This window comes from Cavia porcellus, unplaced genomic scaffold (assembly GCF_034190915.1).
Source record: "Cavia porcellus strain 051 isolate PalLab524CR breed Dunkin Hartley unplaced genomic scaffold, mCavPor4.1 scaffold_12, whole genome shotgun sequence".
NCBI classification, from domain to species: Eukaryota; Metazoa; Chordata; class Mammalia; order Rodentia; family Caviidae; genus Cavia; species Cavia porcellus.
The window spans coordinates 52,555,893-52,700,071 of record NW_026947495.1 but is presented as its reverse complement, the minus strand read 5'-3'; the positions used below and the strand labels follow the sequence as shown (position 1 = coordinate 52,700,071).

General features: G+C 34.2%; 1 long non-coding RNA gene and 1 pseudogene across 1 annotated transcript; one reads left to right on the top strand and one right to left on the bottom strand.

Moving 5' to 3' along the window:
* Window positions 1-8,658: 8,658 nt before the first annotated feature.
* Window positions 8,659-24,824, bottom strand: LOC134478207 (uncharacterized). Its single transcript, XR_010050692.1, has 3 exons — window positions 24,762-24,824; window positions 24,261-24,296; window positions 8,659-9,105 (listed from the first exon to the last, which is right to left on the bottom strand). It is a non-coding gene; the product is annotated as an uncharacterized LOC134478207 (long non-coding RNA).
* Window positions 24,825-67,534: 42,710 nt separating this feature from the next.
* LOC100719177 (large ribosomal subunit protein eL8-like) lies at window positions 67,535-123,995 on the top strand (annotated as a pseudogene).
* The last annotated feature ends 20,184 nt before the right edge of the window (window positions 123,996-144,179 follow it).

Below are 144,179 nucleotides of genomic sequence, written 5' to 3'. Positions count from 1 at the left end.
CAAATGATTCCATTAGTTAAGCAACTAAAATGTCAACTTAAGTATGGTCTTTATTGACTAATTTGCTGAGTTGAGGTTTTTGTTTTCGTTAAGATAATAATATTTGGCTACGCTCTGTGAGCAAAATTTATGAGGTCTTAAATATTAATCTTTCGATTTACTGAAACAAGGTAATTTCCAGCTTTAAAATATGTTAGTATTTTCCCTGTTGGGGCTTCAATGCACAAATTTTAGGCGCAAACTTCTGAAACACTGTCATCCAAAAAATAATGCTTACTTTGTTTCCTGTGATGAAAGCAATTCTTTCTTACTAATGATTGCAAATATCAGATTATGTGTAACAGTTTCCAATGGAAAATATTATTCAGTGATCAGTAAAAGAAAGAGGATTACATCAGCATTCAGGGGGGAAAATGTTCTATTCCTTCTTATGCCCAGTCTATGTTCAATCAGCCTGCAGCTAATAGAAGCCCTCCAGTGCTGGGAAGTAAACACACACAGTTGGGCAAATAGTCCAAAATCAAATCTGGTATATAAGGTGGACAATACATAGTTAGTTCCATTACTGAAACCTCCCTTGGGACCTGGAGCAGCTTCTGAGCCCTTCTCATTACACACCAGCACCATCTGTAGCCAGTCTGAACCTGATTTGGGAATGTATAAAGTACACGAAAAAAAAATAGACTCAGAATTGGGAGTCAGAGAATCCTATTTCAAGTTTAAATTTTGCTTGTGAAAGATCATTTGGTTTTAGCCTCAGCAAACAGTGGGCCTCATCACTCACAATGAAGAACTCATGTAGCAAGGATTACTTCAGATCAGGGACATTGAAGGTAATTGCTACTTTCCACAGGGATGTATGCAGCTGGAGTAGAGCTCGAGAGAGTTACAGCATGGTCCCATTAGCCACAGAGCTTCTATTCACTTCAAATGGCAAGCACCCTTTTTCTGTGGCATGAGATTCAGTGTTGTTATCAGTGCCATTGTCATTTTTTGTCTAATATTTAACTTTAATTTTAAATGACTAAAAAGTCAATGTCATTAGCATCCTTGAAATACATAGATATTGTGTGTGTTGCATATCTGTGTATGTGAATTACAAGCGAGGCTCTGTTTCGAAAATGGTGCAAAATAAGCTATGAATTATTAATAGGAAACTATGATGTTTGCATCTACCTGGGGCTAAAAATGAGAATATAATTAGCAATCTTGAAGTACTATGGGTACCACCTAAATATTTTCCTCCAATATATACTATCTTCCCAGCATCAGAAGTCACTTTATCAATTGTTCCCTTTATTCTCCTTCTACCTCCATTCCTCATCTTCATCCAGAATAAAAATATCTTTGGAAATTTGATTCCCTCCGTGTTCGTACTCCAAATGGCTGTACATATTTTTGAACACCATGAAATGTCCAAATGCGTGCATACAGGCATGAATGCATATATGTAACTGAGGGAAACATCATTCCATAGAAAGTATCTACAGATTCACAGGCAGGGTAAATCACATTAACTTAAGGAAATCAAAGAAGATTTGGAATAATGTTTGTTTCTTTCTCAAGCAAGTTTCCCTCCTTGTAATCTTAGCTTTCAAGGCAGTAATAACCAGATCCCAACCTAGCAAAACCTACTGTTCTCAAATTGTATGCCTTTCTTCCCCACAACACAGATGAGAACCACTCATTATCAGTAAATTCCTCTTCTGGCACTCCGTTGCCCTTAAAATGTTTCCAGTCTTGCAAAAACTAGATACTTGCCATGACCACATATGGCTGCAAGCATATTGATTATCTTGTATTAAAATGTAACCTGTTCTTAAGAATTTATCTATTAGTTTCTGATTCCATATAATACCCACCCAGCTCTGATAACTGTTACCATAATACCTAAAGCAAAGTACCTGAGAATCTTCTCACAAAAAGAAAATAGCCAGCATTTTCTGAATATTTGTATTGCCAAATAGTAGCCAAATATACAATAGACAAATTACATTTAATTCTTTTAACTAAAACACAAAATATGAAGAACTTGAGGCTCAGAACGTTTAAAAGGTATGCCCAAGGTAACAAGGAAGTAGCTTGATGTGGTAGTGCATGCCTGTAATTATAGCACTCTGAGAGGCTGAGCTAGAAGGACTATAAATCTGAGCCCAGCCTGGGCAACTATGTGATTTAGTGATACCTTGTCTAAAACTAAGTAAAACTAAAAAGGTCTGGATATACAATTCTATGCAAAGACTCCAAAACTCTCTGTCTCTGTCTCTGTCTCTGTCTCTATCTCTGTCTCTGTCTCTCTCTCTCTGTCTCTCTCTCTCTCTCTCTCTCTCTCTCTCTATATATATATATATATATATATATATATATATATATATCCCACCACCAGGAAGTAAGCAACCATGAAAATGTTGGGACTCAATACCTTTGTCTATAGCAGAAATCACTATAAATACACCAACACCAATAACATTTTCTTTCCCCTTGCAGTAAGAAGTCTCCTTATAGCTGGGTTCCACTTGATGGAAAGGGAACAAAAGTGATGCATACAGCCTAATTGCCCAGTTCATTGAAATATCTCATTTGAAATCCTTATGGCTTTCTTCCTCCCATCTACCAGATGAATGGCTATCAATGCCTCACTGCAAAAATGGCAGTCTTCAGCAACCTGAATTTCAAATACCTCCTTTCAGTGGAACACCTCCATCCACTCACAGTACCAATAGATCAGGAACTAATTCAATCTGTTTTTAAAATATGTGCAGGGTAGTCTTTTTGTAAACATTAAAACAGTCTTACATTGCTAAGGCTAAGACAGTTTTCAACTCCAGAGTATGTTCTCCAATGTGTTTCCACTGACATTGAGGACATATAATCACAAGTATTGTGCCACAGTTTTGGAATGAATTTAGTCAAATATTTAATTAATTATTTCAGAAAATTATTTACTTAGGAAATTGTAAATCTTAAAAGCCTGTTATTGTTAACAATTTCCTATGATTCAAAATGGTTTACAAATGAAACAGAAAGGACCATCTAAACATAAGGTTCAATTCTTTCAGAACTGCCTTTTATGAAATAAAAGTTTAAAGAGATGGAAGTAGGAATTCTTATTTGATCATTATTCTTATTTGATCATGAGTTGAGTCATTACTATATATCTCATATAGGTATACAATTATACACTAATATAGGTATATACTCATATAAGTACACAATTATGTACTAATTAATTTTTTAAAAGAAACAAGTGTAACTATGTAAGTGTTATGTAAGTAACATAGAAATCAAAAATTAAAATTTCTCTATAAATGGTAAGTATTGTTGTAACTATAATTTATCCTATTCCAATATGTGTCCTGGCTAAACTGTGTTTGTACAGAAAAAGTAAGATTCAGGTGAACCACAGAGAAGAATAACATGCCAAATAATTTCATGCCAAAACTTGACTAAAGATCAAATGGCTTAAGGAAATTTTCTAAAAATTGTAAAGCAACTGCTTTTTAAAAGTTTCCTAAAAATTATTCATGATTTTGTAACTCTTCTTTTAATGAACACATTTTTAATTGAGTCAATCTTGTTATGTCAGAAAATCATGCACGTGTCTTAAAAAGTAGTTTTACTAAAACTCGTTGCATTTTGGAAGCCATAAGCTCTGAAAATTTCTTAACTCATTCTTTCATTTGCATTGATTTTCAACAATCATGACAAACAACTTACAGCTTTATTTCACAATTTACTCTGGCACTTTCCCTTATCGGTCTCTGTCTATCTATCTATCTATCTATCTATCTATCTATCTATCTATCTATCTATGTATCTATGTATCTATCTATCTATCTAATTGTTTTTGAGACAGTCTCACTATGTAGTTCAAGCTGTCCTTGGACTCACTATGTATCCCAGGCTGATCTCAAACTCATGGTGATCCCTTCTCCCTCTACCTCCTGAGCACAGGGATCACAAGCATGCACCACAAAGCTTGAACCTAATATATTAAAATGTCTGAATTTAGGGAATAGTGCTGGGGAGAGAAGGTAGCATAATATGTAGTCAAGATAAAAAGTTTTGAATTTAGGAGCTGGGGTTATGTTCAATGGTAGAGCATTTCCCATGAGGTCCTGAGTTCAATTCCCAAAACCAGCAAATAAAAGTAAAAAGTTTAGGAATCAGACAGTTTTACCTTTAAGTCCTGTCTTCCACATTTTTGGGCCATGTGACTTTGAAAGAAATAGTTAAAATATCTTGCTTTTATTTTGCTCATCTGTAAAACAGGCACAATAATTATATATCCCTCAAAGTTACATATGATAAATACAAGGCAGGAATAAAAAAATCAAGTGACACCTAATTGCTCAATTAATACTAGGCTTTAAAATACTATAATAATCCAAAATTTTTTCTCAAATATTGTATTTAAAATAGCAATTATACATGACATATGACAGTAAGTATTTTAGGTGGAAATTACTGAATTATATGCTGTGTCTAAGTAAAAAGATATATTGGGCATAGAAAGTGTACTTTACAAATATTTCCAAAAGATTTGGAGTTTTTACTTCAGATTCCTGGAAGCAGAGATTTAATGGCTAATATTTAAATGACAAGAAAGAAATTTTTCATTTGAGGTCAAAAGCTTTCTCCTTTCGTTAATGTAATGAAGTCAAAGGATTACAGAATTCCATTCCTCTAGCTTAATCTGATCCCAAATCACAATGAAATAGAATATTTATCAGTTCTGTCTTCTCCAGAAATGAGAAAATAAATTAGGAAACAATGAGTCTCTATACTTTCTTTGGAATGTTTTCCTTCTTTTTTTTCAAAGAGCTACAGAAAAGAAAAATCAGTTCTCTGGCTTCTGCCTGTTTCTGTAAGTCATCATGGTGAGAGGTACTGCAGTAACGATTTACAGAACAAGCTCATCTTAGCTCAGAGCTGGGCCGTTCCAGGCTATGACTGAGTGGCAGCAGCTTCGGGGCCTGCGAAGACAGAAATTTCATGGCAGTATGGAGTAGCTGGGCAAAACCACTAACCTCACAAGCAGGAAGCGAAAGATGGCAAAGAAAAAGCCAGGGTCCACCATCTGTATCAGCGACAAGCCCCCTGCGGCCTAAAGACCTCCCATTAGGCCACCCTTTCTGCAGCACCACCTGAAGCTGAAGTCTTTGCATACAAGGTCCGTGGGACGTTCAACACCCAGATTTCAAAGTTGTCTGATTACCTACTTGTTTTGTTTTCGGGTGTACTATCTGCTTAATTTGTTCCTCTTTCAGCTCCAATTCAGGATGCTTCTTGTATCCTGCCCACTTACTAGCAAAAGCTATAGAGAAAGCTGGATATCAACTGATTTCATCCACCGGCTCTGACATTTTCTGATAAAAAAAACAAACAAACAACAACAAAAAAACCCTCCTTCTCTACATTATTGGCTATAAAGAAGCAAGTCTGCAATTGGAGTGCTGCTCAGTGGTAGAGCATTTGCCTAGCATGCATAGGGTCATGGGGAGGGGGGACAGAGGCAGAGAGAGATGGAGAGAAGGAGAGAAGGAAAGAAGAGAAGTCTGTATGATTCAGCAGTACATCCCTTTAGGTAATTCTGACGCTCACTGTATCTTCTACCCATCCAATTGTTTCCCCACTGCCAATTATAATTTTTGCCCTTTCCCCACTGCAGTTAGGATGGAGTTTCAACTTGCTTGGTTCTGGGATCTGCCCCAGCATTGCTGGAGCACATTTCTAGGTATGAATCCATCCATGGGTCGTCGATGGGGTGTATGTCTCGGTTTCTTGCCCCTTCCTTTCTGCCACTCTCAAATGCTCTGCTTCCCCACTGCTGTGAATGAAGCAACTGTGCACTCACCTTCTTCAGCCCTGATGGCTCAACCTTGGAGTTATCTGGTCCTGGATTGAGACCTCTTCTCTTTTAAATTGAGGGTATTGGATACTGTATCTCAGAATTATGAAAGGTGACTAATACATTAGTAAACTCATTCTCTTCCCTCTCAAAATGGCTCTGGCTTCTGTACATCTATTTCTGTTAATCATCATCTTTTCATTAGCTCAGAATAGTCTCTTTAGTCATGTTTGACTTTCTCCTCCTTTTCAAGTTCTAAAATCTGTCCACTAACTCTGGATGATCATCTGTATTCAGCATCCAAATCTGAATGCCCATTACTTCTGTGGTTGAGCCTAAACTCAGCTCTCTCCTAGGCTACTGTGGACCTCCATATCTGACTTCTTGTCGCCACCCCATTCCACCCACTCAACCCCCAACTATTCAATATTCTCTTTTTATAAAGCAAGGAAATGCCACCGATATCCTACTTCAAACTCTAGGATAATTTATTAAAAACTCAATGCATCTTTTATTCTCATTATATTTTCCTTTCTTACAAACTAAATCTTCCAGGCTACTAAAGAGATTTGGACGTCCTTGATTAGGAGAAGTTGTAAGCAAAGAGCAGAAAGCAAAAATTACCTGCAGAAACCTGTTTTTGCTAGCTTGTGTTGCTGGCTTGAGCATGTTGAAAGGATTATTCTCCAGGGCATGTGGAACTCTCTTTGAGAAATCAAGGTGTTAAGCCCAGTACTGGATACTAGAGAATTTTTCTCCAGCAAAATCTTCATTTCTTATGGGAAAAGAGAAAGAGAGAGAGAAAGAGAGAGAGAGAGAGAGAGAGAGACAGAGACAGAGAGAGAGACAGAGACAGAGAGACAGACAGACAGAGAGAGAGAGAGAGAGAGAGAGAGAGAGAGAGAGAGAGATCCATGCCTAAATTATGCTGTCAGTGGATTCAACGGTGGGTTTAATGTCCGAGGAAGCAGGTATCTACTATTTTAGGGTTTTTTTCTTTTCTTTTCTTTCTTTCTTTCTTTCTTTCTTTCTTTCTTTCTTTCTTTCTTTCTTTCTTTCTTTTTTTCTTCCTTCCTTTCTTTCTTTCTTTCTTTCTTTTTTTTTTGGTTCTGAGGATCCAACTCACAACCTCATGCTTGCCAGGCAGGCACTTATGCCACTGAGCTAAATCCCCAGCCAATAGCTGCTGTTTTAGAACAAACTCTATTGTAGGTAGGGTTCTTCAGAAACAGTGATGAAATAGATTTTGGTGTGCAGAATAGTTATTGGGGATCAACACCCACTAAAAAGATGATGGAGGGAGCAGGAACAGATAACCAAAGAAACTTAATTGCAGTTCAGACTAGAAAAACATGAAGACATGAAACTCTGGGGTGACCTCTTCCCATCAGAGAGGTCTTGTAACACAGGCTGCCATGGGCAAGGTGCACCACTAGGAGCTGAGCAATAAATCCTCTTGTGAAGAGTAACCAGGTACCCATCTCAGTGTCCCCCACAGTATCTATGGGAACACAACAAACAGGCCCAAGGGAAAGCCATATCACTGGAACCTATGCATATGAAAGCAACCTTGCCCTTACTCTCTGACTTGATTAACTGTCAAGCATAATTAAATGTAAAGGTGTGTTGCTAGTATGAGTAATTCCTCTCCTGTCTTACTGCATTTGAGTATCACAGAGCAAAGCAAAAAACCAAAAAAAAAAACCAATAAAAAATCAAACCTAAACAAGATTCCCAGAAACTAAAGCATCATCTCAAAGTAACTGGTATTTGGGCAAAGAAGTTATGGGGGATGTTATATGCACATGTAAGGTGTGCATGAAAAAACAGTTATAGCATAGACAGTTACATAAATATGAAGGTGAGCCCAGAAACACACTCTGGAAATAAAAATGCTTTGAAAATATTGGTCAGATTTCATGATATAGACATTAGAGAGTTTAAAGTCCATAAACTATTTGGTATTGTGTGTCAGTCATCGATCATACAAAATAATTAATTCAAAGGAGAATGAAATGATGTCCTGGTCATATACAACTGACATTTGTATAGAGTTTTCACTTCTATCTTTCTGTTTGAACAGTTAGGATAGAGTTCGTAATATTCTCATTTTATATCAGGTGCCTAGTCAAAGACAAAAATAATTAATGCAGTGTCCTCCCTTCTGTGTCACACTAACTCACTACTAGTGTAAAAGTGAAAATGTGTTTAAGTAGTTACATATGAAATAGCGTTCATTCATTCATCTGTTTTTTCAGTCCACAGGGATTCTATGAAGATAAAATAGACCAGATTCCTGCCCTGAGAATGATTACAATCTAAGCATATGATCCTCTGCAAAATGGAAAGATGGACCTTCTAGGATTTGTTGATAAGCTAAGTCTAGTCAGATGGATGGAATAAGAAGGCTCCACTGAGATGATCTAATCGGGAGACTCCAAACTGACATAAGTATTTCATTTTCCCTTTTGACATATGTGATAACTAATCTTTATGCATACAAAAGTTGGAATTAAAGGTAAGGAAATCCTTATCCTGGAGAAGTCTCTCTACAATCCTGAAAGGTTTGTTCTTTACACAGTGAGCACCTAAATGATTTCCAGGTGAAGACTCAGGAGTTCAGAAAAGGCATCCTTACTGTACAGCAATGTGAAAATTGGTTTCATTAGTTAACCCTGGCAGTGCCAAAGAACACAGCCACAATAAAGAATAAAGGGGAGAAATGTTATTCGTCCTAACAATGTGTAAGCAGGAAGGGAGGCTGGGTGAGAGTTCAGGAGTTATTTAAGAGGTGGACTCAACTACATTTCATGGTAAATTTCAAGTAAGAAAGCTTAGTGAATGAACAGTGAGATACATTTTTCTCAGAGGTAAGAGAAAAACACACAAAGCTGGATTTATTGGTGGGAGAGTGGGAAATTAAGCAAGGCTGTGTTGGATTTATCTGCCAATGAGAAGACTAGATCACCTGCTATAAGGAAGAGAAATAGCTTACTGTGATAGAGGTCAGACATAGCCAAGGTGTTAAAGGAGAGGAGCATGTAGAAAGTCCGTGACTGGTATCATATGCTCAGCTGAGCGTCTTGGACACACACCTGCAGCAGCAGCATTATGCAGGTCCATGTATCTTCTTCCAACAGCTGTCAGCATTGTGATACCTGAGCTAAAACAGGGATGCCTGCATGGATCCAGCTGTAAGGTGTTGAAGGGCACTTTGGCAATATGGGACGAAATGATTTTCCAAGAGTTTTGAGCTGCAAAGAACAAAAAACATAGAGGATTGGAACTGAGACTAGAGGTCTTGATGTTAAGACTGGATGCACTGCAGATACAGAAGAGAAGACCTGATGTCAGATGTGACACAGAATTTTGCTATTTATACTGTTTGAATTTATACTGTATTTTTGTATTGGGTGCAATAGTTCTATGCAGCATTTGATTATGTATAATATGATTTTAGAAGTAAAGGACTTTAGAGGCTGTTTATTCTCATTCTTTCATTTTACAAATGATGAAAGTGCACACTAGAAATCAGGTAGCTGGTTGAATATGAAACAGTGACTTTGCCCAGTAGCCTGCCTACTGCAAATATCACCGGAATATTAGCACAGATTTGTTAAACATTTGTTAAATGCAGGACACAATGACAAGTTCTGATTGATATATTATACTGTTTTTCAAGGAATGGACAATCTAGTATCGTATGCAGAATTTATATTATACAGTGAATTAAGTGATTATTAAAGTGACATTTTGATAAACCAGGATCTCAAATTACCTCTAAAGTAAGCAAGGGTTGAACAGTTGCCTTTATTTCTCGCAGAATAATAATTTTCATTATTAAATATATAGAGAAAGAATGTCATAATTTTCGTGTTCAAGGTCTTTGAATTACAGTTTCTATGAATAATACTCCCTGAAATCAAAATAAATAAACTAAGAATTACTTCACATTTTACTTTCTTGTCTCCAGAATTACACGGAGTTCACTGTTTGCTTAGCTCTTTCTGCTATACCAATTTCTGGTCTGACTGGAAATGAAATTGTGTACAAAATCCTTCATTTTCCTCTTAACAATTTTTTTTTATGTTCTTCACCTCTGATAAAATGACCTCTACTCATTGCATCATTTTATAAGAGGCAATCAAGAGTTTTAAAGAGAAAAAGTATTTAATTAAGTAAATTAATTTAAAAAGATATTTGAACATGGAAATCTGCATAGTATAAATATTTTATATGGGAAGTAGCGATAAAAAGTAATATTTAGTTGTATTATTCATCTGTAGGCAGGAAAACCTGAAGTTAATTTAGAAACTCTTGTTCTAGTCCTAGAATGTCTCAAATAACATACGTGAAATGATTTTGTTGTACCACATCTCACAAGATATTCATATTAACTGTTTCTAAATTATACTAGTGATTATATTTCTCACATATTTTTTGAGTGTTCACCACAAAGATATAATACACAAACAAATTTATGCAACATTCATATAGCCACTACAATCAATATAATACATATTTTAAAATGTGATTGAGACATTTACCAATGTTCCTTTATTGCACATATAACTGTTTAAATAGGTCAGGGGAGCTCGTCCTATACTGACTGCTCCATGAGAATGAATTCAGGATTTTAGGATCAGTAACATCCTTTGACTTTGCTCTCAGAGAACTGTTTAGCACAATCACAATGCGATAGTAACTCGTGTGCTTTAGTTCAGATTCTCAGGAGTCTTGACTCTTACAAAATTAAGTCTCTTCTTGAAGGATTATACACTGAGATTACTGTTACTTTTTGATTTTTTTAATTACAAACTTCTTTGCATGGGGCATGGAATGGTTACAAATAAAGATTCTACAACAAATTCCAAAGCTCTGATCCTTGTTAAGGTGCCTTCATTACATGGTTAATCAACAGTGAGAGATCCATGAAAAATATACGGCCTCAGAAATGACTTTTTAAGTGAATTAGAATATTTATACCTTGGATCACCTATAATATCCTTAACATTGGTATCAATGGTCTTTGCTATCACTTCAGGAATGAACTCATGCAACTGGTCAAATAGCTTGTAGCAGACTGTCTTCTAACACCTATTACCAGTTAGAGAAGTAATTATTTAATCTACACATGGACAGTAACGTAGAAGAGGGGTTTCAAGGTATGCTTGTAAAATACACTAGACATTCTGGATAAAAATCCTTGGGAGTGAGTCCTAGAAATATGTGTTTCTGCAAACCTTCTACATAATTCTACTGCAAACTGAAATTATGTAACTGACTTAGAATTCACCTCACCAGCAAAGAGACCTCTTTCATGATCTAAAGCATTTATTAATGAAAAGAATAAATGAAAAAATGATTCATGGTCCATCAAAGAGTCTTCAATAAATCTTAGACGCCTACCCAGCAGTAACCAGAAACACCACACCTGCCTGGTATTAGATACTGCGCAAGCAGGGTATTATTTTATTTATACTTGACCCCATTACACTGAATTTACTCTTAATCACTGACTGGCATATAAATTTTACTCCTCAATTTCAGAATGAGTGCATGCAGCAGTGGGTCTCAGCTCTTTGTTACCCGAAAAGGCCTGCAGTGCTGGTAAGAGGACATAATACAACAATACAACTTCTACCCTGCCCACCACAGGAGCCCACGAAGTGCTGCTGTAGGACACTGAGCATCCAGCTCTGTGGACATAAAAACAGTCATGGGAAACATCACCTCTTCAGATCATTTAATTACCTCAAACTACAAAACGGAACTTAATATGATTGTTGAAAATCCTTCACAGTGGAAAACTATGTCGTAAGAAAGGCAGTTTATTTTTAGTTTCTGTGACATTTAAAAGGGGTAAAATTTTCTACATAAGAGCTTGAATGTGCTTCTGCTGTCTGTTGGGCAAAAAATGTATGAGTCAGACTTTTAGTGGATTTCCTATCTGCCCAGATCATTCTAGAGACTTTGCTGCTTTTGTGACCATTTTGTCAAACTGAAATCATAAAGACAAATTGAATTTATCAAACCTGCCAGCAATACATCAAGTAATTGCAGCAAATGATAAACTAAGGAGGAAGATACTCTTACTGCTTTTATACATCTCTTAGTTTTAATTACATCATTAAAATAATTTCTTGACCTTTCAAAGACCAAGAAGTAGTGAGCACAACACAGTATTTATTTCCATTTGGCTTAATTTTTGTGATTCTTGTTCAGCTTTGGCTTCATTTGGAAAAGCTGTAAAGTAAAAATTGCATGTGTGTTATGTACCTGACAAGTGAGTCATAGATACAAAACAGAATGTGTCTCTAAAAGTGACATAAAAAGATATGAGAAAAACCATTGGAATTTTTATATTGTCAAAACCTTGTTAGGCATGTTTTGGTTTAGGATTTGCAGTCTGTGGAGTACTTTATACTTCTCAAATTTCCTCTGTTCACTTGTGACTCTCAAATCTAATAGAAACCTCCTTTTCCCCTTCAAGTAATACTTGTCTGCTTCTAGGGCTATCAGGGGAATACTGTTTAAAAGAATTGTTCAAACCAGCCAGAGCAATGCACAAATACATACTGACTAGGAACATACTGAAAAGCAGCCATCAAAATAAGCAAAATAATCCAAAAGCTCATTGTAAAAAAAAAAAAAAAAAAAAAAAAAAATACAGAGAACAAAGTAAATGGAGTGCCTTAAGGGCTTGGTTTCAATTTCTGCAATAATCCACCATTTCAGATAGAGTTAATTCCCTAGACTGTGTACATATGGATCATTTAATTCCACAGATAATCTCTAATATTTGTTTTAGGATAAAATGTCAAACTTTTCCCACTAAACCTTTTCACCTTCCCTTTGGACAAGTGGCCAAATAGGGGATTTGTGGTTGCCTCTCATTTGCCTGACCCTGCATGCCAAAGGCAGTGCAAACAATGTGTGAAATAGAGCTCCTCGGAGTCTCTCCTGCTGCAGCTCAGCCGGGTTCCACCAGGTTTGTAGGGGAGAAAAGTAGTGGAGGGAGCAGCAAATAGAAAAGTCAAAGTTTTTGTTTTGTTTAAAGTATTTGAGTTAAAGAGTAGAATAATAGTTTGATGTGATAAATAAGATGAAATCCTCTGGAAAATGGATTCCTGGCTATTCTTTTCGGAAAGACAACAGTGACAGCAAAACTTTTAGAAACCAAGTGCCCAAACTGTAACCCCAAACCATTTATTTCTCACAAAGTGCCAACACTGTAATTAAACCTGAATGCTCAGCTGCTGGGCTGACTTAGCTCGTGTGCCTACTGCAGCAGATACATCCTAGTTCTCCACCAATGGTTTAGGAATTGAAGACAAAAGCATGTGTTTCTACCGCAGCTGTACCAGATAGCCAGGTACCCTGCAGCAATTATAAAAGTCTACGGCTGGGTGTGGTGGCACATGCCTATAGTTTCAGCACTTGGGAGGCCGAGGCAGGAAGATTACTGCATGTTTGAGGCCAGCCTGGGCTACAAAATAAGTTCAAAGCCAGCCTACACTGCTTTGAAACCTTGTTACAAAAAGAAAAAAAAAAAAATCTATGAAGCTTCATTTTTGTCATCAATAAGATGCAAATATTAATACCTTTTTCAACATAATGTCTTAAGAATTGAATAAGGTCATGAAAAACACTTTGAAACCATAACTATGACATAGGCGTTATTTGTAAAGGGATAAGTTATAGTAAGTGGAGAATTCTTTTTTGCTTTTTTTGTTTGTTTGTTTGGTTGGTTGGTTTTTTTTGGTACCGAGGATCAAACTCATGACTGACTGTGTGCTTGCAATCAGGCGCTTATGACTCTGAGCTAAATTCCCAGCCCATAAGTAGAGAATTCTAATAGTGGTTGTAGTGTTTTAGAATATCTGAAATTCAAAACATCTTTGTTAGCAGAATTTGGTGCACTTCTAATTTTTTAATTCCCCATTATCATTCAACACAGTAACTGGTCACTATACTGCTGCTAACAACCCATAATCTTTTCCCACAACAAACTGAAATCTAGAGCAGTAACTAGGAATCTTCAGCTCTGAGTGGCAGGAAGGAACTTATCAATATTCAAGACCCTGATTTTTTTTTATAAATCACATCTGCTATGAATTGTAATCTCTAGGTATGTATAGAGATTGGAGGCAATGGAATTCTAGTTTATATTTTTTATCAAAAACATTTATACTCATGAAATAATCTGGAGAATATATAATTTCTGGACAATCAACAAAGTTGTATTAGCATACAGGAAATTTTTTTCTTTATAAGAAATTATATGTTTTCTTTTATACTTTGCTATGTGTATACAAATAAAGGACTTTTAAAGCTGCAGTCAGCATCACTAGAATGAATTACCTCCCAATTGATAGACAAAAATTCCCCATTAGCACAGTATAAAATTATCACATACTTGCTCTCTTATGGTGAGCAACACATCACTGCTAGTTGCAAGAAAAATGAATTTCAACTGCAACTGCACAAGGAGCAAAGTAAAAATGTTTTGGCTGTCTTTAATTTGTTTCATTTTCTGACAGATTATCTTTATTCTCTCCTGTTACCATAGTTTTTCTGTTTAGGGCTAGGACCGCTGGCAGCACAAGCTCAGGGCCTCTATACCAGTAGCTGTGCAAAGAAAATATTCTCTGTCCACACTCCAGTGATGTTCTTCACCCTGGAAAGCCGCTGGAAGGGCTGACTTAGGGCACTCTGTGGGCCAATCCTGGGTCAAGTGTGTGGGAGGCCGGAAGGATGGGCTGTATCTAAAACCCAGGAAGAATGTATCAGAAGGGAATTCTGGAAAGACAAAATTAATAGCTTTGATGTTTACTATAAGGACAAATTATTTTCAGATTTCTTAAAATTCAAAACCAGATGAACTTTTCTAATAATTGGAATATTTTTAGCTCAACAATATGAGGAAAATGCTTTGAATTATTATAGAAACGTTTATAATATCCTTAAAGGCAATTGAACAACCTCAGACATTACCTTCGATGAAGGAAACATGTAAAATGTCATTGCTGAGTTTGAACAAGTTCTCAAAATAACAATTAAATCAATGTGTTGCTGAAAGTTTGTGGTGCTTTGACATTATAGAAGATAATGCTTTCATTATTTTGTCTGAGAAAATTAACTCACTACAGACTTTCAGCATCGTATTGCTCAAACACAACATTTCATATCAGCAGAACTGAGAAGACATTGTGACCCCAGGGATTTACTTCAAAGTAAATCACTGTTCTTCAATTTAAACCATCAAAATAGTGAGGAAAAGGATGCTTGTCAAATGAGGGTTTAGACAAGAGCTGAGTTCAACCTGCCTTCTCTGTTTTGACAGTCTTAATTACTGGTCTTTGCTACAGGTTAGACAAACTGAATGTGCCTCAATTCTGCAGGACTTTTCAGAGCCTTTGATAAACTTATTTAACAGAACAATCTTAAAAATTGCTCCTACTCCAATAATCTTATTATTCTCTTCTCTAACAGTAATACTGTCTGGAAACAACTTTCTTTGTTTTTAGGACCTGGAGTTTGCCAGTTCTTTTATAATGGTACTTTGATTTTTCACTAAAAATCATTAAAATACTAAGAACAATTAAATATCATTAGGAAAATTGTTTCGTTTAATCTTTTAAATAGGAAATCTGTGGAGTGGCGTTTAACTTGACGATATTGCTTTACCTAGAATGTGGATTTGCTTACACACACATTTTGAAAACTTCTCATGTGATACATTATTTTTCAAATTTTGATTAGTAACCTTAGAGTGACACAGAAGGCTATTTAAAAATTAGAACATAAGCTAATGTGTACGGTGGCACATGACTGTAATCTCAGCACTTGCAAGGCTGAGTCAAGAGGATCACCATGAGTTTGAGGCCAGTTTGTGCTGCATACTTCAATTCAAGGCCACCCTGGACTACATAGTGAGACTCTGCCGTGAACAACACAAATCGTCATCAACCGTGGAATGGGCAGAAAGGATGTTGTCTTTTTCTACAATGAGCTATTACTGAGCCATAAAGAAGGATAAATTGAGGCTTTTATAGGTAAATGGATACAATTTAAGAGCACACTTGTAAGTGAAATAAATCTAACTTGCATGTGTAAATATTGTATTATCTCCCTAGTGTAAAAAAAAAAAAACAACTGGAGGAATAAATAAGATCCAAAAGATATTGTGAAAATGAAAGGGAAAGAAGGTGTTCAAAAGGAAAAAGCAACTGAGATAGAGGAAAAGAGAAAACGAAGAAGGAAAAAGATTATATATGCAAAGTAGATAACTATGCTACTAGTCTCTGTTAGTTTATCAAAAAGAACAGTTTGTGCTTTTTGGTCAGTTTGACTATTTGGTCATTTTTTATGCCTAAATCTTATAACTTGGATATTTTGAAGACAACAATATGTAATGTTATGCAATATGCAATGTGGTGTTAATGTCCTATTATTTTGTTTTGGAATACTGTATCATAGTTTTTATTCTTTTGTTGTGTTGTGTTGTTTGTTTTGGGTACCAGGAATCAAACTCAAGTCTTCATGCTTGCCAGGCAGGTGCTTATGATACTGAGCTAAATCCCTGGCACTATTGCTTCACTTTTAAAATAAAAAAAAAAATAAATAAATAAATAAATAAAATAAAAGGAATGGAAAAAAGAAAAAGAAAAAAAAAGGACTTAAATAAATAATTCTGAAATTTAACCTACTAAGTAACATTTTCATAATGCTTCTTACCATAACATTGCTCTATCAGACACCAAATCTGCCAAATAAAAGAAAGAAAGAAAGAAAGAAAGAAAGAAAGAAAGAAAGAAAGAAAGAAACAAAGAAACAAAGCTAAAAACAACCATATTGCTAAAGGCTCCTTCTTAGCCACCTGCACTTAGATTTTCAGCCATTCCCTACAACCTATGCCCAAGATATAGCTGACAATAACTACGATCAAGGAAATAAGAAGGAGATCAGAAAACTCAGCATTGTTTTAGGTAAGTCATTTAAATGTTTGATTGTGATTTTCTTCATTCTAAACTGAACAAAGGAAGAGAGAGAGGGGAAAAAGGAAGGGTGGAGGGAAGGGAAAAAGGTATTCATTTTCTTACATGATGAGGTTATGTTACTGTGACAGTAAGACAACATATAGAATGATTAACTAGACCTGTGACACAAATAATATTTTTAATTATTGTGGTATAACTTCCAGCCTCTGCAGTCTTCAGTCTTCCTATAACTTGGTGAAGAAATTTTGTGTAAATTGGATTACTTCCAACTATTGAGAAGGACTGTTGGATTTCCTCTGCGTCCCTCCAGATTTCTTGTCTATTTTTTTCTGTCCATGCTGCTTTTTGTCCTAGAGACTGACCTTTATTGACTACATCAACCCTCTCCCTTGTCTTCTGGCTTCTAGCTGGGTTTGCCACTGACAAGGTGACAGAGAGAAGAAGAAAAGGCAAGTTCAAGGTATTAGTGTCCCGTGCCTTCCTGTCACAGCCTGGCTGTCTTAGATCAGAGGCACCACCCTACAGGAGTGGTCCATCATTTGCTCACTCTGCTCTATCCTTGGTTCCATTATTTGCTCACTCTTTATGCCCTGTTAGCCAGCAGATCATGAGAGTCAATATAAACCCCATCCTCAGTCAGAGACCAGGAGCATCTACCTTGATCCTATAGCTTTCAAAGCCCTCTTCTCTGATGAGGCATCTCCCCACCATGAAGTAAGACTTCAGATCTAAACTGATGTACCCACCCCCAACCAGCTCTATTCCTTCCTTTAGATCATACTCGGAGTAGGCAGGACCTCAGAATTCTCTGTCCCTCCTGGTCTGCTATGCTATTCAGGGTTCCTTCCTGAGTCTTCTTTCCAAGAGTCAAATCTGTGTTCTGTATGACTGCATCCTTGGGCTAAAACAATGTCCACGTGGTTGCTCTGTGGAGTATGAATGGAATTTAGACTTGGAAGCTAAAAATTCACCTGGAAATGAGCATCTTAGGTGCTATGCTCTTCTCAAGTCACACGTTGTGGGCCACATGCATTAGCAACAAATTCTTCTGATTTATAGCTGTGCAGTACGAACTAGTGATAGCACTGGAACAATTAAAACTGGGCATTTTTCAACTATGCTACCCTGAATTCTAAGGTTTCACTGAAAGCATTCTAAGGGCTAGAGTCAAGGCCTAAGGAAGAGATGCCCATTGGACAGTTTCCAACTGACACTAAGAAGTTGGGCTTTGCTCTGTCATATATATATATATGATATATATCAGATGTCCTACCCATTTCTTCTACTGATCCTTAGTCATACATAGACTCAGTTAAATTGTCCTTTTTGTCTCAATTATACCTTCCTTGTGAAACTGACCAAGTTCATTCGAACACATGAAACGTTCTCAACTCATCATCTGGTGCTCTTAAGCACAAGGAACACAAACCTGCTTCTAGAGTTTTCTTGTTTGTTTTTCCTTACTTGAGCTTAGATATGGCCTCTTATCCATTGATTCTAGCACTAGAAAGGGCATGGGTGTAACTTGCAAAGATATTCTCCAGTCCACTGACATTGTGATAGATTTCAGTCTAAAGGGACAAGACAAAATAAGCAGCAGGATTCAAATAAATGCTGATTTCATAGACGAGAGTAGGTGGATTATTGGTTAGATTACCATGAACCAAGTGTTTTAACAACAGAAAGATCTGTGTTAATAAAAACCAACATCAATTGGATATTTGTCATATATCAAAACAATCTCAGGCCAAGGATTTAGTTTAGTGTTATAAGTATCTGTGTGGCTGGCATGAGGTTGTGAGTTCAATCCCTGGTGTAAAACAAAAAACAAAAAAAACAAACCAATCTCACTCAAAACACTTAACCTGAGAGGTAAAAGCTAATATTAACCCTAATTTCAAATAACTTAAATCTGCTGTGCTTATTTTAAAATCTCTCTCTCTGATTTGATTAATTTAATCTGGAATTGAATTCATGTACTGATTATCAGTTATTTTGCCTGCAGTTTTTACTAATTGATTTTATAATTCGTTTGGAATTTTAGTGTTTGGACTCAATTTGAACGACTTTTGTGTATTTAATTTTTCATATTATTCTCCCCTAATATATGTTTCCTTCTCTTGTTCCTCACTGTATTTGTGTGTTTAGAATTTTGTCTATGAGTATTTCAACCGAAAGAAAAAGAAACAGATTTATTGAGACATAATCCACAAATTATAAAATTCACTCACTTGATGTCTACTATATAATCCAGTGGTTTTTCAGATGTTCAGAGTTGTGCAGCTATCATCACAATCAAGCTTAGCATATTTTCATCATCTAAGAAAAGCCCATAATGTTACAGGCAGCTGAATTAGTTAGAAATATTATAGTCAGTCAGACAGGGCTGGGCCCTCTGAGGAGCCAGTGCAGAAGGCCAGATATCTTACTCTGCTGTAAATCAGATCTCAAGACAAAAGGCAAAACAAATGCAACCACACCCTAATATAAACATCAGGGACTGATAGTCTATAATGGGTACAGGTCACCTTTAGGAAGCCAGAAGTCATTAACCCAACTCCTTACCAGCAAAGCCTCAATTGTTTGTTTGTGACTGCTAGCTATATGACTTGCCTCCCCATTAGATCCCAATTTAATCAATTATACCTGAGCAATTACATTCATAATTGTATTGGCTGACCATAATTTTGTCTCACCTCTTGCCCGCCTGCTTGGTGAGTTCCCATTTTTCCCCACCATGGACCCACCTCACCTCTTGGTTTGGCTCTGTAAAAATCCCTGGAAAAGGCAGGATCCTCAGCAACCCACTTGGGACCCTGTCTGTCTCTCTCTCAGACAGAAGCTTTCATTTCTCTCAATAAATAAAGCCCACTCTTAACGTCCATTGTTCCTAAAATTCATTCTTCAATTTTAAAGAAGATGCATTCATGTCAGACATCAGTAGTTTGGGAGTTTCATTCTCCTATATCAATAACTGCTAGTAGTTATCTTCTACAATTCCCTTCCCCTCTCACTTCCCCTTGTCCCTGGCCCCAGGCAATCACTTATCTAGGGTCTGTTTCTAAGATTTTGCCTGTTACAGGTGTTGAAGTGTGATTATTCTGTTCTGGCTTTTTTCCATTAGTTTGTTAGGTTCTCCTTCTAGGCACTGCAAATTTATCCAGCTCTTTGCATCTATTTTTATTTGGTTCCTCTATCTGAAGCAAGTGTTACTGTGGGAGTGGGTGCTAGCTTTCTACAGTGCTTTTGGAAGTACCGAGTTTCCAATTACAAGAGCTGGTTCCAGATACACTTTCCTGGCAGTTGTCAGTGATCTGCAGTGTTCCTAAATCTACTATTTGGTGAAAGCAGAAGCCCAGACTACGTGACAATTGAACATATATATTTTCATTTTAACTTTAGTTTACAATGGCAACACTTACAATAATTTTTATTTTTAAATAGTAAACTTGACTCTAATACTCTCTTTATTTTTACCCTAGGAAATTTTAACTTCAAGTTTTTTGCTTGTTTCAAGGATCAGTATACTGTCAGTTCTGGCCAACACTATCTGAAGACAAGGTATTTCTACTATAATTTTTAAAAGTAATGGAAATACTTAAGATAATTTTGGGAATTTAGCAAAATCAAAAATCACTATGAATTGCAACAGAAAATCATTTCACCCTAAATAAACTTGTTCTGAATAAGATAAAGCAATAGCCCCAGCACCATAAATGTAAATAATGAATCTGAAATCATTATTGTATTTATACACATATCTCAACTGAGTCTTAGTATTATGATCCTAAATCTCAACGTTTTCTCTATCAGGTTCACACAAATATACAAGCATCATTACATTTAAAGAAACAGTTAATATAGTCTGTATTCACATAGAGTTATAAATGTTTTTAAATGTCTCTTTAAATATGTAATGTCTACTTCAATTTTAGCTTCAGCATAACCTTATAAGGCAATGCATATATATTACATAAAAATAATATAATTTATACTGTACATTTTATAGACATACAAGACTATAGTGACTTTATACACTGTAGATATATTCAACTTTGTTTTAGGTCAAAAAGATACTCCCACATATTACAAAGAACACTAATCAGACCATTTAAATGGACTTAAGAGCTACATTTAATAATTGTTTGAAAAAAATATAATTAATCTACCTTTTTCTTCATTTACTAAAGTTCACAAGTTAATAACTTGGTGATTTAATTAGTTTACTATACTTACAATTATGGTATTTAAAAAATATAGTAATTCACAAATAATTGATAAAATACTCGATAGTAATTTTATAAATAAAAATATTGAATCTCAAAGATTTTTTCAGGATATTTCCCAAGGCCATAAAATAAGCAAGGCACAACAACCCCAATTTTAGAACTCAGACTTTCCATCTGACTTATAACACAGCATAAATGTTTAAAATTAAAATAACTTTAGTTGTCTTTTCTCTTTGAATCAATTATTGTAAGTGACGACTCATATTTGAATATTTGGATTACTTTTTTAAGATAAAATACAGACATACAACAAATTATTTGGTGTAACTTTGTAAAATAATAATACCAATGAATAATATTATAGAAGAAATTGTTGAATAGAATTTTTATTTATTATTGAAACATGCCTTGGTTTAGTAACTTCCAGGAAGTGAGCACATAAATAATTGCTTATTAGAGACTTTGTACATGGAATATTGCAACCTCAAAGCAATAGCAATTTGAAAATGAAAACATTGTGATTTACTTTTCACTACAATTTGTAATTGACCCAATGGATTATATTATTTCCTGCCAGTAATTTTGATTGAAGCAAAGAAGTGAACATGAAATACATATTTATAACTCGATGAGAATACAGTACAATTACTATGAATGATTGATGAACTCTTTAACTTTCTGATAGTCATTGATAAGCTGTATTACATTTTATTCTAGGGCATCTGTCAAGGGAGATATACAATTCTACTTAACCAGGTCAGTGAGAAAGATTTGATGAATTCTCAATAAGTTATATTTATCCTCGAGTGAGGAAGAAAACATTCTTAGACTTTTGCACTTTTAAGAAAGAAATGGAGAAGCTGATTAGGGTTTCATGGCAAAAGAAACTGATGCAAAAATCCTCCCCAGGTAGTGAGGCCTCTCCAGTGTAGACTTTCTGAAGATGTGACCTACAGCAGAAAGGATAACCAAGGTGTCCATGAAGGCAAAAGCAGCATATAAAGCTATTACAAAGTCAAAATTCTAAAGAATTATGTTCATATTGTTTGTAAAAACTAACCCATGAGTTAATTCTACTCATGACAAAATTTTGAAGGCAGAAATCCTATCTCCCTTTTAGAATCGGTCTAGTTTAGAGAGAACACTTTTACCTGAAGAGGCAAAAACATGACAAGACCAATAATTTTTTTACAATTGCTAAAAATTCTGATATTTTTCACAGGCTAATGCTATTTTCTGGAAAGTGTAAGGCCATTTACATTAGCGTGCACAAATTTTTAAAATAGGGTATGCTCCCTCTGTGTCAAAAGAGGTAAAAATCAAGATTCCTTTCAAAATGACCTTAGAAACAAACATGTGAGCCAAGGAATTGGAGAAAATTTGGCCCAAGGCCCCTTTAAATTTTTTCCTCAGCTAAACAGACATCTAGTCATTTAGAAAAGAACCCACCCCCTTGTTAGACTAGCTGAGGGACAATCCCCTGTTGTCATTTTTATTGTCTGCCCTGGAGAAGGAGGCAGCTTGGGATGCCTAATGGAATCTTGATTCTATTTCACAGCTACAGAGCACAGCCAGAAGCCCGTGGTGCTTTTGTGAGCCAGAATCCACAGAGGCTAATTTTGGCTGAATAGAGGCTAAAGAGAATTCATTTTTCCTTGTTACATTTATTTCACTAAAATTGTTCAAACTCACAAGATATTGCTGGAAGGACACCAGTAAGCGCTTCTTAATTGGGGCCACATTGAGTAGCAAACCTAACTTTGCAGGTACCAGCCACAGAGGTGATGAGAATTTCAGGGGCCCTGAATACATGGAAATTAACCTTAACGCACAAGGCATAAAGGTAGAGTCTACCTAGATGTGGAATAAGAAGCTCAAGGCTTCTGTTTCACATTCTTTCTGGAAACTGTAACCAAGGCTCTCTCTTTCCGTTGCCATGTATGAAAGGTTTCCTGTCCTGACATCACCAGTGGATTCTGCTGAGCATGCTCAGGGAGATAATTGCTATTTCCCCCAAACACTGAGGGTCTCTAGAGATAACTAGCAGCAATAGGGTATTAAGGAAGCCCAGCGGATAGGAGAGATACAGGAAGAATCATTTTGCCTTTCCTTCCCATTTCAAATTTTAATGAGTAAAAGAATTTTATGTTTACAGCTTAAAATGTGGAACATTCTGGCTTTACATATTGTCTTAGTGTTAATAGCACAGGGTCCTATTCTGAATTTTAAGTTTGCACACATTCAGCTTACTACTTGTAGTTCTAACTTTTCATTAATTTTTAACTCGATAATTAATATGGCTAGCTACTGAATTGCCAAAGTCTTACAGAAAAAAATCTCCTTAGAATGTACTCAGTTTTAGTATTGCTCTTTCTACTTTCTGTGGGTTCTTTATTTGTTGTTTAAAGGAATCATCATCCTCAAAACGTTCCTGATAAAAAATAAAATGATCCCCATTTTGCAGATGGAAAGATTGAAGCTGACAAACCAAGAGTGTTTGGTGGAAAAATTTCTGCCTTCCATTTCAAAATTCACTGTTAAAAAAAAATCAGTAACATAAATTGTATTTTTTATCCAAAATAAATTTAAAATACAAGTTCAATATGGAAATTGGTATTTTACAAAAGAAATTTAGGGAGCAAGTGAATTTTCTCTGTAACAGGTACTCTGCATTGTTTGTTGTCCGAAGGGTTTTGAGGTAGTTAACCTAACCTCACCTGCATTAAATATTGACCCTGAGGGGCAATTTGAGGCCTTGCTAATGGGGCAATTTGGGACCTTAATGATGCAGACAGAAAGGTCCACAATCCTACTTGATGAAGTGAAGAGCCTCATTAGCATGATTTTCAAGGGTGGTACTCAAAGAATTAGCTTGCCAACCAAAGCCATGGCTACACTGGCCAAATAAAGAGCTTTTCATTTAGCTAGAGTGCTGTATTTGGACCACTATCTCTATGTTCCTGTGCAGGTGATTTTCTGTTCTTTTAGGGCATTAAGTTGTTTAACACAAACTAAATGGGCAACACTGTGGCATTTTGCAAATCATTGACTGTACAACAAAAAATGTACTTTTTAAAGTCATAGAGGGGGAAGGAGAAGGAAAGAAAAAAAAGATAGGAAAGAAAGAAGGAAAGAAAGAAGAAAGAAGAAAAAAAAAGAAAGTTGATGTAAACTTACTGTAAACCACCAATTATCCCTGCTTGATCATGTTTCCTGTGGTAAAACAAGGGCATATTTTTTAATCCTCTAGAAATGTAAATGGGTGCCACTTTTTAATATTCAACAAATTAAAAATTAGGGAATAAAATAGGCCAAATCATCTTTAAATGTAAATAAACTGAGCAACAGAAGCAATGAAGAATGTACTTTCAGTGACATGCATAGTACTTTTACAAGTACACCATGTATTTAAAGATATAATACCTTAAGTTACAAAGCATAGTTCTAACACATACCCCCCCACACACACCCATCCCTCTGTTAACTTAAATAGAAAAGACAGTTTATATTTATAAATATTTAGCTCTTCATCATTAGAAATTCACATATACCTTATTAACAGTTAGACATCTTTCCTTGTTTTTAGAAAATGTAAGGACATTTAGAAATATACTACACAATAAGTAGAAAATGTCATAGAGATATTTAATTGTAACAGAAAACACAAGGTGTTCTTACCCACTAGCCTGGATAGACTGAAGTACCCCCAGCTTTGCCGTAGGCTCTTACTGCCTCTAGCTACTGCTTTAGTGACTGATCCAAGGGAAAAATAAAGAATGGAAATTCACAATGTGACATTTTTAACTAATCAACTGCAGGATAATTTTGTGTATGCTTTCCAAGAAAGAGTAATTTCTTCCTACATATATGCACTCTGTGGTTAGCTGTGATATTTAGAACGAACATGTTTTTAAAATGGAACAAAGTAATTATTATCAAAACTAATTTGTTCCTCAAACAGCCCAAATTAAATTCAATAAGCGCAGCAGAAATTACAGTGATTTAAGTTCTGGCGTTTCACCCTACTAAATTTTTAATTGTGGCAAATATGTTCTGCTTCTGGGACATAGAAAAAAAAAGTGGGGCAGAGACTCCCGGCATTCCTCCATATAAAAATGTTTTTGTAATCACTCTATTTAAATGGTAACATTTTATTTTTTTAAGCACTTAGTTTCTTGATCAGGATCCATATTCATGGAGTCTCGCTGTAATCCACTTTACCACTTAATGTTGCAATTCAAATGTTCAGTCAGAAGCAAAGCCCTCCAGAATAAAGCATGAATATTACCGTGTGGGGCTGTAAAGAGAAGACTATTAGAATATATCACCAACACACTAGGGGACCATTTAGTCCACTGCTCTAAATACATCATTTAATTACAATGGAGACATTACTTCATGTTTCTACTGATGTAAGTATTATTAGAATTCATGATATTCGCAGGCTACTGTGGGCCATTACATTGGCCATAAGCTATTCCATAAGATTTACTACTAAAGGCCCGCAAGGGTATTTGAGCATTCATGGATTCTGTGGCAGTAGGCTTTTATCTAAGACACATAAGTGAGGGACAACCGAGTTATTATCTCTAAGAAACATAGCTTAATATTTTGGATTCTAAAGGTTAAGGTACCATAAATCCTGAATTACTCTGAGATATCACATAAAGAGACATTTTTATTTTATTTTACTCTATTCTGCCTCTTAAAATATTTTACGATGGCAGTTTTTAGAGTTGTACCATGTTGTTTACATTCAGTCTCTGGATGTATCAAAACACTGACACAGCATTTCTCTTAACCTGTAGTAGTGAAAGCAAAAATGTGTTTTTGGTGTGTGTACAGATTGTGTGTGTGTGTGTGTGTGTGTGTGTGTGTGTGTGTGTGTGTGTGTTGTGTCTGTGGGACAAGAAGAAAGTGAGCAGCAGGCTTAACCAAGTGTCTCGTTTATTTACTTATATTTTTAAGCACACCCAAATTCCAGTTTGGTGAAGCTAGCTCAGTGTTTTGACTGACCTTTTTCATGACTGGTGTCATTGTGTTGGTCTGAGCCCAGTTCATCTGCATCTAGATGCAAAGCTTTAATTTCGCTTGAAAAAGGAGATTTGAAGGGACTGCCCTGAGAAGCAGATAATCAGCGACAAGAGGCAGTTTCAGAAGCCTGCCTGCTTTATAGACAATGAGAATGAGGACTGGGAAATTCAGTAAAGGCAGATGAAGTGGCTTGGTAAATTTTTCATGAAATTGGCGGGGGACAAAAACTTGTCTCTATTATGAAATGAAAGCTTCTAGATATCTACCCAACAAATGAAAGATTAGAGCTTGGGCAAGCAGTATTTTGGAACAGCAGGTAAACACAAAATTCAGCCAAACAATCCAATTTCTCTGTGTCATGACAATGCAAGCTTTACATTTCTTTCCAATCTTTTTTCTTGGTCATGTTAGGCAACTGTTAAGCTTTTCAGTCTTAACATAGGAGGCATTTAACTCTTGAATTTTCTGAGAAAGCAATTAAGCAGATTTCATCAGTATTTATCTGTCTCCTGGAGAAATATCTCTCAAATAGCAACTAGTAGCAAGTCACTAGATTACAGTAAGGGTAATAGAAATAACTGTTCACTAAGAGACAGGAAGAGCTATTGCCTTGAACATGGAAACGCAATTCAACAATGGGACAGATAATTCAGATGTTTAATGCTTGAATTTGTAATTTGGATGCAAAATTTCTGTGGCAGATTTTTATATTTTTTTCTTCCCTTTCCTTTACCCAATACCAGTCAAATACTAGAACTTAATATCCTGGAGCCTTAAAACTTCTAATAGTAGGATTTCTACTTCTGCTATTTGAATTATCATGAGAAGGGCTAATTATTATTCCTAAAGTCAATTACAGTGTATTGTTCTGATAGCCTTGTACAAAAGCTCTAAAAGATTATCATGAAAAAGAGGAAGTAAATAAAATACGCAGAACTTCCTTCATTAAAATCTAAAATATTTAACTACATGTTTCTTATAGAAATTATGATGGGTAGGGAGATGCTGCCTTCTCTTCTAATTTCAAAGAAGATGCTTCTTCACCTTTCAGAACTGAGCAGTTGCTAAGCTTGATTTCAGGCTGCATCAGAATTCCAATGGGCAGACCCAGCTCTGGAGTTTGCCTCTGAGTCAGAGGCACTGTTGGCCAAAAAGCTGGAGATAAAAGTCAAGATTCTGTGATTCCAATGGGAGGAAATTTCACCCAGAGGGACCTAGGAAATGTCAAACAAGAGCAGCCTTAAAAGGCATGTGAGTTGACTCAGTTCCCCAAAAATGGGCTGTTTGGATGAACTAATGATTGGAAAGGGTTAGGATTCTATCAATTTATTCAATACATTGAGAAACCATTATGTACAAAAATCTGTTCCAAGTTCTGAGGATACAAGAAATAAACAAAGCAGAAGTCCCTATCCTTTCAGATCTATTATTGTGAAACCCAAAATGTACTACAAGTGCCAGAAGGCATACTCTACTCCTTTTGGAACTGTGGTTCTCTCTCAGCTCATGCTTCTTGCTTGGTTCTGCTGCCAAGCAAACCAACTCTGGTTATAATGCTATTTCACACCATCAATCACTGCTCACACTATTAATCACTGCTCAAAATAATTCAGATCTGAGGCCTGAATCTCTATGTCATCCCTGAAGGCAGGGTTGGGAATCAAGACCCAGATAATTGTTACTTTCCTTACCTGTTTGGAGACAGATGGTCCCTTATGTTTGCTGGACTAAAACAATGCTCTTTGCTTTCTTTTGTGCAATGAATCCAATGCTGTATTTTAAAATTACATACTTGTGTTTGATTTTTGGTTGATAATTATATGATTTTTGTTTATATTTAAATTTAAAATTTGTAAAGTGTACAAACAAAAATCTTTTTGATTATTTTTAACATAGACAATGAAATCTATCTGAGCAATCTGACATGCACTGTTATCCTTTAAAAATGTAAGAACAGTATCTTTTATAACAGCTGGAAAATTGTATAACTTTCTTTTTTACTCCTTAAAGTTAAGCCCCATTCCTATTCCCTCTACGGGAATTTTGCCTAATGTACTATATTTTTATTTTTGGAATACTTTTGCTGATTACTCTCTTGTCCTTCTTTGGAACTAAAATATGTATATAAATCAAAATGTAAATTGAGATGTTTCTATAACCATGATTTGCTGTTTAAAAAGTTAAAAATTTAATATTCATTGCAATTATTATTAATGTGTAGTTGATCAAACAATATTGCATTCATTACAAATGTTGATAAATACTTTTCAAAGTAAAATTGCAACTTTATTGGACAGAATTAACTTGATAAGATGGTTGGACTTTATTTTCAAGTATTTTAAACATTCATGAATGAATATTACTTATTCCTGGATAACAGGATTGAGCAACAAATTTATTCCTATAGTTTTTAGGTATAAGCAAAACCAAGACAAATAATTAAGATAATGGTAATGTAAGGAATTTCATTATGGCAATATATTTCATTTCTTAAATCATACAGGAAAAGTCACATGGAATCTATTATAAAACAAACTATTTTAATTATAACTTAATTAGTTTCTGCTTTAATTCTTTTAAAAATACATCTTTTTAATAACTATTAATAACCTATTATTAAAAAGAATAGATTATTCTATCATTGAAATAATCCACTTCCCAATTTCTAATTAATAACCCAAAATGTATCAAATGGTGATCATCACAATTTTCCTACACTTAGGACTTAAATTTATATGTTAGAAAACTGTTAGAAATATGAAAATTATGGTTTACTTCAACATACCATTAAAAATAATTGTTTTGATTAAAAACAATTTCACCTTATAGTTTTTCCAAATTTTGGACCTGTTAGCCTGGCTTGTTTTATTTATGGAAATTATTTGCTATATAAACTAATACAAAGCAGGCTTTTATTGTTAAATTTTAATCATGTCTAATTTGACTTCAGTTTTTATTTTAAAGAAATGTGTTAATTTTTGTCCTCATGAAACAATGTCTCTTAAATTTTAATTGTAAGGTAAAAGATAAACCTCATACATATTGCATGTGGGATGAAATAAGGCACATCAATCTTTTTTTTGTCTTCTAGGTACTCTTCATGATCTTCCTATACTTCATCAATAATCAATGGATAGAAAAGACAAGAATCCTACCTAAAAGAAATTAACTAAATTTAGAAGCTTCCAACAAAGTAAAAATTGTATCTGTTTGTTTCTGTCATTCGAGAAAGACAAAAGAGAGAGAAAACAGGAAAAAAAAAAAAAAAAAAAAAAAGGAAAGAGGCATTTATTGCCAGCATAGGAGGGCAGCCCCAAAGAGGTTAAGTACCCTGTGGAAGAATCCAGGAAAAAAAAAGGTCTTTATTTGGAATTGAGAATGGGAGGAGTTAAAGGGGTCGGCCAACCGATGTATTGACAGCAGAGGTTTAATGGGAGGTTTAACTTTTGGATTTAGAATAATGCAGGAGGCGCTAAAGGGAGTCTCTGTCCAGCGTCCTGTTAACTCACACAAGGGAAAAACCCATCAGGGTAGTATGTCACTCTCAAGAAAAATTAAATCAGATATCAATTTTTAAAAGATATGTAGATAAGAGGAGTTTTCTCCAAGTGCAGTATTTTGCAAAATATCTTTTTGGAAACTGGATGTCTCTATACCCAGAAAGTTATTTCATATTAAGATTCAAGACAAGTGAAAGTTATGAGTTTTTTCTTATACTAGAACACAAAAGAATTTTAATGGTAAAAATGTAGACTAAAAAACAGCATAATAGTTGGATCACAGGTATATTCCTGAGTGAAGAAATGAGAGAGAGAGAGAGAGAGAGAGAGAGAGAGAGAGAGAGAGAGAGAGAGAGAAATTCTTTAAACCAATTGTGTGGCCTTCCTGAAGTGATTCCCCAGAAGTATACTTGCCCTCATGTGAAAACCCATGCATGGTCCCCTGCAAAATATTTAAATTTTGTAATATCTGAAGTTTAAACAATTATAGGAGGCTATGGAAAGAAAGAATACAGAAATTTTGTGCCACCTTAAATATAAAGACTTGGAAGTGGATCATGCATTTGAAAGACCCCTGAAACTGAAATTTCCTTAGCTCTATGAATTCTACCTGTGGAAATGGGATGCATTTTGGCTTGCTGGCTTTTGGTACAAAAAGCATCCTATTCTAATATCCAGTGGGTGCTATGTTTCTAGTGTCGTGTATTATATTTTTAAGTTTCCCTCTTCTCTTACATGACATTTCATTGAAAGTTACTTTCTACTTATGAGGATTCTCCATAACTGCATATAGGACACACTAAAATGTTGATGATAAAATAATTGACTTGAACCTTATACCACTTTTCTAGAAGAGTACAAATCTTGAGAAAATCCCACAGTATATATTTTTCAAGATTTTCTTGGCTTTTAGAAAGCCAAAATATATCAGCACACTTTGCATCCTACCTGCAGATATGTTCTGGGTATGCATAATTTCTTCAGGAAATCTCAAGGTAAGGTCTGGTAGATAGATAAAACATAGCCTAGAACAAGACTTATAGCACAGAAGGAGGATAAAACTTTTAATTTGGATAGAGATCAGAGATTTCTTGGGGACTTCAGAGGAAATTTCTGAAGCTTTGTACTCTCTTGGTTAGTAGTTTCCATAGGTTCTAAAAATTGTACTTTCAGAGAGATATAGTCAGTAGGTACCTTAAAGTTGATCTTCTTTCCTGAGAAAATTTCTCAATGATTCCATGTTCAAATTTACACACTGAGCAAGCTACTTTAGTGGTTCTGTGAGGCATTCTTCGTGTATCATTGGTGTGTATTATAAAACACAATTTTATTTTTCTAGAAGGCATTGTACTCTGCATTTTGTCATCCATTTACCCCATCCATATATATTTACTTTCAAATTGTCTTTATTACTTTCAACCTCCTTAAAGGCATAAATAGTATCAGTGTATTTCTCTATGCATGTACAGTGTTTGCATGTAGACAGAACCTTAGCTGACTCCAAGACAAAACTTATTTGCAAGTAAAAATTCCCAAACTGAATGGGTGCTACTTCTTCATTACGTGTTTACACATATATGTTCCTGTATAGGCTACTAAAGATACCAAGATGAATATTAGCAGTCTCTGACAGCATTCTCTCTTTCCAGTTTATACCAGAATCCTTTCTGCATTTGCTAACACAAAACACTTAAGAGCAGCAGGGTGCCTCACTGTAAGAGTTCTAATGAGTTATGTGTTTTCACGTAGGTATTGAATTAACAGGCATCCCTACTTCATCATTTTGGTGGCCCCAAAAGAATTACTACATCTTTCACCTTGTGGTTCAAATGAGTTCAAAAGAGGAAGACAGCCTTATATGATGGAAAGACCCTCACAATCTCAATTAGATTAATAGACACTCATCTTAATCCGATTCTCAATATCTAACAAGAACTAAGCCTTACTGTATAAGTAATAAAATACTGAACAGGGCCGATGCAGTAGCTAGAACACATTTTGCTCACTACTAAATCTGAGTAAAGAAAGTAACAGCTGCTAATATTTATAGAATACTTAATTCATATCAAATTCTTTAAATGAATTATTTCATTCTTATAGCACATTTATAATGTAGATAGTATTATTAGTCTAACTTCTCAAAATAGTAAATTTAACATTTAGAAAAAATAAATTTGATTTACTAATCTTTACATAGGCAAATAGTAAAGGAGGCAGTGTTTACTCCTGAATAAACCACATATTCTCTTCCCCTCTAACTACAGAGAGAAGTGTGAGAAACTCTTTTAGCACTGTTTATCTATGACTGATTTCTATGACAGATGACGAAGATACAGAAGGTAAAAAAAAAAAAATCTGGCTATTTCTATTGGTTATTATCTCCCTGTTATAAAATATATCAATATAAAATTTTAACAATTGATTTATTTGTTTATTTATACTGAAAAACTCAGGCCCTCACACTACCTCTTTAATATATTTTTAAAAATTGTGACAGTGCGACACCTCTTGGAAAGTGTTGCTACCCCAGAAAACTAATGGGAAAAAAAGTACTGGAAGGATTTCTCAATTTTTTCTCTGGAGTTAGAATAGTTTGTAAGATGAGATTCATTTAGGCATAAATGGTGTCTCCCTTAGTCCTTGCCTATGTAACATTATTAGATAATTTTTTTTTAAAATTTTCTAAAATTTTCTGAGTTAGCCAGGCTGGGCTTGAACTTGTGATCCTCCTACTCTAGTCTTTCAGAGTGCTAGGGTATTAGGCATGTGTCAGCATACCTGGCAGACACATTTTTGATAGTGGTGGCACATGAGTTCTGGGAGAATCATCCAAGACACAGCATAATTATTTCAGCAGAAATAAACACAAGTAGTTGTAAACGTGTAACATGTATATATCAATGATGTGAAGATTGCATTACTCACATAAACGAAGTGTAAGTTCAGTTGCCTGAAATTACTACAGGCTAGTTTGGTTTTTTCTAATGATGAAAAATGTGTGATTTTTGTGCTACAGTACAACAAGCAGAATTATAAATTAGTTAAATTTCAACATTACTTCACATGTCTTTGAAAATTTGACAATACATGTGGTATTTACAAATATTTCACTATTCTTATGGCATATATTAGTTTCATATAGACTTGTAGCAAATTATCATCAGATTAATGGTTTCCAAATGAGGTGGTTCAAAAGGGTTAGAGCCAAGGTGGCAATAAGCTTAATTCTATCTAGAAGCTACATGGTAAAAGAAATTCTAGCCTTTTCTGGCTTCTAGAGGTTGAATATTTCAGTTCATTATTATAGCACTTTGACATCTGTTTCATCATTTTATCACCTCTGACTCTGATTCTACTGCCTCCCTTTTATAGAATTCTTGTGATTACATTAAGCCCAATTGAGTAACATAAAATAATCTCATCTCAAAATTCTTAGTCACATTTGCAAATAACATGCCTAATACCATATAATGTAAAATATTCATCTGTTCCTAATATTAGGCATTTATCTGTTTGGAGAAGGAAAGCATTATTGAGCCTATCATGTGATAACACGAAAAGGATGAGTTTTTTCATGGAAAGGAATTGGACTTTGTAGAACTTAGACAGCTCCAGAATTTAATCCCAGTTCCTCACTCATAGGTTGTGTCATCTGTAAAGTTATTTTGCTTGTTTTTGTTTTTTTGTGAAGACCTTCATGGAAGGGTTACATGGAGTGTTTAAGGTAATTCCCAGGAAACCAGCATGGAGGAGCATGCCTACAATCCCGGGTGCTCTGGAGAACGAGTCAGGAGGATTGGGAGTTCCACGACAATCTAGGTTTAACAAGGTCCTGTCACAGCATACAGTTGAAAAAGTAGTGGAAATGTAGCTCCGTTGATTTAATCCCTGGTAGAAGAAAAAATAAAGTTCTAATAAACTCTTCTTTTTCATTATCAGAATTGTATCTCATGGCAAACACTAAACTAATTAAGAATCTGAATAAGAGAACGAATTTATTTGAAATATACTGTTCTTAAAAAGAAGACAATATAAATGCTGCTTATGCAAACCATAATATGTCTTGCCTTCAAATTTTATTCTAAGTATAAGTATGATGAAAAATAACTCAATACACATGTAATTAGCATTATTTCATAACATGAAACAATTTTTTTAGACCACAGAACATTACATGACATGCACAAAGTACTCAGTATATATCACTACATTAAGTGGGTTTTATTATTAATAGCTGGTATTATAATGTTATGGGCAAGTAGAAAATAATACACCTTGAGATACAAAGCTTTACATAACCTCAAAATACAGCACTGAACCTTGAGTTCTGCAAAAGATGGGACCAAGAAAACAAAACAATTTACTTACTGCTCAGATCCAAGTCATGGATCCCCCTCTACACCATCATACCCAGTCTTGGATTTTGATGCTGTTTGAGTCTCTTCCTATCTAATCATTCCCACTCACTCCCGGCCTTGACCTAACATTTCATGTGATTGCAGGCTCCTGTTTCTGATCCTTTCTCTTATTTTGGAGGTCTCAACCCTATCCTCTCTGCTTGGCACCTAATTCTCTAGTATTGTGATCTTATTTTGCATCTCTTGGGTGATAACTGTATCAGCCAGAAGTGCTTGTGGTCGCCCTGCTGTGGGGAGGCTGCTTCTTGGCGCCTTTGTTGGCTTTTGCTCATCACTGGTGCACACATGGTAGTTCAAACCTGCTAGCTCTGGGCAGTTTATGAGGAGATTTCCCAGGGAAAGCTATTGATTTTATTAGTGAAGCAGATTTTCCACACAGCAACTGGTGGTACAGGAAAGAAGTGTCTTCCTCATAACGTGGTAATGTCATCAAATATCCTGGTCTCAGTAAAGAACAGGAAGAAGGAATCTTTAATCTGTCACATTTTAGAGCAGAAGCAGGAGCAAACTACTCTCCTGTTCAGAGATTTCTGTCTTGTTTGCTTTTTGTCAGTTAAAGTCCCCCATAATAGGATCCTAGAGCCAGAATGATTGGCATCCAGCTCTTTAATACAAGAATAGCTTGGTTATTTTAACTGGGACAGAATATTTCCAAAGCGTGGAGACTAAATTTAGTTTCACTAGAACACTTGTGAAAAATAAGCACTCTAGATAAACAGATAAAATTTTTTGAAGAAATGGATTGCCAAACCTGCTGAGTTTAGGAAAGAAGTGATTTGTCAGAATCCAAGCACTAATGTGATAATATCTGCAAATATTATAACACTTTTCATTGATTTCCTATAGCATACAAAGATCTAGGCACATATAGGAAATGGAAATAAACTTTCCAGCTCATTGGTGTCTCACTGTGGACAACTAAGCACTTAAAAAATGTAGCTGAGAATGATCATTTACCAGTTTGTGTTATGTAACTTTCAAAGGGTAGCCCTTGAAATAGTTCAATTTGCTTTTATTCTCAGTTTAAAAAGGATTGTGAGTTTGAGAAAGCCCTAAATTAGATAGTAAGACCCAGTCTAAATAATTAATAAGAATCACTGAAAATACTGCATCCTTTGTGTTGTTTAGACATATAATACCCTTGTATGTTTTCCATCTAGAAATCACAAAATTGGCCTTCAAAGTAGACCAAGTCACCTCTTGTTATGTTACTTCCCTGTCTCACTCACGACTGCTCAATTCTCCTAATGAAAAGGCTTCCAGACACCTTGGCAGGTCTCAGACATCCTACTGTCCAGTCTTTATTTTCTTTCTCCTTAACTAATATCACATACTGAATGTCTGTTGCTCATTTTTTGAATCCTATTTTCACTTTAATCATAAGGTTTGTTCCTATAGTGTATAGTTTTTAGCTATTAACAATAAATACAGTCATAGCTCATGTTTTGTAACATTTTAAAGTCTAAAAATGTATTTACACAAGGTTTTCTTATTCTGTTTTCCTACAACTTTTCAGCAACTGATAAGCTGGATATTATTATCCCATATAAGAGATGAGAAAATTGAGGTTCACAGAGTAAAACTAAGGCAGGCCATTCGCAAGCAGAATGGAGGACACTCTTAAGAAATAAATGCAAGCTTTATGCTTAATTTTCTATTCTTTCACCATGTCTTCTAATTCCTAACCTAATACTTAATTTTTTTCTGTTGTTAGTCAAACAATAATGCCATAATCATTGTTAAAATTTTTTTCCAAAAAGATGAAAACAACTTTTTCTTATATGATTCAATGCAGAAGTGAGTCTTTTAAAGGGCTGGCAAGAACTCTAGTAATATCTGGTAAATCAAACTTTTAGAACCAGAAGTCAATGTACTGACCATATTAGAAAGCCTATCCCTGCTTTCTTTAACACACGTAGGTAAATATGGGGTAAAATATAAAATGCATTTCATGTTTTCAACCAAAGGGCCAAATTTGAGGTGTGGTAATTTTTGGAAATCTCCTTTCACGTCTCTAAGGTCTCAGAGAACTGATAGTGTTTAGTGACCTTCAGTTGCAGTGTATCATCCTTGGAGGATTGAAATTGATTTTCTTCATGTTACTGTGTAAGAATCCAGAGCCTGTGCCCCTTGACCCTCTTGTTGCCTAGAAGTGTGCCATGGTGCTAACAGTGAAGAATATAAGCACCAGGCTCTGAGGGAATCATAAATGGTAGCAGCAGGGCTCTGGTCCTGAGTGCATTGTTTTGAAGTTATTCTTCCAGATTGTGTTTTCATTTCATTTCAGTTCATTCTTCTCTGCGTGCTGCCTCATGTGCCAGATCAATTCTAAATGCACTTTTTTTTTAGCTTCCAAAAATGAGAATTGCTTGCCTTTTATTATTATAAAAGCTTCATGATGGAAATTTGCAAGCAAATTTGAAATATATATGATTGTACACTGTATTCACTATGTTATGTAAAGTGATAGAACCCATCAAAATTGAAGGTTTCCTAATTGATGGCCAGCCAAGCTTTTAGAGCACCTTTGCACAGGAACCAGTGGCTGTCTTGTGAGACTGAGAAAGATTAAGCTACAGGGCCCTCACTTTGCACAGAACCTTCCCAACACCTGAAGATAGGGCTGAGCAATGTGCTTATGTGATAATATGTTTCTGTAAAACTTGCAAAACTAATCCATCTAACCACAACCGTTCAGTGCTGTTTCTGTCTACTCTGCATATGTCTAATATCTAAGCATTGCAGAAGGTGTACATTTTTAAGGGATTTAGCACAAGGTTCATACAGTTAATTCAGATTGGCTACAACACATGCATGTGAGTCTCGCACATATCTATGTAGGGTTGAAGCCCTTGATGGCCACCCCACTGCAGGAATAGCAACCAGGTGTGCTCTTCGCCTCCACCATGCAAACCTGCTTAACTCTGTGATAGGAACCACTGCAGCAGAAGGTCATCATGGCAGGAAAGTATCTTTGTGGAAAAAGTATTATAATTATATTTGTGAATTTTTCAGCAAAAAATCTCATCAGTGTGTTATGGTCTGTGTCTAAATATCCCCCTAAAGCCTCATTTGATCATAGGTAAGTTTTTCAGAGGTGGCTGGATCTAAAGTGTTTGGTGCTGGAATTAAATGTGTAATGCTAGGATCAAGAGTGCATGATTACTAAGTTAGTTCACAGATTGGTTTGGCACTATTCTGGATTTGAGTGCTGCTTCCCTAAATGTGGGTAGCCTGGGTAGAAAATAAGGGACAAAAATAGAGGTGCTGTGGTCCCTTGATGTTTGCTTCCTCACTGCTTTGTAGCTTTGTTGCTTTTCTGCCTTTTGCCTGACATGAATTGTTTCTCCTCTCTGATCTCCTTCTGGCAGGCACTCTGCATTGCAGCCAGCCAACTATGAACAAAAACCTCTACAAACTGTGAGCGAAGTAAATATACATTTTAACCTTTAAGTTTAGGTGTTGTGCATTTTGTCTTGGTTACAAGAAGAGTAGCTAAGACATAGTGCTAATAGGGTACAAAATACAACAATAAATGAAAGTACTTCAAAAATTTATGCATGAAAGAAAATTGATACTTTCCCAGACTTCAGTGACAATCTTAATACTTCTAGAACATGAAAGTATTTATTCAAAAACTGAACAAAAAGATGAGTATGCTAGATAACTAATAATTTTAAAGAATATCTTCATCTGCAATTAGTGATATTTTTGCATTTGTAAATTGTCTTGATTTTATTTTTCATTCTAAATAAATATTAATTTTAAAACAAGACAATCCATTATTAACATTTTGGGAATGAAGGAAAGTGAATTACTTACATGCACACATAACACATGTCTAAGTAAGTTTTAAACATGCCAATGACTATAAATAATACATAGTCTTCAATCATGATCAAAGCTATCTAAACTACAGCCTTGTAATAATAAATTTGAGGTAAATGTAAATGAAAGTTATTTTTACTTCACAAAATAATTTTTAGATGATTGGCCATATCTCGAACTGAAACTAATTATTATATATGTGTATATTTCACTAATAGAATAGTGATTATTGAATGACAATAATGTAAAAGTAAGTACAATTCAGAATTTTAGGTGTTCACATATTTTTATATTTCTAGCCAGAGCAGTTTATAGTAATGACCTGGACTTCCAGTGAAGTTATATTTTATTATATTTTAGTAATATACTATATTACTAAATTTAAATTTTTTTTCTAATTTTCACTGACTTTAGGTTGAAGAAACTTTTTTAAAAACAGTTGCAACTAGAATGCTTAGTAAACTTCTTAAAGTGGTACTTAGATTAAGAAGTGAAATTTGAGTTTTGAATATCTTCAAACATTTAAGGAGTCATAAGTTTGTGTTGTGATTATTGGAAGAACTATTAGAAAATGTTTTGTTTTATAAATAGCTGAAACTTGTAATTTTATTATCTAAGGAACTACCTAGACCTATAAAATGTGTTAAAAATAGTAAATATATAAAATTATAAAATATTTATTATATTAGAAGACACTTTGTTATTAATCCTTCTCAAATTACCCATTCTTACTTTGAACACAATTATCTCATCACTCTTTCCACTTTCTGAAAATCTTTTTGAATATTTTTAGTTTCACAGTTGTGGCTGTCTCAGTATCCCACATTGATTCAAAACATTTACCTTTCCCAGTCATTTTGACTTTGTGGAACAGCAATAACTCGCAGGTGCTGGATCTGGTTAAAGAAGTAAATTATAAGGATTTCTTGTTTGCTTGTTTTTAGTCTGTCTGTCCATTGGAATGCATGAAGCAGCAGCATTCACCATATATTTTTATTGCATCTTATAAGGACACACAAGTCCCATGGACTAAGGGCTTGGCCCTTGGCTTAGTGGTATTGAAAAGAGACAAAACCTTTAAGAAGTGGGCCCTAGGAGAAAGTCTTATGTCACTGGGGACATGCCCTTAAGAGCAGTTATGGTACGCTGATCTCTTTCTTCCTGGCTAACATGAGGTAGCTTTGCTCCATCATGCACTTTCATTGCAGTAGTCTGTGTCATTAGAGGCCCCAAACAACAAGGCCATGAGACCATGGCCTGAAACTTCCAAAACTGTGAGCCAAGATAGATCTTTCCTAATTTTAATTGATTATCTCAGATTTTTTTTTATAGCAATAGAAAGCTGACTAATACAAAAGGTTAATGTTGCTATGGTATCTAACTTCAATTTATAATTTTGTTTCTTAAAGTAGGCCCTGAAAACATAACTGTCAACCTATACAACACCTAGACACATCCCTGGAGAGAACTTGTGGGTCAGCATGGCAGATTGTACACATAGGTTTGCTAAAACTATTTCCAAAACCCCCTAAAATGTCTAACTAGTGAATTTAAATGTCATAAACCCCCAACAGAAAATAACTCAAATGATTCAACAATACCAGAATCTAGAAAACTAAAAAGATGTGTGAGCGGTAACTGAACTAAGAGATGAGGGAAGACACAATCTAAAGGTGGAAATCAAACTTTCTCTTTCACATTGAACATCCATTCTCTTGAGTAATTCTACTGGCTCTGTCTTCCAAATACACCCAGAATGTTATCATGGTCCACCATTTGTATTGCTTTTCCTGCTGTATTCAATTATGTCTCCCTTAAAAAAATATATGAAGCCATACTTTTTGTATCAGTGAATGCAATTTTATTGATAAATAGGATCTTTGCAATATTATCAAGTTAAGATGTCATGCTGGGTTAGGGTGGACTCTATTAAGAGAAATTTGGAGACAGAGATAAACATTGAAAGAAAGATAACATAGAAAGTTGGAGGCAAACATTGAAGTATTCATGCTATGAGCCTAAAAACACCAAGAACTGCCACCAAGAACCAAAAGTTCATTCCAGGTATGTTGATGCACACCTTCAATATCAACACTGTGGGAGAAAGAGACACTGTGGGAGTTTCATAACTTGAATAACTTAGCAACTAAGCTAGATCCTGCCTCCCAATTAAAAGGACTGGAATATAGCTCAATGCAAAGACCCTAGGCTCAGTCACCAGCAAGCAAAAATAAAAAAATAAAAACAATACAAACCCAGAAGTTACTAGTAGCAATGATGGTTCCCAATAGAAACTTGATAGGGTGCATGACCCTGCTGGCTTCATGCCTTCAGATTTCTAGCCCACGTTTCGTGCAAGAATCAATTTTTGTCATTTGAAGCCATTCAGCTCACTTTGAAGTAATTTGTTATAGCAGACACTGGGACTTGAATACACCCAACTTTATTTTTTGTCTACCCTAATGAAATAATTCCTAACTGATTATTCTACTTCTATCTTGGTCTCTCCATCCATCTATTATCAAACTATAACCAATTCCTGAAATTGTTTCCATGTGTAACATCCTACATTCACCCTGCATTTCCTTCAGAGAAGTCTTAAGAGCAGTTAGCACGTAAGTAGCACAATAGCACGTAAGACTCTCCACAAAACAACGTAACTCTGCCACACAGCCCTGCCCCTCTCCTTTCCTCACCACTCCTGACATTGCTCTTCCTAACTGCATTCCAGCCACATGGGCCTCCATGCTGACCACCAAGCATGTGACTTAAATTCCTGCCGCTAAACAGTAGCACAGGAAGTTTCATTAGCCTGCTGTAACTCTGCCCAGCTATTTCCTTGGACAACTGCTTCCTTCCCATCAGAGTTCTATTCAAAGTTCACAGCCTTAATACAGCTGCCAGGACCATCTTTTTAAAAATTGTCTTTTAGCCTTCATCTCCTGGGATTCCAATTCATTTACACTAGTTTAATATTTTTTCTTTATGGCACAGATCACTCCCTGGAATACTAAATAATTTATTTTATTGTTATCTATTCTTTATGATCTGTTTATTATATTCTGCAAGTCCCTTGAAGAGAGTGGCTTTTGTCTATCTGTTTGTTTATTTATTCTCATATTCAAAGCCCCTAATCTCTGAGGCTACATGATAATGAATGTACTTCTTGCATTGACTAGAGAAGCCCAGAAGCCTGCTAATGTCTATCAGAGATTCCCAGAAATACTGAAGAACTGCTGGGTAGCAAAACTGGAAATAGGAATCTGTTAGTTGACTTTACATTGCTATGACAAAATCCAGAAAAAGCCAATATAAAGGAGAAAAGATTTATTTTAGGTCATGGTTTCCAGGTTTTAAATCCGTGGTGGAGGGTCCCATTCTTTCTGGCTTGTCACTAAACAGTATCAGTGTGGGAGAAGGGTATACCAGACAGAAACTACTCACCTGGTGGTAGCTGGGAAACAGAGAGCAAGAGAGCATATTTTTTTCCAACTGGGTCACTACCCTAGTAGATGCTAGCTCCTCACTTTTCTGTCTCACATGACAATCATCTCTGAAAGCAATCTCACAGATACACCAAAAAGTGTGTGTTAATAATTTCCTAGGCATTTTGCAATTCAAGTTGATAATCAAGATTAACCATCACAGAAGTATTTGGGTTAAATTGGAAAAACAATTTAAACTATTATATACATAGCTATTGGATCCTTGGATTTCCTTTAGATCCTACAAAAAAAAAAAAAAGACAATAGGTTTACTTAATGGAAATTGTCTCAAAGGCTCTAGGGCTAAGAAAAGGATGATGTGAGTTATACATAAAAATTTTCTTACTGTATAATTACATCTCAAATTGTCTTATGTTATTTGGTTCAAAAGTCATTTATGCCTAAGCTTATGAAACATGTGTGAAAACTTTTAAGACATCTTTTGGAAGAAGTGCCAAGACCACAAGAGAACATTCACTGATGCAAAAAGTTAAAAATGCCCAAATACCCAGCTGTATGCCCTCATCCTTGGCAGTATAAAACTGCCCAGTGACACTAGACACCCAATGAGCTCTTGGTGCTTTATCTGAATACTGAAGGAAGTACTATGCATTCATTTGAAACAAAATCCCAATTATTATTGAGGTGAAGCAAGTCTATTTAAATTTTTGAAATTTAATTTTAGCACACTATAATAAGAGTAAATTCTAGTATCATAATAAAAATTTTCTGAGCTAAGGCACAGCTTAGTGGGAGTGTGCTTGCCTAGCACACCCAAGACCCTCGATTGAATCATCAGCACTATGTAAGACTAGAAGTCTTTTCAATGAATATATCTATTTTAAGTCTTAAAATTTAAAGAAGCTACAGCAGTTATATTCTAGTATGTTTCAGAAACCTAATCAGTGAATTGGTTTCAGGCATTTGAGATTATAATTGATATGAGACATGTAGAACACTTTTTCTAATCAGCTTGCTTTTTTGACTTTGTTCAGACTTTTTAAATTCAAACTACATTGCACACTTTCCAATTATTTATTGAATACTCACTTTACAATTATTCATTGAATACTCAGCACTCAAGACATCTTGAGTGCTGGGAAAATGTATAAATATTGTCATTATTGTTGCTTCATTATCAGTGAAATATACCGGCACAGAAATTACTATTTCATTCTGTGACAAGAGAGAAATGAGAAAAAATGTGATTTAGGCAAAACCAATCTATCAGCATAAAAATCCCATGTAATAAGATTTTCTAATGGAAAATCCAAATTATCCTGAAAATTTAACTTTGGTAACTTTATTTTCTGCCATCAAACACCTACCTAAAAACTTCTAAAATTTATGTTATATAAAAATGGCAGATTTCACTAGAGGTCTTTTAAAGGCATTTTGAATGTCTCTCTCTGCCACTAGTCACGCATTTTATTTTCTCCTGATGAAGGCTGACCATTGGTTCAGGATGACTCCAAAAAGCCCATTGACTCAAACAATTTTGCTTGTTTTCCTCTTCTTCAAATTGTCGTGGACATTTAAAACACATTGACAAGCAAGTTTGAAATGCTTGTCACACTTTTGGAGATGCTACAAAATGCAGCCTGCAAGAATAAATGGGTCTTTGGATTAGAGGCTGTGATAAAGTCTAATCCTTAAGATATTTTTTCCATGCTTAATGTGGGAACAACATTTTCCTATTCTTATCTCCCAAAATTTTCTGAGAGGCATCGTAATCATAAAGATCTCTCAAGACCAAGTTTAGAAACTCTAGTTAAGCCTGACCTAAATAATATGAAAATATTTTCGTCATTTTGGAAATGTGGTGGTTTTCAAAGAAGTTAAATCTTATGTTCAGAGCATTACCAAAGACCAAAATTATTTTCATCTCTTTTTTCCTGCTTTTAGAAATAGCTCCTCCCTCTTATTCATGATTACATAGCTGTAGCAAGTCCAGGAAGTCCACCTAGCTGTAGCAAAAATCAAGAGAAGTAAGGCAAAGATCTTTTCTCATTTCAGCCTTGAAATAAAGTGAGATTTCCTCGAAGACCCTCTAGTCACCTTCTCTTACTGAAAACTGAATCACGTGCTTATTTTTGAACCAGTTATAGGCGAGTATGACTATATGGTATTAAAAACGTCAGAATAGATTAAATAGATTTTGGGGAGTCACTAATCTATCCTTTCCTTTTCATTTGCTTATTTCTCACTGGCTGCTCAGTCTTCTTTTTCAGGCTTGACACTCCAATGGGAGTTCTAAAATCAGTAAAAACATTAGAATATACTTGTTTCTGGCCACAATTTACACCAAATTCAGGGATTATTGAGTAAGGATATACTAAGTTTCAACCTCATTAGTGGAAAGGCAATTCTAGCTATCAGTTTGGAGTTAGTATTGTCACCTCTTAATTTTTACCACGGTGCAACTTAATTAATAGAACATTCAGACAAATATGATCAGAAAGCTTGAGTGTCAGTCTTCACTTACAAGCTGTGTGACTTTAGTAAAATTACTATGTGCCAATCTCAATTTCTGTATTAATAAGTTAGAGCTTATTGAGTATGTATTACTAGGCCTATTGGAATTACCAGATCTAGAATCATAATGAAACACTAGAAGTTAAATGGAACTACAATTTATTGAAAACTTAAGACAGGCAATGATTTTTTAAAACATTGTATCACAGTAATACATGCAAAGTATTATTCTTGCTTAACCAATGAAGAAATTGGTATCCAGAATTTAAGAGACTTAATTAAGTGGTAGAGCTGAGATTTGAATAGAACCCATGCTCATGCTCCTAATCCCAAATGCCATTGTATACAGATGTATAGTTACTGCTGCTTCTCAAAGCATGTTCAAATACATCTCCTAAACTATACAACTCTTAGTACCTAGACTACATTAATATGATTATATAATTTATTAAGTACTCTGTGTTATATATTAGGATGATGCTGAGAAATTTTATATGGCAAAGTTTCTATTTTCAAAGTAAGTGTAGTCCAGGCAGGGAAATTAAAATAATTGGTTATTCAAAGCAATATGCAGTACATGTGAACAGACTACACAGGCAATAGCTGATGCAGAATACATGAATACAGGACAAGCATCACGGTTCAAAATGAAGATGGTCTTTAGCTGGTGAGAAATAACCAGAAAGTGACAATGAGGCTAGATATTCCAAACCAGTCTGTATAAATGGATCCTGGGTCATAGACCAGTGATAAAAATCTTTGGGGAGAAATAAATGATCTTCCCAAGACGAGAAGGTCTAAGTAAAGAAAACTTAACTCTGATATTGTTATCATTCTACATGAGAAAGAAACTATTTTCTCGAGCAGAGGAGTTGGATAGGGGTGACTGGGCTAAATGATGAATAAGAACCTCTCTGTTGGGGAAATGAGAGTCAGATTTTGTAATTTTCAGATTTGATGAGAGTGTATCTAAGCTTATTTCTTATTTTTAAAGGTCTCTGTCTTATCACTTGCTTTAATATTTGCCAATCTTCTAGGAAGCATTTTGGCCATTTTTGAAAACTAATATTAAGATGAAAAACAAACAAATAATCAAAGGGTACACGTTTTCAGGTAAACAAGAGTAAGGTTTGATATTTGTTGAAACATGGTGACTATCGTCAATAAGAGTACACTGGGTATGTCAAAATTGTTAAGAGTAAACTTCAAATATTTTCATTATCAAAATATTTAAAGTAAATGATATGTTAATTCATTTTATTTAATTATTTAGTATTGTATACATATATCATTACACTACTTTTTATCCCATACATACGTACAATTATAATTTGTAAATCCACAAAAAAATCCACAATAAAATTAAAAATAAATAAAAGATTTTTGAAAATTAAAATATAGAAAGTCACCTTGCTGCATGGTCCTCAATATAGTTGTGTCTTTAAATAGAACCTGCCAGGCCTTTCTTCTTTTTCACAATGCCTCTTACTCTTTCATGCCCATGGATTTATCTGAGTGCCCTTGAACTTTCTTGGATTAAATAGAATATCTTTTACAACAAGAAGGTCAGTTTACATTCTTCAGGGTGTTTGAAGTCCTCACACATTCCCACGCAGCAACACCAAGTTCATATATAGGAAACATTAGATCTGCCCCTGGTGTTTTGGCTTGAAAGCCCCATTTAAAACTATATTCTAACTGACATTTGCAAGTTCCATATAAGTCATTAAAAGGAATTGAAATGTATAAAGATTAAACTTCTTAGAATTATGTCTTTTTTAATTTTTAGCAACTTTCTTGGATTGTAATTTATTTGCAATAAGTACTACATAATGAAAATGTACAACTGAAGAAATTTAACATTCTTATATATTCATAAAATTATTACTGCAAACAAAATCCTGAATGTTCCCATAGCATCCTAAATTTCCTTCCATTCTTTTGGCAAGCCATCCTCTCTGTGCTTCTGTACCACAAGATGTATTTGCTATCACTCTATTTGCCTTTTCTAGAATTTTATATATATGGAGTCCTGTAATATGTAGCTTTTTATATTTAACTTCTTTCACATGGCATAACAGTTCTTGAAATTAATCCTTGTTGCATACCAGAAATTAGTTCTTTTTTATTGATGAATTTATTGTGTTTTATGCTATCTTTTGTTTATCTGTTGACTTATTTTACATTTGAGTTGTTAAAGTTTTCTGACAGAGTGTGCAAAATCCTAATGAATATTTAGTAAAAGCTTTTGTATGAGCAATTGTTTTCAATTCACTGTGTCAATACCTAAGAGTAAAGTTCCTGGATCATATAGCAGACATATATCTAGTACTTTAAGGAAACTGCCCTAAACTGTCCTTCAGTGTACTATTTAGTCCAATGTACTACCTCTAGTTACCACTTGCAGTGAAGTACATGCGAATTCAAATTCAACTACACTCTTGCTAATGCAAAACATATTAGCAAAAAAATGATATTATTGAATATGTCTATTGATTGCAGCTCTAACTTGCATTGCTTAATAAATAAATAATTATTTTACAAACGAGTTTGTTGTATGAATAGTGTCTGACTTATTTCACTTAGCATTATAGTCTCAAGTTGCAACTATGATTTTAAACTGTCGTATATTTCTAGATAGTCTTGATTTGATAAGCTTATTTTTCATTAATAATTGGTTTAGGAAGTTGAAAAGAATATTCACTTTGTAAACTGTGTTGAGTGAATGAATGGATGGTACATCAAACAGCATAACTCTGGTTTTGTTGATTCATCAATACTGAATTTTTGTGCAGCATTAATGATTATTTGAGCATGTGAAAAATACTCCTCTATGTGGCAGGAACTCATAGGAACACGCTCCAGTCCATCTATACCTTTTTGTATTCAAATTGTCCTATGAATTATTAAAAGTTTACTAATGTTACCGAACAACACTTAAGTATCAGTATTTTCTGGGAACTATTCTAATCTTTTTATACATATTACTTCATTTAAGAGTCCCACTAATGAGGCTTCTGATACATTAAGTGGATGATCATTATGTATAAATTACAAAGAAAATGTTTTTGACAAAGATGATTAGATATAATTGGTTTTCCAAAAATGTATATACAAAAAATCAGTAACTGCATTGTGAATACTCAGAAATGGTTTGTTCAACAAAAGTATTTCCAAGCATGTTATCCATGATAGTTACTCTAAGGATAAGTCTACATCCTAGTCTTTGACATTTATGTTTTCTATTCCTCCTTATGTTTCTTTACAACATCCTCCAATGAGTAATCTTGAGTAATGAGCCTTTTTCCTGGTACTTTGGTTGTATCATCCATTTTCTATAATCTCAGTGGCACTTGGAATAGATTCAACTTCCTACCAGCCAATACTAATTCTTCCAAAAGCTCCCCTAACCTCCACAGTGCACTTCTATTATATTCTAACATCTACCCCCACAAGCAGCGCCCCTCAAGCACACTTACTGAATATCCCTTCTTTAATCCCCCACTTCATTTTCCTAAGTTTCCTCTAAACTGCCATTGGATTAGTTTTCTTTTCTTTTTTTAATGTATTTTATTTTAAAGAGATTAAGACAAAAGAGGACAGAACAAAGCAGATCAAAACAGAACAATGTAAGCAACACAGCACTTCCCGACAAGACAACTGAATATTAGCAGTAGCTACCATAATGTCTCTTTCTTTGAAATAGTTGAGCATACCTTCTCATATAATAGTATCAAACATAAAAAAAAAAGTATAAAACCACTCAAGAGAATGAAAGTTTTATGGGGCATTCAGAACCCTATAACATAAAATGAACAATGGCTACTATATTATCTCTTTTCCATAAAAATTTTGTTTATACTATCACACATATTAAAATCCAATAAGACACAACATAATAGAGCCAATGGAAACAGAAGAACAAAAGCATGGTAGGACTTCGAATCAAGTTGATATTAATTCAGCAATGGCTGCCATAATGTCTTGTTTTCTTCAAAATAGATTTTCATACCATAATACATAGAAAATCAAACAAAACAGAATAAAACCATTCCAACTAATGAATGAAAACATTATTAGGCTTCAAAGCAGTGTAATGTGGAATTATGATTACTATAAAATCTTATGTATTTTTACCATTTCTTACACTAGGGAGACTATATGGTATTTATACATGTGAATTTGATTTATTTTGCTTATGAGTATGGTCTCAAGTTGTGTCCATTTACTTATAAATATCTCAATGAGATCATTCTTTATAGCTGAGTATAAAAATACCACATTGTATAAAATCACAACTTTTTTATCCATTCCTCAGTTGATGGACACTTAGGTTGTTTCCAAGATTTGACTATTAAAAATTGTGCTGCTATAAACATGGGTGCACATATATCACTGTAGTATGATGTTTTCAGTTCTTCTGGGAATATGCCTAGAAGTGGAATAGCTGGGTTGAATGGGATTCCAATCCCAGCTCATTGAGAAATCTCCAGACTGACTCCACAATGGCTGCAGCAGTCTACTCTCCCAACAACAGTGCAGGAGGTTTCCTTTTTCCCCACAGCCTCTCCAGCTTTTGTTGTTGGTAGCTTTCTTGATCCTGGCCATTCTTTCTGGAGTGAGACTAAATCTCAGTGTGGTTTTAATTTGCATTTTTCTAATGACTAATGATGATGAACCCTTTTTTCATGTATTTATTTATCATTTGTATTTCTTCATCTGAGAACTGTGTATTCATCTCAGATGCCCATTTTTGGATTGGGTCTTTGAATTTTGGAGGTCTGATTTTTTAAATTATTTATGTTTTAGACAGAATTACTTTGTCAGAGGGACAGTTTACTAAGATTTTTATCCAAGTTTGTGAGTTTTCTTTTCACTATGCTGGAGAAACTTTTTAATAGGAGGCGATCCCAATTATTGACTCTGGGAAGTATTTCCCGTGCAGTTTGATTCCTGTTAATGAATTCTCTACCTACTCCTATGTCTTCAAGATTTTTACCTAATTTGTCTTCCAACAGATTTAGTGTTTCTATTTTAATATTCAGATCTTTGACCCACTTAGATTTTAGTTTAGTCCATGGTGATAGGCTTGGGTCTAGTTTTATTTTCGGTATGTGGAGAGCCAGTTTTTCCAGCACCATTTATTAAAGTGACTATTGTTCTTCCAGTGAACATATTTGACCCCTTTATCAAAAATAAGGTGGTTGAGTGTGTTTGTATCTTCTAACCTATGCCATTGATCTTCAGATATGTTTTTATTCCAGTACCATGTTGATTTTACTACTGTTGCTTTGTAGTATAACTTCAAGTCAGGGATTGTGATGCCTCCTGCTTTGTCTTTGCTGCTTAGAATTGGCTTTGCTATTCTAGGTCTCTTCTGGTTCCAGATGAATTTTAGGAGTCATTTCTCTAGATCTACAAGGTATGTTAATGGTATTTTTCATTGGGATTGCATTGAATCTGTATAAGAATTTTGGGAGAATAGCATTTTCACAATATTTATTCTTCCTATCCATGAACAAGGGATATCTTTCCATTTTCTGAGATCCTGTTTGATTTATTTTTCAGGATATTATAATTTTCCTTGTATAGATCTTTTACTTCTTTTGTGAAATTAATTAATTCCTAAGTATTTCTTTTTTTTTTTTGGATGCTAGTGTGAAGGGTGTGGCTTTTCTTCTTTCTCTCAGTGATTTTGTTATTAGTGTATAGGAATGTTATTGAATTTTGAGTATTCACTTTGTATCCATTGCTGAATTTTCTTACTAATCTAGGAGTCTTTCAATGGAGTTTAGGGGTCTTCTATGTAGAGTATCATGTCATCTACAAATAATGATAGTTTAACTTCCACTTTTCCTATCTTTACTCCTTTTATTTCTCTCTCTTGTCTAATTGATCTGGCTAGTATTTCCAGTACTATGTTGAATAGGAGTGGTGATAAGGGACATCTTTGTCTTGTCCCTGATTTTACAGAAAAGGCTTTCAGTTTTGGGCCATTTAATATGATGCTAACTGTTGGTTTGTCATAGATGGCCTTTATCCTATTGAGGTAAAGATCATCTATTCCAATTTTATGTAAGGTTCTTATCATGAATGAGTGATGGAGCTTATCAAAGGTTTTTCTGCATCTATAGAAATGATCATGTGATTCTTACTTTTGGCTATATTGATATGGTGAATGACATTAATTGATTTACGTATGTTGAACCATCCCTGCATGCCTAGGATGAATCCCACTTGGTTGTGGTGTATAATTTTCATGATGATTTGATGCATCCTATTTACCAATATTTTATTGAGGATTTTTGCATCTGTGTTCATTAGAGAGCCTGGCCTGTAGTTCTCTTTTTTAGTTGGGTCTTTCTCAGGTTTTGGTACTAGAGTAATATTTGATTCCAGAAATGAGTTAGGGAGAATTGCTTCCCTTTCAATTTCATCAAGAGTTTGAGGAGTGTCGGCACTAATTTTCCTTTGAATTTCTTGTAGAATTTCGCAATGAATCATTTTGGGCCTGTGCTCTTCATTGTAGGTAAGTACTTAATTACATTTTCAATTTCATTAATAGAAATTGGGGTTTTCTGCAGTTTTACATCTTCTTGACTCAGCTTTGGTAGTTCATATGTTCCTAGGGATCTGTCCATTTCTTCTGTGTTATTGACCTATGAGAGTAGAGGTTTTTGAAATAGGTGTTGATGATCTTCTGTATTTCCACAGAGTCTTTAGTGATTTCACTTTTTTCATTCCTTATTGTGTGAATTTGAGCTTTTTATTTCCTTTTTTAATAAGGTTGGCTAAGGGCTTATCAATTTTATACTTTCAAAGAACCAACTCTTTAATTCATTGATTCTTTGGATTGTTTTCTTAGTCTCTATTGCATTAATTTCTGCTCTGATTTTTATAATTTCCTCCTTTCTTTTGGCTTTGGGCTTGACTTACTCTTCTTTTTCTAGATGTTTCAGGTGTAGCATCAGGTTGTTTATTTATTTTCATTCTGTTTTTCTGATGTGGGAACTAAGTGTAATAAATTTTCCTCTGAGGACTGCTTTCATTGCATCCCACCGATTCCAGTGTTTTATTTGTATTTTTGTTTGCTTATAGGTATTGTTTAATTTCTTCTTTAATTTCCTCTGTGACCCACTGATTGCTCAAGAATGTGTTATTCAATTTCCATGTGGGTTAGTTTTCTAACTCCTCTCATTACCTTTAGTAAGTCTATGTAACCATGAAGCTAGAGATGTGTTTTATCAACCTACAAACCAAACAATACTAAATATTGTTGGCAGCTACCAAAGGCTGGTCGATAAATGGATTCAGACTTCAGAAAAAATGAACCCTGACCACAAACAGAAAGCCAGACTTTTACAATTCAGAACTGTGAAATAATAAATTTGTGTTGGTAAAATGCCTATTTTGTGATACTTTGTTATGGCACCCCTAGAAAACTATTACAGAAACTAACTAGCTTCACTGTTGTTTCCTTGTACCATCCCATTTTACAGCATGGAAACATTTGAATCAGGACTCTTTAGAAATAGGTGTGATAATAGGTTCTCTCTAGGTACCTGAACAGGGTGGACAAAACTCCAAATTAAGGAATGAAGTGAATTGGACAAGATTCTTAACCCTCTTCTTTCTTGCCACAAAACCTGGATAATTTTGGCTTCACCATATTGATTTCTCATTTATAAAATGAGGGAGCAACATATGCATTATTAAAGATAATTTAATAAGGATAAAGATAATGTATGTGAACTCTGGAACTAAATAAATCTAGGTTTATTCTCACCTCCTTAGTTACTCCCAATATAATATCAAGGAAGTTCCTTATGTTGCCCATTCCTTTCTATAGCAGAATTAAAGACTGCAGACCTGAACATTGGACCCATGTTGATCTGGTAGTAACATCTCTAACTATGGTCAATGATTCATTGGTAGGCATGAGATCTGGGCCAGGCCAATGGGAAATAGTATAGATGGAGAGTTGTAAAGGCATGGGCTGTGCTTTAATTGGAAAGCAAACACAGTTACTAACTAACTAAGGAACTTTGGGCAAGTCCTTTGACTCCTCTAAGCTTGTTTTCCTCCTCACTTAGGAAAAAAGTGAATGAGATTGATAATAATGATCCCTTTGGAATCTTGCAGAGTGTAACTTTTTTTTTAAAACAGAGTACATGAAATGAACAATTATTAGCTATTTTCTCATTCTATATGCTAAGATTCTCCAATAGAAAATGGCAAAATCTTTTATTTCCCTCAAATTATGGAACAATTAAGTTTTAATTCCAGAGGCAGCAGCAGTTACTAAGACAGTACTCATACAGAAGTAAGGAAAGTGAGTCAAGGGCAAGTTTTTGGCACAGCCAGGTCAGTTCAGGAAGTCCTCTTGCTCCAAACGTATCAGCTGTTCTGATGTAAGCCAGTAACTCTACTTGATTACAGAGTATAACCATTTGAGATTTTAAAATTCATAATCATCTGATCTGCCTGTATTTTTCCATCAATAATAATTTGGGAATTTGAGGGGTGTTACGTAGCATACACAGAACTTGGCTTCAACTTCCAGCAATGCAAGACAACAATAACAACAGCAACTATCATTATTATTATTATAAATTTTGCTCTTATTTATGTCAATACAAAACTATACAAAAATTCTTCCAAGTAAAAAATATTTTGATATTAATATGCAAAGGTACATTTGCCTCACAATAATAAAAATTTTTTTTGAAAAATCTCATAAAAAGGAATTGCCTGGCAGGATGATCACTGTTTCTGGGCAAAGTTTCTGGGAGTTCCGTTCTAGGTGATCTAGTGATAAAATTTTTCATGATAAAATTCATTTCACCATTTTGATACAAAGAGGAAGTTATACATGCACATAGAGTTCATGACATTACCTTTATTCACCACTTCTGGGCCAGGCGAGTTTGGGGACTTATGTATAACCATAGTTTTCATCCAGGTCAATGTAATAATTCTGCCTTAAATTGACTGTGTGTATGAAACACAAAAAAGGTACTATAAGTATCATTTCCTAGAAAGGATCTACAGAATTCAAGCTCAGGAGCTTTATGGTAGGTTTTTTTAGAAAAAATATCAAGAGGCACACAAAAAGTCTTGCTGAATGGGGAGAATAAAGCAAATATAATTGATACTGGAAACAATAATGGTTTTCTCTGCCTTTGAGTTTTATTAAAATGGAAGGTCTTCTGATTCTACAGAACATATTAGTGCCCGAATCACAAATTCAGATGGAGAAAAGCTACAGAAGACTGGCTAGTTCAATGTATAGTGAAATAAATCTGTACCTCAGAGGGAAACAGATGAGGAGGAAAGATGACACAGAATGAGTAACTAGCTAGCTAGTTGTCATGATGCAGGTCACTATCAAATGGTATAAAAAAATTCATACAGCAACTTGAAGAACAAAAACAGTGTCATGTTCCATTGAATCTCTTTATTTTCAACATCTAAATCTTTCTCCATTTCTCCAAATCATTAGTAAAGTCTAATGTCACATGAATACCCTGTAGATGGAAATACAATAAAGGCTCTGATTTATAAAAGTAAGGAATTAGAGGTGAGGACTATCTTGCCGTGACATTTTTCACCCCAATGGTTTCTAGGATTGATTTGGTTTATTTGGTTGGCTAAGTGGGTATCCCCTTCCTCCTTTACCATCCCGTGTGTCCCTCTTGAAGCTGTGTACTCTGTCAAAGAATACCACCATTCCCCAATGGAGAAAGACTGTTCCCTCTGCAAAGTGTATATGAGTAGCTATGTTCCCCTGCTAGAACCTAAAAACAAACTTTCAAAGTAAGAAATAACATTCTTGAAAGAGCAAGGAAGTTTACAAACTGACTGCAGTCACTAGAAAGATTTATTTAGCTCACAGTTTGTAAAGGTTTCAGTCCATAATCTGCTGGATCCTCTGGCTCATGGCATAGGGCAGCAGTTCATGGTGGCACAAGACAGTAAAAGCAACAAGAGCAAAACGTAGGAGCATGTCTCTTACACTACATGTGGGATACACATCTTAGAGTGGTGTCTTAGTTACTTTTTACTCCTCGCTGAGACAAAATACCTGATGCCCAAAGTTTAGGTAAAGGAAAGGTTTATTTCTTACAGTTTTTGGAGGTTTCAGTCCATATTCAGTTGGCTCCAAGGCAGGGTGGCACAGCAGGGCTGCAATTAATGGTGGCTGCAAACAGCAAGGCTGAAACGGCAAGACAGAGGGACATGCCTTCTTCCAGCCATTACACTGTGTGCTGGCTTCACCCCTAGGAGGCTGTAGCATTGACACCATCAATCCAAGTACTAGACAATGAACCAATTACAAATGCACAATGCAGATGCATGAGGCCTGGGGGCTACCTATGTAAACCATGACATTCTACCCCTGGCCTCTAAAGACTCATGCACATCCTTTATATAAAACACATTTAGTCCATCTCCAAGAGTTGACAATGTGCTAACATTTTCCGCATTACTGAGAAGTCCATCCAAGTCCCAAGTGTCCTCCAAGATCTATGGCAAACTCTTACTCTTAACCCCCTATACAAATGAAACAAGGTTAAACATTTCTGAAATGCAAAGGCACAGATAAATACTACAATTCCAAAAGTTACAAACTGGGGAATATGAAACAATGGAAACAAAGCAAGTCCAACATCCAGCAATGCAAATATTAAGTCCTAGAGTTGCTCAGTATTTGAAGCAAGTTCCAAAAGGTTTGGGTGATTCCACCCCCACTGCACTTCCAGGTATTTCATCTCCTGCAGCTTCTCTCTTGAACCCTTTCTGTTCACTTTTTGCAGCTTTCATTGGAAGATCCATGTTCCTGGCTTTTCCAAAATTCTGGGGTCTCCATTGCACCTTTGGCTTCACTCTTCCATCTTTACAAATTGCCCTCTCAGGGGCACACTGCTTGGCCTTCCAGGTCCTTCACAATCGAGGTGGAAACCATCTTACCCTTAGAATTTGTGCATTTTCCTTACACCTAAAATCAGCACCATGTGGATACTACCAAGGTTTGCTGCCAGTTGGAGCAGTAGCCAGGCTTTTCTCTCTCTTGGCTGTAGGGGTCCAGTGCCTGGATTGCTGGACTCTGTTTACCTGATTGTGAGGAAAAGCACCTTTATGTTGTAGCCATTCTGGAACGTCATGTGGCCTCTGTCAGCATTTTGGAGCATGGTGTTATGAAGCTTTCTCCTCTGAGCAAGTTTTTTCACTTTTGCAGTTTTGAGACTGCAAAGGATGGAGACCCAATGCTTTCTGGGATGCCCCTTGGCCATCTTTCTTATTTCTCTGTTCCTTCTCAGCAATGGAAGTCTCAGTTCTATCTTTGCAATCCACAGTTTTAATGGAGTTTTCCTTCTGTCCAAACTCACAGCATTTTAAATTATCTTGCCAGGTTCTTTGCTCTTGATTCACAACATATATATGGCTAAAAGCTCCCAACAACAGCCATGCCACAATCCCAACATTCAACTGCCTCCAAATTCCTTTTGCCAGATTAGTCAATCCATTGCCCTTAATCTCAGTCTCAGACAAAGTCTCTGGGCATGAGAAAAATGCAGACAAACTTTCTGCCAAGCCATAATATACATTGTAGGGAGTCCAACAACCAATGCAGTCCTTCTTCACAGCAGAAACCTCCCAAGTCTGGTCTTTACCATGAGGCTTTCTATTAGCCTTCTAGTCCCCTAGATCTGACCAGAATCTCCTCTACAGAATAGCCTAAGATTCTCTAGCTCAATGCATCCTGGTGACTTGTCTGAACTTTTCCAAACTCTGCCCACAAGCCATTTCCAAAGCCTCTCGAGAAACATGGTCAGGTATAGTCACAGCAATGACTCCATTGCTCAGTACCAAATTCTGTATTAGTTACTTCTTTTACTCATTGCTGAGACAAAATACCTAATGTCCAAAGCTGGGAAAGGAAAAGTTTATTTCTTACAGTTTTTGGAGGTTTCAGTCCATTTTCAGTTGCCTCCAAGGCAGGGCGGCATAGCAGGGCTGCAGTTCATGGCAGATGCAAATAATAAGGCAGAAATCAACAAAAGAGAAAGACACATCTTCTTCCTGCCATTACATTGTATATGGCTCCACCCCTAGGTGCGTGTAACACTAACACCATCAATCCAAATGCTAGACAATGAGCCAATCACAAATGCACAATGTAAATGCATGAGGCCTGGGGGCCACTGACATAAAACATGATAGGTAGTATAGCATTCAAAAGCATAATCCCAGCAGTGAACCATGAATCAATCACAAACTCTAGAAGCCTGTCCCCATGACTGTATGAAGCTTTGGGGGGAACATCTAAACACAAACCACAACATATATGTTGTTTAAAGATGCTGGGTTTTAGAGTAACATATTATATGACCTGCACATAGAAACTAATAATGTACTGGAAGTTAAAACAGAAGTTTGGAATGTGGGAGTGCTACCTAGGAACCCTCCACTCATGTCATGTTAGTTTTCTGTGTGTACTAAAAAAAATGTTAAAATTCTGCACGCACAAATTCATGTCACAAGTTTTAAAATTACTACATTAAAATTTCCAGAGTGACCCTCCTCTCATGACTAATGAACATTTCAAATCTTTGATTAAAATTTTAAATTAAAAATTATTTGAAGCCATTCAAAGATGAGAACATCTTAGCAGATGATAACACAGAAGTACAGGAATAGTATAGAAAATGGAAACTTGTGTATGCTGATGTTCCAAGAGCTTTAATCCTCACAGCCACTGTTAGAGTTAGTGCTATTGTTAATTATCTTTTAAAGACCAGAGAAGGGAGACACAAGAAACCCAGCATTTCACTAAGTTTATATAATTAGTAGATGATGGAGCTGGGAACAGAGAGTCAGAATGGCTAGCTCAATATGATTAGTACCTACATTATACAACTTTCTATTTATCAAAGATTATCATCCTTTTCCAGGGTGACAATAACAGAGATATGGACTCCTTTCCCAGTGAAGTTATGAACTAGAAACAAAAACAATGTAATATTCATTCCTGTCACCTCCTGTATTTCTGCCTTTATGCTTTCTTTAAAAGGAGAAATCAGGAGATGCAGATTTTGCCCTTCATCTCACTATCAGATTTGACATCTACTGGGTGGACACTTCACTGAGACACCAATGCAATGTTTGTATTCATTGCTTAAAGAAACTATGTATTTTCCTTTGGAGGACAAAAGAGACACTCTTATTTAACCATTTTTCACTGTTAGTAGATATAGTAATATCTTAAAATTTGTGCTACTACTTACCTACTTACTAAAAATAGTCTTTATATTCTTCTTATGGGATGATGGCATGTTTTGTTTTCATGTGACTAATCACCTATTTCATCTGTCTGTTGAATGCATGATAAATTAGCTTCTGCTATTGTTTAAAGAGAGAACTATTCACAACAGAGATGGGAGGAGTGGAAAAATTCATGATATTTTACTAATTAGTACAGTCAAGTACATGGTTACTAAAAAAAATTTTTTTAAACCTGAAGTAACAATATTTCTCACTCTATCCAAAGCATACAGTACTTCAAGGGCTTACAGTTAGTAAGAAACCGGACTTGTTGACAGCTGGAAATATTCGTGAATGTCATTCCTATATTCTTTCTGCAGCTTAGTGCTTTTTTATAACACTTAAATGTCAACAAGTTTGAGTCAGTGTAAATAGGTTACCTCCACATCAGTCAGTGACAGCAAAATCTCAAAACATTAGAAGAAAGAGACAAAAGTTTCAAAATTTTTCATGTATTTTTGTCAAATTCCCATTTATTCATTGTTCATAGGCAGTAACTCAGAACTGGTATCTTCTAAAAGTTAGAAAAATAAGTTGAATGTCTTGTGATTACTTTTACCCTAGTGATAAACAATTTACTAATAATTTAAAGCTCCCTATATCATACTCATTGGACTCTATGTTGCAAATAGCTCTTATAAATGGGACCAAGTACAATAATGTTCTTCTGATAATGTCAGTATTTGTAAAAAGAAAAGCAATAGACATGTAGCATACAGAACTCTGATGTTTAAAAACATGCTGCAAGGAGATACCACTAAATACATACAGCCTTTTACCTGTCTAATTACCATTGCTTTCAAAAAAGCAGCATACTATTATCTGGTGTAAATTTATATGGAAGGGTGATTGTGAAAACATTTTTTAACTCCATTTGTATGTAAAAGAAATCCAGAATCAAAATTGAAATTGTATCTCAGATATCTGAAGTAGAAGCAGAATCAAGGTCTACTGTGAGCTATAACAGTTCTTTAAACATCTGGGATATTCCTCTCCCTGAGGCCTCTCTCAAGACTGAGAAATATAAACAGAAGAAAAACATGCACTAAAAGAGAAAAGGATAAGAAAGAAGAGTCAAGGTCTTGATGTGGACCAAGGCCGTTAAGCTATTTAGAAGTCTTAGAAGAACATGCTCATGACATTCTCTATATCAAAGCTTTTTCTTTGTTCATCTCATTGTGTTTACTTCCTCCACCTGCCAGCTTCACACATGCACCAATGCTTTATCAATAGATACCATAGATGCATAACATGAAGTCTTTCTCCTAAAAGTTTGTTAATATTTTCCAATTCGCTTTTTAAAAATTTTCCAGATATACCTCACAAATGCATTCTCAGCAGATATCATTTTTGAAAATACAATTTCTATCTAGGCATAATTGTTTAGTCTAATTGCAAGAGGTAAATATATTGTATATAAATATACAGAGATATATGAGTAATTGATATACCAAAGAAAAGAGTTGATCAGAAACACCAAAAATAATCATTTTTAGTACTTCATCAGTCAGAAAAATGAAACTTGTTGGATACATACATTTCTCAATAGACTTTATGTGTACTTCTTCATAGGGTCTATAAGGCAATATAGGTTTACTTACTCTGGAGAATTTAATTATATCTCAGTATCCAAGGAAATAGGTTGCTCACAGGAGGAGTCAAACGTCTAGTACACTACATGGTACTTGCACTAGATTTTTCTAACCAATTCTGTGAAACAGTTAGATGTACCTGATCTAACTAAGAAGTGGAAACCCTATATTGTATACACATTCTCACAATTTTCCTGGGTTCATTTTTTTGTAGAGTTGACTGTAATATTATACCTTCATAAGATCCTTGGCAGGACTTATTTTGAAGAGTGAAATATCAAAGATTTTTTTTTTTTGGTGCTGGCTTTTATTCTAGAATTTCCTAACTCTACCAGGACCCTTACAAAGCATCAATTTAGTAAAAATACATAGAAATTCTATTTGACTTTGTGGAACAGCTAAATAAAGTGCTTACTATCTTCTTTCTCAGAGTATTTCTCAACAGTAAGAAGCATTTATACCACATACATTAGCCACTTTAGTGTCTCTGGTGCAAAATTCACAACAGCCATAGCTGTTGTAAGTCAGGATTTGTAAGGAAAACAACTTAATACATGACAATATAATTTATATAATTATTTATAATAGTTACCCAAAGTGTCAAACACAAAAAAATGTAGGAAATCTATCCACATGCTAAAGACCCCAAAGAATACAACTAAGAGTCTGGATTCCATGGCAATGTCCTGCATGAATCCAACTGAAGACCTAGAACCCATGATAGTATCCCCCCACAAATCCAAATGGAGGCCTAAAGCCCACAATGACTCATGCAAGTCTGTTGCATGGATCTAAACTGTAGCACCAAGAAAAATGTGAAAAATTCTATCTTACCATATTTTACTGAAATTTTATTTCTTTATATCTGGAGATATAAAATATATGTAAATAAATGTATTTCATAATTTGATTCTGACATTGAAATTGTTTCGGTGCTTTGTTATTGTCCATTGATCCTTATGAGAATATTCATAAGGTGGAGTATATTGTATATGAATTCAGTTTTGTTTTCTTTCTGCTCTTAAAGAATCCTGCTTTGTATTTGCTTGACCAATATGCTCATCTAAAATATATTATCTCCTTGTTTTCAATACAAGATTAGTTTGTATGGTAAATTCTGATTTAAAAAATGTATGCAGCAGGTGACATGTGTATAATCCATTATTTGGGAGGCTGAGCCAGAAAGATCACAAATGTGAGGGCATTCTGATTAAACTGACATTCTGACTCAAAATAAAAAATTAAGAAGCTCTTGTGATGTAGCTCCTCTGTAGAGTACTAGTCTAACCCAGATTTAATCCCCCAGTACCCCTCAAAAAGAAATAATAAAACTTTTTGTTGTCTATTGTCATCATTACTCTTATTTTGATCCAAAAAAGTCAGTGTAAGACAGCTTTCTTGCAACAATTTTGAGTTTAATGAAATATTCTTCAGGATGAAAATTTCGTGAAAACACAGTGGATAAAGACAATTGAATGACCTAGGGCTCCTTAAGACATCCCAGAGTAATGATGCTAGTCTTGAACTTCTTTTTGTTCTTTTTAATTTCCACTCCTTTATGTGGTAGAGATATTTATCTTTTTTTCAAGTAACTATTGCTAGTGGCCAAGTGAGTCTCCCGGTAAACTTTGTGTCTGATCAGGGTTCCTACTACCTTAATTGCTCCTGCCATCTCTTACTATTATCCCTCACTCCAAAATCAAACTGTCTTTGGACCAGGTCTTAGGAGTAAGTCATGGATTGGTTAGAGCCAGGAGTGGCAATTTGTTTCCTCTTACCTAGTAATTGGTTTAAGTTTGAATATGTGGTTACAGTTTTTGCCAATGACTGCTAAAAATAAAAAAGCAAAAAACTTCTCAGTAACATTTCAAACTCTATACTCTTAAAAATGTTCAAAGAATTTTTATCTTTGAATATTGCCATCTGCATGTAATGCAAAGAACTGTGATCATCATCTTGGAAACATGAAAAGAATTGGCCTAAAAGAACAAGTCAATATAGAAGATGGCAGAGCTAGGAGAGACACTAGGAAACTTGTTGAGCTAATCTTGGACCTGCCTACCTTTGAACATGTTTATAACATATGTCCTTATTGAGTAGACAACTTTCAGTCGCATTTTCTGTTATTCTAAACTGAAAACATCCTTGAAAAATTCAGAGATATTATATCATTCCTGTATCTATCATGGAGTTTGAATGAACTGAATTAATGGGGAAGCCTCATAGAGGTAGGTAGGAGTAATGAGAAACCATAGATAAAGACAAAAAGCTTTAGTTGGAAATGTAGCTAGTATTTGAGGACTTGTCTGTGTGTGGGGGGGGCCTAGGTTCAATACCTAGTGAGTACAAGAAAAAGTGTGAAGATGTTAATCCTTGAAAAGACTTAGAAAGTCCACAGGAATCTTAGTGAAAAGGACTACTGCGGGGAATTGAAGGACTGAAGATTGTAATGATCCCCAGCTTCACGATTTGGCCTAAGATTAATCCTATTAAAAATTTCTGATTCTGTAGTGAATTAATGAATGTTAATGGATTGTAACATCTGTTCCTCCAACAAGGTGATATTTCACTGCTAAAAGATAAGATTGTAATCCATATCTTCAAAATTTATAGAACTGATGAATAGTTAACATTTTGTTACTATTAAAAACTAGAAATTTATGACATGAACTGATTTTCTTTAAGATAGTCTGGTGATAGACAAATGTAGAGCTAAAACATAGTTACTGCTAAGACTAGATCCTGCACTCAACCAAACACTAACTATAGTTATAATTTCACTGGATATATATTACCTTCTAAAAAGGGAAAAAAAATCTTTTTTACTCTAGATAAACTATTATAGGTTCCTAGAACTGCAATAGAATTAGCAATTCATTACATTGTAAGTGTACATGTGTCTGTATATTTGTTTATAGATATCATATGTATAAATGTATACATAAACATATTATCTGAAAACAAATATAATTTAAATTACTTTTATTTAAAAATAAAACTATTGTCAACAGCTTTCTGTATATTTGAAATTGTACCTAAAATACCTATAGTGAGCTGATCTTATTAGTAAATTTATTTTTATGACACATAGATGGTGACATGAAATATTTTGTATTAAAAATAACCAACTAATGATGGAAGAAGCTCATTTTGTGATTAAGTGATTTGATCTGTCTATCTGCAAAGCCAATTTTTAAATTTCCTTTGAGTGAATTTCCCTTTGCACACCATTGGTAGCTGATTTTTTATTTCCTATAAAAGTATTCTCTTGAAGTATTGTCTTATCTCTTCTTTTCCTACCTTTTCTTTCTTCTGAGAATTGTGTAACCATCTACTTTGGATCTGATAACAATAAAATAGAATCTAAAGTATTATCTACATGTCAAATTATCCAAGAGAGTCAATAATATAAATAGCATGTCCACCCCGCCATTATTTGTGCTCAAATGTTAAATTTGCCAGGTCAGCTTTCCAAATGTTGATTGAAAATATCACTTAATGTGTATTGTATGCAGTGGAGTCACACTTCAATTTCAGCACAGGTTTTACGTTTTACTTTCTGCGCATAATCTAAATAAACATAGTGTTTTCTAGTTTAGCTTTATTTCAGGCATGCACTCTCCAAAGGATTTAAAAATTAAAATGCCTCTGTAGCAGAAGGGACTGTTTATCCATTTAAGATGCTTAGAAATATAAGGAGTAATCATATTTTTTCTGTACTATACAGTTTTTGAATAACAGAGAAGATCATTTTGAGCTATATTTAACAAGTAGCTTGTTTCAGCTTCAATATTAGCTTGATTTACCATCTGCAGAATTACCAATAACATGATGCATTTATTACCCGTAAAAGCTATTAGCAGGTCATTTTGTTCAGTTCATCATATGTGTCTTGAGACACAATCTGGCGTCTAACAGATTTTCATACATTGATGTCGCAGAGAATCAGACTGTTCTTTAATTGATTGTTTCTTGCTAGACTCCTTTTGATTAAAACAGGTTATGCTATTTGCTTTTAGTTCCACATTTCTCCACTTCAAAGTCTGGCCACAGAAAAGAAAAATTATTCTCATTTCTCTGGATTCTTTTCATTCAAAGTGAATGTATATATTTAAAAGTCTGTAATAATCAAGGGATTTAAAAATGACCTCATTTTTTTCCAATCTATGACTCCCTCAACAAGAATACAACTTACCATTCCTTTAAAAATCTGATTTATCTTTTCTTGCCAAGTCATCAAATTTTGAACCTCAAAACCTCAAGTGAGTTCAGATGACAGGGACCAAAGGGAACAGGAAGGGCTCCCTCAAAGGACTCTTTCCCTCACAATTTGCACGGCCCAGACAAGCAAAGCTGAATCGCAGTGATAATGTTATATCCTTCTCCAGAGGGAAAAGAAAAAAGGGTCTTTTGCTAACCTGGTTTTAGAAGACCTAACATACATTGCTCATTTATGCAGAGAGATCGGGATGCTCCTGATACAGTCTTCTCCCCTGAAATAAGACAAAGGATAAAGAAAGAAGAGAAAGAAAGAAAATGCCAAAATATACATGAACTCAAGGGAGACAGGGTCAGTGGACCTGTCTTGGGACCGGACTTCTACCCATATTCCCCACACAGTTAACACCATAAAAATGAAAAAGGCTACAATCAGATCAGTCTTCATCAACAGGATTGAGTAGCAGCTTGCTGGCTCAAAACAAGAGTGTAATTCAGCACTCAAAAGGGTCTTGTTTGCCTAGTGTCAGAAACAAACATAAAACTTTCTATCATTTGACATTCATGACACAAGGAGAAAGCAGTCACCCTTCCCTTAGGCTTCTGTCTGCCACAGACAAAGGCCATCAATAGCTTCTTTGTGCTCCACCTCAAGTTTTCTGGCTTCATTTGTGAGTCAGCCAGTCACTCCCAATTCTCATCTGCGGTTTCCAGGTGAAATTCCAAAGTCTCCTGTCATAAACTTTCAGGACCCTTGCTCACAAAATAATATTCTGTCCAAAAAAACTCTTGGCAGACCAACAATGGTATCCAGAAATAAAAATCGTTTTAATTTGTATTTGAAATTTTTCTGTTGTTTCCACAATGTTTTGTGAAACATCGTCTTTTTTAAAATGTGAAAATATACCACAAGTTATTTTTGTCATGTTAGAACTGATTAAGTCTTTAGAATTTTTATTAGATCTAAGCAAAGTGTTAGTTGCCTGGTGATTCTGAAAGGTTTTTAATGATTTAAACTGGAAAGCCACTATTCAGAGCCAGTGATGCATTGAGAAAAGTTATGTATGTCGTATCTTTAGAAATTACTTTTACTCTAAAATTTCTTTAAAATCAAGTTGTGATCATTTAAAATACTGCACTACATTTAATAAGAAATGTCTTGCTGGGTGTTCAGTATGAATTGAAAAAGCTTAAATGCTTTAAAAATAGCTTTGAAACATTATATAGACACAAGACAGTTATCATGCTAACATGATGTGAGTTTAATGGTCTTTTCATGCATTAACCCTAAACTCTGGTATTGAGAAATGCTTTCATAGTACTCCAGAAATGAATAAAAATAAACTTGTACATTTAGTGCATCTAATGTGTTATTTATAGTCTCTTTACCTGTTTGTAGTATTTATGAAATTCAGTGAGGTAAAATCTTATGGCTTAGGGTTCATTCGTCTTCAAATACACAATTAATAGTGTGTACTTGGAGCAGTTCACTGTACTATGGTCTTGTCTACTCTGATAATATGCCCTAATCTACATAACTATAAAATTAAAAAATAACAAAGAAAGCGCTATTTTATTGATAAAATAGGAAATGACAAAAACACAATTTCTGATTGACTATTATCTTTTTTAAAAGTCCTGTAATGTCTCCAATGTTTTGGTTTTATTCTTTACTGTTTTGTTCAATTTTATTATAACTGATGATATAGGCAATTCTTTTTAAGATAGCAAGAGGCAGTATGGTAACCATTGTTGATCACCTGGTATTTTGTTTTTACATTATCTATTATGTCCATCCTTTTGATTTGACTGACTCTGTTCTGTTATGTCACATTTGGTTTTATTCTCTTCAAAAAAAAAGTAATAAGAACTGTGAGAGTAATAAAACCCAAAATGTGTAATTGTCATTGTACAAAAGAAAGGAAAAGAAAGTGCTCTAAAGAATATAACTGCATGTATATTTAAGTGTATAAGATAGATAACCATATTACTGAACTTTGTTGGATCATTGAACAAAACTGTTTCCAGTCTCACTGTTTGAAGGTCCACTTTATATGCTTTAATTTTGTAACTTGAACAACTATTTCTAAGATAACAATATGTAATCTATTAACTAGTGATTTCCTACTGTTTATTTTTTCTGAAATTCTGTATAACTTGTACCCTTCTTCTGTTTTTTTTCTTTTTCTCCTTAAATAAATAAACAAATAAAAACAAAAAAAATGCTATTTGTTAGTTAACCTCTAAGGAATCAGTATAAATTCTATTCACAAAAACATATCTATATCAAAACCATTATAAATGGATAAAATGTATGAATATTTGATTCATAATTCAAAAATGATTCACATTTTTCAGTGAATATGCTATATGGAGTTATATTACAGACACATATCTTCAAGGAAAAGTTGTTTGAAATGGTTTATATTTAAAACCAATAAGTAAAGCAAATCAAACACCCAAGTTTAAATAACATATAATGTCTCATACATGAGAGGCTCAATACAGAAATGAAGACCAATGTAAAACATAGACAATAGGAAAAAAGAGAGTAAAAATTTATTGTAATGCAACATGAACAATGTATCTAAAAGTGTACCTTCGTTTACTATAGTTACTTTATATGCTTTATATGTTTTCAGCCTGTTAATCTGGTTGCTAATCTGCATGGATGATAATTAACTTTATAAGGATTTATAAGATAAATACATGGATCTGATTCTGGCAAAAAAGGGAGTATAGGATAAGAGGAAAACAAGAATTGAAATGTGTTATGTACATACGCCAATTCCCACAATGAACATAGTCATGTGCTGCAAATATGCACTAATAAAAATTTTTGAAATTATGAAAAAATTCAAACGTGTATAAACCAGTAATTCTGCATAAAATCAGTGTAGGCAGCCAACTGAATGAGTTCAAAGAGAAAAAAAAATTTAATGGTGAGCTTCTTTTGGTGAAAATATGAACTTTTGTCAGAATCCTTTTGTAAGCAAAGGGACTTTCTCTGAGGTGCTCTTCAATATTGTCGGGTCCAACTCAGACTGCAGTTATAAAGTACATGGATTTCATTAATTAGTTTTATTATTTTGATAGAAAACGACTGCCTACATACCTTAAAATAGCAGCTGTTTCCTGAATTATTCCATCTGGCCCATGATGGGATAATTTTAAATGATAACATTTAAAATTTAAAATTTTAAATGATAAAATGTTAAATTATTGTTAACTATACATTGCACAGAATTTCTGAAAAGGTCCATGCAGATATATAAGATTACAGAGAGAGGCAGAAGGAGGGAGGGAGAAAGAGAGAGCAAGAGAGAGAGAGAGAGCGCGAGTGAGAGAGAGAGATTTATTATAAGGAATTAGGATATCTGAAAGCTGAAAAATCCCAAGACCAGCAGCCAGCAGAAAGCTGGAAACCCAGAAAGTGAGTGGTGTAGTTTTGGCCTGAGTTAAAAGGCCTGAGACACAGATTATGTAGCTCCAGTTAGAGTACAAGGACCTGAATGGAGAGCTGCTAAGTTCAAGTGTGAAAGCAGAAGACCAATACCCTAACTCAAAGACAGTAAGGCAGAAAAACATACATTCTCCCTTAATTAACCTTTCTATTCTATGCCAGCCTTCAGTGAATTGGATGAGGCCCATCTGCTTTGGGGAGGACAATATGCTTTAGTGAGCCCACAGGTCCAAATGCAATCTCATCTAGAAACACTCTCTCAGACAATCCCAAAACAATGTTTAACTAGGTATCTGGGCATTGCCCAGCATAGCGGATACAAAATTAATCATCGTAGTGATGTGCTATAATTTTATGGCATTCAATGGTATCCTTAATCGTGAAAAGTGAGATCAAATTATTAGCCTGAATTCTAACAAATTTTAATATGTATCGACCTCTGTATTCAACTTTGGTCTGATTCTCCATTATAAATGAATGGCTTCTACTGATTTTAACAATATTTGATATGGTAAATAGTTATATTTGATAAAGTGACAACCAAAATGTATTTCTTTTTTAGAAAGAGAGAATCTTAAAACTTCTACATAAGTACTCTTTATTCTCATCATGGCAATCAAGTCTATTTTATTTTATGAATTCTAATTATGTAGTGGATAGGTAGAAACCAGGTATGATTTCCTACATTTGACCTTCAGAAATATTTCTTCCTTTAGGTGAAAACTGATACAGATTTTCCTCCTTCTCTCACCCACCTGCTCTTTTCCTTTGACTCAGTGTTCTGTGTCATGGAAACCTGCATTGCCAACAAAGACGCTGCCGTGCAAACCATCACAATGGAACGGAGAGGTGAGCAGACCACTCGCTACCTCGATGGTCCCCAGAATGCTGCCACAGAGAAACCACAGCACCCGTGACAGAGAATGTGGCACAGGGGATGACAGAAACCAGTCTTGGAGCAAGTTTCGGAGTAAATGGAAATTTGGGAATTCATTTAATTATAATAAAAATATTTTTTGAATACTTGAAAACATGTTCTTTAGTTTTTGATTTTTTAAATCTAATTTATCCTACAATCCTGAAACATAATATTTTCCCCACATGAAAGCCACATGGATGAGGCCTGCAGAAGAGGGTGGGAGCTCAGTGTGCACGGGGTTCTGACGCCTTCCTTCTGCATTGAGGCTTGTTCCAACATCCCTCACCTGTGTAATGAGGATTTACACGCACATGCTTTGGAAGTTCCCTCTGTTTTCCCAAGTGTATTTCTTCTTATTCATTTAATTCTGCTTCTAGGTAAGTAATTGAAATGAAAGATACAATGAGGTAACTCTTGTTTCTATCTCCCTTTCTGTCTCCACACACAGGTATAGGCACCCACACAGGATTTAATATTTTAAATTTAATATTGTGCTCTATAAAAATCATTATAAAAATTCAGCAAATACTGAATTATTGTTCTTAGGAGAAATATGACGTTTCTAGTAAACCTTTATCCATAGCATTTTCATCAGTTGATCAGAACGTAACTTTGTTTTGTGTGTGTTTCTCTGACAGACATTTTATTTAATATACAGGTTCCATTTATCAAGCCTGATCTTACAGGGTGCTGTGCTGTAGCTCGCTGCTAAATGAAGTTCACTGTGCACAAGCGCTCTCTCTGCAAGTTTCTTCACATTTTGTGGGGAACACACAGCACAATGTTTAAATAGCAAAATCAGCCACAAAAAGCTCAAAAACACAAAAATCACAGCATTAAATATACCTGGAATGGGACATTTGTCTACTAGGGCTGAAAACACTCCATAGGTATTGATTTTGAGATTACAAATAAATTTTGGCAAGTAGGCAAATTTACAAAGATACAGAATCCATAAATAATGCGGACTAGTGGACCTTTTATCCCTTACCGCTGCTTTCTACCTCCTCCTTCCTACATTCTTATCTCCTCTTTCGTCTGTTCTAGGATTAAAGTAAAAAATAGCAATTTTCCCCTCCACCTTCTTCATGCAATCCATCTTAACTATTTTCTTCTGCTTTCCAAAATCTTAGTTCCACACAACACCCACACACACAGAATCCTTGGTTCTAAATCAGTGCAGCACATACTGATTTTGTCAAGTGTTATGGCTGTTTATAAAGTATTATTTTATATGACGTGATTCGGGCTTGACTAAGGATTTATAAAATATTCCTGATAATTCAATAAAGAATCGAAGATTGGTCCAGGAATTCTTACTTTTTCCTTTTTTCCCCTGACCTCTGGGTCACCTCATGTTGTATAAAGGCACAAATGCCTATATTCTTGATATTTTAAAGCTTCAAATTATTCGCATTTAATTTAGACTATGTGAGTGTATAAAAGCAATTACACCAGTTTCCTGTGACTTTGAAGGATATATATAGTTGGGTTAATTAAGTAGAAGAGGACGTGGATTTCTGGTGATTTTCCAGTGTGTGTGGGGGAAACAATTGTAGTCATCTGTGCAGCATTAATTGCTGCATAGGGTAGGAGATTAATATTTTTAACATTTTAAGTGGTTTTGCATAAATGTTAGCAATAAGCAAGCCATTTTATGTCTTATTGGTTTGCATTTTTAATAATATTGTAATGTTAGCCTTCCCATAAAGGGAAGATTGCAACAAAACTGAAATAGTGTTTCAACCTTGCTAGTTATGTGCAAACTGACCCTGTGTACCTCTTTAGGGAGCACTCCAAGACAGTGCTACTATAAAGAAAAAAAGAGAAGAATGTAATTTATTTTTAATTTTCCTTACATTTGTGAATTTATTGCCAGGAAAGGCTAACACTACTGGCCAAAGACACCAAGCAATAGACACCAGACACCATCAAGACTTCTTAAATCTATTTATTATGCTAGATTTAGCTTTTTTTTTTTTTTTTTTTTTTTTTCTGTACAGAAATCAAACTCACTACCAGGAGCTAAGCTAAATCCTTGGCTCAGGTTTAACTTTCTTTTAAAGGCAAATCATTACAACACCACCAAAATATAATTTGGTATGTTCACTTGCTCAAAAATAGAACTAAACCAGATGCTTCAGTATTATTTAAACAGGGAAAATAATCAGAAAATGTTGAAATTGTTTTTTTATTTATAATAATGACTGAATTCCTGAGAGGAATCAATTCCTACTGTAGAACTGGGAATGTTACAGTGAATATAATAAATAGGACTCTTCTGAAGAAATCTTACAGTCCAGAGACATAAGGGTGGTGTGGCAGGACAGACTATTTGAAAATAAGTAAAATATTTTCAGGTAATGCAAGGAAGATCATAAAACAGTGGGTTCCTTGAAGTTTACATTAGGCATTAAAATCTAAGAAGCCTGGCTCAGAAGGTAACATTTATCAGATCAAGAAGGACTTTGCATGCCATAGAGAAGACAGTACATCTTATTCTAAGTGCAACAGGATGGCAGGTAAAGGACATAATCTGACATTCATTCATAAAATGAATTTTATCTAGAAGAAGAATGGACAAGGTAGAATGGTGGGAGAAAATAGACAAACGATTTGATTTTAATCAGATCATCTATTATTTCAACCCCAGTCAAAAACAGTGGGAGAGATTTTTGCTCCTTTTCTTCTGCTCAGCAGTATTTTACTAAAACAGTGTCCCTGTAATGAGTACAGTACAGGCCTCTGTCCTGTGCTGACCTGAAGACTGGTCAGTGGCTTGGTGCTCTTGTTCCTAGAGGAGATCCCAGAGTGCAGTTGTTGCCTCATGAATGCTTGCAGTTGAGGCGAACCCAGTCAAGATGATACACTCCAATTTAATTGTAAGCTCCTAATACTCAAGATGCTGTGTAACTCATGGTTACAAATTCAGAGAAACTTTCACAAATGTGGATAGAGTACCTCGATAGTTTTTGAAAGTCATCTTAATATTACCTGAAATGTCAAATACAATCTTGAAAATAGAGAAATTCCCAGAGTCTTTTGTTTACAAATTATTAAGTGTTATTTTGAAATGAACATTTCCTCGCTGTATATTTCAACAATATGAGCAACTGTTTCTTGACCTACCTTGATAAATCTATGGTCCATCCAACATTATGTCTCATGAAGAATATGTTCTACTTTTCTCATTATTAAAAGAATATTTTGTTCTTTGAATCTGGAGAAGCCACTTTGTGAAAAATTTGATTTGTGCATCATGGTATTTTAAGATTTTATTAATGAAAAGATAGCAGTCCCTCCCACTTTATAAATCTGAATTTAATTAATTATTTTTATATGCTGTGAAAAAAAAAGAATCAGAAGTTCAACTACTATAAGTCATTCAGGATTTTTCTCAGAAGATCATTTCATTTTCCTAAAATAGCAAAAAAATCAAATAATATTGTTACAGTTTCTTATGAAAATTCTTTTGTTTCTGAAGACCTGACAATTGAAATTCCCTTTCTTAGAAGGGACATGCAGAATCATAGTTTAGTGTGACCAAGTTCTGTAGCATGACCTAATGTCTACTTCCAAAAGTGAAATGTACTGACCTCTTCTTCTAATACCTAATTAAATTGATAGTGGTGACATCTAATCATAGCATTTTCCCCTTACTTGGGTCACCATGAACCTCCTTTCTCTCGTATAAATTCTGAGTATCCTACATATCGAACAAATTTCTCTAGTCTAGAATTATAAAAACATGAATTTTGTATTCTTACTCATGTGTGTTCCTTTGTTGCTATTGTGTTATAGGAAACCTCATGGTCAGTTTTCTCCCCTGTGATTCCCAGCAAATAGTTAAAGGTTTCCTTCCCGCAAGCATTTGGTATAGGGCTTTTCCCACCAACTGTGTCTCTTGGAACACTGATAAAATATATGTGAAATCTGATTTCTTAAAGGGCAGTTTGATGTATGAATATTTCTATTTAATGTGCTTGCTTTAAAAAAATTCAAAATCTAAGTATCACAGCCTTACTGAACTATTCACTTGAAATTGTGGATGGTTTATAGAAACTTCTGCATTTCCTCCCTGTTAAAATACCTTGGGCATCACTGGCATAATTTCTAACATGAATCTGTTCATTGACTAGAGTTGGCCTCTATTATTTTATTATCCAGCTCTTATCAAGAAGGGAGGTGTTTTTTAAAAAATGTTAATTAGTATTATATGTATGAAAATGAACAATAGACTTAACAAATAGGTCACCTCTTTCTGCCTGGAGGTAAAACGAGCTGATAGAGTTTCTGGGGAACTGGAGTGCTAATGTTGTGAAGTTTTTCTATTTCTCAATACAAAATCTAAAAGGAATAAAAAAGAGAATCTTATCCATTTTGCATTTAGGGAATACACAGCACTAGAAGGAAAATCAGATTAAGTAGGATATTTAAAGAATAATTAATTTGAGATTTATAGAATATAAAGTACTTTCAAATTCATGATACTCTTATACGCTAATTAACACAGTCCTTGTGACCAGTGACAACTTTAAATTTTTCACGTAGAAGGGCTTTAGGAGCTGTACTTACATACCAAACATTGTATCTTTCATGATGTTAATTTGGAGTTGCTTGCTAACTGAAGATAGGTAGGATCTGGTCAAAATAATGCCCCATGGAGTGTCACCTGTGTGTAACAAGCAAAATCATAGTCTTCTCATTTGTAAAATGGGGGGATATGGCACATCCTGCCATAACTCTGTAAATGGAATAAAATTTTTAAAATGAGACAATAGGTCTGTGTTCTTATAAAAGTTATCAAGATACTAATGAGTCAGGGAGCTAATTGGAAGAATTCCTAGATCTAGAAGCCTGCTGCATTCACAGAATATAGGAATTGTGATACATTGGGATTTTACAGGAAAAGTATTTGTTTCACAAGGTTGTTTGGAAGAATGAATAGAATGGCTCATATGAAGCCATTAACAGGATTATTTGGCACATCAAAACATGCACAGACAATTGCAATTTCTCCTTTGTCTTCTTTTCATCTTTTGATTTTTCTTTTTCTATAACAACAATAACAAACATCTGATATTCGAACATTCGATCACTCTAGAAAATACCTTATTTCTTTGTTTGCTATGATATCACATTGTAAATCTCCTTTTACATCTCTGACATTTCTTTTAGTCTCTTTAAAAGACATCTCCTCAGGCTATCCTTTCATTGATAATATTGGTCAGGATCCATTCTCATCCCCCTCCTCATCTTCACTGGTTTATTCTCTGTAGTTGAGTTCTCAGTGAAGTTTCAACTACTGCCCACATGCTGAGATTCTCACCCTGTTTTCCTAGCCATGAGTCATCACTCTGACAAATCTAAAATTAACTTAATGTAGCTCACTCAAATCTTGATGCTTTTACATATCCTTGGATCACTGTTTCTGTTAGCACCATGTTTCATATCCTTTATGTCAATCTGTGGCTCCTTTTTTGCCATTCCTTGAGATCCCTGGACTCAGCTTCTTTTCTTTTGCCTATTGGGCATGACAGCGATAGAACTAAAATACAAACTTAAATGTGACACTGTTGTCCTGACACACTTCAATGATGACATCAAAGCTCTTCCTCCTGATGTACAGATCATTGCCTTGAGAGACGCCTGGTTACCTCTGTAGATTCTTTTCTGTGCAAGACAATTCGTGATTCATTAAATTTGAACATCTGATTTTACTCATAGAACAACTTTTGCTTCTTCTGTTTCCTTTCCCCCAAATCTCTACTCTCTTCTCCAACATGACCATAGCTTGACTGACACTTAATGAATTTTAGGATAACTTAGAAGTCTTCTACTTCAGAGAGATATTCCTTACATCCTGCAGTGGATGTTCCTCAGACTGTACCTGAATCCCCTAATAAATTAGTACTCAGAAGACCCTAATAATTTAGAAGCTCAGACTCAGAAGAATTCATCCTTATCTTCAATAGTCATAGCACAGTTCAGAATATGCAAAAGATATTCAATAAACACTATTAACTGTTTAATAAAGTTAATGCAAATATATACTGAAATGATCAGTATATTTCTTTGATTTACAAAACATAAGTAGATTAGAGTGAACACAATCCTAAATTTTCAAATGTTTATCCAGTATATTGGTGATCGATGGTCTCAAAAACTTAAAAGACAGATTGGAGAAAAAATAACTCCAATGATATATGTTTTATAAATAAATGTGTATGCAAGTAAATGAGACATTATATACTACTAAATAAAGTCCTAAAATTATTCTGAGATTGCTCTTTTGTGTATGCCTAATAGTTAAGAAATTAGTTTCTGTGTGTCTCACTAACAGCCCAACTAGTCATTCACACTGACAGCTTAAGGCTTCAGAATGTGGTGATCAGTTCATTTTGACACAACTCAGTTTATTTTAAGACCTATTTATCAAATCTGTATTTTATAGAAGGACCAGGTGAACTCTTTCAATATGCATTGTTATGGTTGATACATTGTGTCAACTTGAGCAATTTGGAAGTTTAACTAAGAGACTCAGCAGGGAGCCAGAATTCTTACTTTGTAACTATCTTCATCCTGTGCAAAAGTAGGGTACAGAGATTTTGTGAGTACTACATCTGCCCTGGGCAAGTGTGAGGGGTAGGGATGGCCTGCATACAATATAAGTGAGGAAAAGAGGTTCGTTTGCCCTCTCTTTTGTTCTGGCTACTTTTGCTGACTACATTGCCCAATGGCATTCTACCCTGCCTTCAAGCCAGCTGATTATGGACTGAAACCTCCACAAACAGTGTGCTAAATAAACCTTTCCTTCCTTTATTTTGTGTCTTGGGTACTTTGTCCCAACAAGAGAAAAGTAACCAAGACATGCATCATGATAAAATATAATCTAGGACCAATTTTGATATTGTGTGTTTAGACAAGAATACAAATATGTATAGCAAAAGACAAAATAAGTTGAACGCTATAGAAGTGTTTTAAATAATATGCAAAGAGAATCAGAGAGAGCAAATTGAATTAGTATCAAAATAACTTTACAGAGAAGTTATAATAAATCCATAAGATCAAAAACTATCAAAGAAGATTCACTTTATTATTTTGACTTTGAGTTACTGCATATGACCATACAAGTGATAAAATACACCTTAATTTTGCGTTATTATAACAAACAGATTTTAATCTTGTTTTTAAGGTTATGTGATTTAGGAAGGTAATTGTAACTAACTTTCAATTTTAAAGTTTTGAAAGCAATGAATATATTATTCACCTTCCTGTGCTAAAGTAATGAACCCAAATGAATATGAAAAAGATACAAGGACTTGAAGAGATGTTTTAATGGTTGTTCAAACAATTACACCTCAGTGCTAAATAATGGACTGACAGCATGCTAAAAGAAAATCTAACAATTTGATTTATTAGGGTTCATTCTGTCCTATATTTTTATTGTCATTTGACTTGAAAATGTAGATATATTCACTAAGACATTTGCAGAAAACAAAGGTAATTCCTACAAATTTATTCTGAGAACTATATAGCTGAAAAGGACTTATTTGCCGTCTTTTTCAGTATCATCATATTTGAGCTGAAAACTGATTTAAAAGTGTGATTTAATTCCCCATGGACTAGCAAAAAACCTGTAGGTTGTGTTTGAGTATCACATCTAGCAAAGGAACTGACAGTGCAAAAATTTTGTTAAAAGCTGCTGCAACAAAGAACACCTGGAACATCCTCACTGAGACCTTGTTGAAGGGACTGAAGTTCTTCAGTGTGAAGGAAAATTTTCATGGAGACTTAATGCTGATTCTTACACATTTAATGGTAATTACGTGGCAAATCTTTTGTATTGCTTCAGAATAAAGCACTTGGGCTTATGGTCAGATATTTCAGAAGACAGGATAGATTAGATCTTCAGGAAGCTACTGGATAGATTTTCTAAACATCACAGGAGTACAAAAGTACCTGTGTTACAAAATTAATCAATTACTTGGTCAACTTGAATATTTTCCAAACTATGAACAGAATAAACTTCTCTGGATTTACAAAAGTAAAGAGATTAATTATTCCCACTACCAAATGGCTCAATAAAATCTTATTCTTTACTGTTCTTGTATTTCTGATACTATGTCATACACATGACTTCTGAATTATGTTTAAAGAATTTGTTATTGCTAAAATGTCTTTTAAGGCTGAAACTAAATTGACGTAGGTTAACTTCTCAACTATCAACATATCTCCCATTATTTTGAAGTTTGCCTTTCTACACAGGTAGAATTGCAATACAGGAGGTTAAAGCAAGAAGTTCATTTGTCCCAAGAATTTAAGACCAGCCCAGAAAACTTCACCTACACACATAAAAAAAACTATTTACACATGAATAAGATAAGGCTTTAGAAATTGCCTGTCATTTATATTTTGGATACAAAATAATTTTATATTGGTTATTTTTGAAAAAGAAATGAGCATCATGTATCTGGAATTAAGTGAGATTGATATTATCTTCAATATAATATGAAAAATAAAAATGAATTAAGAAGACCAAGCATGAAAAATCCAGAGAAAGCAAAGATTTGAATAAATAGCAGATGAATAGTCACATTATTTATGGGAGAAGATGTATTGATAATAGTTTCTAAAATCTAAAAATTTCTGAAAGAAAATTTGAATTCTGGTATTAATTCTATAAATTATAGACTGAACATGGCATGGCTAACTATTTCTGAACATTTTTTATGTTTAAAGTGAAAGAAATAAAGTAACCCAGGGTTATTTGTTGGCTCATTAATAATAATTGTTAAAGTATTTTATCAAGAAAATGTATATGTCTTACCTTATATTGATAATTTTTAATGGGATTTTATTTTTTAAGACAAAAAGAGATAAATGTAGGCTTTTCTACAAGTGCTTCATTTTACACTGTCAGGAGAGTATGGCTATTTGTCAGAGAATCTTTTGAGACATTATACCTCATATCAGAACTGTCTTGGAGAATAATTGTTTGCTTTGGGGTCTTATGGCAGTAATTCTAAAATCTCTAGAGGCAAGGTTATTTACAGAATAAGGTGAGAAAATTTGGGACATTGCTAAAAAACAAAGACAGTATCTGAAAGTAACTTTTGGTAACCATGTTTGTTATTTGTCATAAAACATAGTCAGTCAAGATCAGAGGCTGCTGTTACTGAGGGGTAACTGCAATGAGAAATCAAAAACCAAGGGAATCTGTTCCACAACAGCACTCTAAAGATGCTGAAGTTTTAACCTGATAGATACTTTGAAATAAGAAATAAAAACTGCCATCTCTAGAACAATACCTTGCCCAAAGCAAGTAATCATCTGGTACTTAATAAGTGTTCATTAAATAAAGTCCAGATTGATCAGTAAGTCATGCCAGTGACCAATAAATGAATCAACATTTGAGTAAAAACTCCAAAAATATTCTACTAAGTATGGTGAACAGAGGGTTTGAAACTTTTTTGTTGGTAATCAGAAATATTTATTTTTCACCAGCAATATAAACTAAGAATTTGAATAATGATAAGTGGTTAGTTCCACACCAAAATCATATTACCACAGATACTTACTATGCAATATTGATCTCATTTTGGGTGTTTTGGAAAGGCTTTTTTGATGTGAAAGGAAATTAGCTCATTAAGAATAAATTTGACAAATTTTAAAAATCATAAACATGATTTATGATTGGATTTCAAAACAACAATTAATCTTTTCAGTTTTGCTATATTTCAGTAATCTTTATGCCCCAGGTAGGAACAGGCTATCTCTCGGATACTAACAGAACCTGTACTTAGGGGAAGTCAATAGAATGTACAACATTGATAGAAGGATTTTTTAGCCACTGAAATTGACATACTTAAAGTATATTTAATTATATTTTAGTAAATTCAAAAGGAGTAAATAAGACTGAATTAGAAATTTCCTTTAAAATTTGCTTTTTGACTCTATCTTATTCCATTTCCATAAAAGACCAGAACTCTTATTTTAGATGAGTTAAACATAATTCCCAAAGATAAAAGACATTCAAAAGCACAGTCTTTTAATATGAGCTTCTGCACTTACTAATGCAGGTGCAGCCACCTATTTTACAAGATTCTTATTAATGAATGTAGAAGAGCAGGATAAAGCGACGAGAGTTTAATTTATTTTGGAAGTAATGGTTTGTACAGTAATTATCTAGAAGCAGCCACTTGTCAAATGGAATCAGTAACAAGTGCAGTCGGGAGAGGTTTTCTGGTACACAGGCATTATGAAACATTTTACTTTGCAATGAGAATGGGCTCCTTGCACATTGTTTATTTGGCTTCTAAAAATCTTTTAAAAATAACCTCAAAAACTGATAATGCTTGAGAAAGTATGTAGGTTAGTATATTTGTGAAGATTAAATTTATTCTAATTTGCTTCTTTTGCTAGATAACATTTAACATTTAAACTTGAAGCAATGTTCTATTCCACCCTGTGGGACTGACTTGAGCGTGGTATAGAAACACTGGCTCAGGTCTGGGAGAAGATTGGACAAAGGGTCACAGCGCTGTGGGCATATTCAAGGGGCAGCATCCCAGGGATAGGCCTAATGAAACTCAAGCAATTCCTTGGTAGCAGCAAGCACCAGTCATTCTAGGGAGGTACTGGCGGAGATGAGGAGACTTGGAATCCAGAAAGGAATATCTTGAAATAGTTGCTGGCTACTCATGGTATTTAATATTTTGTATATATTTTGTGGATTCTAAAAAAGCAGATGAAGAAACATCCAGTGGAAAATATACTCTGAGGTACATTCTTAGCTGTTAAGAAAAAGGTTAAGTATTCTCTACAGAAAAGAAAGAGGAAAAATTCATGCTTAGAATTGTTTTAGCCTCAAATAAAATATTATTTTCAATAACGCTCAGGCTTCATTATGCTCTAAAATTCATTCACAAAAACTAGTTTAAAATGACCAATATGCAGTCAAAAACTCACTTCATCAAATTACTCAACTCTTCTGTTTTAAAAAATAATACAGAAATTAACTGTTTGTCACTTTCATATATTACATTTGCATTCACATTGATATAATGTTTTTGATGAGTTCTCACCATGTTGCTTATGCTGTCCCCGACTCCAGAGTCTTCCATTTAGTTCTTTCTGGTAGCTGAAAATGCAGATATGTACCACTGTGCCTAGGATAATTTAAGGAATTTGTGAGAACAGATCATAGAAAGAAGATCTGATTTAAGCAGCTCTGTTTCTTGTTGTATACTCATTTACATTAACTCGTTAAATATCAAGTTATAGTTATTATATGACAGAAGAATCAGAGGATACCTCATTCTCTTTCTTTGAAAGTTGAATTTAATTAAATTTTTTTTCACCAAGGATAATGATCACTGAGACATAGGGAAGTAAGGTGTGCAATAAAGCTAAAGGCTAAGTTAACTGCCTTAAAGGAAATGTTTATAAGCTTTGTCACAGAAAGATGCACTCAGATGAAGTCCAGTAGTGCCACCAAGTTGAGAATCCAGACAAATGAGAGGAACTAAAGATTGTAGGCAGACAATGGAAAGGAGACACCCACCCAGTGAGAGGAATCTTGGATATTTATGCACAGACATTCTTGAATTGTCAGCAGGAAATTAAAGAGTGCATGCATTTAAAGAAAATAATAGGGGAAGGTGAAGAGGAGGAGGAGGGAAGAATTTCTCAATATTTTTGATAGACTTATTCAGAACTATACCAGATATACAGACTATACAGATACTAAAGTCTAGAACTATAGTATCTATTCTCTCCAGACAGACTAGAACACCTTATGATTCATAAAGAATTAGTTAAAACTTTGGTAAAATTTTTGCTTCAGAAGGGGAATATTATTAACCCGGTACTACTGCTTTGGCATATACCTAATGAATCTTAAAACATGAGTTCCAATAATGCCCAACAGTTGCCAAGTAACTAAACTGAATTCCAGAACAAAGGTAAGATTATATATGTATAAAAATATCCCATATGACAGTAGTGGATAGGCTGCCCCTTCTCTTTACTCTCCCGGCCTAGGGCAGCAGTGGGTTATAGGCTGCCCTCCTCCTCACTTCCCAGACCTGGGACAGCAGTGAATTGTAGGTCACCCTTGCCACCACACCAAAAAGACCACAGCAGCTCACTGACAGTGACTCCTTCCACTATCTACAGAACCTTACTGGGCTGATGGGAGAGTCAGCAACCCGTCATCCACATAGAGAGCCTCAATGTGACTGTGTTCTGAGTCCCCACCTCCCCAAATAGACGACCTCAGTGAGTAAACATGAGCAGTAGGGTGACACTCCCCAACTGTAGGACCATGGCCAGCCTGGCAAGAGCATGGGTGGGTACTTCTCCGATACAGAGAACACTGGGTAGGTTGAGGAGAGTACTGATAAAGCATCCCCAAACCTGAAAGAAACAAAAAATGCTTAGGAGACAGTCAGTGACACAGTAGGGTCCAAGCTGAGGTAAACATGCCATTGTTTATGTCGGTGGCCCCCAGGCCTCATGCCTTTACATTATGCATCTGTGATTGGTTCATTGTCTAGAGCTTGGATTGATGGTGTCAGTGCTACACCTACATAGAGGTTGAGCCAAGATGTAGTGTAGAAGGCAGGAAGAAGGTGTGTCTCTCTCTTTTGCCGATTTCTGCCTTGTTGTTTGCAGCCACCATGAACTGTGACCCCACCATGTCACCCTGTCTTGGAGCCAACTGAGTATGGACTGAAACCTCCAAAAACTATAAGAAATGAACCTTTCCTTTCTCAATTTGGCACATCAGGTATTTTGTCTCAGTGACGAGTAAAAAGTAACTAAGACAACACTATAACTAGGTAGATCTGGTGGCCTGGAACAACCTGAAAATGTAGTAACAGCAGGAAATAAGGGTTGAATTATATCAGTATTCCAAGGCTAGTCAACCAGGGGAGAAGATAGCTCTCACCCAAAAGGCCCTGAGGGAGGAATTCAGCCTACTGGCCCTCCCTTTCATTGTAGTATCCAGCAATTGCACAAATATCAACACCACAGTAGGACCCTAAGACATGCACTATGGACAGCTGAAAGCAGTGGGATTCAAAGATGAAATATTAGCTCAAGAGGTGAAAATGACAAAATTAAACATCAAAATGCAAGCTCAAACATACAGTTCATCAGGGACAAGTACAGAAGACATTCAAACAGAGGACATTAAAAGTCATACACCTAACATTTCTGAAAAGATAACAAGTGAAATAAAGAAACAAATCCATTAGGCTATAGAAGAAATAAGATTAAAAATAATCTCTAATGTAAAGAAAGAAATGGCAACAATAAAGGAATGAAAACAAAGGAATTGCTCAGCATAACTAGAGAAGACAAAGATTGAAAAGTATATAAGAGCATGGTAAAATTAAAGAAACCGTGAATGAACAATACAAAGTAGAAGTAGAACGTAAAAAAGAAATTCAAAGAAATAACCAAGAAATAAAAAATTGTATAGAAACCTGGGGAAATCGTTTAAATGGAGCTAAGGATAGAATTTTGGAACCTTACGGACAGCACTGCAGCTAGTGTTCATGGAAAAGGAACATTCAAAAATAACAAGGCAATATGAAATGAAAGTTCAGCAGCTTCAAGTTGATGCAAGGAGAAACAATATCAGACTGATAAGAATCAATGACTATTAAGGCATCAAAGCAAATGACACAGAAAAACTTTTTCAGAAGTAATAGCAAAAAAAATTCCCATTCATAGGGACAGAATCTGATATACAGAGAAGTGAGGTATATAGAATGTCAAATAGTCATAACCAAAATAAATCTATGCCCAGACATATAATAATTAAGATCCCAGACATAAAGCATAAAAACAGAATATGATAAGCTATGAGAGAAAAGACACAAGTCACCTTTCTAAGAAAGCTCATTAAAATCACGGCACAAACCTTCAATTTAAGTGAGCATGGAGTGAAGTATTTCAAGCCCTGAAACAAAATAACTTTTAACCCAGATTGAAGAACCCTGTGAAACTTATTTGAAATTTAATGAAGAAATCAGATATTTTCATGACAAAAACAAATGAAATTCATGTCTACCAAACCAACCCTAGAAAGAGTACTGAAAGAGACATTAGAGAGAGATAAAAGTAAAAGTGATGACAATTCTCAGAACAACAACAGGAAGAAACCACAAGACAGGGCAAGCAATTAAACAATGGGCAAAGAAGAAAAACAATAGCAGGAAAATAACATGAAAAAGTTGAGCCAGTACATATAAGTTCTATGCCTCAGTTTACCAAGTAAAAAAATAGGTTGACAGAGTGGATCATGAAACAGGAACCAACAATATGCTACATACAAGAAACACATCTGACTCAAAAAGAAACTTATAGACTGAAAGTCAAAGGATAGAAAACAATATTCCATGAAACAAGAACCCACAAAAAAGCAGAGGTAGCTATTTTGTTTGCAGACAATGTGAACTTCAAACCAAAAATTATCAAAAGAGACAAAAAAGGCCACTACATACTTGTCAAGGGAATAATTCAAGAAGAAGAGCTAACAACCATAAACATATATGTACCAAATATAGGAGCACCTAACTGTAAAAGAAAAATACTAATTGACATGAAAAACCAAATGCCCAACAACACAATTATAATAGGGGATCTTAATATTATACTAATATTAATATATTAACTAGTGCTGGAATATATTAACTAGCCCTGATTTCTCACTGTTAGTTTTTTTGAAAGACTGCGTTATTTATAACTATTTTTCTGGTTTGCTTTTTAAAAATGAAAAAACCTGCATGAAAAATAAATGCAAATTAATTGCTTACATCCAATCATAAATTTATAGTTACGAATGTAATAAAGTGAACAAGACTCATGGTGAGAATAGTCATTAAATTAAAATATTCTCAAGACTGATAGAGATATATGAATTACCAGTTAGGAAGTTGAAGTAGTTATTATAACAGTGTTCCATGTGTTCCAAATCTTAAGAGGAATGTAGAATATTAATAAGATAAAAGTCAAACACTGAGGCATTCAAATGGTAATATCTAAATTAAAAATGTGAAATTAATTGCAGCTAAACATTGCAGAAAAAGATTTATGGCAATAAAAACATTTGAAATCAAACAGAAAAGTGTAAAAGAATAGTTAGAAAAAATATCAAGGAGCTGTGGCATAATTTCTGGTGTGAAAAAATAAAAAGAAACTATTTCAAGTAATAATAGATGTGAAATTTGCAAATTTGATAACTGCTATAATTCTAGATGAAAGAACTTCAACAAATTCCCAGTATAAGATTTTTTTAAAAACTGCAATATAAACACTTAATAATTTTCCTGGTCTGGTCAAAACTGATACTAAAATATTGGTAACTGAGCACAAAAATAGTACAGAATAATTTTTTTAAATTACTGAAGCAGAATTATCTGTCCAGTAAAAACACTTTTCAAAAACAAAGATGAAATAGAGTATTTCAGATAGTAATGGTTAGGGAATTCATTTACTGAAGAATCTTGCATTACAGGAAATATTATCGAGCTTCAGATTAGAAGATTACCACAGCTAGAAATACACTACTGTAAAAATTAAGAAAGATTGCTGATTAAATGCATAAAAAATATTTTTATTTTTTTTAAGTTTTCATTGTAGGATAATTGAACTTTCAAAAAAAACAATGTATAAGACATGTAACATATGTAAAATAAAATATAAAAGAAGAAAGCTGTAATTCCAAGTGGTAAAATTGAAATTAACTTTTGTAAGGTTCCTATCCTATGTGTGAAATGATGTAATGTTCTTGGGAAGTAAACATAATGCACAATTTAGGCAATATATAAATGAAATGAATAATTCTTTAAAATTTTTAAAAATGATGCTCATTAGTACACAAAAATAATAAAACTTCATGACCAAGTGAGATTTTCCCTAAGAAATCACGTTGGCTTAACATTAAACCAAGTAATCAATATAATTCAGCATAGCAAAGTAATTTTTTTTTTAAAATCATATGACCATTTTATTAGACTAAGCATCTGACAAAATCCAACATCATCATTTCTGATAAAATCTTATAACAATATAGGAAAAAATACATTCTCTAAAAACATAGCTTAGTAGTTTCTATGAAAATCATTGTAGGCTCAGGGGTTAGATTCAGTGGCATACCTGTCTGCTTGGCAAGCCAAGCTTGTGAGTTTGACCCCTGGTACCAAAAAAAAAAAAAAAAAAAAAAAAAAAAAAAAAAAAAAAAAAAATTCCATTATAAGAATATTGTAACAACTGAAATGATTTCCTTAAAAATCAAGCATAAGACAAAGATGGCCTTAAACATTTTACTTGGGTTATTATTCATTGAAATCAGCAAGAAAACAAATTATAGGAATCAAAATAAAGACAAAATTTTCTTGATTTTAGGGAACATCTATGTAGATAATTTAATGAAACTAAATACAAAAACAAAGTAGTAGAGAAATAATTTATAAATTTAGCAAGATTTCAGGATTTAAAATCAACAGACAGAATTATATTTCTATATACTAGCAAAGAAGCTTTGGAAATTGAAATTTTAAAAAACAAAGACATTAAATTATCAAATAAATAAAATAATGATAAATCTGGTCAACAGTATAAAAAATGGATCTGTGGCAAATTGAATTTTGATAGGTGTTCATAAATAATTCAATAGAAAAAGTCTTTTTCATAAATGGGTTAGGAAATTTGCATTATCATATGTTTTTAAAATGCTATAATACAGACATAGTACAAGATGCAAAAATTAAAGGAATCATTGACTGAACATAAAACCTAAAATAATAAACATTTAAAAAGTATAAGAAGTCTTATGGATAGTTAAGCAAACATTCCTTAAATATGATACTAAAATCATAATTTATAGCAGAAAATATTCATAGAATTCATTAAAATTTTACATTCTAAAATTCATTCATTAAAAAATTTAAATTCATTAAAAATTTAGAAAATGGTATCTAAAGAGTAATACCACAGAAAATTCACAGAGGAGAAAATGTTTGTAACACATGAATCTGGGAAATAATTTGTACCTATAAATATAAAAATCTCACAATTCAATGACATGGAGATAGATTATCCAATTAAAAAAATAGACAAAAAATATCTAGGTCTGGTGACATGTACCTAGAATCCCAGCACTCTGGGAAGTAGGGGCAGGAGAATTGTAATTTCATGCCCAGGTAAGAAAGAAAGAAAGAAAGTAAGTAAGAAAGAAAGAAGAAAAGAAAAGAAAAGAAAAAAGAAAGGAAAGGAAAAGACAAGACAAGAAAAGAAAATAAAAGAGAGAAAAATACTTCTTTAACGGGTTAGGAATATATCTCACTATAAAGGCCCTGGGTTAAACCTCTAATAGCATATACACGCTCTCACAAAATAAAAAAAAGGTAACCTCTAGTTACAGACCCAAGAGACAGAAATTAATTCAAAGATATTGCTATTGTCTCAATATCTGTGCCACCTCAGAATTCACGTGCTGAGATCTAGTCATCAATGTAATGATGTTAGGAAAGGAGGGATATGGGGAGATGAGGTTTTAAGGGCAGAGCTCTCAGGAAGAAAATTAATGCTTTTAGGATAATAGAACCAAGAGAACTCCATCCTTATACTTTGTGAAGACTCAGTGGGAAGTCAACAACTATGAACCAAGAAATTGACCCATATGAGACACCAAATCTATTTTTGCTTTGTTATCCAATTTCCCAGCCTCCAGAACTGTAAGAAACACGTGTCATTTGCATACAAGCTACCCAGCAAGTGGTGTGTTATAACAATCCAGATGAACTAGGAAAAAATGTAAGCATACATTCATAGATAGCTTCATTTGCTGTAGACCAAAATGAAAAAAGAAAAAAGAGTATCCATAGGTAAATGGATTAAATAAATGTGTTACAGTCGATAGGACACTAGTCTGCAACTAACAAGAAATAACTATTGATGCATGCATGATGTTTTTGACTATTAAAATAATATGCCAAGTGAAAGAATCCAGAAAACTTATAGTCCATACTTCATATATTTTTTTTAATTCTAGAAAGTAAAAACTACCCTACAGTAGAAGGAACAATTTTGGTGGTTGGATGAAGACTAATTCGAGGATAATAGAAATAAAACAGAGACAGAAAGAATTACCCAAGTGTATGAAGAAACTTGGCATTGGTGAATATATTCTCCATCTTGATTATAGAATTTCATAGGTGTTATGCGTGTGTTGAAACTTATTGAATTTTACTCTTAAACGTATGCAGTTTATTTTCTATCAATTATATCTTCATAAAGATGCTTTATAAAGAATAATTATACTTCTGATGTCATTATATCTTGCTATAATTTGTTAAGTCTTGTATTTGGTTATCTATTGCCAATCCTAGTCTAGTGTTCATTGTCTGATTGCACGTTTAGTACTTGCCAAAATTTAACTCACAGTAGCTTTTGGTCTTTGACCGCAGTATGCCCTTTATTTATTTATCTTTGCCCAGATTACTGCTCTTGCCAAGAAAATTGTCATCATCTTCTCTTCCAGACAAAATTTTCCTTCAAGCAATTTGGCTGTTCATATCTTTCCCCTATTTCCTTCTTACTGGATGAAAACAGGTAATGTCACCTTTTCTCATTCGGTTTACAAGTCTTTCTGGTTATATATCAGTTTCAATCCATGTTAAATAAAGGATACTTATATCCAACTTCAAAGAAGAAAACACATAGAAATAAAAGTTTAATAATGTTCACTAAACATTAGGGTCCTAGACAGGTCTACCACTGGTGTATTTTAACGTGGTTAAAAGATATTAAATATCACAACATGGTTAGAAGATATTAAATATCACAACGTGGTTAAAACCAATATCTTCAAACTGCATTTATATGCCTTCTAGTGCCTTGGTTCTGAAGCATCCCCAAAAGAAAATAAGTGAGTTGTTACCAGATCTGTATTATAGAGTTTTCAAACTGTCTGTTCATTCTACCAGAAAGCAGCGGAGATATATAGAGCCTGCCTTAACACACAGCAGCATTCGTATTCCTTATTTCCTCCAATCTTAAAAAAGCATTTTTCTATTCTCATAGGGCATAAACATTTTAAATTGAGCAGTCACCTGATAAATTGGCTGATTTTTAACTTCCTTTTAAAATTTCTTTTGTTCCTTATTTCCCTTTTTTGTAATAGATTTTAAAACGCGAAATTAGTTCACTAAAGAGGTACCATTAAACTGATAATATATTGTTAGGTAATATGTGAATTTTACTTACCAATTTCCTTGTAAAAGAAAATTATACATGTTCTTGTAAAATTGTAAGATTGAAAGTGTCATCTATAATTTCAAAATTTCCTAGAATCTCAAAGTGAAAATTTACATATTATCTGGTTTAATTTAATATTTGCTCTGTTTCTTAAAGCACATATTCAACTCATCCAATTTTCAGTTTCTCTTTGTCAATGACAATAACTCCCACTTGTTACAATTTAACACTTGGACAGTGATGTTCTCTCAATATTACATTTAATCCCACAAGAACACAATGAAGTTATTTAGTATTGCTGTGTTACAGACTAAAAAATAGATACATAACGAATTAAAAATATTTTTCACAGTTTTTCAACTAGAACAGAAATTCAAGTGTAGGTACATATGATGACACAATGTACTTTTACTCACTGCTAACCATACTGTATAACTATAAAGCAAAACGAGTATGAAAATCAAATGAGATAAAAAGTGAAAGTGGGCAGTTTAGTGCCTAGGAAATGGACTCTTAGGAAATGATAGTTTTCTAATGCTATTTGAGCAGTCCTCAACAGGTGGTCAATTTATTGTCCATTGTAATTCTTATGGAAACATAAGGTTGGCTATCTCACGATTCTGTTCCATTTCTGGATAATTCTAACTCATAGAAGATGCTTTCTTATATTGAGCTGAAAACTGCTCCACTATAGCTATCACCTTTTTGACCTATTTCTGCCCTCCGGTTGGAATATTGATTGTGATTTCATTAAATTTAAAGCTTAATTTAGGGAGAATTGGCATCCTTACAATAATGAGTCTTTTTACCCAAGAATAATGTGAGGCTCTGATTAATTCAAGTTTTCTTCAACTTTGTCCTGAATAAGTGATTTTGAATAGTGAATGCTTTTCGATAGTATTACAGCATAAGAGAAAAAGGGTGACTTTCATTTCAAAACAATCATGTTTAAATTCTGGCTCTGTCTTTTACTAGATAAGGATTTCACATCTTTTAGTTTGTTCCTTAATTGATAAAGTGAAAATGAAGTCATCTACCTCATGGTTGTATGTGAAAATGCTTTACAGAGTCTGGAACAAAATTAATATTCATTAACATTAGCTACTATAATTAATATTGATCATCCAGCCTGTTTTCCAGCATTTTTAGAAAAGATTTGACATACACTTTTGGAAATCTATAGCAACATCTCATAGCTTTCAATTATAAAGCATTTTTATCCAAAAAAATGATAAAGTGTCTTGAATTTTCATAACTTTCTTTCAACATATCAAAGTATACATACAATAAGATTTTTTAAAGACTAGAATCTTGAAATGGGCATAAATAGACTTGAAAACTATCCTGTGAAACTTTGGACTGATATTATAGTTCAGTGAGACTAAGGCTTTGTCTTTTTTTGTTGTGTTTTGTTTGATTCAGTTTGTTTATTAAAATCAGGAATGAAGGTATCACCCACTCAGAGTTGCTGAGTATTAAATGAGATTGATGCATAATAATTCATGAAGCTAAAAAAGAAAAAGAGCTCTAACGGATATAACAGCAAGTGTGTTTAGGGGTGTTAAGTAGCTGACTATATCAATGTTTTTGGATCATTGAACACAGCTGTTTGCAGTCTCCCTGTTTGAATGTCCACCTTGTATTCTTTGATACTGTGATTTGAGCAACTATTTTCAAGATGATAATATGTAATCTACTAACAGGTGATTTCTTACTGTTATGTTTTTTTTTTTTTTGTAGTTCTGTATTACGTGTACCCTTACACTGCTTTGTTTTGTTTTGTGTTTTTCTCTTTTTCCTCTTAAATAAAAAAAATTAATAATTCATGAAGCTGTGAATATTAAATAATGTATATTAAAATCATAGAGAAATAGGAATAGTGCCAAAACTGATACAATCGTATTATTGTCATTGCTATTGCTCAAACAAAGTGCATTTGTGTTAGTGTAGATAATACAGATTTATGGAACTGCATAAAGGTGGTTTGTTTCATTGACTTGCGTGCTCACTGGGAAAGACTGCTAGTCCCCATGACTAAGTTCCTTAACAACAATGATACTTTATGCATCCATTCCAAGAGAAATGTAGTTTTTTTCCCTATAAAAACTACAACATTACAACATAGAACCTCCAAACACTTCAAGATTCTCCTTTGGCCAGCATCATGGTGTTATCTCCTGGCAAGATTCTAAGCCAAAATTATACCACCCCCCCCATCTTCTCTTTTGTGACTCTTTATGTCTATGTCTGTTTAGGAGCTATACAGACATATCATGTACTATACTTTCACAGTCATTCTTTTAAAATTCAGGCAAACTACCTATTAATTATGAAAGACAGAGAATGAGGTGTGGACTTGCACACATATCATTTCATTCCAGCTCCTCTAGGGGCTGAGTCAAAAGGACTGAGTCCATAAGTTTGCCATCAGCCTAGGCACATTATACAATACCCAATATTTTAAAAAAAAATTATAAGAAAGACAGCAAGAATAATACTTAGTCAAAGCATTGATCCTCTCTATGACCTTTTTTCGTACCAGGAATCAAACTCATGACCTCACGCTTGCCAGACAGGCACTGGTCCATTGAGCTATATCCCTGGCTCTATGTGATCATTTTACTCTATTTTATTATTTATTTAATTTTATACAGAGTCTTGCCATTTAGTTTAAGTTGACCTGTACTCACTATGTAGCCAAGGGTGACCTCAAATTTGGCAGCAATCGCCCTGCTTTAGCCTCCCAAATGCTAGGATTTACAGGCATGAGCCACCATACCCAGATTATGTGACTATTTTTAATGCTGCAATAATTAAGATAATTTTTGAGTATATGCTTTTAAATTTATTTTCTAAAACAGTTCTGGGCCTAGTTCTGACCCAATCACTTCTATCTTCTGGCTATTTTTCATTGAGCATTATTCATACTGTAAAACTGCAGAAGTTTTATTCTCTATGAATAGAAATATTTTTAAAGCAAATATAAGATTTGGTGCTACTTTTCCTTTATACCCAGGGAATCCCACCAAATGTAAGGGTGAAAATTTCATCTCATTGTATTAGTTACTAAGTACAAAATATTACGAAGTAAGGACAATTGGTCATTATTTCTTATATATGAAAGAAATCTTTTAAAATATCATTGTAGATACTTTAGGGGTGCATCCTGACCAGTCACACCAATCCTGGGAGAGCCAAGTCCCTCCCAGCCCAGTACAAGGCCCTGGCATAATGCTTCAGGGGTGGGCCCATGCTAGCCAAGTGGGTTGCAGAGGATCCAAGCACTGCCCAGCGCAATTCATCAGGAGAGTGCCTGGTAAGCCTTGTCAGTCCTGGAGGTACCGAGCCCTAGCCAGCCCAGCCCAGAGCCCTAGAACCATCCAATGGAGGAGAGTCCCAACTAACCATGCAATTCCCTGAGGCTCTGAGATCAGCCCAGCCCAGCCCAATGCCATACTTTAAGGGTGCCCCCTGGGCAGCCATTCCAGGCCCAAAAAAGCCACATCCCACCCAGCTCTGCTTAAGTCCCCTGCACCAACTTGCTGAGTCATCCCAACCTGTCACACAGGTCCCAGATGGTCTGCACTCTGCCCTACCCAGCACAAGGCCCTGACACCATACTTCAGTGGTGTGCCTTGGCCAGCCACACTGGTCCCGGAGGAGCCAAGTCCTACTCAGCCAAGCTCAAGGCCCCTGCACCATACTTCAGTGGTGCTTCTTGGCTAGCCACATAGGCCCTAGAGGAGCTGAGTTGTGCCCATCCCATCACAATGCCCTGGTGCCATCCATTGGTGGAATTGTCCAGCAAACCTCATAGGAATTGAAGGAGCTGAACCCTGCCTAGCAGAAGGCCCAGATGTCATCAATGTATCACCCCAGGGAGAAGTATAGTCCAGAGGACACCAGCCCAGAGATCCTCTGCCATCTAGGAGGAGCTCAGGTGAGCTGCAGGATGGCAGGAAGCCCCACTCATAAATTTTCTATCACCCCAGGAACGTCAGCTCAGAGGAACACAGGTGCCTTGGCTACCCCTTATACCATAGGACAGTCAGTCAGTGGGAAAAGCACCTTTAACTTAACAGCTCATCTGGAGGAAACTAGGAAAATGATAAAACAAAATAGCAAAATTTAGTAAATACAAGAGACACTGACATGAAAGATATTTGAAATTGCACAGCTGATATTTCTGAAATGATAGCAATTGAGGTTAAAAAAAAAAAAAAAAACTCCAAGAGGCAATAAAAGAAAGTAGAATATAAATAATCCTTCAAGTAAAAAAAAAAGAAATGAAAAAATGATGAAAGATATGTTGAGCATATCTAAAGAAGACATAAATAAAAAATTAGAGGAACATAAGAAAATGATGCAAATCTTGAAAGAACAATATAGGAAATAATTAAAATAGATAAAACAAATTTGAAGAGATATGCAGGAAATGAAAATTCCCATTGTAACCTAGCAAAACCATTTGAATGAAGCTGAAGATAGACTGTCAGACCTTGAAGACAGATGGAAACTAGTGACTGTGAAAGAAAAGATCTCTTTAAAACAACAAAGGACCAGGAAATAAAAATTCAGCAGCTGCAAAATGATGCAAAGAGAAACAATATAATGTTGATAAGTGTAAAGAAAAAGCAGGAGTAAAAAAAAAATAACATATTGCAGAAGTCATAGCAGAAAATTTTCTAACCATGGGAAAAGCATCTTACATCCAAGTAAAAGAGGTATTCAGAACTCCAATTAGCCAAAATCAAAATAAATCTACACCAAGATATATAATATTTAAGATCCCCAAAATTCAGCACAAGAACAAAATCCTAAAAGCTGCCCAAGAAAAGAAACAGAAAATATCAAGGAAAGCCCATCAGAATCACGGTAGATTTCTCAACATAAACCATTGTCAAGAGAGAATGGAGTGAAGTATTTCAAGTCTTGAAAGAAAACAACTTCCAACACAGATTGATGTACCCTGTGAAACTATTTTTAAAAATTGATCCATGACAAAGAAAAGCTAAAGAAATTCATGACCACCAAACTAACACTACAAAGAGTACTGAAAGATACTCTAGAAAGAGATAAAGATAACTACAATTCCAATAACAACAATAGAAAAAAAATCACCAAGCAGGGCAAACACTTAAACAGAAAAAGAAGAGAACCAACAGGAAGATAACATGACAAAGATAAGTCAATACATATCAGTGCAAATGGTCTCAGTTCACAAGTCAAAAGTAACAGACTGGCAAGGCGGATTAAAAAACAAAATACTACAATATGTAATATATAAGAAACATTTATTTTAAAAAGAAATTCGTAGATAGAAATTCAAAAGTTCGAAAATAATACTTCATGTGACAGGAATGAAAAAAAAAAAAAGCTGGGGTAGCTATTCTACTAGCAGATAATATGAACTTCAAACCAAGAATGATTAAAAGACATCAAGAAGGTCACTATATACTTGTCAGGGAAAAACTTCAAGATAGAGAAAATAATCATAAATATAGGACCACCCAACTACATCAGACAATATTAAGGCACATGAAGAATCAACTAAGCAATAACACAGTTATAACAGGAGATCTCAGCACTCCATTATCAAAAATAGATGGATCAACTAGACAAAAAAATCAACAAAGAAATAACAGAACTGAACAAAACTTGGGACAAATGAACTTAGTAGATGTGTACAGAATATTCCACCCAAAAATTCAGAATATTCATTCTTCTCAGTTGTACATGGATCGTTCTCTAAAATAGACCATATATTAGCCCACAGAGCATGCTGAAGGAAGTGAAATTATCCCATGCATATTATTTGGTCACAGTGCAATAAAATTGGAAATTAATGACAAAAGAAGCCATGAAAACTATGACATGGAAATTAAATAACACTCTACTAAACAATCAGTGAGTAACAGAGTAAATTAGAAGAAATTATACGATATCTACCATTGAATGAAAATACAAATAAAACATACCAGAACATATAGGAAAAAATGAAAGCAGTCCACAAGGCAACTTTATAGTGGTAGATACTCACATCAGGAAAATAGAATGACCACAAATAAATAACAGTGCTGCACCTCAAACTTCTAGACAAAGAAGAAAAAGTTAAGCCCAGAAAATAGAAATTATAAGGATCAGAGCAGAAACCAATGCAATAGAGACTAAGAAAACAATACAAAGAATAATGAATCAAAAAGAGTTGGTTCTTGGAAAGAATAAATAAAATCAATAAACTCCTAGCCAACCTTATCAAAAAAAGGAAAGCAAAATCTCAAATCACACAATAAGAAATGAAAAAGGTGAAATCACTACAGATTCTGTGGAAATTCAGAAGATAATCAATACCTGCTTTGAAAATCTATACTTTCATAGGATGCAAAACACAAGAGAAATGAACAGATTCCTAGAAACATATGAATTATCAGAACTGTATCAAGAAGATATAAAAATCCTGAATAACCCAGTATCGGTAAACAAAATTGAAAATATAGTTAAAAATTTACCAACAAAGAAAAGCTCAGGTCCTTATGCATTCACAGCTGAATTCCACAAGAAATTTAGAGAAGATTTAACACCAATATGCCTCAAACTCTTTACTATAATTGAAAGGGAAGTAATTCTCTCTAACTCTCTCCTGAAGGCACATAATACCAAAACCAGAGAAAGATTCAACCAAAAAAAAATAATATATATATATATATATATATATATATATATGCCAATCTCCGTAATGAACACAGCTACAAAAATGCTCAATAAAATACTAGCACACAGAATGCAGCAAATCATCAATTAGACTGTACTCTATGACCATGTAGGATTCATCTCAGAAATGAAGGGATGATTCAACATACACAAATGAATAAACAATACATTACATTAACAAAGCCAATGGCAAAAATCACAAGATCATTCAATAGATGCAGAAAAAAGCCTTTGATAAAATCCAACATTTACTTATGGTAAAAGCATTAGAGAAAATTGGTGGATGCCTTTAATCTGATAGAAGTCGTTTATGACAGACGAACAGCCAACATCATATTAAATGAACAAAACTGAGAGCTTTCATTCTAAAATCAGGAACAAATAAGAATGTCTACTATCACCACTCTTTTTTTAAAATTTTGTTTAAGGAGAAAAAGAAAAAAAAAACAGAAAAAGGATACAAGTAATACAGAATTTCAAAAAAAATAAACAGGAAATCACTAGTTAATAGATTACATATTGTCATCTTAGAAATAGTTGTTCAAATTACAAAATTAAAGCATATAAAGTGGACATTCAAACAGTGAGACTGCAAACAGTTCTGTTCAATGATCCAACAAAAACTCAGTAATATGGTTATCTATCTTATAAGCTTAAATATACATGCAGTTATATCCTTTAGAGTACTTCCTTTTCTTCTCTTTTTTACAATGACAATTACATATTTTTGGTTTTATTACTCCCATAGTTCTTATTACTTTTTTTGAAGAGAATAAAACCAAATGTGACATAATGAAACAGAGTCAGTCAAATCAAAAGGATGGACATAGCACATGGTGAAAAAACAGAATACAAGGTGATCAACAATGGTTACCATAATGCCTCTTGCTATCTTAAAAATAATTTCCTATATCATCAGTTATAATAAAATTGAACAGAACAGTACAGAACAAAACCACTAAAACCAAAACATTGGAGACATTACAAAAAGACAATAATAGTCAAACCAGGGTGGACATCTTAGTGAGTCGTATTGTCTTCAAAGTTGTTGCCTGTACTCTCAAACTTGATACTATCAAGCAAAGCAGAATAGAGTAAAATCAGTCAAAACAGATGGTGAGAGCAATACAGGGTTTCAAATCAAGTTAATAGGAAATCAAAGTGAGTTACTATAATATATCCTATTTTTAATTTATTTTTTCCCTTAAAAAGATAAAAATAAATAATAAAAAAGGAGATTGAGATAAAAGACATAACAACAAAACAGCACAGGTCAGAACATAAAAATTTAAACAACATAATAAACACCACAAAATATCCCAACATAAAAGTAGTTACCATAGTGTCTCTTTTCTTGAAATATTTGAGTATAACTTCATATACTGTAGCATCAAACATATCAAGACGATGTAAAAACATTCAAGAGAATGACAGTATTACAGGGTATTTAGAACCAACTGACAGAAAATGAACAATGATTTCTACATTATCTCCTTGTCTATAAAAGTTTTTGTTTATATTATCACATATAATAAAATCCAATAAGATACAACATGTTAAGACCGATGGAGACAGAAGAACAAAAGCTTGATGGGACTTCAAAACAAGATGATATTAAATCAGCACTAGCTACTATGATGTCTTGTTTTCTCCAAAATAGCTGTTCATACCATCACAGACAATAAAACCAAACAGCCCAGAATAAAACTATTACAATTAATGAATGAAAACATTATAAAATTTCAAAGCAATATAATGGAAAATAATGATTACCACATAATTTTATGTATTGTTATCATTTCTTACACTAGTGAAACTATTTGGTATTTATACATATGGGTTTGATTTATTTCACTTATGAGTATGGTCTCAAGCTGGGCCCATTTATTTGTTAATATATCAATATTATCATTCTTTATAGCTGAGTAGTAATCCATTGTATAAAAATGCCACAATTTTTTCATCCATTCCTCAGTTGATGGACACTAAGGTTGTTTCCAAGATTACAAATTGTGCTGCTATAAACATGGGTGTACATATATCTCTGTGGTACGATGCTTTCAGCTCTTTTGGGAATATGCCTAGAAGTGGAATATCTGGAACAAATGACTTCCAATCCCAGCTTTTTGAGAAATCTCCAGACTAACTTCCACAATGGTTGCACCAGTCTACACTCCCACCAACAATGCAGGAGAGTTCCTTTTTCCCCACAGCCTCTCCAACATTTGTTGTTGGTTTTCTTGATCTTGGCTATTCTTTCAGAAGTGAGATGGAATCTCAGTGTGGTTTTAATTCACATTTCTCTAATGACTAATGATGATGAACATTTTTTCATGTATCTATTTGCCATTTGTATTTCTTCATCTGAAAAGTGTGTATTCATCTCAGATACCCATTTTTGGATTGGATCTTTGAATTTTGGGGGTCTCATTTTTTAAAAAATTCTTTATATGTTTTAGACAGAAGTCCTTTGTCTGAGGGGCAGTTCACTAAGATTTTTTCCCAATTTTGTGGTTTTACTTTTCACTACGCTGGAGATTTCTTTTGACGTGCAAAAACTTTTTAATAAGATGTGATGCCAGGTGTTGATTCTGGGAAGTGTTTCCCATGTGGTTTGAGTCCTGTTCATGAATTCTCTACCTACCCGTATGTCTTCAAGGTTTTTACCCAATTTGTCTTCCAATAGATTTAGTATTTCTGTTTTAATATTCAGATCTTTGATCCATTTAGATTTTAATTTAGTACATGGTGATAGGCATGGGTCTAGTTTTAGTTTTAAGCATATGGAGAGCCAATTTTTGCAGCACCATTTATTAAAGAGACTGTTGTTCTTCCAGTGAACCTGTTTGGCTCCTTTATCAAAGATAAGGTGCTTGAGTGTGTTTGTAGTTGTGGTTGTATCTTCTAATCTATTCCATTGATCTTCAGCTCTGTTTTGATTCCAGTACCATGTTGATTTTCCTACAGTTGCTTTGTAGTATAACTTAAAGTCATGGATTGTGATGCCTCCTGCCTTGCTTTCCTTGCTTAGAACTATCTTTGCTATTCTAGCTCTCTTCTCACTCCAGATGAATTTTAGGAGTGATTTGTCTAGATCTATGAGGTAGGTTAATGGTATTTTCATTGGGATTGCATTGAATCTGTATAAGAGTTTTGATAGAATGGCCATTTTCACAATATTTATTCTTCCTATCCATGAGCAAGGGATGTCTTTCCACTTTCTGAGATCCTCTTCAATTTCTTTTTTCAGTGTATTATAATTTTTCTTGTATAGGTCTTTCACTTCTTTTGTGAGAGTAATTACTAAGTATTTCATTTTTTGGTTGCTAGTGTAAAGTGTGTGGCTTCTCTTATTTCTCTCTCTGTGATCTTGTTGTTAGTGTATAGGAATGCTATTGATTTTTGAGTATTGATTTTGTATCCAGCTACCTTGCTGAATTTATTTATTATATCTAAGAGTCTTTCATGGAGTTTTAGGTGTCTTCTATGTAGAGTATCATGTCATCTGCAAGTAATGATAATTTAACTTCTTCTTTTCCTATCTTTACCCCTTTTATTTCTCTCTCTTGTCTAATTGCTCTGGCTAGTATTTCCAGTACTATATTAAATAGGAGCAGTGATAAGGGACATCCTTGTCTTGTGCCTTTTAAAGTAAAGGTCTTCAATTTTTGGCCATTTAGTGTGATACGGGCTGTTGGTTGGTTTGTCATAGACGGCCTTTATTATATAGAGGTAAAAACCATCTATTCCAATTTTCTGTAAGGTTCTTATCATAAATGAATGTTGGACCTTATCAAAAGCTTTTTCTGCATCTATAGAAATGATCATGTGATTCTTACTTTTGGTTTTATTAATATGGTGAATTACATTTATTGATTTACGTATGTTGAGCCATCCCCTGCATACCGGGGATGAATCCCACTTGGTCATGGTGTATAATCTTCTTGATGATTTGTTGCATTCTATTTGCCAATATTTTATTGAGGATTTTTGCATCTGTGTTCATTGGGGAGTTTGGTCTGTAGTTCTCTTTTTTTAGTTGGATCTTTCTCTGGTTTTGATACTAGAGTAATATTTGCTTCCAGGAACGACTTAGGAAGGATTGCTTCCCTTTCAATTTCATTGAAGAGTTTGGGGAGTGACGGCATTAAGTCTTCTTTGTATTTCTTGTAGAATTCTGCAGTGAATCTGTCTGGGCCTGGGCTCTTCACTGTAGATAAGGACTTAATTACATTTTTCAATTTCATTAGTAGAAATTGGGTTATTCATCAGATTTACATCTTCTCGACCTAACTTTGGACTTCATATGTTTCTAGGAATCTGTCTATTTCTTCTGTTATCAAACCTATGAGAGTAGAAGTTTTAAAAATAGGTGTTGATGATCTTCTGTATTTCTACAGAGTCTGTAGTGATTTTGCCTTTTTCATTCCTTATTGCATGAATTTGAGCTTTTTCTTCCCTTTTTAAAACAAGGTTGGCTAGGGGCATACCAAGGGATAATTTCAACTCTTTTGCATTTATTTAATTCTACTCTGTGTGCTAATATATGGTCTGTTTTAGAGAATGACCCATGTACTGCTGAGAAGAATGTGTATTCTGATGTTATTAGATAGAAGACTCTGCATATGTCTATCAAGTACATTTGTTCACAGGTGTGATTCAGTTCTGTGATTTTTTTTTTTGCTGATTTTCTATTTGGTTGATCTATCCCTCATTGTCAATGGTGTGTTAAGGTCTCCTGTTGTAATTGTGTTACTGCTAATTTGGTTTTTCATTTATGTTAATACTTGTTTTAAATAACTATGTGCTCTGGAATTTGGTGCATATATATTTAAGATAGTTATCTCTTCCTCTTTAAGTTTTCCCTAACCAGTTTGTAATGACCTTCTTTATCTCTTCTGATCATTATTGGTTTGCAGTTCACATTGTCTGCAAACAGAATGGCTACCCCCGCTTTTTTTTGGGTTCCTGTTGCATCATACATTGTTTTCCATCCTTTGACTTTCAGTCTATGAGTATCCTTTTGGGTTAAGTGAGTTTCTTGAAGGCAGCATATGGTTGGATTTTGTTTCTTGATCCATTCTGCTAGTTTGTTTCTTTTAATTGGTGCATTGAGTCCATTTACATTAATGGTTATAACTGTTATATGTTGGTGTATTGTTGACATGTTATCTTTCTGCTGTTGCATCTTTATCTTTCTGTTCTCTTTAATTGTCTGCTTTGCTCAGTGGTTTTTTTTCTAAGTGTATCTAAACTTCTTTCAGTGTTCTTTGGAGGGTTGGCTTAGTGATCATGAAGTTCTTCAGCTGTTTTTTGTCATGAAAGTATCTTATTTCTCCATCGATTTTGAAGGAGAGTTTTGCAGGGTACATCAGTCTAGGTTGAAAATCATTTTCCTTTAGGATCTGAAATACTTCATTCCATGCTCTTCTTGACTTCATTGTTTGTGTTGAGAAGTCTGCTGAGATTATGATAGGCTTTCCTTTATAGGTGATCTGTCTTTTCTCTCTGACAGCTTTTAATATTCTATTCTTATGTTGGATTTCTGGGATGGTGATTATTATATGCCTGGGTGTAGCTTTATTTTGGTTATAGCTATTTGGAGTTCTATATGATTCACTGATCCTAATGTCAGTTTTTGTTCTCATGTTTGGGAAATTTTCAGCTATTACTTCTCTAAATAGCCTCTTGACATCCTTTATGCTGTCCCCTTCTTTTCATTTATCCCTATTAATCTTATGTTGTTTTTCTTTGCATCATCTTGCAGCTGTTGAATTGTTATTTCCTGATTCCTTTTTTTTTTTAAAGATCTTTCCTTCCCTGTTCACTAGCTGCAATCTTGTCTTCGAGGTCTGAAATTCTATCTTCACTTTCGTTGAGTTGATTTTGACAACTTTCAATGGAATTTTTGATTTCCTGTATATCTCTTTGAATCTGCCTCATGCATTTTATTTGTTTCTTAAATTATTCATCCAAGGATTCTATCTTTTTGTTTTGTTTCCTCTAATTTTTTAGCCGTCTTCTTTAAATGTGTTCAGTGTCTCTTTCATTACTTTTATCATTTCTTCTTTTACCTGGGAGATTACTTTTAGTTTGAATTCCTTTAAAGCTTCCTGGAGTTGCTTCCTTATTTCAGTTGCTATTATTACAGGTATTTCAGGTGTATTGCATATATTTTTTTCTATGTACATGGCTCCTAGGGTTTCTTGGGATGGGCTGGAGGTTTGAGATTGCATTTTGGTCTTTCATTTTGCCATTTTCCTATATTTCTGTGTTTCAAGTGTTTTTCTAAAGCTTCCCTGGATGTGTTGGAAATCATGTCCTATCCCTAGGCTCTTGGGACTGAAAGGAGTTTGCTGAGTGTGGTCCAGTCAGGCCCTCAGGTCCTCCTGTGCTACCTTAAGTGTTCCAGGTAGCTGGCCCAGTTCCTGCTCACTGTGGATGATGGGCTAAAGCTCTCCGTGGGAAAAAGACCAATGCCCTAAAACTCACCTCCTCTCCACTCCCGAAATTGAAAAAGGTCACATTGGTCATCTTCTCAAGGCTGCAAAACTCCCAAGGTGAGTCTAGAGTGGCTGGGCTCTGGGCAGCTCCTTGACCTCTGGGAGCAATCTATCTTAACACAATGTCCCATGCTTGGGATGGCATGCAGACTCATGCCAGCCACCAGCTGAGTTTCCAGGTTCCTGCTTCCAGAGAAGGTCACTGGATGTGTCCTGGGCAGACCTGAAACCTGCCAGAAGAGTGCAGCCTAGTGAGGCTGGGCTCTGGGCAGGCCCTTGATCTCTGGGAGCAATGATCTTAACACAGTCTCTTGGGCTCTGGATGGGGAGCTGACTCACCCCAGCCGCCAGCTGAATTTTCCTGATTCTGGGTTCCAGAGAAGGTTTCTGGGTGTCTTGGGTAGGCCTGAAACCTGCCAGGTGAGCACAGCCTAATGTGGCTGGGCTCTGGGTGGGCCCTTGAGCTCTGGGAGAAATGATCTTAACCTATCACCACTCTTATTCAATACAGTTTTAGGAATATTATCCAGAGCAATTAGACAAGAAAGAGAAATAAAAGGAATAAGCCAAGAAAGGAAAATTATCATTATTTGTAGATGACATGATACTCTATGTAGAAGACTTCAAAATCTCCACCAAAAAACTTCTAGATTTAATAAGCAAATTTAGCAGTGTATCCAGGTACAAAATCAATACTCAGAAGTCAATAGCATTACTGTACACAAACAACAAACTCACTGAGAGAGAAATTAGGGAAACCACACCCTTTACAATAGTATAAAAATTGAAATATTTAGCAATCAATCTAACAAAAGAAGTAAAAAATCTATTGAAAATTAGAGTACTCTGAAAAAATTGAAGAATTTAGAAAATGGGAAGATATTTCTTGTTCATGGATAGGAAGAACCAAAATCATGAAAATGGTCATATTCTCCAAACTGTTATGCAGATTTAATGCAATTACAGTCAAAATCATTAGCATATCCCACATATCTGCAGAAAGCTTTCAGAAATCCTTCTGGGACAAGAAGAGACCTAAAACAAATTGCAAAGGCAATTCTGGTCAACAAAAACAAGGCAAGAGGCATCACAATCCATGAACTGAAATTATACTACAAAACTGCTATAATAAAAGCAGCATGATACTGGCAAATAAACAGACCTGAGAATCAATGGAAGAGGATAGAAGATATAGACACAACTAAAGACACACTCAGCTACCTCATTGTTGAAAAAGGGACCAAACAAATTCATTGTAAGAAAGTAAGATAATCTCTTTAAAAAATAGTGCTGGAAAAATTGGCTTTCCACACACTGCAGACTTACATTAGATCCATACTTATCACCATGTACTAAACTAAAACCAAAATGGATCATAGATCTATATATTAAGACAGAAACACTAAATCTGCTGGAAGGCAAAGTAGGTAGAAATTTTGAGCACATAGGTTTAGGCAGAGAGTTCATGACAAAACCAAAACTACATGGGGAATACTTCAAAGAATCAATAAATGAGATCTCATCTTATTAAAAAGTTTTTAAACATCCAAAGAAATCACCATTAGAAGGGACCAAGAATATAGTTCAGTGGCACAGCATCTACCTTGCAAGCGTCAGGTTTTGAGTTTTATTCCTGTTACAAAAAACAAGAGAGAGAGAGAGAGAGAGAGAGAGAGAGAGAGAGAGAGAGAGAGAAGGAGAGAGAGAGAGGAAAAAAGAAAGAAAGGAAGGAAGAAAGAAAGAAAGAAAAAAAGAAAGAAAGAAAGAAAGAAAGAAAGAAAGAAAGGAATGAAGGAAGGAAGGAAGAAAATAAAGGAAGAAATAGAATGAAAAGGAAACCTATGGATTGGAAAGAGTTTTGTCAATTACCACTCTGACAAAGGACTATACGTATAATGTATAAAGAATTGAAAAAAAATCAGTGCCCCCAAATTTAAAGACCAATACAAAAATGGGTGTTTGAGAAGAATACACAATTAGCATATGAAGAAATACATAATGGAAAATAAATATATGAAAAAATATTCAACACCATTGGTCATTTGAGAGATGCAAATTAAAACAATACCAAGATATCATCTCACCCCAGAAAGAATGGCTATCATCAAGAAATCAAACAATAACAAATATTGGCAGTACTGTGGTAAAAAAGGAACCCTCCACTGTTTGCAAGAATGTAGACTGGTGCAACCACTGTGGAAATCAGTGTGGAGATTCCACAAAATACTAGGATTAGAGGTTCCATTTGGCCCACCTATTCCCCTTCTGGGTACTTTTCCAGAAAAATTGAAAGAATCGTAACACAGTAATATATGTGTACCCATGATTATAACTGCACATTTGTAATAGCCAGATCTTGAAAACAACCCAAGTATCCATCAATTGAGGAATGGATAAAAATGATGTGGTATGTTTATAGAATGGAGTACTACTCAGCTATAAAGGAGGATTAACTTGAGACTTTTTTAGGTAAGTGGATACAACTAGAGACCATACTTATAAAGAAATAAGAATCATATGTAAACACCATATCATCTTGCTAGTAAGAAACTGAAAGTAAATAGAACCCAAAATTTATAATAGGTATAATGACAGGAAAGAAACTGCTAAAAGAGAAATCTATTATTTGATCAATTTGGCATGCTGTATCTGGTAACCTGAGCAACTATGTTGAAGATAACAGTATGTAAAATATAGTAACCATTGTTAAATTCCTATCACCTTGTTTTGAAATCCTACATTACTATTTTGTTGCAGTGGTCATCATTTGGATTTTGTTGTTGTGTTTTGTTTGCTTGCTTGATTGCCTCCTAATTCTTCTGTGCTTTTTTTCTCTTTAAAATAAAATAAAAATAAAATATCATTGTATTAAATTAATTGGTAAAATATCGCTATTAAAAGTTCTGTCCAGAGCTATGATCTGTTTCCCAGTTTCAGCCATTTGTCCCTTAGTACAGCTCATCTCAATATTAACATGAACTTACAGCCGCATTTCTCCTGGTGACAAAGAAAATATTCTAGAACCCAGAACACAATGAAATGTGTGTATCTAAATAGTTAGGATATAATTAGAAACTTTTCTGATTTTTGTGCAAATAGTGATTAAAAGTCTAACTGCTTACTTTTAAAAGCATGGTTGTATAACTCCTTTCACATTCAGTATTAACTGAAATAATTTATTGAAAGCCAAGAGAAACTCAGTTATTTTTCTATCTAGGAAAAAGACATGAAAAGGATGGTTTTTTGTTTGTTTTCAGCTCATTCTCAAGAAAAGAAATAAGTAGAGTAGGTTAGGTTATTTAAAGGAATCAGTGACAAGCCTCCAACCAATTAATTTTCATACACTTGAGATTATATGTACCTTAAAAGTATTTTATACCTTAAAATCTATCACTGGAAAATTTTGTGACACATATGAATTCCATAGATACTTTGCTTAATGAAATTACACTTCATATATTGACAGAATTCTTTAGAGTCTCATGAAAAGACTGCACATATCAATAGCTAAATTAGAAACAGATTCTGAAGTAATCAATGAGTGGAAATTAAAAAAAGATCCTGCTATGCCTTGTGATACTTTGTTTCAGGTCAAGAATATGGGGTGGGAGGAAAATTAGCAGCATTTATTAACCATCAGGCTTTGTTAACTTATCAGGTTTTGGGACTATGATAGGTAATTCACGAATACCATTTTATTTATTTTCAAATAAGTTCTCAGTAATTCATGGTTAACATTATTTTATAAGTTAGATTAGGTATATAGCATAAAGAATATGAACAGGTCTTTAACAGTAGTAATGAATAACTCTGAAGATGTGAACATAGTATGTGATCTCATTTGCTCATATATTCAATAAGCATGTATGAGTCCTCGCTATAGATGTAGCTCTCTAATAACAATAATAAAAAGAATTCCAATTAAACAAGCAGGAACAGACACAAATATGATTTCTGACTGAAACATAAGCTTACATAAGAGTAGAAGGAAGGATCAGTGAAGTCAGATTAATTAAAAAGAGGTTGGGAACTTGAGAAACTAGAAACAGCTGATTTGAGCTCCTGGTACTTTTAGTCAACTAATTTTATAACTGTTAGCAATGTCCTACACACTTAAATTCTTCATTTTGGGAATTTTTATTTAGTATTTCTGTTACAATGTCTCTTTTTTAAGAAACTGAACCTTCCATAATTATGCTCTAATTATCCCACCTTGTTCTAGTTTCTTTGTTTTCTAAACTACTTCCTTAACTTTACCTTCAGAGTTTAAAATGGTTTTGTTGTTGTTTGACAGATTATCCTTTCTTTATTGTCTTTTTAAAGTTTCTTTCCTATCATAATTTCCAAGAGTTTTTATTAATATTCTGAACATTCTTTTTTTTATTTTAAAGAGAATAAAACAAAACAAAGCAGATCAGAATACTATTTATGTAAATACTCTTGTATTATATTATAATCAATTTAATATTTTATCTTGTCTTTCTTAAGACTTTAATATAGAGTTATACTTAATAGATTTGTATAGTCAAAGCAATTATCAATTAATTAACAAAATTGCTTCTTTCCTGCTGTCTAATTTCATAATTACAAAATGTAGAGCCTACATTTATTTCACTTTCCATTATTGTTCTAATTAAATACTATCATGCTTCTCTTACCTTAAATTTTAAATCTATTATAATCCCCAAGATTCAACTTCAAAATAAGCAGAAACAAATCTTTACATATTTGGGTGAAAACAAGACACTTTACCAAGTAGAGAACTCCTGTTTTAAAATCTGGGATAATAGCTCAGCAATGGAGCTCTTGCAGAACATGCACAAAGCCCAGGATTTGATCCCCAGCATGGCAAAAAACAAACAAATAAACCAACAGATAAACAAATGGCAAGTGGAGAGGAAAATTATGGGTAGCATGTCAAAACTTCCCCAAGGGAATTAATACATTCTCCTCATTATGACTACCACGAGCAGAGCCTTTATTATATACCGGGCAGCATTATGAGTTCTTTGTATGGTCCAATTTAAGAGAGATTATAAACCAATAGTGTAATAATTATCATATACAGATGAGGAAACTGAGGCATAGCAAGAATAAATAATATATAGTATCTTCAGTAGAATCAATAACAAAGCATGATTTCATATTTCTAAATTAGTTAAGAGGAAGCATTTTTAATATCCTAAACTGTACTCTCTTGCCAGAGCAAAGCAAGATTGAAATCATGGTAAGATGTTCTCACTGTTTCAAAAGCAAAAAACAACAACAACAACAAAAAAATAACTCATGCCCTGAAAAGTAATCTTGGAAAACAGAATAAAAAAGATGAAATGTTTTCCTTTGCAAATGAAACAGGGATAAAAATCAGAGGGACAATATAAGAACTTAATAGCTCTTAATGAGAAACCGATTTATTGATAAATCAGTTTGGCCTCAGTATGTCCAATGTCTTCTAATGTGCAAATGATCTCAAAAAACAGTTGAACCTAATGAAAATTCACATAAAATAGACACAGAGAGCTGAATAGAAAACTGTATATTAAAAATGTTGATTCCAAAACAGTAACTAAGACAATTTTTCAATGACATGACACAGTATTTTATGAAGGATATCTCAAAAATAAATATTATATGAAAGATAGTTCTCATTTTATTTTTTCTTTATGCAGAGTATTTGAGAGTTTTTAAAAGTTATCCTCATAAATAGGAAATACAACTAAAACTAAGGCAAAATAACTCAGTAGAGTGAAAAACAAAGATAATAGAAGCAATGATTTCTTGTTTTGTTTAGTTTATCGGTAGAACATTGCACTGATGAAAAGCTGAAAGTTAACAGTTAATTAGAAAACTTGCTCTTGTCTATAGCTCATTTTGAGAGATGAAACAATTTAACTACAAATCCAAAAATTATAAAAGTAAGTTTACTATAACTCTGAAATTCTTTCCAATCACTTTACAGTTTTGTCATCTACATTTCAGTAGCACAAAATGGTTCATTATTATTATTGATAAATTTTAGTAAACAATGTGATGGAAGCTTATGTCTGAGAATTTAGTTCTAAATTTAGTCCTGTCCATATACAACCTATACAAGTCCTGATTCTAAAGTTTTCTCAAAATTTGCACCTCTTAATTACTTTTTCATGTATGCAGAGATAGATGGTAGAAGTGCGAAAATATTCACTTACAGACTCTTATGCTTGGCCTATTAGAAAACCGAATCTCAAATTTACATCATCATCTGTTCTTTTGCAGTGTTTAAGTATGTTACTAAAGGCTAGCCCCGCATTGATATTTTTAAATAGAGGGATATTTTAATACCGTTTCAGATAATAAGAATGTTCCTTAATAACAAAGCTGATACCATTATCAGTTTAAGAATTGTTTCTTTTTTTTTCCTTTTTTTTTTTTTTTGGTCTTTTTTTGTTTTTATCAGTACCAGGGATCAAACTCATGACTGCCTGCTTGCAAGGCAGGCGCTTATGCCGCAGAACTAAATCCCCAGCCCCTAAGAATTGTTTCTTAAAGGTGAGTTACAATGCATATTTTGAAACTATGTATTGTGCTTTTATGTTAAAATAGATTGAGATTTCTTGTATTTTAAATGGAAATTGTATGAATGCAAGATTTTTATGACATCTTGCATTAATGATTTGGACAATACTGGATGGATGGCTTATGTGGATTTTCCAGTGATACATTTCATTGCATAAGATCAAAAATAGTAATTGTTATCATCACCCCTCTCAAACTGGAAAATCATTACATGTATAGATGATACTTGTTTTCAGTTATTCTGATTATCACTTGAAATCTCAAATTTCATCACTGCCAATAAATCCTATCAGTTCTTTTCTTTGAAATAAATTTTCCTTGAAGGTTCATTCATTTATTTTTGAACAAATGTCCACCAAACAGAAGATTGTATTTTGTCTCTGAATGTGTTTTTCTGAGTAAAAATTATGTCCTATGGTAAAGCAACTAGGTCAACTTGCCACTCAAACTGTTCCATGAGTTTGTCTCCAAGTACAAAGTTACAAACCGAAGGAATAAATTACGATGTATTATTTTAATATATGGTAATATTAACAATAGTGTTCAATGTGTCCGAACAATTTTATATATCTCCTAACAATATAGTAAATATCAAAATTGTTTCCAGTATTTCTGGTCTATCTTTTTATAGTCATCTTTGAAACTGTGAAGTAGATTTAATGGTTTGCATTTCCCTTATAACTAATGATGTCAAAAGTTTTTTCAAAATATTTTGGTCATTTTTTGGTCTTCTTTGGAAAACACATCTACTAAAATTCTTAGTCCAATTTCTAATTGGATTATTTTCATTTTTCTATTGAAGTCTTAAGGGTACTTTGCATATTCTAAGTAGTAAGCCCTTATCAAATATGTAGTTTGGAAATATTTTCTCCTATTATATGTGATTCATTACATTTTTGTCATAGTAATTCTAAAGCATAAAATTTTTAATTTTGAATACTTTCTATGGATCTAGTTTTACTTTTGATAGTTATAATTCTGTCATTTGGGAAACCAGTGCTTAATCCCTAAACAGTTAAACCTTTTGTGTTATAGTTTTTGCATATGCACTTAAATTATTAATCTATTTTGAGTTCATTTGTACTTATCATATGAAGGAACAATCTTTTGTATGTGAATATCCAGTTTCCTCAATATTGTATATTGAAAAATTACTATTTTTTCATTAAGCTATCTTTAGTGACTATAAAAAGCCTACATCCCATCTCATGAGCTCAAAGTGCTCATGAGGTGATTTCCAGTGCATGGGGAAGCCTTGGAACATCGCCTAGAGCCAGGAATATAGGAAAAACGACAGGTGAAAGAGCAAAATGCAATCTTAAACTTCCAGCCCACCCCAAGCAAGCATAACAGACATGGACATAGAATAAAATGTAAGTTATATATCTGAAATTCCTGAAATGATAGCAACTGAAGTATGGAAACAACTCCAGAAAGCTATAAAAGAACTCAGATCAGAAATACTCTGCCAGGTAAAAGAAGAAATGATAAATGTAATGAAAGAAGTGCTGAACACATCTAAAGAAGACATAGTTAAAAAATTAGAGGAACTATGCCAAAGTTGGAAACTTTGAATTAACAATATAAGAAATAAACAGAAGGCATGAAGCAGATTCAAAGAGATATATGGAAATCAAAAATTCCATGGAAAGTTGGCAAAACCACCTCAATGAAAGTGAAGATAGAGTTTTAGATCTTGAAGACAAGATTGCAGCTAGTGAACAGGAAAGGAAAGATTTTTTAAAAATAACAAGGAATCAGGAAATAACAATTCAATAGCTGCAAGATGATGCAAAGAAAAAAGACATAAGATTGACAGGGATAAGTGAAAAAGAAGGTGACAACAAAAATGATATCAAGAGGCTATTTACAGAAGTAACAGCATAAAATTTTCCAAATATGAGAATGGAAACTAACATACTGATCAGTGAATCACAAAGAACTCAAAATAGCCATAAGTGAAATAAAAATCACCCAGACATATAATAATCAATATCCCAGAAATCTAACCTAAAAATAGACTATTAAAAGTTGTTAGAGAGAAGAGACAGCTCACCTATAAATGAAAGCCTGTCAGAATCACAGCAGACTTCTCAACACAAGCAATGAAGACAAGAAGAGCATGAAGTATTTCAGATCTTAAAGAAAAACATTCAAGCCAGACATATGTACCTTGCAAAACTGTCCTTCAAAATGAATGGAGAAATAAGATACTTCCATGACAAAGAACAGCTGAAGAACTAAATGACCACCAAACCAACCCTGCAAAGAGTATTGAAAGGCATTCTAGAGAACCATAAGAAAAAACCAGTAAGCAAGGAAAACAATTAAGCAGAGGGGCAATGTAAAAAATCAACAACAGAAAGATAACATCAAAAATAAACCAATATATAACAGTTACAACCATTAATGTAAATGAGCTCAATTCACCAATTAAAAGAAATGGACTGGCAGAATGGATCAAGAAACAACACCCAACCATATGCTGAATACAAGAAACCCATCTAACCCAAAAGCAAATCCATTGCTGGAAGTCAAAGGATGGAAAACAATGCTTCATTGATGCAAAATTGATAAGGAACCGCCCCCCCCCAAAAAAAATCAAGAGTAGCTATTCTGTTTGAAGACAGTGTGAACTTCCAACCAAGAATGATCAAAAGAGGTAAAAAAGGTCATTACACACTAGTTAGGGGAAATCTTAAAAAAGAAGAGATAACAATCTTAAGTATCTGCATCAAATTTGGGAGCACCCAGTTACACAAAACAAATATTAACAGAAATGAAAGTCAAATAAAAAAATAACACAATTATAACAGGAGATCTTAACACACCATTAACACAAAGGGACAGATCAACTAGACAAAAAGTCAGCAAAGAAATAATAGAACTAAATCACACTTGTGGACACATGGATGTGGTGGACATATACAGAGTGTTTCACCCAACACCACCAGAATATGCATTCTTCTTAGCATCACAAGCATCACATTCTCTAAAATAGACCATATTCTAGCCCACAGAAGATGCTTAAGTAAATGCAAAAGAACTGAAATTATCCCAAGCATGTTATTGGATCTTAGCACAATGAAACTAGAAATTAATGTCAAAACAAACTGCAAAAACTCCACAAACACATCGAAATTGAATACTACACTCCTGAGCAATCAGTGGGTCACAGAGCAAAAATTATCCACAAGCAAATGAAAATACAAATACAACTCACTGGAACTTGTGGGATGCAATGAAAGCAGTCCTCAGAGGAAAATTTATTGTGATGAATTCCCACATCAGGAAAACAGAATGAACATAAATAAATAACCTGATACCACACATCAGACATCTAGAAAAAGAACAAGTCAAGCACAAGTCAAGAAAGGAAGAAAATTATAAAGATCAGAGCAGAAATCAATGGCAATAGAGACTAAGAAAACTACACAAAGAATCAATGAATCAAAGAGTTGGTTCCTTGAAAGAATAAATAAAATTGATAAGCCCCTGGCAAGCCTCACTAAAAAAGGGAAAGAAAAACTCAAATTCATACAATAAGAAATAAGAGGTGTGAAATCACTAGAGACCCTATGGAAATACACAAGATCATCAATATTTATTTAGAAAACCTCTAGTCTCACAGGTTTGATAACACAGAAGAAATGGAAAGATTCTAGAAACATATAAATTACCAAATTATCAAGAAGATGTAAAACTACTGAATAGCCCAATTTCAATTAATACAATTGAAAATGTAATTAAATCCTTACTAACAACAACAACAACAAAAAAGCCCAGGTTCAGATGTATTCACTGTGGAATTCTACAAGAAATTAAAAAAAAATTAGTGCTTACATTCATCAAACTCTTCAATGAAATTGAGAGGGAAGCAATTCTCCCTAACTCATTCCTGGAAAAAATATTACTATAATACCAACATTTGAGAAAGACCCAACCAAAAAAGAACTGCAGGCCAATCTCCCTAATGAACATAGCTGCAAAAATTCTCAATAAAATTTTGGCAGTAATTCAAGAAGATTATATACCACAACAAAGTAAGATTCATCCCAGGAAAGCAGGGATGATTCAACATACGCAAATCAATAAATGTAATCCACCAATATCTATAGAGGCAAAAATTAGAATAATATAATCATTTCTATAGATGCATAAAAAGCTTTTTATAAAGGCCAATACTTATTTGTAAGAAACTTACAGAAAATTGGAAGAGATGATCTTTACCTCAATATGATAAAAGCTATCTATGACAAACTAACAGCCAGCATCATATTAAATGGCCAAAAACTGAAAACCTTTACACTAAAATCAGGAACAAGACAAGGATGACCGTTATCACCACTCCTATTCAATATACTGCAGGAAATACTGGCCAGACCAATTAGAGAACAGAGAGAAATAAAGAAGTAAGGATAGGAAAAGAGGAAGTTAAATTATCATTATTTGCAGATGATATGATACTGTACATAGAAGACCCCCAAAACTCCATTGAAAGACTCCTAAGTATAAAGTCAACACTCAAATATCAATGGCATTTCTATACACAAACAACAAACTTATTGAGAGAGAAATAAGAAAAGCCACACACTACACAGTAGCATCCACAAAAAAAAAAAAAAAAAAAAAAAAGAAATACTTAGGAATCAATCTAATAAAAGAAATAAAAGACGTATTCAGGGAAAATGATAATACCCTGGAAAAAGAAATGAAAGAGGACCTCAAAAAATGGAAAGACATCCCTGGTTCATGGATAATAAGAACAAACATTGTGAAAATCACCTTCCTCCCAAAATTGTTATACAGATTTAATGCAATTCCAATCAAAATACCATAGCATACCTCACAGATGTAGAGAAATCATTCCTAAAATTCATATGGCAACAGAAGAAACCTAGAATAGCAAAGGCACTTCTAAGCAACAAAGGCAAGGCAGGAGGCATCACAATCCCTGACTTGAAGTTACACTAAAACCTACTGTAATAAAATCCGCATGGTACTGGAGTAAAAACAGATCTGAAGATCAATGGAACAGATTAGAAGATACAACCACAACTACCAACACACTCAGTCACCTTGTTTTTGACAAAGGGGCCAAACACATTCACTGGAAGAAAGATAGTCTCTTTAATAAATGGTGCCAGATAAATTGGCTCTCCATATGCTGAAAACTAAAACTGGAACCATGCCTATCCCTATGCACTAAACTAAAATTTAAGCAGATAAAAGATCTAAATATTAAAATAGAAACATTAAATCTGTTGGAAGACAACGTAAGTAGAAATCTTGAGGACATGGAGGGTAGGTAGAGAATCCATGAGCAAAAAATCAAACTGCATGGGAAATACTTCCCAGAATCAATAACTCAGATCACATCCCATTAAAGAGTTTTTGCATGTCAAAAGAAATCTCCAACATAGCCAAAAGAAAACCCACAAATTGGGAAAAAAATCTTAGTCAACTATCCCTCAAACAAAGGACTTCTGTCTAGAACATATAAAGCATTTTTAAAAATCAGATTCCCGAAAATCAAAGATCCTATCCAAAAATGGGCATCTGAGATGAATACACAGTTCTCAGATGAAGAAATACAAATGGCAAATAAATACATGAAAAAATGTTCAGCATCTTTGGTCATTAGAGAAATGCAAATTAAAATCCCACTGAGATTCCACCTTATTCTAGAAAGAATGGCCAGGATAAAGAAAACTACTAGAGTTTTCCCCCCCGACAGCTGGAGAGGCTGGGAGGAAGAAGAAACTCTTCTGCACTGTTGGTGAGAGTGCAGACTGGTACAGCCACTGTGGAGGTCAATCTTGAGGTTCCTCAAAAAGCTGGGATTGTAAGTCCCATTTGACCCAGCTATTCCACTTCTGGGCATATTCCCAGAAGAACTGCAAACATTATATCACAGTGATATATGTGTACCCATGTTTATAGCAACACAGTTTGTAATAGCCAGATGTTGGAAACAACGAAAATGCCCATCAACTGAGAAATGGATAAAAAGATGTGCTATTTTCATATGGGGTACTAACTCAGCTATAAATAATGATCACAATGAGGTATTTATAAATAAATATACACAACTTGAGATCATACTCATAAGTGAAATAAATCAAACTCACATGTGTAAATACCATATTGTCTCCCTAGTGTAAGAAATGGTAAGAGTATATAAGATACAAAATTCTCAATAAATACAGTGAAAGGATAAGAATCATCTCAAAAGAGAAAAAACAATATCTCAGAGAAAAGGGAGAAAAAGCAAAAGTAAGGGAAAAGAAAAAATATCTAAAATTGTATAAACACACTTAGGACAGCTAAGATGATTGTGCTACAAATTCCATAAGTTCTTGGAACAAAACAGCTAACATTTATAGGATTGGAGCAGTTTTGCATGGTTAGTGTCGGATGATCCGAGGAATTTGAAGATCATTATGTAAAAGAACAACCCTAGTCATGCTCCTATGACCTTGTTTTGAAGACCTATATCGTCATTATTTTGTGCTCTTTGCTGTTGTTAATTACTTGTCCTTTTTGTTTCGTGTTTTTCTAGTATTTTGTTTTGTTTTGTTTTCCCCTCTAATACCGAAGGATAGGTATACATGTAGAAATTTACACATACATAGCATCTTCCCTAACAGTTTATGAGAATTGATTGTATAATGCATGATGAAATGAAGAGCTATTTTGAAAAAAAAAAGAGATTTTATGTTATCCATTGCTGATTCTGTATTGTCATGCTGTGAAATCCAGTAATGTTATTATTCTTTGTTCAGAGTGGTTTTAGCCTGTTTTGTATTGTTTAATTTCAACATACATGAAGGTATGGGCAGCTAATTTGAATGAGAACAAGAGACATTATGCAGCCATTGTTGATTTTCCTATTGTCTGATTTTGAAGGCCTATAATGCCTTCATCACTCTGTTCTCATCAGTTTAATGCTATTTTGTTTTGTATGAATTCATTGTGTGTGAAGATATGAACAACTATTTGGAAGAAAACAAAAGACATTATGGTAGTCATGATACATATCCTGTTGCCTTGCTTTGAAATCTCTGTCACTTAAATTGTTTTCTTCTGATCTACTTTGTTCTGTTTTGTTTAACAGTTTTGTTACATTTGGCTTTATTCTGTCTTGTTTTGTTAGATTTTATGCTGTCAGATGTAGGGACAGATATTTTGAATATAATGAGATATATTATGGTAATCATGGTTTCCTATTATATTGTTTTGAAGTCTTATAATGCTTTCATTCATTTGTTTGATTGGTTTTATTTTGTTTTGTTTGATTTTATTATGATGTGTGATGGTATGAATAGCTATTTTGAAGAAAATAAGACATTATGGTAGCCATTAATGAATTACTGTCATCTTGTTTTGAAGTCCTACCATGCTTTTGTTCTTCTGTTTTGATTGGTTCTATTCTGTTGTGGTTTGTATGATTTTATTATGTGTGATGGTATAGACAAATTTTTTGAAGAAAATGAGATATTACAGTAGCCATTGTTCATTTCCTGTTATGTAGTTTTGAAGTCCTGTAATGCTTTCATTCTTTTGAATGGTTTTATACTATATTGTTACCTTTGATATTATAGTGTGTTAAGGTATGCTCTACTATTTTGAAGAAGAGACATTATGGTAGCTTCTGTTGAGGTCTGGTTGTCCAGTTGTGAAGTGCTGTGTTGCTTTAATTGTTTTGCTCTGATTTGTTTTGTTCTGTTCTCTTTTGTTTTATTCTTTTTAAAACTAAAAATTAAAAAAATTCTTAATAAAAACGGTTTTTAGTTGAAAAAAAAAAGAAAATTATCAAGACTGATGGGATGTGTGTTTCAAAAGAGAGGAATTAATGACAATGTGTGTTTTACCATGATACAGTTTTAATTTATATATTCATCATATATTTCAATCATCTCAGGTGTATGTTATATGTTTATTCTTATGCTACACTGGGCTGGCTACTGTACATATGTTCTGTTCTGTACTGGTCACCATAGCTTTGCAGTAAATATTTAAAGTAACAAAGTATAAGTATTTTAATTTTGCTTTTCAAGGCTGCTTGGCTATTAAGGGTAGCTTGAATATCCATGTGAATTTTATGATTAATCATGTCAATTTATATAAGAATGAGTTGAGGTTTTCATAGGAACAGTATTGAATCTGTAAGACAATTTTTTGAATGCTCTTAACAATATTAAGTTTTCTGATCCATCAACATAGGATAGTTTTCTATTTAGTTTGTTCTTTAATTTCTTTTCCTAGTGTTTTATTGTTCTCAGTATATAAACTACATACTTTCAGTACTGAGAACTGAACCTAGAGCCTGTTATAGGCTACACCAAGCTATAGCCTCAAACATTTTTAGATTTTATGTTGAGACCGAGCCTTGCTAAACTGTCCAGGTTGACCTTGAACTTCTTGACTCTGCTTTCCAAGGAACTAAGATTCTATGATTGTGCCATAATGCCTAACAATTTTATGCTTCTTTTGTTAAGTTTATTCCTTAGTACTTTATTTTGCCTGATGCTATTCTAAATGGAATTGTTTTCTTAACTGAATTTTTGGATTGTTCATTGCTGGTGTATAGAGACATAACTAAGTTTGGTAAATTGATATTCTAACCTGCACACTTGTTTAACTTATTTACTAGCTCTCATAGTTCTTATGTGGATTCCTTAGGGCTTTTGATGTACAAGATCGTGTCATCTGCAAATAAAAATGATTTTACTTTTGTTCCAATCTGTATTCCTTTTATTTCTCATTCTGGTGTAATTGCCTTGACTAGAAGCCAATACAATGTTGTATAAAGTGGTGAGAGCAGATTTCTGATGCCTGAATTTAGAGAAATCAGTCTCTCAACATTAAGCATTAAATTTACTCATATTCTATTTGAATGTTCAATGTAAGTCACAGTGAAAAGGCTAGAGTATATCTTGGTATTATTATGAGGCTGACATTTATCTCATAGAATGCCTAAAAGATCTTGAGGATACATATAGTTTCAACTATCTCACACTGAGAATCCCTGATTTAACACATTATTTGGGAATTAAAATCTTTCCATCTATCCTGTGTCCAGCCATAGCCTTTTCAACATACATATATGTGATCCATCTTACACAATAGTCTGCCCAGTAACATGTATTTGACTGTTCAACACCATAATTTTGCATATACTTATCCTATGCTCTTCGCTCTGATGAATGCTACTTAGATTTTTTTGTCAGTATTACACTGTAATATTCATGAAATCTTAATCCCTTGCTCATTCTCAAAACACAACTGTCTATTCTAGCATTTTTTACTTTGTCACTCTAAGGATCTCAGAATTTCAAGCTTACAGCCCCTTGAGTCCCATATGTAGTCCCTTTAGCCCACAATGCTAATAACCTGCTAGCCTCTTAGAACTTTCTCGTCTCCACACATTATCCTACTGCTGATAGCTTCAAAAAATATCCCCCATAGCCCTAGCACCCATACAGTCCATCAGTGTTAACTATCCTGTCCCTGAACTCAGGCTGCTCCAAAAATCCAGCATTACCTCCACCACATCCAGGCTTCTATGGTGGATGAAGGACAGGAACAGTCAAAATTGATATTTCTCAAGATCAGCAGTCTTGCATTTGAGATTGTAAAACAAAAAAATGAGAGTTATGTTCTCTCATTTGTCTTCATCAATTTTAAGTTTGCCATTTAGGTTTTATTTTCTGTTTGCCAATTGATTTTAAATCTGATTTCTCTAAAAATTTTCAGTTCTGTAACTTTCTAGTGTTTTTTGTTTTTGTTTTTTTTGCCATATTTTTCTCCCTTTCCTCTTTTCTTTGCTCTCTTACAGGTAATTCTGTAAGGATCATCTTCCTATTCTAGTTTGCTCTCAGAATATGATTGCTTTAAATTCTTTATTAAATACTTCTGGTGAAAAGATAGATATGTATAGAAAGTAGGTTTTAAAAGATAGTAAAGGATGCAATAAAGTTTCAGGGATCAAAAGAATATGACATTTGTGCGAGTATATAAACAAACAAAGTTAATAGGATAGGAAATAAAGATGTAGAATACAATATACATAAAGCAAGTCAGAATATAATAATGACTATTTATACCAGTAATATAAACAAAAATATTTAACAAGTGGTATTGAAACAACTGGCTGGCCACATTAAAATATATGGCATTCGAATCACAACTAATACCACATTCTAAATTAAATGTGAGAGAAAGTAGAGCAAAAAACAAAATGTAAAAACTGAAAGCCCAAATCATTAAATTCAACCATAAGAGTATATCTTTATAATTTTGATATGGAAAGGCTTAATAATAATTCAAAACTCTTAAGTCTGTACAATATCAGAACAATAAATTATATATCAAAAATTCAGTTTTTCATGGCAAAAATTTAAATAAGTTAAAAATCATAAGAATCTAACAAATTGAAAAATATTCACATCTCATAAATATGACATTTTAATTTACATTTCTTGATAACTAATAATGGTAAGCACTTTCTTGTTGTTAAATTTCCATCCACATATTCTTTTGTACAAATTTTGCTTAAACTTTTTGCTATTCTTTTTCAGGGCAAGAGAGTGGTGGGCTTTGTCATCTTCTCAGTGAGTTATAAATGTTACTGATGTATTCTAGATGCATACTCTTTGCCAACTACATGTTTTGCAAAGATTCTTATCAGTCAATGTGCCTTTTCATTTTCATTGCAGTATGTTTTGATGTTACAGTCAAAGTTATTTATTATTTAATTTCACATTTCATAATTTTTTATATTTAAAACATTAATTACACTCATCATTTATACTCAAATATCATAAAATCTACTCATATATTCTTCTAGAAGAGAAGGTCATAGTTTCTAAACAAATTTTATTCCTTGATCCATTTCAGTAAATTTTCATAAGTAATCTGAGGTAAAGATTGTTCTTATATTTCAAAAAGGACTTATATTTCAAAAAAGGATTTTAGCCAAATTGGTTTAAAAAATAAAAAGTATCTTTTCTCTCACTGAATTGCCTTCATGTCTTTATTGAAATACAATTGACTATATGCTGACAGTATACATTTGATTTTATGTCTGGGTTTATTATTGGGCTATATTTTATATATAAATATAATTTTCTATTTTACTTTATTTTTTAGAGAAAAAGTAAAACAGAAAAAAATTAGAAATAATATAGACTTTCAAAATATAACAAATCACTGGTTGATAAATTATACATTGTTACATTAAAATAGTTCAAGTAACAAAATCAAAGCATAGAAAATGGACAATCAAACAATGATAGTACAAACTTCTGCTTGATAAACTAACAAAAACTTAGTGTGGTTATCTATCTTTCACACTTATTCATACAGCTGTATCTTTTTTAGCACTCACCCTTTCATTATTATAATATCTATTATATTTTGGGTCTTACTACTCTTCCAGTTTTTTTTATTATTTTTATACTAGAGAGACAATATGATATTTAAAAATGTGATTCTGATGTATTTTACTTATGAGGATACTCTCAAGGTACCTTCGTTTACCTATAAAAATATCGAGATCAACCTTTTTAGCTGAGTACTATTCAATTATACAAAAGTGCCACATATCTTTCATCCATTCTACAGTTGATGGGCATTTTGGTTGCACCCAAGATTTAGCTATTATAAATTGTGCTGCTAAAAACATGGGTGACCATTTATTGCTGTGATATGACCTTTTCAATTCTGGGGAAATACCCAGGAGGGAAATAGCTGGATTGAATGGAACTTCCAATCCTACATTTTTGAGGAATCTCCATAGCGATTTCCACAGTAGCTGCACCAGTCTGCACTCCCACCAACAGTGGAGAAGTGTTCGTTTTCTCTACAGCCCTGCCAACATTTGTTGTCAACTGATTTCTTGATGACAGCCATTCATTCTAAATTGAGATAAAATCTCAATGCTGTTTTAATTTGCATTTCTCAAATGACCAGTGATGGTGAACATTTCTTCATATATTTGTTTGTCATTTGTATATTTTCATCTGAGAAATGTGCATGCATCTCAGATGCCCATTTTTGCAATGGGTCTTTGAATTTGGGGGGCTTGATGTTTTTCAGTTCTTTATATATTCTGGATATAAGTCCTTTGTCTGAGGGTCTGCTGGCTAAAATTCTTTCCCATTTTGTGGGTCTCCTTTTCACTTTGCTGATGATTTCTTTTGAAGTACAAAAACTTTTTAATAAGATGAGATCCCAGTTGATTCTCTGAAGTACTTGCATGGTGTTTGCATTTTGTTTAGGAACTATTTGCCTATCCTATGTCTTCAAGATTTTTATGTATCCTGTCTTCCAGTAGATTTAGCGTTTCTGTTTTAATATTTAGAACTTTGATTCATTTTGACCTTAGTCCATGGTGATAGGCATGGATCTAGTTTCAGTCTTTAACATGTGGAAAGTCAATTTTTCCAATACCATTTATTAAAGTGGCTATCCTTCTTCCAGTGAAAATGTTTAGTCACTTGGTCAAAAGTAAGATGCCCTGAGTGTCTTTGCAGCTGTGTTTGCATCTACTAATCTGTTCCATTGATCCTGAAGTTTATGTCTTTGCCAGTACTATGATGATTTTATCACTATAGCTTTGTAGTATAATTTCAAGATATGGATTGCAATGCCTCCTGCCTTGCCTCTGTTGCCCAGGTTTGCGTTTGCTATGCTAGGTCTTCTGTTTCCAAATGAATTTTAGGAATGTTTTCTCTTGATCTTTAAGGTATGTTATTGGCATTTTGATCAGAATTGCATTAAATCTATATAACAGTTTTGGAAGTATGCCCATTTTCACAATGTTCATTCTTCTTAACCAAGAACAAGGTATATCCTTCCATTTTCTTCAATCTCCTCTTTTAAAGTATAAAAGTTTCAGCATATAAGGCTTTTACATTCTTGATTAGGTTGATTCCTAAGATTTTATTTTTGGGGATGCTATTGTGAAAGGCATTATTTCCATAATTTCTCTTTCAGTGAGTTTTTTGTTTGTGTACAAGAATATTATTGTTTTTTGAGTGTTGACTTTGTGTCCAGTTACACTGCTGAATTTGTTTATTATCTCTAATGGCCTTTTCGTGTGGTTTTTAGGGATTTTTGTGTAGAGTGTCATTTCACTGCAAATAATGATAATTTAACTTCTTCGTTTCCTATCACTAACCCTTTTTTTTCTCTCTCGTCTGATTGCTCTGGCAACTATTTTCAGGACTATTGAATAGAAGTAGTGATAGTGGACATTCTTGTCTTGTTCCTGATTTTATAGTGAAATCTTTCAGTTTTTGTCTATTTAGTATAATGTTGGCTATTGGTTTGTCATATATAGCCTTTATCAGATTGAAGCAGATACTATCTATTCAGAGTTAATGTAGGGTTTTTATTATGAATGAGTGTTGGACTTTATCAAAAGCTTTTTCTGCATCTATTGAGATGATCACATGATTTTTGTTTTTGGCTCTGTTGATGTGGTGTATTACATTTATTGATTTGCATATGTTAAATCATCCCTGCATTCCTGAGATAAATATCACTTGGTCATGATGTATAATCTTCTTGATGATTTTCTGAATTCTATTTGCCAGTATTTTATTGAGAATTTGCATCAATGTTCATTAGTGAGACTGGCCTATCGTTCTCCTTTTTGGTTGGGCCTTTCTCTAGTTTTGGTATCACTGTAAAACTTGCATCTAGGAATGAGTTAGGGAGACTTGCTTCCTTTTCAATTTCATTGAAGACTTTAAGGAGTATTGGCATTAAATTTGCTTGAAAATTTCTTATAGAATTCAGCAATGAATTCATCAGGACCTTGGCTTTTTTTTGTTGGTAAGTTTTTAATCATGTTTTTTATTTCAATAGCTGATGCTGGGTTATGCAAAATTGTTATGTCTTCTTGATTGAGCTTTGTTAGTTCATACAGTTCTAGAATTCTGTCTGTGTTTTCCACCCTATGTGAAGAAAGATTTTCAAAGTAGATATTCATGATCTTTTGAATTTGCATGGAATCTGTAGAAATTTCTCTTTTTTCAGTCCTTATTGTGTAAAGCTAAGTTTTTTTCTCTCTTTCTTTTTTTTTTTTTTGATAAGGTTCGCTAGAGGTTTATCAGTTTTCTTTATTCTCTCAAAAAACCCCAACTTTAATTCATTAATTCTTTGTATTGTTTTTTTAGTCTCAATTGCATTAATTTCTGCTCTGATCTTTATAATTTCCTCTCTTCTATGAGGTTTGTGTTTGACTTGATCCTCTTTCTCTAGAAGCTTGAGATGTAGCATTTGTACTCATTCTGTACTCTTGATATGACAATTTATGCTATATATTTCTCCCTTAGGATTGCTTTCATTGTGTCCCACAGGTTTTGGTGTGTTGTATCTCTATTTTCATTGAATTGTACATATTGCTTAGTTTCTTCTTTAATTTCACACGTGATCCATTGATTGTTTAGGAGGGTGCTATTCAATTTCCATGTATTTAGGCAGGTTTTGCAATTTCTTTTGCCATTAATTTCCAATTTCAGTGCACTACGATCAGATACTATGCATAACATTATTTCAGTCCCTATACATTTACTTAAGAATATTTTATGGGCTAATGCATGATCTATTTTGGAGAATGCCCCATGTGTAGCTGAGAATAATGTATAATGTGAAGGGGTTGGATGGAACACTCTGTAAACATCTACAAAGTCCATTTGCTCACAGGTTTGATTCAGTTGTTTCTTTGCTGACTTTTTGTCTAGCTGATCTATCTTTTTGTGACAATGAAGCATTAAGGTCTCCTGTTACATTTGTGTTGTTGCTTATTTGTTTTTTTCATATTTATAGTATTTGTTTTATATAGTTGAGTGTTCCTGTATTTGGTGCATATATGTTTATGATTGTTAACTCTTCTTGAATTACTCTCCTGACGAGTATGTGGTGAACTTCTTTATTGCTTTTGAACACTGTCAGTTTGAAGTTCACATTGACTGCAAACAAAATAGCTACCCCTGCTTTTATTCTGCATTCCTGTCACGTGGAATATTGTTTTCCATTCTTTGACTTTTAATCTATGAGTTTCATTTTTAGTCAGATGTGTTTGCTGTACACAGCCGCTCTCTGAAGGGAGGTCCAGGGTCTGAGGTAGGAGGGCAGGCACAAAGCAACCCTCCTCCGATGTGGATGTCTGAGGTCTGAGGTGGGAGGACAGGTGTGGAGTGACCATATTCTACAGAAATACTTTACTGTTTTGATTCATGTAAGAAGTAAGAAAAGAAGGGAAAAAAAGAGAAAATAGTACAGGAAGTAAAGTAGTTTCTTCCTTAGTGTAGTTATTCAAGAAAATAGAATCATCACGGAATTGGAGAAACAGTTTGTTATAAATAAATTGTTAGTTTAGAAACTACAAAAGAAAAAAGAAGTTAGGCAGAATGATTATGAACAAATGGCAATTTTAATGGAAAACACATTTTCAACTAGAAATATCAGCTAATATTTTAATTTTTAAATATATGTGATGAAAATCACATAGTATACAATTAAATTTATAATTATGCTTTCCAACGTATGCTTATCTGAATAATAGAATACAAAGCTAATCAAGAATTTTTAAATTAGATTTTAGACTTCTTCAGGAAAAGAATACCATCTTTCATTACTGTATGAACAACGCATACCATGGTAGTTGAAGCATTCTATAACAATATGAAAAGATAAGCAAGTAGATGTATTAGGAAATTGAAATAAAATAGCCAGATGGTTTGAAATGTGTACCAGAGTACCCAGAAAAACATTAATTCTTACTTCTGATTGTCTAGTGTAGTGGTACACACCTGTAATCTCTGAACTCTGGGCGGTGAGGCAGGAGGATCCCAGGTTTCTGTCTATCTGGGCAGCTCAGCGAATTAGTGGGACCTTGTCTCCAGATGGAAAGTAATACAAGGTGAGAACATAGCTCAGGGTCAAGGGCCTTTGTTGGATCCCCGGAACTGGAGAAAACAAAATGGCAATACTGGCTCTGATCTCCCAGGCACTCCCAGTGAGAGAAATTTAAAGGCATTGTAAGCATTTTCTAAAAATAACACAGCTTTTAAGCTGTGGAAAAATGTTAGGGATTACAGAAGATAATAGAAACTAAATACAAAATGTTGAACTAATCTTCAATAGAACTAGATTAAACCTAACAAAGACTTTATCTTTAGAATATGCATGTAACAATGTTATATTCATCTGAAATATTGCTTTGAAATATTCACCTGAAGAAGAAAATGACCTACAAGATAGATTACTTCTTAAAGAACGTTAAGAGATTTAAAGAGATGTAGGAAGAGGTCAGTATTGCATAATGTGCTATTTTGAGGATGATATATTAAAATTTGTCATTAGAAAAGGAATTCATTTTGAAGTTCTGTACTACTTTCATTATTTGTTTTGACTGGTTTTGTTCTGTTTTGTTGGGTTCTAGTCTCTTTAAAATAAAAACTAAAAGTAAAAACAAACAAACAAAAAGAAATGGAATGAATTAGAGCACCATTTTTTAAGGAGCTTGAATATCTTTAAAACAATGTGAAGAAGTGAAATAATGAGATTCAGCAATTTGTACATTTTTAAAGTTGTAAAAGTGAAAGCAAAGACATAGTTGACACTTATAAAAATGGATTAGAAAGTATATGTAAGTGAAACAATAGCCATGAACAGACCTTTACCTTCAGTTTAGCCAGAGCACCATGCACCTGTGTTTTTCTACTAATAAAATTATAATAAAGAAGTCTCACACAAATGCCAGTTCTCACGAGAGATGAAGTCACTTATATATTGTCATTAGAAAACTACTTTTGCTTTCTCTGTCAGCCACCCAAGACACCATAAGGGAAGAATACGGTCCCGGGCCTTGCTGTTATGAAAAAGCAAGAGGACAAGCAAGTGGTAAATTCCCTGTGTTTGAGAAGAGGCCAAAGAACTTTGTTATAGACAGGACATCCAGGCCAAGAGAGATCTTACCCTGCTGCATCGACAGTGGTCTGTCCTCTATGATCAGCTGAAGGTGCCTCCTGCAATTAACCAGTTCACCTAGGCCTTGGGCCACCAAACAGCCACCCTGCTTACTTAAGCTTACCCACAAGTACAGACCAGAGATAAAGCAAGAGAATAAATAGAGGTTATTGGCTTGGGCCGAGAAGAAAGCTGCTGGCATAGTGGATGTCCCCACAAAGAGACCACCACTCCTCAGAGCAGATGTTGACACTGTCACCAGCCTGGTGGAGAACAGCAAGACTCAGCTAGTGGTGACTGCACATGTTGTGTCTTGAACTGGTTGTGTTCCTGCCTGCCTTGTGTCACAAGATTGAGGTCCCTTACTGGCTCATCACATGGAAGGCCAGGCTGAAGCATCTGGTCCACAGGAAGACCTGCACCACTATTGCCTTCACCCAAGTTAACTCCAAAGACAAAGGCTTTCTGGCTAAGCTGGGGGAGGCGATCAGGATCAACTACAATGACAGACACTGTGAGATCCACCAACACAGGGGAGGCCATGTCCTGGGTCCCAAATCTGTGGTCTGCATCGCCAAGCTGGAAAAGGCAAAGTTTAAAGAACTTGCCACTAGATTGCGCTAAGCACATTCTTGAGTTTTCTGTACATGAAAATATAAATTGTTCTTAATCCAGAAAAAATTAAATAAAAATTAAATTATAATGAGAAAACCACATGGAAATTGGAAAAATACCATCATTTAATTTATATACAAGATATATTTGAATTATAATATATTCTCCTTTGAAGGGAGATGTGGGAGGAAGTTACGGAGGGATTTACATAGTGACCAAAGCATGAACTCACAGAGATGGTCGTGGATCATGAATAAAGTAGCCTGCACTTACATTTCTTGGGTAATTCAGGCCTATGGTACACTCTCTGACTGGAAGATTTCAGTGTAAATAATAACATACTATGCTTCTGCATTGCTTCACCTTTCTTCATGATGCAATTTTTGAGTGGAAGTAAACTCAAGAGAAAACAAGGTAGTTAACTCAACTGTTGACACAAAACAAGGAAGCTTAAAAGAAGGAGGTAAGTAAATAAAAAGATAGAATGCAAATAGAAGTCTTATCTGTAGAGTTAGACTTAGAAAAACAGATTTCTGACATCTAGGAAAATGAAACGTCAAAAAATTTTAACAAATGTTTGAAAAGTGAGAACAATCTTATTTATTAACTACTAGAATATTAGAATTAGAATTAAGTCTTTAAAAAAGAAAAGTCACAACAAACAACAATGAAGTAAGTTAGTATTGTACTACTACACATCATGTTAAGTAAGTGAAATTCATTATGTAAGTTACACTATACAATATGAATGTACCTAGTTGCAAAGAATTTTAATTCAACTCAAAACTGAAAAGTCTGTAATAGACTGTGATTTAAAGACTACATTGAAAAACAGTCTAGTGTTCAAAACTAATATCAAAGAGCACACTTAGGATATTGTTTTGGGGTGTAATTTGAATATTGGGTAGGTAAAGGAACTGTACAAATTGGTGAGTTAGATGTTCCAGTTGAAAAGGCTGTTAGAAAAAGGAAAAAGCCACTAGCGATCTTCAGTTAAAAGGCTTCCCATCCTAAAAACTGACGAGTGACCAGTTAGAGCAGTAATGATGATAGATATTGTACCACTGTTTTCAAAGCAGTTGTACATAACATTTATATAGAAAGGTTTGGTGTTAATTGCTGAATTGATTTATTTACCATGATATAGCTCAGTGATAGCAAGCCTCTTAGAGACTGAGTACTCAAACTCAATACCACACAGATATTACATAGTAAGAACCCTTCATGGGGGTGGTGTTCAGTAGGAGAGCACTATCTGAACTTCTTTGCATTTTTTGATTGTATCTATGTCTTATCTACTAGATAATGCTATTCGTTAAAATTACGTGTGTCTTAATACTTGACAGGCACGTAGTCCATAATGGCAGCACTGTAGTACTAACTCTTATTCACTGTACCATGAACCCCAAGTCTAGTTCTGGCCATTCATCATGGTCATTTCTATCTTCTGTAAAATTAATGATAGCCTGAATCTAATGCCTAGTTTGCACTTTCCCTTTTCTGAATTTGTGTTGACAGGTTAGTTCTTTTTTGTCAAAGTCTCTTTGATAGGTTTCTCCCTTCTTTTCCTTCCTACATCTCTTATGGACAAGTCTAATAAGGAGGCTTACTCTTCCATTATTCAGAGCATTGATAAACATTACTGGATTCATTCTGATCCCAAAGGAACATCCTATATCCTTGATCTGTCTCTTTTCTGTTTTCCATGTGAGTGAAATGCTTTCCCCTCTGCAAAACAAGCTTGGATGAGCCTTTCAGCCTAGAAATAATTTGTAGAACAAATAGAATAATTTTAATTTTTCCTTCTTACCATTAGTCTATGTCAGTCTTTGACTTGTATCAAAACTTTTAAGCTTATGAATACTGCTTAATAATATTGTTCATTCTCCCATCTAAAGCATAGAGTTCTACAATATTTTGTTGATCCAAATCCATTCTTAAGACATATTGTATGGCAGAATTGCTCTTCATGATAGTCAAGTAGCTTGAACACATTAATTTGCATCAACTACATTTCACAGATGAGGTATCAATCAGAAGTTACAGGGTGAAGTCACTTTCTATTGTGTACTCAACCATGCATGGTGAAGCTGGGGTCTTAAAGAAATCTCTGATCTAAAATCTTTGTTGTTTTTCATTTCGGATTATATGAGATTTTCTATCAAATTAATGATGCTACAGTTTTTTCTATAATTCTAAATGTATCACTTAGGGTTTACTAGAGAAACAAATGTAACACAAGATATTCAAATATATAAGAATTTACAAACTGGCTTTCAATGGCCACCCACAGAGTCAGATGTGGAAGAATTTGGAGGGTTAGTTGAAGGACTGGAGCTCACTGCAGGGTTCAATAAGTCCGTATCAGGTATCCAATGAATCTGTGATAGAAGCCTGCAGTGTATATGCCAGAAGGCTAAAGGATTTGTGTCAGAAGCTAGAGTCAGGGCTAAAGTCTAAGGTGAGGGTACAGACTGGAGCTCCTCTGAAGCAGATCTGTGTCATTTTCTCTTTATACCACCCAGGCAACAAGCCTCACTGTGGTGGGTTTTCCACCTGCTAAGTGTGTACTTGCTTAGCCAATGTATTTGAGCTCCTCTTACTCAAGTTGACACAATCAACCATCATACTGTGACTCACAGTTTCGAAGGAATAGTCGTGTAAGACATCTCATTAGTACTGAATGTGATTTTATGAGGTATTAATCCAAATGTTAATAAATGTAGAAAATGAAGATATATATCTATGATTAATATTCAACTCAGAAATCATTAAGTGTGGGCTTTTGTACTTACCTTGGATAAAACTGCTAAACAACTGCTGAAATTTGAACAGATGTTATAGCCATTTTTGAAGTACAAAGCAAAAAAAAATCATCTTCAGAATTTATTCTTTCATGATGTACTACATTAAAAAAATTGAAAAGTTTATTTGTTCCCAAAAACATACTTTCTTTGGCAGTTTCTGTCTACTAAATAAAAAGGAAAAGTTTGTAGCACTTGATCTATTTTATTGTTAATAATATTAGTATTATATTATAATCACCAAAATTTGTGTTGTGCCAAATATAATGACCCTTGTAAAGAGCACTGTACTCAGAATGTTCCACTCATATTATTGCTATTCAAAAAAAGATAGTAAAAAAATTTTATACTGGTGAAGTGCTTTAAATTAAGAGGAAAAGTTCCAAGTTAGTATAATAGAATTTTCCCATCAAAAAATCATTTGGAATGCAGAACTAAAAGCAAATCATCTTTTTAAAAAAGACATGTTATTATAACAGACAAATCATCTTAGAAAGAATGACAAATCTTAAGTCCCTTCAACTCTGGAACACCAAGTACTACACTGTGTGTACACAGAGGGTCAGTAAATATTTGTGATAGATAGAAATTTATGTCAGCAAGACTTCCTTCATTAAGAGACATTTAAATTGCTTAAATTTTTATCCCTAGAGTTAAACGCTTAGCTAATTTTTTCCTGAGTTTATGTGTAATCAGAAAAGTTTAGATAACCCAGTCTATCACAGAATTTTTCTTGATAAAACAAGGGGCATTTTCATGAGAAAATTGTCACATCCTTGGCCTTCCCTCCCATTTCTTTTCCAAATCCTCTACCAAAATTTATCTCAGGAAATAAGTGTAGAAATGGATCTGTGCTAAGGATGCAAGTAAGATCTCAAGTGATATTTGAGCTGTATTCAGATCATAAAATCAAATGCAGTATATTAGCCAAGTAGACCGGGAGGTGCCTAAGGCTGTACGTGTTTTCAGGCACCAAAGAAGTCACTTTAGCTCTGTGATTTTTTTAATAAAATAAATTTTGGCACTTTGCCTTTTATTTTTACTTTCATAGAGAAAGGGTACATCAGAAATTTCAGGTGATACAGAATGCAGCAAACACATTCCTAAAGGCCACATCAGTCTCTGCATTCAAAGCCTTGTGAAACTAAATGATGGTTGACAATGAAATACAAGTTTCTGATTTTTATTAAGGCTCACCACTGAAACTTGATTAGGTCTATAATTACATACTGCTTGAATCAAGAATGTCAAATAATGGGGCAGGACCTATATAGCTGAAGAATCAACTTACACCCTAGGTTGATCTATGAACAACCTGCTCAAACAGCTCTTAGTCATAAATTGTACCAAGTTTAATCTGGTAAGAATTGTTGAGATAATATTGTCTGATAAGTGTCCAAAACTAAATCCCCTATTACTATAACACTGCTCCTGGGCATTCAGGAGAGGGGAAAGGAAAAAATAAAAAAAAGAGAGAGAGAGACCAAAATAGTCTATAATTTTACAGCTAGCAAAATGACAGAAAATATTAGATTTTATCAAACTTCATTATATGTGAATACACAAAACTAATCATTTTAATTAAAATACTTAAAATTTAATTATTTTGTTATTAATTTTTGCATAGAAATAAAATAAGAAAGATACACTTTTATAATTCATTTTAAAAGAAATTTAAATTTCAGTATACTATGTTTATGGTAATAGGATCTATTTAAATATACAATTAAATATACAAGTATATTATTCTCTATTTCCTGAAGGTTGAATAAAAGTTAATTTGAAGAAATATGAAACAATATGTGCTCACAGTATGATGTGCAATTTTAAAGGAAAATTTCTATTACAGTTCTTTCTTGGTCTTAGGAATCCGACAGTGATTATCAGTAGTAGCACTTACATAGCTATAATAATACAGCTGCTGCTATAAACTACTAGGTCTAGCTGACCATATCACAGTTGAAAAAAAAGTGGAAACTGGCTAGCACACATATTCAAGAAGTATGAGTCATACACCACAAAAATGACACACCTGGGCAAAATGCACATGATCTGGACATTTTAAAATACTGTTTGCATTGTACCTCTGTGACCTATGCTTATCTCCTACCTTGATTCTGTAGTTGTCTGGTTGTCTTTGACTTTACTTCCACTGACTGATATTATCTTCTTGGTTCTGACAAAAATTTGTGGTGTGAATTTGGTAAACCTTGAGTTTTCTATTCCTTAGATTGTTTTAAAATGTGGCATATGGATTCTATGTCTTAATGGATATTATGATCTTGGTTTGGTATTACATGGGTCAGTGCAATCATTTTATTGGTTCTGAGTGCAGTGAACCATTGGAAGTGGGTAAATTCCAAGTATATCAGAAGATATAATGCCAATGCTTGTCCATATAATAAGAAAAGTTATGAACTTAACATTTTACACATGAATTTAAAAGGAACAAATGTATGTGTAATGTATATAAATTATATATAGAGAGATATAACTTTTTAATGCATGAATTTGTCTGTGTTTCCTTCCACCACTGTTTAATAAAGAGCTTTCAACCCTCTCACTTTCCAGGTATTTTAGGTCAGCGTGCTTCAGTGAGATGTTAACATCATGCTATCTGTGTTTTTTCAGTTTGTAATTCTCAAAACATCTACAAGCAAAATGATTGCTTTTGACATTATTTGACTTTCTTGATTCAAGCAGGGTGTAATTATACCCCTGATCAAGTTACTATGGGCAGCCTGAATCCAAAGAGAGATACCACATATGGAAGCCTTATGGTTAATCACAAACAGATACAATTGAGCTTTCCTTGCTGCATGTTTTATTTTTAAGATGATTTATACTCTTAACAATAAATATAACAGGAAAAGTCTAAATATAAGCAAATGTTAATATATATATTTGGTGTGTCAGTTATATATTAAATTAGAAAATGAGAGTAAATTTCAAGCTATCACTCTCAAATTTGCAGAACAGTTTTATGCAGAGTTTTAAATTGAAATATCTTATAATATATGCATTCATCTGCTACTGAAAATGGAATCTTCCTACCAGGACTGCAAGGAGGTAAATTACCTACTCAATTTAGTTAAAAAATAATCTGAGAAATAACAGGAAAAATTAACCTTTTTATCTCATATGGAAACATACATGGTAATTTTTTTTTCATTTTTACATTACAGGTACTAGAATAACAGACTATTTAACACTCAAAGTCAAGTTTCGAGAAAAAAATATAAATTCTCATACATGTTTTTATTTTATTTATATTTTTATTTATCTTTTTAAAATTTTATTTAAGGAGAAAAAAGGAAAAAAACAGAAAAAGGGTACAAGTTATACAGAATTTCAGAAAAAATAAACAGTAGGAAATCACTAGTTAATTACATATTGTCATCTTAGAAATAGTTGTTGAAGTTACAAAATTAAAGCATATAGAGGGGACTTTCAAACAGTGAGACTGCAAACAGTTTTGTTCAATGATCCAACAAAACTCAGAAATATGGTGATCTATCTTATACACTTAAATATATATGCAATTATATCTTTTAGAGAACTTTTTTTTTCCTTTCATTTGTACAATGACAATTACACATTTTGGGTTTTATTACTCCCACAGTTCTTATTACTTTTTTTTTTTGAAGAAAGTAAAGCCAAATGTGACATACCAGGACAGAGTCAGTCAAATCAAAAGGATGGACATAATACATAATGTAAAAACAAAATACAAGGTGATCAACAATGGTTACCATAATGCCTTTTGTTATCTTAAAAAGAATTGCCTATATCATCAGTTATAATAAAATTGAACAAAACAGTAAAGAATAAGACCAATAAAACCAAAACATTGGAGACATTAGAGGACTTCAAAAGAAGGTAATAGTCCACCAGAATGGGTGTCACAATGAAAGATCTTATTGTCTTCACAGTTGTTGCCTATACTTTCAAACTTGGTACTATCTAGCATAACAGAATAGAGGAAAATCAGTCAAAACAAGATGGTGAGAGCAATACAGGGTTTCAAATCAAGTTAATAGGAAATCAAAGTGGGTTGCTATAATATATCCTGCTATTTTTTATTCATTTTTCCCTTAATTAAAAGGATAAAAATGAAAAAGTAGATAATAAAAAGGAGATTAAGATTTAAAAAAGAGGGCATAACAACAAAACAGTGCAGGTCGAAAACATGGCCATTTAAGCAAAGTAGTTTTTCACCACAGGATAATCTCGACATAATAGTAGTTACCATAGTGTCTCTTCCCTTAAAATCTTTGGGTATAAATTCGTATACTGTAGCATCAAACATATCAAGACAATGTAAAACCATTCAAGAGAATGACAGTATTACAGGGTATTTAGAATCAACTAACAGAAAATGAACAATGATTTCTGTATAATCTCCTTGTCTATAAAAGTTTTTGTTTATATTATCACATATAATAAAATCCAATAAGATACAACATGTTAAAACCGATGGAGACAGAAGAACAAAAGCTTGATGGGACTTCAAAACAAGAGGAAATTAAGTCAGCACTACCTATTATGATGTCTTGTTTTCTCCAAAATGGCTGTTCCTACCATCCAACCTTTTCTGCCTCATTTCTGTTGAGCTCTTTTTCTGTCATTAATTGTCAGTTTCTCCTCTTCATTTCGCTTTCTGCTCCATTCATTGTGGCCACTCTGCCTCTGTTTCTGGAGTCTTGGTATTTTTCATTTTTAGAATATCCTGCAGTAATCTCTAGAATTTAATTGGTGGTTGCAAATTCCCCTAGTTCCTCTTTATCTAGGAAGCACCTTGTTTCTCCATCAATTTCTAGGGACAGTTGTGCAGGATATATATCAATCTTGGCTGGAGGTTATTATCTTTCAAAGTTTGAATTATTTCCCTCCACGCTCTTCGTGATTTGATGGTTTGTGCCGAGAAGTCTGCTGTAATTCTGATGGGTGTTCCCTTGTAAGTGTTCTGTTTCTTGTCTCTGATGGCTTTTAATATTCTGTTCTTATATTGGATTTCTAGAATTTTAGTTATTATATGCTTGGGTGTAGCTCTGTTTGGGTTGTAGGTGGCTGGGGTCTTGTATGCCTCATACATCTGAGTATCTTTATCTTTTGCTAAATTAGGGAAATTCTCCTGGATTATTTCTGTGAACAGCTTTTGTAGTTCATTTGTTTGAGTCCCTACTTAAACTTTTATGTTCTTAATTCTTAAGTTATAGATCCTCTTATCATCTTCTAGTCTTTGTATTATTGCTGTTTGTTTTCTTGTTGCTTTTAAGAAGTTTTTCATTTCATGCTCCCACCTTACAAATCTGTCCTCCAGTTCTGATTATCTTTAGTTTCTTTCAAGCTGTTATGCCAGCTTTCAATAGAGTTTTTAGTTTCCTGGTAATCTCTTTGAACATGCTTCACGTATTCTATGTTTTCTCTATTTTCTCCATCAAACAATTCTCCCCTTTTTTTCTGTTCTTCCATTCCACTATCTGTTTTTTCTTGGGCAGTACTTAGCATTTCTCTAACTATTCTACTTATTACTTGCTTTATTTCATTAAATACTTCATTTTTGAACTCGTCTATGAGGCTCCGGAGATACTGCTTTATATCTATAGGTGCCGTGTCTGATATTGCATGTTTTCCGTCTTCATTCTCTTTTGCATTTACCTTTCCTGGATCAGTGTTCTCAGGATTGGGGACTGAGGACCCTTTCTTGTTGCTCCCTTTTCCCATACTTTTTGTTCCTTCCATACAAGCGTATGTAGGAGGCCCAGTTTTTTTTTTTTTTTTTTTTTTTTTTTTTTTTTTTCTCTTTGTCTGTTACAGTTTGTTTGAATCTGCTGGCTAGGTGTTCCCGCCCACTGCAGTGTACTAGGGAGACACAGACCTGGGCCGCCTCTGCTGGGCCCACCCCTCCAAGGTCAACCTACTGAATGCTTCACTGCTAGGGTGCACCGCCAGGTGCAGGTACCTGATTTGGGCTAGCCTACAGGATCTTGGTCCGGCTTCACCAGGCCAAGCGCTCCCTACCACTCCTGCTTGAGAGAGGAATATGCGACTAAAGTCACTGCAGGGCCCTGTTCCGGCTAGTCTGCTCATTCCCAGAATGTCCTCTGTTGGAGCCTCCTAGTCTATGAAAGGGTCCCCATTTCTCTCACTCACCGTAGGTCGATGCAGGGCTCCCTGCCAGTCCGCTCTCAACACCGTTTGGTTCACCGATTCCCACTCTCAGAGCTTTCGTGCGCCTCTCTCCCTGCCGTGCAGATTGGGACACAAGTATTGGCAGCAGGAAATTCAAATTGTGGCTTCCAATGACACGGGATCCAGCTTCCGCACTGAGATTTTATCTGTTCCTGTTATAGCATCAGGATTGCATTTCCAGTTGGTTTCTCTCAGCTTAGTTCGTTCCTGGGTCGGCAGGGTACATCTCCCCTCTCGTAGGACTCCTCACACAGCACCGCTCCTGGATTCTAAATTGGTAATCTCAGACAGCCTCCATGGCTGCTGTTATTTGTCCACCATGTTCTCCCGGAAGTCCAATAAACCACTCTCTGAGGAAATTTATGACATTCTTCTCCATCTCTACACCCATGCATAGGCACGGAATTAGCAGAAGAACCAGTCCAGGAACTTCGGGTTCTCAGGAGTCCCTCCTTCCCATTTTATTTATCTTAAGCTATCTTCCAGGAGTATTATTTCTTTGTCCTTATCAAAATGGAACCCAATGTCCAAATGAAAAATAAAGTTAGTATTAAAACAAGACTCAAAGTGACCAAATAAAAATTATTTATGATACTAAAAGTTTGTAAGTAGAAATAAACAAAGACTGTAGCCCTCCATCCTTAGCTTAAATATGAAAAATTTATGAATAAGATGACTCATCAACAATTTTATTAATTTTAAGATTGTCAATACCTTTCATAGTACCTCTCAACTGTAGCTACTATCTACTAAATATTAATATATAGATAGATTATTTAAAGCACAGTATAAAAATGAGTATGTACAGAAAAGACAGTTTACTTGTTTTCTAAACTTTTTTGTTTCTTTGTTTTGTACTGGAATTGAACTCAGGACCTTGTGCTTGCCAGGCAGGCGTTTATGCCACTGAGCTATATGCCCAAGTCAAGAAGAGACATTTTAAAGGGACAGTATAGATGAAAAATTACTTTCAAAGCAGAAAACTTAAAACTTTCACATATATTTTTCCAAAGATAATCTAATAAATGAAAAACAAAAGATAGAATAACAGTAAGTTTATACTAATGTCAACAACACAGTTTGAAAAACATGTATCTGGCTAAAACTTTGTGGTTGCTGAGCAATATTTTGTCCTTAAAAATAATTGTTTGGTAATATACTTGCATACTCATGTATTGAGGCTAAACTTATTGTCATGCGCATCCTTGTGTGAGTTGAATTGTGTCCCCCCAAAAGTCCCCCCACTGAAATACTAACCCTTAATACTTGTGAGTGTGACCTTGTTTTAAAAGAGAGTCTTCGTAAATACAATCAAGTTAAAGCAGAATTCCGTGTGAAAATTGAGGTAGCATGTGTTAAGTTTCCCTCCTAGTGATAGAATACTTCAGAATAACAACTTAGGGAAAGAAGAGTTCCTTTTGGATCATGGTTTTGACCCAGATTCACTTGTATCCAGTGGGGCTGGGCCCACAGTAAAGTACAACATTGTGGCACACAATGCTGCTTTCCTCATGAGCAGTAGGAAATAAAGGAAGTTGAGAGATCCAGGGAGGAATGGGCTAAGACCTGCCATAGCACCCAATCTACACCTGCCTGATCGCCACCCTTCAACTAATTCCCATCTCCTCTAGTAATGCCATATAATTGTAATTAAGCTAGTGATGCATTTTGAGTCCTCATTATCAATCACTTCCAAAATCCAGCAGCAACCTCAACACAAGGAGCCTTTTGGAGGGACACTTTGTATCTAAATCATAACGCGCAGATTGGAGTCACATGGTTATAAATCAACAAACACCAGAGATTGTCAACTGCTACAAAAACTAAAAAAAGGCAAAGAAGGATTCTATCTAGTGTCTCAGAGCAAGCACATCTTTACTGACACCTTGATTTCAGACTTCTTGCCTCCAGAATTGTGAGAGAATCAGCACTTTTGTTGAGAGCTTCCAGTTTGTAAAATTTTGTTACAACAGCAGTAGGAAGCTAAGATAGTCTAGCACTGGTATCCTTCATATTGCCTTGGTTTAAAAATAAATGAAGATAATCAATTAAAGCTTGATATGATAGTATCTTTATCAGCCACCCTGCATTCATGGCAACAGCTTTCAATTATAGTGTCTGATTGCAGATAGTCTGAGGTTTCAATGTTACAAGGCATGCTATTTTAAAGATGTAAAATCAGTATCAGTTTCACATGTGACTTCTTACTTTTTATTTATGGAAACATACTTTATTCCTAAATAGCTTGTTAAGAAGGTATATGGAGGGCCAGGGATTTAACTCAGTGGCCTAAGCACCTGCCTGGCAAGTGCAAGGTTGTGAGTTCAATCCCTAGTACCAAAAAAAAAAAAAAAAAAAAAGAATTTATATGGAAAAAGTTCATTTTACAAATTTAAAATGGGTTCATCTCTGATGAAAGTAAGTTTTTGACCATTCTTAATTAGGATATCTGCTTTTCTTTTTTTCTGATTCTTGACCACGTCTCACTTCAAATCTGAAAGAGAAAAAGAACCCTATTGATCTGAAAAGCATGTTCTTATTTTAATGATGTTTTGGATGTTCTTATTTTAATGATGTTTTAGTTTGACATAAATTCTTTTTTTAAATTGCATAAATTGCTTGAATATTGAAGAAGGCTTGATAAAAAGAAGGTAAAAGTGAGTATTTTTATTATTTTGGTTGTGACTTTCCTAGTTAAACGATGACCAAAATCAATTAGGCCAAACACAGAAATTTTGCAGGTGTTGGCTTATGTCAAAGCTATCAACTATGCCTGTTTTGATGATAAATACGTCTTTGTTTTAATACATCTTTGTTTTATATACACTAATAAGTGTATATAACCACCAATAATATCTCCATCCCTGTCTGGGGTTATTCAGATAACAAAAAATATGGAAAATTTTTCTTGTCTCCAATGAGCTTACAGTCTAATTAAGAAGACAGGATATATAGTAGACACACCAAGTAGAATACAAAATAGAAAAATATGTTGTGTGTCCAATTATAGCATGATTGCTTTCTACAACCCTGGCTTCAACGTCACTTATTCACTGATGTTAGCCTAAAGTTCAATAGATGCACAAAAAGTCTGGGTTACAGACTTTGTATTATTATATTGTATTATATTATATTGTATATTATATTGTATATTGTTATACAATATAAAACCAACACTAATACGTGGTATATATTTCTGTGCTCTAGAATTTTTTATTTTTTTTAAGGTGTCCCCTGGGGGCTTGCACTGTACTGCCACATACCTACAATGAATATTCTTTCTCTGAACTGAAGAAAAGAGCAAGTACTAAATTGAAAGAGAAAGAAAATCAGGCACTATTCAAGGGTACAGTATGGGTTGGAGCTATAAAAATATGCAAATCACAAAATCAGAGATGAGACAGGAAAAGTGATACTATAATAGCCAGTGCAATGAAGCCATCACTATCAGAAGTCAGACGACTCTGGTAATAGTGAAATGGTACAAATTCAGGCATGAGGGAAAAATATAGAAAATAAGACTCATACCTCCAAGCAAATAGGCACCTCCCATGAAGAAGAAATTTATATATTTTCTCACAATGAGTGTGTAAGTGATCTACCAAGTGGCTGCTCAACACTGGAAACAAAACCAGTCACTTCTTAGTATGTGGTGTCTGCGTTGCTTGTCGATGATTTGTCTGCTCTCACCTTTCAGATGTATGAGATACCACTGTGGGTGTTTTAAAGATGAATGCTAGGAACTGAGGTTATCAAAATTGTGAAAGAGATATTGAATACATTTTATTTCAAGTCATTTCAGTTATATTCTTTTCAGTAAGGAAAAATAATATTCCCTGACTCTTTTCTGTAGGATGTGCTGTTTCGTTTTCCTTGGAGAAGCAAAGTGCTTCCCAAAGTGTTAGTATATGCATTAAGTTAATTGTTACATCTTCAAAGATTGGAAAGAAGACTAGACACAAACAATGTTAAAGAGCTAAATCTGCTCAGATTTCTTGTATATGTGATTGACTGGGGAAATGACTTTCAGTTGACATCTGAGCCAACAAGTTAGCTGAAATAAAATTTTGCTTAATACCTTTTCATCAATAATCTAGGCACAGACTCATTGATTGAGAAAGTCTGATCAATACAGTATTACTGGCTGCCTAACTGTAACTTTGCCAGACTTTTTTGTTAATTCTGCTGATGACCTTCTTACCACTGCTTTTCAGGTTCACCTTTTTTTCCACTTTGAAATTCAATTTGCTCCATTTGCCGTTATTTAAAGAATTTACACATTCAATTGATTTTATCCGCCTACTTTAGTAGGTATATGGTATGCAAAAGACTGCACTTGGTTGTGGTGAAGCTTTGTAACTTCTAAAGTACTCGTGCTTAATAAGTATTTTCATATCAAACTTCGTTGGGAAAATTACCCAAAACAATCAACTTTGGAGCCTGAAATGGAATAATCTATTTTTAAATGATGCACACAGCAAAGAATCTACAAGTATTACAGAGTATATTATTGTAGTGAAGAGAAAAGTGGAAATGAAACGCGTCTCTGGTTTTCAGATAGCAAACAGCAAAGGAAAGAATGGGAAAATGTCCTTTTTCCTCTCTTAATGGGGAAAAATTCTTGGGATATGTTAGAGCTTAGTGATGTTTGAACTGTGTAGAGCCTGAGCTTCACTCTACGTGCAGGCTAGGAAGTTAGTGAGCCACAGTTTCACAGATGGTAGCAGAAGACACAGGACTCTTGATGAGACACAAAGGACTTCATAACCCATGGTAATAGCAGTAAACAGAGTATCAGCATTTGTGCAGGTTTTCCAAGCTCCAGTTCCACAGAGAAAGGTAAAGAAGGCTAATAGCTCCTACATATGTAATGTTATGTTATGTTACAGAAGAGTGAACCTGCACATAGGAACTCCAATCTTTATAATAGTAGGTTGCATACCTGCCCTTGTCTCTGGAAGGAAACACTGTGTCTCCCAAGTTTGGGCTAACCAATGTAGGATATTTCAGAGCAAAAATTTTGTGTCTTTTCTTGCAAAACCTGCAACAAGGCATACTCTTGAAAATTGTCTCTCAATAGCTATCTGCTGTGAATCTCTCATTTTATATTTATCAAAAAGCAGACTTGAAGAACAATATCCCACTACTGAAACCCTAATGCCTCATGACTTTTTTTTTTACCTCCCACGACCTTCTATTCCACTGTAACCCAAACTTTTATCTCATAGTCCAGTGTGGACCTCTTCATCACCAAGACCTATTAAATCTCTAAAGAACCAAATGTCAGTGTCATCCAGTCTTTTGCCACAACATCCTGCCACTTCTCCCCTCTCAGTAAGTGCCTGCTCCCATTCTTCAGGACCCCCAACCCTCAACCCCTGCATTCTTCCCCAGCCATCAGTGGCCATTTGTCCCTCTTCTTGTAGATACTCAACTTCTTTGTCCCATCTCTTCATATCCTCAACTTTTTCATCCCATTTTCTTTCTTGGCCTTGTCTCTAGGAAAACTTCAGTTTTAAGTCAAACAACTACCAGTTTTTCTCTCATTGTGCCCGAAGAACTGAGAACTCCAGTGAAAACAGCACAAGTGTACATATGGGCTTCATTGTAAATTCATGGTCTTCAATCTTGTCCTAACTCAACAAACACTTTTCAGCTCTGTCATTCTTTACAAATCTAATTGACTCTGACCCACATTTAAAAAAAATAGCATCATTGCTTCTGGTGAGAGGGAAAAAATAGTTTCCAGATAAAAATTCTCTCAACTTATCAACACCAAACCTACAAAAATAGCTACAATGCCAAACATCTTGTTCTTGTGCTCAACTGAAAAAAGCATCTACATTCCCATGTAAGATTAATTCTGTTATCTGTGCTTCAGAGTTGTGTTAAGTCTGCCTATTGCTCTGAAAATATCCATTTCTCCCTTCTTTTGAACTAACAAAACTTCAGGGTTGTAATAGATTGTGTACCCACCCAGAATCAAGATTATAATTTAAAACCAAACTTACTTAAGTGTGAACATGGAATATTATTAGAAGTTTTCTTGTATTTTCTGGGATTAAGTATCCTTAAAATTAAAGGATGTAACTTTCTCCCTCTCCCTTCATACTGCTCTCTGGAAAACAGATGAAGCAACTAGAATAGTCTGTAATGTCCAGTAAAAACATAATGCAAATGAGAAATGTGAGCCATAGAAATAATTTTAAATTCTCTGCTAACCTCATTGAAAAAGTAAAAGGAAACAAGTAAATTTATTGTCAGTAATACATTCTATTTAATCTAATACATTTGAATTATCATAATTTCACCATTAATTGATATAAAAGTCATTGAAATAGTTTACATTTTGTTGTACTAAGTCTCCAAAGTATGGTGTTTACACTTAAGGCATACCTCAGATCGGACCAGTACTTTTTGAGAATTCCATAATGCTCGCATCTGGTAGTCACCGTCATGACTGGTATAGATGTTAAGTTCCATTGATAACTTTAGCCAAGCACAAGGAAGCCACAGTATGGAAGGAAATCATGTTATAAGCAGCACCACTGAAGCACCATGCTTCCTACTTGGATTTTTACAAAACAGAAACATAAATATTATCTTATTTAGGGTAAAGCTATCCTGAGCTTGTTTTGTGTGTCTCATTTGTAGCTGAACTTCTCCCTCTTCTTCTTCATCAGCAATGTGTTTCTTTCCTCAGGTATATGCTTTATTGCTACAGTTACTTTGAGCCACTAGGGTAAAATCAAAACCAGTCAGAGAAGACGAGCAGAGTAGTTAAGAGCACAGACTCTTAGTTAGGTCACCATCAACTTGATTTCAGCTATACAACTTACTACTTAGTGAATTTTAGCATGATACCAGACCTCTATGCCTCAGTTTCTATATTTGTGAAATGTGGACAAAAGCATCTATCTAATAAAGTTGCTATGAGGGTTATGAAATACATATTTCAATGAGCAGTATAGGAACCATAAGTACTAGATAAATGTGTGTTATAGAAACCTCATACACATCTTCTCTTTATGATATTTGAATATTGAAGATTTTTTAATTACAAAAAAGTAATAATGAGCTCCTCAAGTCCTTGTCAGATTGCATTTTATGACCAAATTTGAGGCATCTACATCCATGTCCTTGCTGACTGCCTAGTAAGGATGCTTCAGTTTACTTTAATCTGAAATCTGGCTGCATTTCCACCCTCCTCTAGAACCACTTTCACTAAGGTAAACACGGATTTCTATTTCTTCATATCTACTGCTTTAGATCTATTTTCAGTTTTGAAATACTCATTTTGCTGGCTCACTGGGATTTTTCTCTTCCTTTTTTGGTTGCATTTTCTCTTTAATTTTATTGATCTTTCTCAGCCTCATAAATTTGAGATCCATTTTGTACTGTACTTTGTTCTCTTTATAGAGTCCCTGAATGTGGCTGTCTACATGCCTGCTTTGTTCTTTTATGATGCTTGCTATATCATTTCCATGATGCTTACAATATCTCAAGATCCCATTTTCTACATCTACCCGTATGTTGTCAGTCCGTATTGATTTTTATCTATATTGATCTATAATGATATTTGAACTTAGATATTCCAGAGAAAAGGCATTATCTTAACTTCCAAACATACCCTTCCATACTTTCTCAGTGAGTCACAGATTGCCCAATCTACAATTGTGGGCATTGTCTTTAAGTCCTCTTTCTTAGCTCCATCAAATCAATTAACCAACTCTTCTTAATTTTGCTCCTCAAATAAACATTGTATTCTCTTTTTACATCTGCAATTCAGTCTTTCACTCAAGCCACCAAAATATATGCATGTGTTTGAATTAATTGTTTTTGGTATGGTCCCCAATCTTCAAATCTATTTTTGGACCAATTTGTTGTACTAGATTTCATAATTGATTTATTTCCCTGATTAAAATTTTTCCTTGTTACACCAAGAGGTACAAAATCTTTAAGATATTTTATGAAGCCTTTTCTTATCTGGCCTTTGCTTACTTTTCTAATTCCAGACTTCATTATCAGAATCTTCATATACCATGCTTTAGATTTGTTTCATTTATTTAAGCCCTTTGGACACAGCATGATCCATTATCATTTAGTCTCTAATGGGCACTATTATTTTCTGCCTCTGTATCTATTTTTTCCCTTTTTTTTTACGGAGTGGTAGTTTGATTTCCTCAGCTCCAGAAGAATATTCTCAGTGGCCAAGCCATTCAGTGTGACTCATTACATGTTCTAGTTATTGGTATAAGGGTAAGGACATGACCTAAACTGTCAATCCAAATAAATCCCAGGTTTTGTTTGCTTGTTTGTTTGTTTGCATAATAGTTGACAGAGAAGGAAAAAGATGTGCTTTTTCTACACTTGAGTGTGTGTATGTGAGTCCTATTTTGCCTCCATGATGAATCCAGCCTCAGAGAAGAATTTAAGCAGAAAAAAGCAATTTTTTTTTTTTTTTTTGTATTTCTTTCTCTTGCTTGATTGCTCTGGCAAATATTTCAAGAACTATTTTGAACAGCAGTAGTGATAGTGGACTTCCTTGTTTTGTTCCTCATTTTAGAGGGAAAGTTTTTGGCTTACTCCAATTTGGGAAATGTTGGGAATAGACTTGTTATAAATCACTTTAATCAGATTGAGGTAAGATCCTTCTGTATCTGTTATTTTCAAGGCTTTTTTTAAAAATCACACACTGATGTAGAATTTTGCTGAAGGTTTTTTGATATATAGCTAAATCTTGGAAGTGGTCTATATTTTAATCAATAGATGAATACATAAAGAAATTTAGAAACAATACTATAAAGAAGAATAAATTTGAGTCATTTGTAAGGAACAATGGATGCACACTGAGATGATAATATTAAATGAAATAAATAAGGCAACCTGAAGTATCACATCCTTTCTCTTATATGAAAACATTAAATTGTGAAAACATTGAAAAGCAAAATAAAAGATAGATAATGGGAAAAAGGAAATAGATCTTTTTGCAAATGGAATGGAGACCAATAGATAAAGGATAGGAGGAAGAGAGTAAGAAGGAGCTGCAGAGGAATTAAGATGTGATATATGCATGCACCAACTCCCCTAATGGTGAATGCAATTATGATGTACTGCAAACATATACCAATAATAATTTAAAAGTTAAGTCAAAAATATAGAAGAAATTCAATTGGAAATTTGATAAAGCTCTAGCTGAAATCCTCTTGATTTTCAGTGACATGAACTAATAAACTTCTATTACTAACCCATCTGTGCTGACTCACCTGCAAAAGCAATCTTGCCAGAAATACAAACTTTTGCTTACTGCCCCCTCTGTCTGGAATAGTCCTCTATTTCTTCAACTACATAACTACTATTCCTTCCACTCCAGTTTTAATGTAAATACCAGTACAGCATAAACCTTCTCAAGACTAATGGAGGTGTGCTTTCTACTTGTCTTCACAGCAACTTGAATCTCATGTTTCCTCCCCATTTTGGGGGACAGGGTCTCCATATGTTGTTCACCATGGTTGCAGCTCTGAGGTTCACATGATCCCTCCATCTTCACCTCCAGAGTAGCTCAGACAACAGGAACGGATCACCGGAGTCAGCTCTTCTTGCCTCTCCTCAGTAATTTATAATTGCTGACTTCTTTCTTTCCCGGTAAGATGAAAAGTCTGATAAGGATAGACACTATGTTGTTAATGCTCATAGATATTTTTCTAGCATTTAACATACTTTGCAGCGCAAAGTAAATGTTCTGTAAATATGTTGGTTTATTTATAATCAACTTTTATAGAGTACTTTGCACAAGTCAAAAATTAAGCTAAGATCTTAGTATATTTTATGTGAATGATTACCTCAGTTCTATGATTCATGCAGTTATTATTAACTATTTGATAGAAGAAATTCAAAGTTTAAACAACCTCTCCATATTCACACATTTCCCCAATAACAGAGCTGAAATATGAAGCCAAGTAATCTCTTGAATAATAATATTCTTAACATTATGTTGTTTCTATATGAATGAAGGGATAAATAAAAAAATTAGAATTTCTGAGGATTATTCTAATGTGTCATTTTTTAAAAAAACAGTTTTAGTCCTCTTTATAAGCTCTCTTTGTAAAATTAAATCCATCAAGCAAAGTGGTCTAAGTTTCAGCCTAATGAGGAATAAAGAAAAAAAAAAAAAAAACCTTATGATTAGCCTTTACATTCAGTGAAACACTCCACATAGTATATCATGAGGTTAAGTATAATCTTCATGCTTGTTATGCCCTATTTTAATGTAGTTCCTTCATATGTCATTATCCAAAGAAAATTTAGAACTAACCCCAATTAAGTTGTTTTGAGAAGGATTTTTTCCACAACTGTGAAATTTCAGAATGTTGAACTGGTGCTTCCGGCTGCAAAGCTGGGATACAGGATGGACAGCATTATGGCTGCACAACATTCCTGACATAACTCCATGTTTATTTGTGGAAACTAATGCCCAGAATATTCTCAGGGGACTTGAAATCTCCACTCTGCTCTTTTCCTCTGGTTGTCAATTCTCAACGTCCATTATCCAACTACACAGAAATAAAATAGGAGAGAACATAAAATAAAATTAGAGAGAACACAGTTCGTAATTTCATGCAAATTCTCTAGGTAGCATATCTCTACTTGTTTCAAGGTAATATATTTAAGTACTTAGCACACATTAGGCTTTGAAAACCCAATACATGAAATTATATTTGCTCTGTATGGTCTCTATCTTGAAAAATATGGATGTTTTAACTCACCATTTGAATGATTATTCTAGGCTTAATAATATTTTTAGTGGATTTCTTTTTCAGAATGTTTTAATGTTGCTTTTCTTATTACATGAATAATGTATGTTCACTGTAGAAAAATTTTAAAAAAATAGCATACAAGCAAGAGGAAGACAATAAAAATAACCCATGATCTTCACACTAAGAGGTAATCATTTTAATTATGTTGTGGGTGTTTTTCCAAATGTATCTTGTGCAAAAACATGCTCACACATTTTTTTCAAATAAATATGGGATTCTATTCTACATCCTGTTTGATAAACTGCTTGATTTATTCCATGATGCTTGGCATACTAACAATTTGGGATATAACAATGTGTTTAATAAATGAACCAAGGTAAACAAAACTAAGAACTAAATGAATGGATCTTGTTTTAGCAGAGATCAAGAGCAGTCTG